General features: G+C 44.8%; 1 protein-coding gene across 2 annotated transcripts; it reads right to left on the bottom strand.

The window, feature by feature from the left end:
• Nucleotides 1–36,171: 36,171 nt before the first annotated feature.
• On the bottom strand, nucleotides 36,172–143,814 carry LOC146854136 (cystine/glutamate transporter-like). 2 transcript variants are annotated; one of them, XR_014981161.1, is made up of 12 exons: nucleotides 143,477–143,814; nucleotides 133,547–133,673; nucleotides 131,036–131,151; nucleotides 121,059–121,184; nucleotides 117,412–117,511; nucleotides 100,290–100,334; nucleotides 92,340–92,463; nucleotides 82,982–83,092; nucleotides 81,684–81,780; nucleotides 79,814–79,963; nucleotides 64,799–64,976; nucleotides 36,172–37,757 (listed from the first exon to the last, which is right to left on the bottom strand). XR_014981161.1 is itself a non-coding variant. In XM_085651900.1 (12 exons), the coding sequence occupies exons 1-12, from the start codon at nucleotides 143,691–143,693 to the stop codon at nucleotides 37,693–37,695; spliced, it is 1,449 nt and encodes a 482-aa protein (XP_085508026.1). In that variant the 5' UTR covers nucleotides 143,694–143,811; the 3' UTR covers nucleotides 36,172–37,692. The 2 variants fall into 2 exon arrangements, 1 of the variants encoding a protein (XP_085508026.1); XM_085651900.1 differs by having other exon boundaries at nucleotides 82,989–83,092; nucleotides 143,477–143,811.
• Nucleotides 143,815–144,179: the final 365 nt, after the last annotated feature.

Here is a 144,179-nt window from a genome sequence, read left to right as displayed (position 1 = left end):
GCTCGACAGGACACAACACAACTGCAACAGGGTGAGTGACCACCAGGTACTGGGGGGATGGGTGGAGATGGGCACAATGGCACACATGCACAATCAAGCAGAGCACAGTGCACACCCACAAAGACTCTGGGTCATCGCCCAGATCTACAGACTGTCACAATGTACAATGCCATGCTGTCTGAATGTCAACCTGAACCATGCGTCTACACATATGTGGACACATTGTAATACACTATCTCCCCTGCACATCGCAGGGGCACCGTCAACACCTCCTGCAGAGCAGTCCCAGGCACTCTTCATGGATGACGAGGAGGACAACGCCAGCATCGACGCCCAAACCATCCAAGACATCGTTGACCTCATCCGCCACTCGCCTCCAGGCTCAGGGCAGCCCAGCTACATCAATGAGACCCCACCCACCACCCAAACCACCCAGCAGGAGGTACCCACAGCCCCGACACCCTCCCAAGACCTCCAGGAACAACACATGGCCTTCCAACGCTGTGTGCTGGAGTGCCAGATGGAGACGGCTGAGCAGGTGCGGGTGGACTTCGGCATCATGGCTGCCAACCTGGACACCATCCTTGGGTGTCTATGTCCGCCCCATGGTCTGCAATGAGCCCTGACTGACGCTGGAGTCATGACATGGAGGGAAGAAGGCCTGTCCGTTCAGAGTGGCTCCAGCGATGCCAGCCGTGAGCTGGCACACATACGGAGGCTCATGGAGGACATGGTGCGGATGGAGGCGGAAAGGATGGCAGCCACCGCTGCACATCATCGAAATGTAGCTGGGATCTATCATGCCCTACTGACCTCCACCATGGCATTGCTGCCACAAGGCGTGGCACTGATGAATGCTGATGCGCCCACACCATCCACATCCCCGCCCCAAGTGCCTCCCAGTGCGGCAGCCGGATCCACTCAGGTCCCTGATGTGTCAGTGGCACACAATGCGGCAGCCGGATCCACTCAGGCACCTGATGTGTCAGTGGCACACAGTGTGGTAGCCGGTTCTGCAACACCCACAGGTGGGCCAGGGCACACACCCGGGGATGAGGACGTAGATGGGACTGTGGTCAGAAGGACCAGGCACTAGCATTCATCACCGCCACCTGGCCTGTGTCTGCTTGGTCCCGCACATGGCCTCATGACCTTCCACTGACCCACGGTACACTCCGATGCACTCATCTTGGACAGCGACATGGACTGCCACTTCCGGATTGATGCCCAGTGACACGGCGACCAGGCTGCGGACTGTACCCTTCTCTTCAGCAGGACTTGTCATCCCCGGGTGGACTCCGGCTGACCCTCCATGGGCCCGTATTGTGTAGTGTGCTGGCTATTGCCCTGAACCGCTCCAGCTGCATAACTGCACTGGATGTGCAATAAACATCCATTGACACACTGCTGTGTCATGTCTATCATCAGACATGTATGCATGTGTGTATGAATGTAGGGACACTGATTTCCCTTGCCTCAATGATGCGCATCCTGTGGGATGCCAGTCAGAGGGTGCAACATTGCATTTTGTGTACCGGGTCCGGTGGACACAACAACTGGGACACACGCATCACTCACTTCCTTGTCCGGACATGGACTGAACCACGCCCAGAGCCCACGTGTCATTGTGGCAAGCCCTGTGCTGGTCCGGCGTATGGCAGGCCAGACCACTCCACTTACGCTCCAAGGGGGGCCCTCATTACTGCTTACGCTACCCGTCGCAGGCGTACTTGCGGGTGGTGTGCAGGTCACTGGTCTAGTTGTCAACATGTCACAGCCACTCCCTGAGGGCTGGTTTACACACACACGACACTCATCCAGCACAGGCGTCCCAGGCTATGTGACATAAGGGGCCGACGACGTCACATTCTCCTCTGCCCGTGGTCACTGGATGACGGACGCCACGGTTCCCAATCATAAAGGGCACAAAAGTTTTGTTGCGCACAGGGTTAGTGGGATCCCAGGCCTGTGTACGGCACGGGCCGACCACCATGTGATGCTAACTGGGGTTGCACAGGGTTAATGGCAACCCAGGTCTGCGTACGGCACGGGCCGATCACCACATGGTGCTAACTGGGGTTGCAAAGCATTAGTTGCACCTGGCGCATTGCGGTAGGCACAGGCACCCAGCCACGGGACGGTGACTTTGGGTGCACTGAGTCAGTGGCACCTTAAGCTGCTGAGCAGGTGGGCACCCGGCGATGATGCCCCGTCCCGGTGGTCCGGGCAACTCAGGTTTTGTGTGCCCTACGGGACTGCAGTGTAGGCCAAAGCCAGCGGGCAGCACTGGCCTACCGCCACATGGCCATGCTTCCGGGTCACAGACTTAGTGGCACCCATTGGGCTGATCGGGTGTGCAAAAGACACACAATTAATGAACATGATACTGAACAAATCAAAACTGAGCGGGTGTGCAGCCTGCGATGTTGCCGGGTGCACTGGTATGTCCTCAGCCATGGAGTATTCAAGACCCAGCAACACACGTGAGACCTGGTGGCCTGCGGACCGTGGCTGCATGGTGTGGAGGGTACCATGTCCGCAGGCCCCGGGCTTGTGGCTTGCAGCGGCATGTGGTGGGACATCCAGTCTACACGTCGGTGACGGAAGGTGAGCAGTGAGGCCTGAGTGGGCATGGGCGGGCATGCTCCGTGGGCAGCAGGTGCCTTTTTGATGCCTCTGCCTGGGTGTGCATGGGCAGGCAGGCGCTGTTGTCTTGTGCGAGTGTGTGTACTCTGCCAGTCATGTATCTGGACTCTGTTTCAGATGACGGCTCTGACTCAGATGTGTGACCTAATGGACTGCATTACATGCCGGCAAGTGGTTGGAAAACACTGGTGGCGGCAGGTGAGCTGTGGGGCCTGGGTGCGCAGGGGCAGCTCTCTCTCTTCTTCTCTCTCCCTCTCTCCCCCTCTCTTCTTCTCTCTCTCTCTCTCTCTCTCTCCCCCTCTCTTCTTTTCTCTCTCTTTCTCTCGCCCTCTCTTCTTCTCTCTCTCTCTCTCCCTCTCTTCTTCTCTCTCTCTCTCTCCCTCTATTCTTCTCTCTCGCTCTCTCTCTCCTTCACTCTCTCTCTGTCCCTTGATGTGCACAGGACACACCTTCTCATCATGTTTTTTGTCTTGCAGGCTGTGACCTATGGACTGTCCCGCGGGGAGCCGCCATGTGTCTTCATTTGATTTCAGTGTTCTGTTGTAGCTTCCCCTTTAAGCTATAGTTCCTGACATAGAATGTGATGACATGGGGTTAGAGTCTCAAGGGACTGAAGGGGCAGTTGGAGCTGAAGTCTGCTGTCAGCGCTGTGTATTTGGTGGGTGTTAAGAATAAACACGTTAAAGAGATTACGTGTGGTTCATCTTTATATTACTGGCGACGATTGAGAAGAAACACCCACCAGGGAAACCCAGTGTGCCACTGAAGAGCGAGCGAAGGAACAAGATTAAAGGTCTGTTTCTAAATGCTTGGCTGAATTGGAAGGCTGCCTGCGTAACTCTTGAGAGGAGAGCGAAGATCAGCGAACATACATTTGACAGGCAAGATTTATGTGTTTTTGGGAAAATAGCCTCATTTTAAAGTAACGCGCATTGTTTGAACTGAAGCGCGAGCTGAAACACGGACGCATTAGATCAGCGCGTGATGACAGCAGCCTGCTTGTAAATAAACAAACAAAGGCAAAGGATGTCAGCGCGCGAGGCCTGTGAGTCATGAAATGAATGAGGTGAATCAGCTGTGCAATTGAAGGCTGAGCAAACAATGGTGGAGCAAGTCAGCGCGAGAGGCCATTATTTAAATGAGCAGCTGCACAAGGAATGCAGATGACTCATACATTGGTCTAATTAGAGTTTTTCGGCGCTTGATGGCAAAAGAAACGGAAACGTGAAGCCTTTTATTCACAAAAACAGTGTGTGAAGCCTTTATTCACAAAAAGGATTATATGCTGGCTTGATGCTTAAAGAACATTTTCTCAAGCGTGAAGGGGATATTATGTGATGTGGGTTCCTGTTAGAAAATCGATAAGAGTTCAGGAAGGGTTGAAATGGCCATTGTTTTTCTTTGTGTTTGCTCTCTTAATATACATTTTTGAGGATGCGTTTTGGAGAGTATAAGCAAAATTAATTACATTTCTTGAACAATTTCATCATCACATGGGTACAAAGTGCCAGCTGAGGAAATTCAGATTTTTGAGGAAGAGAATGGCAGCAAATTAGTTGTACCATTTGGAATTCTACATTTATACAATTATCCAAGTTTATCACTCCCAATTGAGATTATATAGATTTAAGAACAGAGAACATCAGTGACATATCATTCAGACATGGCGTCGGCAAGCGGCATGAGTCAACCACCACAGTTCTTAAGTGAACGAGGAGAACCTGTACTTCCCTGGAAGAAATGGAAACCACTTTTTGACTCATATTTGTTGGCGATTGGGGGTGAAAAGTTTTCTGCAATTAGGAAACAAGCTATACTACTTCACAACCTGGGTACAGAAGGAAGGAACATTTACGACAGCCTGGATCCTATACCAATTGGCAGAGGTGCAGGGGAACCTAATGACGTGTATGAAATGACTTTATTGCAATTGCAGAGTCATTTTGGACCTCGCATAAATGTGGTTATGGAGAGACACAAATTTTTCATGTGTGTACAAGCCAAAGGAGAGAGAGTTGGGAACTATGTTGCAGCATTAAAGTCTTTGGCACAGACTTGCGAATTTGAACAATTATCTGATTCTCTCATCCGTGATCAACTAGTACGATGCACCAATGATCAAAAAGTTCAAGAAAAGTTACTGTCAAAAAATCCCAATCTTAAAGAAGCTATTATGATTGTGGAAAGTATTGAACACACTTCTTTTTGGGTCAAAGAGATGTGAAGCGGCACACCTTCTTCTGTTCCTATGTCTAGTGTCAATAACGTGGACCAAGAAAGTGTGTCATGCAAAACATCTGTTGCGTTGGTTGGTAAAGCAAATACCAACCAAGACAAGCCTGCTGTTAAATTGGATAAACAGAAGTCTAATTTTAGTTTTAATAAAGAGAATAAGTTTAAATGTCCTAGATGTGGCAGTCAGAACCATGGACAGAATTATCCAAATTGTTTTGCCAGAAGTACCATTTGCAGAAGCTGTGGGAAAAAGGGTCACTATGCTCGCATGTGTAGGAACACAAAAGTGAATATGTTAAGTGATGCTGATGAGCTCTCTCACTTAGCAATACATTGTATCACGGATAGTAAAGTAGAGTCAGTGAATAATGAGAAAACAGTAGACACTGGAAATGTTAACATGCCTTTATGTGATGTGTACATTGGAGGTAAATGTGTTCCTGTATTAGCTGATTCAGGTTCACTTTATACTCTTTTGAGCGATAAGTTTTGGTATTCCACTTTTGGCTCTTGTGGTATAAAACTTATGACACCTGATATCAATCCGGTGGGTTATGGAGGGCAGAAAGTTGACTTAATTGGTTTTTCAATTCATCCTATTGTTTTTGAAGGAAGAGAAACAGTAGGGAAAATTTATGTTGCGAAACGAGGAGATAACCTGTTGGGTTGGCGTCATCAAAGGGATCTTGGCATCATTCTGAATCCCAATGCACCAAACCAAGTTATGCTAGTTTCACAACAGAGTGATGTTCAAGATATTTTGGGGAAGTTTCCGGAAGTTTTTAGTGAAAAGCTTGGGTGTCTCAAGGGTTTTAACCATAAAATAATTAAAAAAAAAAAATTCTACACCAATTGTACACAAAGTAAGGAAGGTTCCCAACCTTATGTTGGAACCTTTAAAGGAAGAAATCAATAGGCGTCTAGATCTTCAGATAATTGAAGAGATAGAGTCGTCTGAATGGTTGGCTCCCATAGTTTTGTTCCCGAAGGACAATGGAAAAAAAATCAAGATGTGTGTGGACTTGAGAAGTCTAAATAACGGCATCTGGGTAGACAGACAGCCTTTACCTAACATCAATGAGACATTATCAAAATTGGGTGGTGCCAGTTTATTTAGTGTAATGGATTTATCTGCGGCTTACCATCAAATTTTGTTAAATTAAGATTCTAGACATCTTACTTCATTTGTAACCCCTTTAGGTGCATACAGGTTTATTCGTATGCCTTTTGGGCTGGCAAGCGCTGCAGCTTGTTTTCAAAGGGTGATGAAAAACGTTTTGAATGGCATTGATTCTGTCTTATTTTTCCAGGACGATATCCTGGTCCATGGTCAAGATAGGGATAAACATGATGAAGTTGTATTCCGTGTTCTGTCAAGGTTGAGGGAACGGGGGCTCACGTTGAAAAGTGAAAAATGCAAATTTAGAGTTACTTCTGTTTCTTATCTAGGTCATTCAATTTCAGGAGAGGGCATCAGCCCTAAAGTTGACCTAGCAGAGGCAATATTACAGGCACCATCTCCTCTGAACGATGATCAAGTAAAATCCTTTTTAGGATTATCTGAGTATTATTCAAAGTTTGTGTATAATTTTGCGAGTGTTATGCAACCGTTAAGAGTCATTCTTAAAAAAAGTGTGGAATTTATTTGGTCTAATGAGTGTGAAGATGCCTTTAAAAAAGTAAAGAAGGAAATTGCTGGTATGCCAACCTTAGGACATTTTGATGTACAGAGAAAGACCATCTTAACCACTGATGCCAGTGTGCGAGGTTTGGGTGCGGTGCTATCGCAGGTGGTGGATGGTAGTGAGAAGGTAATTGGTTTTGCTTCTCGCTCATTGAAGGGTGCGGAAGAGCGCTATTCGGTGATAGAACATGAAGCTTTAGCTTGTTACTAGGCTATTAATCATTTCAGATTTTACTTGTGGGGTATACCTTTTCTTGTTAGAACAGACCACAAACCACTTGTGCATATGTTTTCTTGTAGGAATGTTGAAAGCACTACACCAAGAATTAAAAGGTGGGTTGAAGGACTGTGGGAATACAATTTTACTGTGGAATATTTACCTGGTTTAAGAAATGTTCCAGCAGATTTTCTATCCAGAATGCCTTTGGAGAAAGGTTCGGTTAATAACCTTGACAGCACTGTTTGTTGGGTGAAAGAGTCAGCTATTGACAAGAAAGAATGGGAAGCTGGTTGTGTGGATGATGAGGCTAGAGGTATCATTATGAATTTCATTGTCAATGGTTGGCCTTCTTTGGATATGGTTCCAAATTGTGTGAGAGGTTTCTGGAATGTACATGAAGAATTGAATATTCTACAAGGAGAACTTTTGCGGGGGGATAGGCTGATACCTCCTGTTGGTATGAGGGAGAAAATTGTCAATCTGGCTCATGAGGGTCATCTTGGACATAGTTTGACTAAAGCGAGAGTTAGAGAGTCTTATTGGTGGCCTGAAATAGATCGTCAAGTGGAAGAAGTGGTCAAGGATTGTGTCATGTGTGCAGAATATGACAAGTCAAGGATAGTTAGGACTGCTCCTCTTTCTCCTGTTGCGATACCTCAACGTCCTTGGTCTAAGCTTGCTGTTGACATTGTAGGCCCTTTTGACACTTTGCCTCCCTCGGAAAGGTTTGTTGTGGTACTAGTTAATTACACATCCAAGTGGGTGTCTGCTTCTTGCATGGGTTCAGTTATGTCTAAGAATATTATTGAATTTCTTAGGGATGCCTTCACTTGTGAAGGTATTCCTGATGTTCTGGTTTCAGTTAATGGGGTACAGTTTACCTCTCAAGAAATGGCAGATTTTTTGAAAGGACTTTCCATTACACATCACAGAACTGCTCTCTATGCTCCACAGGCAAATGGGTTAGTTGAGAGTATGAATAGACTAATAAGAGCTTCTGCTCAGAGTGCCTTGGAGAGAAGAGTTCCACTCAAGCCCATCCTTAGAGAGAAATTGTGGGCGCACAGGAATACACCTAATAGTGTGACAGGTTGTTCCCCGTTTGAAAAACTTAAGGGGAGAACAGCTGGTTCAAAGTTAAATCCTCTGTGGTTGAGTGTGAAAGATAGAGGTTGTGTTGTGAAGAATTGGAGACTTAATAGATATCAAGAGAATTACAAGCGTAGGTTTGATATGAGAAATGGGGTATGTCAACCTACTTGGAAAATTGGTGACTTTGTGTTTGTAAAGAAAGCAGTTTGGTCTCCCAAAGGTGAAACGAAATATTTTGGTCCGAGGCGTATCATTAAAGTCATGAGGAATGTTGTAATGCTGGATGGGGGTGATGTGTGGAGGATGTCTCGATTGTCAAAATGTGCCCATTCTGGGAATGGATACAGAGATTCTCTGTTGCAGCCCAGATTTCCGAAATGTAATGAAAATTGTACTCTACCTGATCCATCTACTCATGGTTCCAGAATCAGGAGACCACCTTTGTATCTTCGAGACTACTGTGTAAAGTACAAATAGAATTAGGGTGGTTTTAGTTTTATATCTGCAAGTCATTTGGTATTGTTATGTTTGCCAAATTGTATGATTTATTTATATATTTGCTTAAGCTGTTGTATTTTATTTTTCTTCTTGTTTCATTCTTTCTTTTGTGTTTTTTTTACATTTTTATAAAGGGAAGATGCATTGTAGCTTTCCCTTTAAGCTATAGTTCTGACATAGAATGTGATGACATGGGGTTAGAGTCTCAAGGGACTGAAGGGGCTGTTGGAGCTGAAGTCTGCTGTCAGCGCTGTGTATTTGGTGGGTGTTAAGAATAAACACGTTAAAGAGATTACGTGTGGTTCATCTTTATATTATGTTCATTTTAATAAAGTTTTTTTGTTGCTTCGGAAGTGAATGTGTGATGCTCATTTCTGTGTCGACACATGCATTTTAACTGTTGTGATTGTGCGACTTCATGCAGAATAATTTGTACATGTTTTTGTGTAGCTGATGTGGCATGTCTTTGTTGGGGGGGTGCTAGGGAGGGGTGGTCCGGGGGTGGTGTCAGTTGGTGTTGTGGCCCTCTTGGGTGTCCGGGCTGCATGATGTGTGGCTCCATGGCATCTGTTGTACTTCCGATGTGGCCTTGGGCTGGTCTCCCTTTTGTGGTGCTGGCTGCCGTCCGACTTAACACCTGGTCAGAGCAGGTGTAGATTTCCTGGTGCTAACGCGCCTTATCGCCGGTTTTGTGTTCTTATCGCCGGTTTTGTGTTCTTATCGCCGATCTGCCTGGTCGTTGAGAATGTTGAGGTGTGGTGTTGTTGCGGCTGTTGGCACAGGAATGCCTACTCTGCATCTCATTAGCGATAGTTGCGGGGATCCTCTGTGGCGATGTTTTTTGCAGCTGCTATCGCCGGTAACCTGGTGCTGTGGGCTGTTAGCACCAGCTTGGGAATGAGGAGGTAAATTTATCACGACTTTGGCTGCAATAAAGTGCCATTAATTCGGCGATAGCTCCTTGTGAATATGGCCCTCAAAGTTATCCTGTGGGAGAGGTAGGTCTCAGGGTAGTGAAAAATGTATTTGTGAGTTTTCACTACCAGGGCATGTAAAACTCATAAATACATTTCCAGCCTTTTCATTACAATGCTCCTTGCCCTTTGGGCTATCTAGGGCCTACCTTCGGGATGCCGTATATAATAAAAAGGGAGTTTTAGGTTTGGCAAGGAGTTTATTTTATCATGTCCAATTAGCAGTTTAAAACTGCATTCAGTCTGCAATGGCAGGCCTGGGACATGTTTTAAGAGGCTACTTAAGTGGGTAACATAATAAGGGCTGCAGGTCTACTCGTAACACTTAATGTAAAGGTACTTGGTATATGCTACACCATTTTACTAAGGACTTTTAAATAAATACATTATGGCAAACAAATGTAAGCTAATTTTTCCTTGTTTTGAAATGCAACCCAGGCATCTCCAGATTGTGGAGGATGCCAACCCCTGCTTTTCTGCTCCACATTTGGTGGGAGGACAGGCAGGAGAATTAGTTAAATTAGGAGGAGTGCCCACAATCCACCAGCTAAATCTCTAAGATGGGGCAGGTGATGTGGACACAACATTTCTAATTACTCCATCTTGAAATGGCAGGAATTAACCTATGAAGGATAGGGAAGTGCCATTTCCCACAGAAAGTGGTCACTTAGAGTGTGTAGATACCCTAAAGGTAGGTAGCCCCTTGTCTACTACCTGTCGCCCCTTTTAAAACCCCTAAATTTGGTATTTAGGTGGCATCCCTGGACCTTGCAACTTAGATTCAAAGACCTCAGAAGAGCATATGACACAGAAGAGCAGCTGTCCCGTGCACCAACAACCTGCTGCAGAAAATTGGTGCCAAACCCACTGCTTCCAGGACTCAACCATCGTGGCCAGCTGTCTCATCCTGCAAGAACCCCAGAACACTTCAAGCGCTTGATACATTTCCAAGAACCTCTCCTGGAGTAGATGAGCTATTCCCCTGAAGCCTGGAGGCACTGAGCTGCAAAGTACAGTTTACCAATTTGCTGCTCCCGAGTGACTCCAACGCAGCACCAAAACAAGAAGAGGTACATCAGCTCCAAAGGGTTAGATCTGTCCCCCACCAAGTGAGAGGACACCTGGACCTACCGGAGCCGCGCCAACACCCGGCGACTTGACCCCCTAAACCCAAGACTGATAAAAAATAGCCCAATCCGGACTCCAATGACACAGGATACAGGCAGCCATTGAGGGACTTCGAGACCCCTGAGACCCGCTCCATGAATGGCCCAGTTGTCTTGGAATCACATCTGCAACTAGCCTGCCAATGACCTTGAGAACCACCTTGGCGCACAGCACTTGGCTGGCCTTTTAGCGCTGCATCCGGCCACCTGGCCTGTGTAACAACAAATCAGCTGTGCTCCCATGGTTCCAAAACCCTTGCAGCCTGCTGCCTCGAGTGGGACCTCCCTGGACTTACCTTTTAGTCCCGCTATGAAGTGTTTTTCAGATGCCCCCCTTATTTGTAGCACTGCTACCAATAACCTCAGCACCCTGCTCACGGCCGAATCCAGGATACTCCAGATCATCTGCGGATGGAACATTGGACCTGGCCTTGCTACTTACCCACATCCAGAAGCTGAACCTCGAACCAACTGTGTGATTACACATGCTTTTTCCTATTTTCTCCATTGACTTCTACTGTGCACAATTGCGTACAACAGCGATTTCTTTTGTGAACTTTGAAAAATCGTGACATAAAAAGTAGTTATCTTAGATTGAAGTTCTTGGTCTGAAAAAATATATAAAAATCAATGTTACTTTACAAATTTTTCTTGAATATATTCTTGAGTGTGTGGCTCATTTATTGTCTCCGTGAGTACAACAAATACTTAGCACTACCCTCTGATAAGCTTAACTGCTCGCCCACACTGCCACAAATTTTACCTATGTATTTCAGTAAATGATCCACTGGACTCTCTGCACAGTGTATTTTGTTTTAGTACACTATATAGAGAGCCAGCTTCCTACATTATTTAACTTGGAGTGTGAGTACCTCTATGCTTTTGTAAATAGGTTCATGATTTGCAGTATGGGTGGAACAATGCATGTATAATGGAGCATATGTGTATGTAGGTGTGAATCAAACTCACTGAAAGTTCACAGTGCATATCTTATCTTTTAAGCATATAGCACCATGCCTTGCCTGGCCTACCTATGGCCTAGTCTACAGGTGACATATGTAGTAGGAGGAGAGTTTCAGGCTTGGAAAATGAATTTTAAATGCCAACTCAACTTAGCAGTAAAACCTCCTACAGATCCTCTTCATCATGTTTAAAGGGCTACTTATCTGGATGGGTAACTTCATTATATGAGTATGTGAGTAAATATGTGAGTGAGTACATCAGTCTGTTTGTAGATATGTGACTGGATATCTATTTAAATATATAGCTATTTCACTAGCTTTCTTACTAATTCTATTGGTTTGCAAAACTGTATGCAAGTCACTATATGGATAGCTTACTGGCTGGGCTAGTGAGTATTAGGGTATGTCTCTCTCTCTCTGTCACTGGGTGTGGGAGTGTGTCTATGTTTTTGTAAATAGGTGTATGAGTTCCAGTATTGGGTGTGAGTCCGGATGTGTAAATGGATATATGGGGTTGTAAGTGTGCATGAAGCGCATTACATTTTCTAAGTGCATGCTTTACCTTTTAAGCACATACTTCCCACTCTCTAACCTACCTACAGACTACTTTACAGGTGTCTTATATGTTCTTGACAGGGAATTTAACAATTGGAAAATGGGTTTTTATTGCCAAGTGTACTTTGCAGTAAAACCACATGCACAGGCTCTGCAGTAGCAGGCTCAAGACATTTTTAAAGCGCTTGTGTGGATGGGTGACTTGATTGTGCCAGTACTTGAGTACATATGTGAGTGGGTGTATCAGTCTCTCAGTGGGTGTGTTACTGGATGTCTAACTAACTATATCAGTATATGAGGGGCTCTCTTTGTAATTCTATGAACCTGTAAAAGTGTATGGAATTGGCTGTATGGGTAGCTTACTGACTGTGTTAGTGAGCATTGGGGTATGTAAGTGTATGTGCAACTCATTCTTTTACTGCTGGATACATAAGTGAGTTGTGGGTGTGTGAGTGAATGTCTACGTACCTCTGTCACTGTCTAACTGGGTGTGTTAGTGCCTCAATGCTTTTGAAAATATGTTTGTGACTTGCAGTATTGAGTGAGAGGTTGAATATAATAATGGGCGTATGGTGTTGTAAGTGCGCATATAGCTCACTAAAACTTGTAAGTGCATGCCTTACCTTTGTTTTTTTAATTCACAACTTTATTGATTTTAGACAAAGGTAAACAGACCAGTACATCTCCGTAACAGTAAGAAGTTCCACATTTCTTTGGATATCAAACCATATTAGCTCATGACCCCAAGGGGTCCCCTGTGATACATAAAGTCAATCGAGGAAAGTTTATCTAGTCTATCAGACCTAACCAATTGCCCCATACCTTACGATGTTTAGTCGGACAACCCGAGCTTCGTATAGGGGTTTCTCTTGTGCCGCGCACGAGTCCACTCCCGTGCGCCACTTCGGGACGCTAGGTGAATTGAGGAGCTTTCAGTTGGCAGCTATTTCTCTTTTGGCTATGATCATAGCCGTATTAAAGAACAGTTTGTCGGTCCTGGACCCATCCAAGCCGTCCGTAATCCCCAGGAGTGTGTTTACCGTGTTGTGTGGACCCTCCCAACCCAAGACCTCTGTGAGCTCTTGTTCTATGCATTCCCAATAGGGCCCCAGGAGGGGACAGGTCCAGACCATGTGGGAGAAGTCTGCCTGATCTTGGCTGCAGTGCGCGCAGGATGCAGTCGGCGTGTGGGGGTTAAATATGCTGTGTGCAAATAGTATAGTTGGATCAGACGGAGCCTAGCTGAGGCAGTGATTGCGCACTGTACCTGGTCAAATGCAATTTATACCTTGAAAAGTACAGACACTAGTGGCTCATACATTAGACTTGGTCCATTTCACAAAGGCCAAATCTGCAATGGTATGTTTCGATCTTCTCTCTGCCCGTTAGAAAGCCATGATCAACAGCACAATATTTTATTCAAACGTAAGGTTGATATGTTGGCATAGATCTTTATATCTACAATGAACAGTGATATAATATGGTATGAACTGAGCACCTGTGTATACTGACCTGGTTCTAGAAACACCTAATGCTGGCATACCCTATAAGAGTTTTTTTCCTTGCCAAAGTCTGGAAATTAAAATGAATAGATTTGGGGTGATTATTTTTTCAAAAGTTTAGCTGTCTTGGGCTGCCTCTGCTTTGTACAGTCACACAAAATACATATGTTTTTGTGTCATATTTTTCTGTGCTCTATTCACAGCATTTAGCATTTCCAATGTTGTAATGATTGCAAAAAGTGGTGCAGTTGGGACATCAATTAATTGTCAAAAATGGGGTCAGGTTAAAAGTTCTAGAATGTAGAATTCTACATAGAACACTGACACTCTTTACCTCTGAAATATGTAGCTTTTTATAATATTATCAAAACATTCTGGACTTAGGGTGGCTTGAGTATACCTTGACTTTCTTCATCACATTTTTTTCAGTATAATACCTATAGGCACCAGAACAATGGAAGAACACCAGTCACTTAATCAGGCTATGGAGTTTAAGTTTATAACCGAAGAGGCTTTAGTGGTCAAGGGATGGTGTTTGTGGCAGGTGTACAATTCTTGTTTGTGTGCCACATAATAACTGGAAAATGTCAAGGGTTTTTGATTTTCATTTGAAATCATAAGATCACTTAAACATTGTTATTTTCAGTCAATTTAGTAGTGATTTTTTCATACGAATGATACATTGTTTGGATTATCTCAATCATAACTTTATTTTATATAGAAATGTGTTTTACAATCACTAAACAATTTTCATTGAAGGAAAGTTATAGTAACTTTGATCATATTAAAATAGAACTTCTATGAAAGACCCAGTAATGATACACTGTTCCAACAGTGCTCACCATACATTTTTGTTAGCAATGTGCTTTCCTTTTTTCAGAATTTCCAAACAAAAATTATTGTTTTAATTAAAAACATTCATGGACCTAAGATCGGGTTCACATATCTGCACCAACAAAATCTATTTCAATACGCTGGCTCATGGGGACCACACATCCCCACGTGGGTCTGCAAATTCAGTGATAATAACTATGGTGTATCTGGCAATAAACATGGGTATTTCTGAATTTTTGTGGCAGTGTATGGTCCTCCAGCATCCCCTTCATCCTCCATGAGCTCAGAAGAGGCTCTCTCTGTAACCTTCCACCACAACTTTTTTTTCCAGGAGGATGGCTTCCATGTCTTGCCTGCTGAAATGTATGCAGCAGACATTGACCTATCTGACTTTTTATTGGCTTCTAAGTCGCCACTATAAAAAAAGATTAATTTATGCCACATATTATGAAATTTGGATACTATCGCAAATGGAAGCTACAGGGCATTTAAGACAAATTGATCAAGATATTTCGGATAAAGTGCTTGCTATTAATAGTATTAATACGTCGTCACCTCACATTTACAATTTTAATAACATTGTCTCATCTGTTATCTATATTATGCACAATGACATGTCGTCATTATACCATGGCAAAGTCAGCTTAGATCTATGATGCAGTTTAGTTGGACACTTCAAGTCCTCAGGAGTGGCCATTTGCCATGGCAGTACCTAAATTCTACTTACCTATTCTTGCCTTTTCCTTTAACACGTAAACAACAACTCATGGCCAAGAAGGACACCACTTACACAATGTTACATCGCGAGAATTCAGAACAGCTCTCATTCACAATAGTAGAGACACCCTCTACAGTGTGGTTGATACATGGCATAATGTCTTTGCCAATTTCAACATTCCTGTGTACAACTTGCATGAAACATTTCCCAGTGGGTAGATACGAAGTCCTAGGAAAGAGCTTTATTCATAAGTTATGTCTTTATCATTCTCTTACTGATGTGAGAGGGCTGAGAAAGAGACATTCCTTACTGGAAAGCAATAGGGCTCTTCTTTCAGTCACTCACTTGTCTGTAAACACTTTACCGTTCATGGTGCATGCTGTGCTTCAGTAGCGAATTTGGCCTGTTTTCTAAAAGGAATACCAGCCCCTTCAATTCGCCCCCTCATTACTGTCCTTTTAAATGGAAGCTATTTAATGTTGAGACCAAGACTGTTTCGGCATGAAGGCTGGGATTCCATATATTTTATCAGAGTCTCAGAAAGTGACCTGTGTGTTTTTCCCACCTACGCATAGAGTCTCTGGTAGTTAAATTCAATTCCAAATTTGAAGGCAGACTTTAACAAGCTAAGCTGACTCAAAGCCTTATTGTGGCATTCATATCTGCCCAAGAAACGTTTGAACTGCATGTCACTTCAGTCAGCTTGTGCACTGAATATTTCATACTTCCAATACCATCGGTATAGCACACTTTTTAAAAATAATCGGGGCTGGCTTAGTCAGTACCTTTCAGAGAGCTTTGGAGTAATACCAGGATTTATCTATTGATTATTTTCCAGTGTGTTTGGTAGCATACATTTGCTATTATTGCTCATTTGCGGTATTTTGGTTCTCTTTTAGTTACTGTGCAATGGATGTTCCATTTTGAAGCCCCTTGGTACTGGAACTACCACCAGTCCAGCTGTGCTGTGAGCACATAATACGACTGTGCCTTTGCTCCAGGAACTGAACACTGGCTGGTCATGGTCAATACAACCCGCCTGGTTTACCAGTGTACAGCCTTTATTTCATTGCCAGAGGTGCCCCTTCAAATGGATGTCTGCTTGACTCTGAAATATTCTGTTCCTGTAAACATAAACCTCTTGATGAGTCCAATTAAGAACCATTTTCGGAGTTGTCCCATGAAGTTGTTGCTGGTTCTAGATGCATGGTGAGAACCACTCCCTCTGAGGGTGATGGGTGATTTTAGCACCAGGAATACCGAACTCTGGCACCAAAAACATGGATGCAGGTCATCAGGCTACTTCCTCAGCATTGGCTGATAATGAGGATACTGTCTGCTCTTTTGGGGCTTTTAAATAGGGCAATTGCAGAATCATCGTCTGGGGAGAAGGAATCCTTTCTGGACTCACTTAACTTTGAGCGGTGATACTGATTAGCGCGTCAGAGAAAGGCGAAGTACTGCGCTTTTGTTTTTATACTGAATATCTTTTTAAAATAGGTTCTATAATTCTGTCTTCTGTGATGAAACATTGTACACGTGCAATTTAATTGAATAACATTGCTGAATGTGGGAATTTGGGGGGAATTGGTAAAGAGGAGAAAACGCTTTGTGTTTCACTATAACTTTTAAAAAAAACATTTGCTTACTTCAGGCAGTCTCTCTGCCTCATCGCTCCATTTGCGGTGGAATTTCAATTGTCGATCGGCAGCGTATAGACCGCCATTGTTGCGGTTAGCGGTATAGACTTCCTCTGACTTCCGGGGGTATAAAGCCCAGAGCGTCAGCGGGCGCGCAGCGGTGATACTGATTAGCGGGTCAGAGAAAGGCGAAGTACTGCGCTTTTGTTTTTTTACTGAATATCTTTTTAAAATAAGTTACATTATTCTGTCTTCTGTGATGAAACATTGTACACATGCAATTTAATTGAATAACATTGCTGAATGTGGGAATTTGGTGGGAATTGGTAAAGAGGAGAAAACGCTTTGTGTTTCACTATAACTTTAAAAAAAAAAACATTTGCTTACTTCAGGCAGTCTCTCTGCCTCAACGCTCCATTTGCGGTGAAATTTCAATTGCCGATCGGCAGCGTATAGACCGCCATTGTTGTGGTTAGCGGTATAGCCTTCCTCTGACTTCCGGGGTATAAAGCCTCGTACGCTGCCAGCTGCCTAGACATGCCGCTCACTTCTGATCAGGTATGTCCTGTCCGGAGGATAGTGTATTCTCGAGAATATCTGTTACATCTGGCTCGGAAGGTCCCTAAATGTGGGGGGTGGGGGAGACCGGCAAATGGCATAGGTGAGATTACTCAGGAGAGTGACTCATCATGCTATAGTTGTCCTCTCTCTGCTTCTACTCTATATGCTGGTATGTTTAAGAAGGGTCAGCTAGGCCATCAGGCGGAACTCTCTTCGGGGGAGGAGGGGGAGAAGCAGCTGGGGGGAAATCATCAGCCATTCAAGGCCTTTATCTGAATGTACGCTCATTACCGAAACATGTCACTGAAATCTGGGACCTGCTGGATAACGTTAAGCCAGATTTGTGTCTATTTTCAGAAACTTGGCTTAACAATGAAAATACCTCCTCATTAATAATGGCCTTCCCAGGAGAATATTCTGTTACACGTTTGGACAGAGTCGGAAAGAGGGGTGGAGGTCTGCCTATTGCAACACGCCCCCCGTATCATATAACTATTCTGGATAGGGTTTCCTCCCCCTCTCTCGAATTACTGATTTTCCGAGTGCAGCAAGCTCATACTATTGAACTGACAGGAGCCCTAGTTTATCACCCTCCAAACAGTGAGAAAAAGGGCTTTTGTACTGACCTTTCTGAAAGATTGGCCCCTTTCATATTGCAGTCAACTAAATTTGTATTGGTTGGGGATTTTAATCATCATTTAGAAGTTCTTTCTAATGGTGATTCAGCAAGTCTGCTTGCAAGTATGGAATACTTTGAGCTCATCTCTAGAGTTACCAGCCCTACCCATCGTGCCGGCCATACTTTGGACACTATCTTTTCCAACATGTTGGATTTGAGAGTAGATACCCCGATGGAAATGGACTGGACAGACCATTTCGCACTTCGCTTCTGTTGGAATGCGCTGAGGCCGCTTAAACGACCTAAGCAGCGCATGGAACCACGTAGAGCATGGAAAAGAGTAATGGCCTCCTCCTTTAGCTGTAATTATTCCCTTCCATCTTCTGGCGAGACTGATTGTGACATTGCCTTAGAGAGAGTTGAGGCCTCTATTATTGAGGCTCTCGATGTGATTGCACCAGTAAAACTGATACGAATCTCGTCCAGAATAGCCCCCGCACTATGGTATACTGTAGCCTTAAAAAAGGAGAAGACTAGCATCAGTTCCTTAGAAAGAAGATGGAGAAAATCCAAAGCAGTAGCCGATAGAGACAGTTATCGTGAAGCCCACAGAATCTATCTGAATAACTGTAATAAGGCTAGGAGGGCTCACCTAGGTACTCGGATTAGGGAGGCCAAGGACTCCTCACAGGAACTCTTCAAGATTTTGAGAGAATTTACCTGCCCGCAAACTAATGATTCGCTCCCTCCAGCTACGCAGGAGTTTTGTAATGCATTAGCGGCACATTTTACCGATAAAATTGACACGATCTATCGTACTTTTGAGGGAAATAACAATTTAAGTGATAGCCAGGTCCTTAGGCCAGCTTTATGTTCATCTAGCCTAGATGACTTTCCTATCATCACAGTTGCTCAGGTGGGGGCTCTGTTGGCTAAAACCAAGTCAGGATCTTTTTTGGATCCTTTGCCACCGAGGATTATGAAGGAACTGTCTCCTGTCCTTGCAGAATCCTTGGCTGTCATCTGTAATATGTCGTTAGCGACAGCCACCTTCCCGAAAAAATGGAAGGTATCTCGTGTTAAGCTGCTACTTAAAAAGGTATCAGCTGACCCTACAAAGGTTCTAAATTATAGACCTATCTCTCTTCTTCCTTGTTGGTCTAAAGTCATGGAATCTATTATAAAGTGTCATCTCTCCAACTATTTAGAAAAGAATAAGCTATTAGACTCCACTCAGTCAGGGTTCCGTACATCTCATAGCACCGAGGCTGCTCTGCTTGAAGTTACGGATTCTATCAGGCTGCTGCTCGATGGGGACTCTCCGGTCATGCTGGTGTTGCTGGACTTGTCGGCAGCCTTCGACACCATCTCCAACGGTATACTGTTAAGTAGATTGCGGGAGGTGGGTGTCGGCGGCTCAGCTTTTAGGTGGTTTCAGAGCTATTTGTCTGATAGATCCCAATCTATCCAATTGGGGTCTTGCGTGTCATCTTCAGTACGGGTGGATAAGGGGGTGCCACAGGGCTCTATTTTGAGCCCCACATTATTCAATCTATATGTGGCCCCTCTAGCTTCAGTCATTAGGAACTGTGGTTTTAAGGCCATCTCATACGCCGATGACACGCAGTTGATCATAAATATCGGAAACGATCCCGTCGCAACGAAAGTCAAGTTCGCAGCTTGTATGATTAATATCGCTGACTGGATGAGGAGTCCTTTTTTACAACTGAATTCCTCTAAGACCGAGATTCTCCTGTTCGGCAAAGCTGCGGACCTTTGGACTCCTGACTGGTGGCCACCAGAACTGGGTCCAGCCCCCATCCCTAGAAGTTGTGCGAGGAACTTAGGGATCATTTTAGATAACCAGCTCTCAATGGAGACTCAAGTGAAAACTCTGGCCTCCTCTTGTTTCGGGACGATGCGGATGTTGAGGAAGATTTTTCCTTGGATCCCGCTGAGTGCTAGAAAGACCCTCATCCAGGCATTGTTAATAAATCGCTTGGATTATGGCAACTCCTTACTGGTCGGAATCAGGGAGGACCTTTTTTCCAGATTGCAGGGGGTGCAAAATATCGCTGCTCGCCTTGCTCTTGACAAGCCTGCGCGAACTCCCTCTCTGCCGCTTTTACACCAACTACATTGGCTGCCAGTTAGAAAACGGGCCACGTTTAAAATGCTGTGTCTGGTCTTTAGGTCCCTACATGGACAGGGGCCGGTTTAGCTTACGGATAAACTCAACTGGTATCAGCCCACAAGGCAGCTTAGATCTAGTAATCGCAAAACATTGTGTGAACATAAAATTAGGAAGGTAAGGATAGGGGGTCGTGCCTTTTCTTACTTGGCCCCCAAGCTATGGAATAGCCTTCCTGAATCAATCCGCCAATGTTCAAACTTGTCATTATTTAAAAAAATGCTCAAAACATGGCTTTTCTAATTGTTCTTCCCTTTCTTTGATCGCTGATCTCTTTTTCCAGCGCCGAGAGATCCCCTTGGGGATGATTCGTGCGCGATATAAGTGATTAAATAATAATTGATCTTGTGGAAAAAATCTGGGGTGCCTCTAGTTCGAATATATGACGTTTCTTCACATGCGTTTAGTACGCATGCCATTACTACGCGGTCGTTAGTACGACCGCGTTTTTAGTTCGCATACCTTTAGTACGCAATTCGGAACTACGAATTGCAGTAAGGGGGTGCTGGATGTTGGAATAGTATAATTTACTATTCCAACTCCAGTCTATGCGGACACTAGGGAAGGTGTTGGATTTTAAATCCAACACCTTGCCCCCCTTACTGCAATTCGTAGTTCCGAATTGCGTAGTAAAGGTATGCTAACTAACAACGCGGTCGTACTAACGACCGCATAGTAATGGCATGCGAAGTAACGCATGCTAAGTAAACACCGTTTACCCTCTAGTTCACCTTAATTTTTCCACATTTTCGAAATTATCATGTTATATCTTTTATTATGATTATATATTTTTTTTATGACCTGCTTATTGGCATCACATTCATTCTGCTTAGCTTGGGCTTGAGTTTTTACTACATAGGGCCCGTTCCGATGCGGTTAGGAAAGCATTCCCACCTAGGGCCCGATTACGGTGCGGTTAGGAACGCCTCCTAATGGCATTTGCTCTTTCCAAATCGGATTGGGAACGTGTCTTCCCTACATAGGGCCAGATTACGATGCGGTTAGGAAAATAGGCTCCCAAAGAAGTCAATGGGAGTCTAACCAAACCGTATCCGGAAGAATCTGGATGCATCATACTCAGTTGGTCGGACTCTCCCGATCCGAGTTGCTCGGAAGCCATTTACAAACCGATTAGATCAAGAAGATTTCCTAACCGCATCAGAATCAGGCCCTTAGTTAGTCACTATGTTACTTTCCTGACCAAGCACGGGGTGTAGTGATCTCCCCTTTGGGCCCACTCTGGTTCTCCATTAGTTGCACTTATTAGCTGTCTTAGGCTGCGTCTGCTTTGTACAGCCACACATAATACATTTGTTTTTGTGACATTATTTTAGAAATACGCTGCATATATTATTTGTTCAATCATCAAATGCTGTTTATTTTGGATTCAAGATCCATAAAACATTCAAGATAAAACATAACAGTCAATCCACAAGCTCTGAAATAGTATGTTCACAATAGCAGGTTATAAAGCTATAAAACCAGCCTGACACAAATTTTGAAGTTATATCCATTTGTGCAAAAAAGCAATTACAGCGATAGTCCTAAAACTTTGATAAAAGACAAGCTCATTATAGTTTGTAAAAAAACTAAGATCCTAATACATCTAGAGCAACAGTAGATGGAGTTTAGGAAAAATTTAACTCAGTAAACTGCATCATAGTATAATCCAGAGGATAGACAAATTTCACCCAAAAATACAGGGAAAGGGAAATGGGGAAAAAAAATTCCTTCACCACACATGACGATTGCTAATCATTTTGACATATAATGGCAGGAGAGAGTAGAACCATCATTTTCTATTGCAACGCTAGATAACTAGCTGATAACGTTGTCAGAAATGCAGAGGGTACCCTCCAGGTGTTGTTTGCGGTGAAGCCAAGCAGCCTGCAAAACAATGGAAATGCTAATAACTATTTCTTCCCTAGTGTCAGGCTTCAGAGTCCTTATAGCTTGCTTCCAGTGCCTGACATCAAGAAGGTGGCATGCCCATATGATCCACTTCTTACGAGGAGCCCTGTAAATGGTACAAAATAGTAGAAAGTTGTGCAGGGACCAATTTGCAAGTGGAACACACTGTAGAAGACCCAATGTAATTTTGCCATCTAGCAGTCAACCCGGGATTTGGGAACAACCTATATCTACATTTTAGGTATAGCTGTCTTGGAAGGGAACCTTTGGTAGCATCAAGGGACGCTTCATAGGTTGGGGTATTTTTGTCAAGCTACCTGTCTTGAAGTTCCTGACCTCTTCACCCCAGAGTTATTCCCTATACCTATCCTTAATCAATTGCCTTGGGATTTGAGCGGCTTCATCCGGGGTATACCAAAGAGAATAGAGGCCTGATATATACAATTGTATTTAGTGTAGGCCAGCCATGATATTCTTTGATGGCCATTGGTACCAAAGAGGGATGCTATAGGGTTCCAATTCCTCAGAGTACCATACCCTATGCCAAAACAGCAAGGGTCTCTGTTGCACAGTAGTAGAGATCAGGTATAGTCCCAAATCGTGTTACAAGGGAAGGCTTTGTGGTAGGTTGGTTAAGAAATCTGCTCTCAGCCTATGTGAGATCCTTAGTACGTATATGGTCCCAAAGTTCACCACCATATAGGGCTGAGCTTTCAGTTTTCATTTTATAAATTTCTATGGATGGGGAAATATTTTTCAATTTCATTTTCCTTGCCATCTTAAGGATAGCCCATGTCTCCTGCTGTAATTTTAGGGTGCTCCTATGTGCTTGAACTTTCCAGCTAAAGTTGTTGGTCAAATTCACCACGAGATAGGCAGAGTACAGGACTTGCTTGAGGGGTGAATTTTGGACTAAGATTCTTGCCCATGCTGACCTGTAAGGATTTAGTGCCATAAATTTTGTTTTTGTTATATTAAGCTCTAGACCTCTATCTGCGCAAAACAACAGGAAGCGATTTATAATGTCCTGAAGACCAGCAGGGCTTTTGGACACAAGAAGTTTATACGTTTTTTTTTAATTCATGTTCGATTAATTAAAATCATTACATTTGAAGAATAATGTGGTACTATTACACATCAATTACTAATAAAAGCTTATCAAAAGGTATGAAATACAATCAATAATATTTCTAAGAGTGGCACAGTGCCCTATAACTAGTGTTTAAAAGTATTTAGGAATAAAAGGAAATAAATGAGTCCAAAGAGTTTTGGCAGGTTTGTGCTGGAGCGGTAGCATCCATGGTACTAGGAGTAGGGATAATGTTCAGATAATTTATCTATTGCACTATTACTTAATATCATTGTGATGATTACAAAGGAGACCTTTGTAAATAGTAATTTGTGATAAAAATACACCATTACTCATTAATACCTCATCAATAAAAGCTCAGTATGAAAATGCCTGCAAAGAATTAAAATCTAATGATAGCGTGGGTTTTTAGGTCCATGTCTCTTAATGACAATCAGTCTCCAACAAGGCTGCTACAGCTTTCATGAATGTCATAAAGCGAGCTTCCAACTGTACAGAATCTCCTCTAAAGCATGCCTCCAACGCTCCTTGGCAGGTCTGGACATTTAAATTGCATCCAAATTGGGCAAAGCTAGAACTTTCTTAACTGGTTCAATGCCTTCCATATACAGAGCACATGGGTCAGCGATTCCCTCCCGTTGGGGCAGAGGCAACATTGTTTGTCCTTCTCTTTGCGATTCCTCCGCCCGTACCAATATGCCTTCAGCAGGACTAAACCAGAGTGCAAACCCCCTAACTGACTCATCATTATCAAGTTAAGGGGTGAAGAAAGGTAGGATGGTAAAGTCCCGGAGTCATATAGTTTTGAGGCCTACTGCCGTGCCCCAAAGTTTTTCACTAATTGTGCATCACATTCTGCTGATATTGCCTTTCCTTGTTTTGTCAGTAGCTTGGCACCACAGGGGTAGGCAGCCCACATTTCAGCAGCAGGAACACTCTACGATAGCAAGATGATTGCACTCTGTCTTGCCAGGTTGCATTCTGTTTCCTAATATCATCGCCCCATAAGCCAGAGTGTAGGAAGGAATTTGCTGCTTATTACCTTAGGAATGGGAAATAAATCTGGTGTACAAAATTATTTTTTCACCTTGCTAAAAGCCCCTTCTAAGCAATTTGCTACCCCTTGTTGGGTGGTGATGTGTGCAGCTAAGGGTCCCCAAATGTTCAAGTCAAACACCAAAGTATTTGTATGTGGTCACCACTTCTATGGCTTTTCCCACGATGAACTAGGACCCTTTTCTTGCATGTTGACGAGTGACTATCATCACCTTGGTTTTTCCTATAGCTACATTCAAAAGATTTGCCTTGCAATAAGTGGTCAGTGAAGTGAAGAATCTCTGAAATCCCACGGTATTTGGTCTTACAATACAGTGCCATCTGCATACTCCATTAACTGAATTTTGACTCCTGAAAATTCGGTTGAAAATGCCCTCTCATACACTAGATACTCCCGGAGATCTGCCAAGTACAAATTGAACAGTAAAGGTGCCAAAATTCACCCTTGTTAGTTTCAATCTTACTTGTGGTGGCCCATCCGGAGGTTACTCTTATTTTTAGGTCTCGCCTGAGACAGCGCTTTAGCGCTGCAATGGCGAGACTTATAGTAAGCGAGTTTTGGAAGTGCAAACGAGTGCTTTCAGGCCTCCGAATACAGTGCATGTGCGCCGGGCGCGCGCACCATTTGGCAGCCTGAAAGCACTCGTTTTCTTTCACTTTGATGTTCGATCGCGATCGCGATAACTTTCACATTCGCGGCCGCACGGCCGCCTCCCTTCCTCCCTCCATGAATGCCAGAAAATCTAACACCAATTTGCTAAGGCCACATCGTGACCTTTACAGGAAAGAAAACACACAGACAAGGGCTTCTCTGAAACGATCGACATTTGAGCTGGGCTGTCTTCGTTGCACTGTTTTTTCTTGTGAAGCGGCACATCTGTGCGTTAGTCCGGGCGGTGGCATCCGTGTGTACATTCAGCAAGCAAAACCAGGCCACATGGATTTGCATAAAAAGAAACTGCTGATTTGAATGAGGTTTGTCGGAAATTTCACTTTCGCTGAAGCGACACTTAATAACAATTTACTGACAATTCCGCCAAGTGTGCATATTTCTTGTCGATTGTTTCCTCTCACACCCAGTTTCTTTTGATCTTGGCTGAGAACACAGATCTGCTCGGCTGCGGTCTAAGCGCTTCATGCGAACACATTGCCTCAGTTTGCTTAGATCACATGCTAATTGTTTTCTTCGTCTCTGCCAAGCACCGCCGAGGACAGACGAGAGAGGAGCTCCGCAGGTGTTGAAAATAATTTTATGGAGGATTTCATTTGTGTGCACAGTCTGCCGGTCTTTGGAGAGTGGAGCAGATTAAAAAAACGTGTTTTTTATTTTTTATTTAGCGCAACGTACCACACTTCTTCGGTGCCTAGTTAAAACAAGCATTTGTAATCCAATAGGTCTCGCATTTACTATTGGCATTGTAAATGACAATGTGTTTCTGAATTTAGCTTTTCAGGTGGGTGTGTAACTTTTAGCATGGTTGTTTCAGATAAATTGTTGCGAACCGCACCGAAGATCTGTATGTGGGGGACAGACAACATGGTCAACTTTCAATAATGTAAAGAGGGGCAGCGGCCCCACTACGTTTACATATACACCAGAAGATGAGTCTGCAGCCTGCACCTTCGAGGTGGCTGCTCACAGTGACTTCAAACATGCGCACCACAGCCTAAGACTCCCCCTCTAACAAGCATTTGCAATGCAATAGGTCTCGCAGTTATACGAGTTTGAGCTATTGGCATTATAAATGACAGTGCCTTTTAATTATGTTTTAAAACAAACTTAAATAAAAAGCATTGTCATTTACAATGCCAATAGCTCAAACTCCTATAAATGCGAGACCTATTGCATTGCAAATGCTTGTTACCCAAGTGTCTGAGTTGAGGGCAATAATTGCTTTCAGTAAAGTTTGGGGCATGCCCCAGTTATTGAGTTTTTCCCACAGCCTTGTGCATGATACACTGTCAAAGGTGGTTTGAAAGTCAATGTATTCAAGTAGGGCGCCCTTCTCTTTCATGCTAGTGTATCTTCAATCAAATGGGCGAGCAAATCAGATTATCTTCAATATGGCATCCCTTTTAGAAGCCGATTTGAGATGTGGGAATCAGCGTTCTTTCTTCTACCCAGCCTAGCAACTCCTGATGTAATGTATTGGAATAACACTTCCCTTCCATTTCTAGCAGAGAGAACTGTTGATAGTTCTCAAGGTGTGATGGAGAAACCTTTTTGTGGATTGGGACCAGTTGTGAGCCTCTCCATTTCTCCATAATGCTTTCCCCTTGTCTGCACTCCTGGAACAAAGGCGCCATCACTGCCCCCCATTTATATACTGCTGCAAGGATGCCATTTGGGCCGGGCACGTTGCTTACTCGCATTCACTTAATAATTTGTACTACTTGGGTTGATGTTACTTTAGGGGGTTTTGCATTTTCTAGAGCCACTGGCCTATTGTCACCATTGCTATCCGTTTGTTTCATTGGCTCATTATTTCATGTCCCTTTGCATCTACAAAGACAATTGTCACTCGTGGGTTCCACATAGAGAGCCTGGATATGAGTTTCCCAGTCGTTAGGTGCGATGTTTGTGGTAATTGTCTGATGGTTTAGTTTAAAGCATTTATTAACCCAGATCCAGAAGTTTCTCTGATCCTTTGATTTTAGGACTTCATATGCGTTTTTCCACCTCCAGTCTTCCTCCTCCCTCTTGTGAGCATATCGGGCTTTTCTATATTCTTATCAGATTGCACTGACCTGTGTGCGTAGTTGTGCATTTTCGCCTTTGTCCTTGCAAATTCTCTGCATTGCATTGTTTAAGCCACGCTTTAGGGTTACGATTTGCTGCTTACTTTCAGCTAGTTAGTGGGATTTTGATGGTACTTTGTCTGTTCCTGACTTTGCCACAACTTTTAGATTTTCCCTCTGGTCATCCACTACTAGTTCCCATAAGCTTGCCTTCATTGGGTCTTTGCTTTCTTGTTGGAGTTTGTCCTGGAGCAGGCCCACCCTTTCTCCAAACTTGATTTGGTTATTTATCTACCACCTTGTTTTCTTTACAGGCTCTAGTTGTTCATCAGAACTAATAGGTCTTGTTTTAGGGCAAGCGTCTTGCAGGGCTGAAACTTCACAGGTGAGCATTGCATGGTCACTTGCCAAAGTTGATGTTAAGACAACCTTTTGGATAGTCTTAAGATGTGCAATTAACAACCAGATATAGTCCAAAGTGTCCATTTTAAAACAAGAGGCATGTGTGTAAGCTGCTGGCGAGTTGGTCTGAGATCTTCCATTTAGCACTCGTGGGCCCAAATGTTTAAAAACAATGCCACCATAACTCCAAGCTAATTTGGCCTTTGATATTGCCTCTTTATCTCAGGTATGGCCCAAATTTGATAATCCAGAGTCACAAAAGGGGAATTCTGGCGTATAGTCATACAATTAGCATTAAAATTGCCCATCACTATCCATATATCGCCCGGGTGAAGTGCTGTAATGTCCTCATGGCTGGAAGTAATGTGCTCATCATTGCTTTTTGTTTTGGCCCTAGCTGGGTGCAAATAAATGCAATTTAGGATGACTGATGTGGGCTCGGGTCTTGCTTTGATGGTTTTGGTCAGTGACAATTTAAGGAAGATATAAATGCCATGCCCTTTACACAGTGTTGCAGCTTTTGCTGCCAAGTCATTTTTCACATAAATGGTCACACCACCCGAGGCATGGCCCCCTGTCTGAGAGGCTATTGCCATTGCTTCATAGGCTATTAAGTCAGGCAAGAGTGCTGAATGCAGGGCCCAAGTTTCTTGTCACGCGATGATATCAAAACACCTTAATTCTCTTAGAGATTACATTTTAGCTTTGCTGTTGTTTAACCCACGTATATTCCAGTAGCAGACTTTCAGGTTCGGAGTAAACACTTCTTTGTTCTGTGATTGTTCGACATAAGGAGAGTATAGTCTGCAAATATGAGAGTAAGGATTTTGATGGAGCCTACTTTTGGGGCATCATTGTCAGGGAAATCAAAGAACTCCACCAAGTCATTAATAAAGAAGGAGAAGAGTGCTGGGGCCAAAACACGTCCCTGGTGGACTCCCCTCACTGAAGGAATCGATTTGTTCCTCATTCTTCCCCACTTCCCACTCCTACCAAGATGGTTCTGGGCTATCAAATCCCCAAGAAGTGGAGAGACAGCCCTCCACATTCACCCTCACACCCTGTATCTCACAGCAGCATGTCTCCGCCTCGACGTGCCACCACACCATCAGGTCCAAGCAGCCCTCCAGCTCCCAAAGCCACTGATGCCTCTACCTCAGCTGGTCCTCTCTCTCCCAGGTCCAGTCCTCCAACTGGGCTTGACAATCAGCCACCTCCCAGTTCGACTGACAGCCAAGTCTGAGGCAAAGTCCCCCTCCCAAACCTATCTCTCCCACAGCGGTGCCTCAACTGCCTGTAGTTATCCTCCTAGCTGTGTTGCTGACCATGGCAGTTTACGGTGTCACCCATTCCCTGTGCAGGTTCTCATGCACACATGTCCCTCCTTTGGACTATGGACTGGCACTGGCCTTGCTGTTTGTAATTTGAATGCCCATTCCCTGTGCAGGTTCTCATGCACACATGTACCTCCTTTGAACTTTGGACTGGCCACTGGCCTTGCTGTTTGTAATTTGAATGCCCATTCCCTGTGCAGGTTCTCATGCACACATGTACCTCCTTTGAACTATGGACTGGCCACTGGCCTTGCTGTTTGTAATTTGGATGCCCATTCCCTGTGCAGGTTCTCATGCGCACGTCTCTCCTTTTAACTATGGATTGGCCACTGGCCTTGCTGCTTGTAATTTTCGCGCTATATAAAACTTTATAAATAAATAAAATAAATGATGCTTATCACTAAAATACCAAAGAAACATGCCAATATTCCATCACATGATCATTTATGAATGTGCAAATTCAGCCAGTTAAAGTAATACTGACCTGAACAAGGTGTTTTTATTTTATTTATTTATAAAGTTTTATATAGCGCGAACGTGACCCCAGGGGGTATCAGAGCGCTTTACAGATGTACAGAGGTACAAACAGAGTTGCAGGTAAAACAACAACAACAATGATAAGCAAGGTAATGTAGACGATAGAGAAGCAGTAAAATATGCAAGAGGAAATAGTGTAGCATATAAGTGCAACAATCAAATAGCGGAGTTGAACATAGACCAGCAGAGTGGGCAGAGTCAATGGAGGTAGGTGCCGTCAAACAAGGGCATTCATCCACAGGGCTTTCACTTTTTTTAATAAGACGCCGTAGAGGGAATCAGTCTGATGTGTGGAGACAAGGAGTTCCAGATTCTTGGGGCAATACCCGAGAACGCCTGGTTATAAGTTTTCTTTTTCTGTAATTTTTGGGGTTTCAGCAGCAGAGTGCTGGAACTCCTAGAAGATCGGCTCCCACCAGAGAGTTCCAGCTTTTGGGCTAGATACATCGGGGTGTTAAAGTGCAGGGCCTTGTGCGTCATGTATGCAATCTTGAGATCAATCTCAGCCTCCAAAGGTAGCCAGATTAAGGATTTCAATATCGGCGTGATGTGGCTATTTCTTCTGGAACCAGTGATGAGCCTTTCAGCTGAATTCAGGGAAGCCCTGAGCTGAGCCAACTTGTACCTGGGTAGCCCACATAGAGTTGCACAGCCATAATCTAGCCTGGAGATTACTAGAGCTTGAACAGCAAACCTGAAGTCGTCCGGGGAAGGAAGGGTTTTATCTTTCTTAGAATACTCATGTAAAAGTTGGCCCCTATGGTGGCTGCGCTACTGTGTTCCTGCATGCTCAATGACTTGTCAAGTATAATTCCAAGAGACCTAGCAGAGTCGATAATGTGAGGGGTACAGTTGAGAGCTGCTAAGTGTTTCAAGTACTTAGCGATGATGGACGTCTTTTTGGTTGGTGCTATCAGAAGGATCTGCGTTTTGGAGGAGTTGAGCTTAAAATGTTGGGTAGTCAGCCAGTGTAAAGTTTTGAGAAGGGTAGAGTTCAGTGAATTGATGTCGTCTGGAGAAGAAATTGTCAGGTAAAGTTGGGTGTCACCGGCATACATTTGATACTGAATGTTGGAAGAATTGAGTAAAACCGTTCGAGGCTCCATGAACAAGTTGAAGAGCGTGGGAGAGAGAGCAGATCCCTGAGGAACCCCAAGAGTGGATGGCAGGAAGTTGGAAAGAGAGCGATTGACTTTAAATCTTTGCGTTCTGTTGTTGAGAAAGGAGGCAAACCAGTTTATACCTTGGCCAGAGAGACCCATCCTTCGTTCTAGTAAGTCAAGGAGGTTAACATGCTTGACCGTATCAAACGCTGAAGATAAGTCAAGGAGGATTAGAAGGCAAGCTTCATTCCAATCGAGCATTTTTAGGGCGTCATCTACTATATGAATAATAGCCGTTTCAATACTATGGCCCTGGCGAAAACCCGATTGGAATTAATCTAAGAGCTGGAATTGATCAATGTGGTTACATAGTTGGACAAGAACACATTTCTCAAGGAGCTTCACTAGAGTTGGGATGCTAGTGATAGGACGAAAGTTATTAAGGTCCTCTTGGTCAGCCGTTGATTTTTTGAGAATGGGTGAAACCTGCCCTGCCTTCAGACAGTCAGGAATCATACCTTGATATAGGGAGGCATTTACTATTTTGGTCCAGAGGGGGACTAAGGACCCTTTTATCTCATTGAAGAAGCTTGAGGGTAGAGGGTCACTGAAGTGGTTAGAGGGTTTCAGAGTAGTAAGCAAGTTGAGAATAGAGCATTCATCATAGGGAGTGAATTGGCTCTAGCAGGCGTTATTTTTGGATGAAAGTCCTATGTCAGGCAGAGGCTGGAGTGGGTTGGCTCCAGCAGGAGCTAGTTTTGGATGAGGGAACAATGGCGGGCGGAGGATGAGGTGGAGGAGGAGAAGTAGGGTTAGTCGGGCGAAGGACAGTAGGTTGTTTGCTTTGTAGAGCTCGTAGATCATTTTCAATCTTAATAGTTTTTTCAAGGAAAAAAGAGGCAAACACTTCACAAGTTGGCTGCGTAGATGCCTGCGATGGCGGAAGGGTGGGAAGATAGTTGGATTGGAGTTTGATCAGTTCAAAAAGTTTGGTCTGTTTCTGGCATCATCTAGTTGGCTTCTGAAAAAGTTCAATTTTTCCCTCTTGATATGTTTGTTGTAGGAGTTTTTTCTAGTTCTCAGGAGCATGAGGAGTTCCGGGGACAGAGATCCTCTCCAGGATCATTCGGCAAGTCTAAGATTGCATCTCTCTGAATGTAAGCAATCATTGAACCAAGGTTTGGAGTCTTTGGAGGACTGTCTTTTCAGTTGTAGGGGGACAACGGAGTCTAGGATACTCAGTATAGAGCTGTTGAAATGTTCTGTGAGGTCCTGTACCTCGGACATGTCAGTAGGAGGCAGCAAGGTGTTCTTGCTGATTGAGATCAAGTCATCCATGTTTGAGCTTCGAAGAGATCGTTTCCAGAGCTTGGGATTCTTGTCTTGTGATCTATTTCTGAACCTGGAAGCAACACATCTACTTAGAAAGTGCATATTTTGAGGACAATTCTGGGGGTGCAGAAGGCCGCAGGAGTTGTCTGTTTTTAAACCAGTAAGTACGCTGTAAAAATATGTTTCCTTTGTTCCAACAGGCATGCTCATTTGGCAACAAAAGTTTAATTTAAGTTTCATGCACAGTCTCTGTGATGTTCTTCCAATGTTCCCTTGTGGTCTAGAGGCTCATGTTTTAGGTTTGATGAAATCACCTGCTACTCTGGTAAGGTTAGGGGTTCAGGTGAGGCACTGTGAGCAAGTTGGATTTGGGTCTACAGGTACTGACATGGTAGAGAGTCTCAGTCCTGTTATCCTAAGGCACAGCAGTAGTGCTTGTGTGTGCCCATTGTAACCTTACATCTACCACCAGAGACGTCCCTGGTGTTGTGGATATATCCTCCACAGGATTTTAGGAAATACCAAATTTTTTATGTTGGTTGAAGCTTGAACCTTTAAAGAAGGATTACCCATATTTGTTTTTCCACTTTGTTTCCATTACTGCTTAAATAATGGCGCAGCTGCAGTCTATACCAATTGCTGACAATTGCAGTCCTGCAGTCTTTGCACATGTACTTTTACATGGCTTTGGTGTTGTAGGCAGTGACTTTATCTTTGTGATTGAAAGGATCCTACTATCCTTCAGGTACATGTATTGATGAATATTTTGCACTTAATGAGGAGAGGGAAGTTGCAATCCAGGGAGTCTGGGATGCCTTCAAGGCTTTTATTAGGGGTCACTTTATAGCAGTAGCAGCAGAATGTACTAGACTCAACAGGCTGGAGATCTAGCAGCTAGAGGCAGAGTTTTAGAGGTTAGAGGCAGAGCATCTCTAACACCCTTCACGCCGCACAACAGTGCTCTTATCACCGCCCGGGGACAGCTATGTATGCATTGCATGAATGAAGCAGAGCTTTTGATGCTCCACCCTAGGAGATGCTCATAAACTGGCATGCACCATGTTGGGAAAAAGGGAAAAGGTATCATTTGAGAAATTCTACATGACAGTGGGTCTCGCATCATGAATGAGGACAAGAAGGCAGATGCATTCTACCATTTCTATAAGACTCTCCACAGCAGTATATCCTATTACTTTGACTGTTGGCAGTCCTTCCTAGAACAGGTTTGTCTTTCACAGCTCACTGAGACCCGAAGACCATCTTATGAACATCCCATTAAGGCAGAAGAAGCCAGTATGGACATCAAATCTCTGAAACCTAACAAAACACCAGGCCCAGATGACATCAATGCTCAGTTCTACAATACATACGACCCCAGACCTATGCCAAATCTTACGATGTAGTTAAATCACTGTACTGGGTCGGGGACCGTCAATTAGACCGTAGTGAAGACTGTGATGACAGTTATATCATAGCCTGGGAAAGACCCATCCCGATGTGCGTCATATCACCCGATAGATGGCCCTTCTCAACACAGATGCCGAGCTTTATACAGGGAATCTGGCCACACGTCTTAATGATGTCCTTCCCAAACTAATACACCCTGACCAGAGCGGAATCATACCTAGACGCCAGGCGTACAACAATCTCAGCTTGGCCATCCACCTCAACAGAGAAAGATATTCTCAAAAAAAGTTCCTTTTTTTTGTCTTTGGATGCTAAGAATGCCTTTGACAGGGTGGAATAGGATTTTCTATGTCAGTCACTGAAGAGAATGGGGTTTGTCCCTAGCTTTTTGAAGATGATCTTTGTAAGTTATGCCAATCCCATGGCTAGGGTTACCGTGAATGGGCTTCTTTCACCACCCTTTCTGTTCTCCAGAGGCACAAGGCAGATATGTACCTTTCCACTACTGCTATTTGCCCTTTCTATCGTACCTATGGCCTGCCTGATATGACAATCCAGGGACATGACAGGTATAATGTTTGGTTTGTGAGAATTTAAGATTTTGCTATTTGCTCTCCTTTGAATATTTTATATGGTTAATAAAAAAATGTAACTGAAAAAAGAGTATCTCCAGGGAAATTTGAGAACAGGGTTGAACCTTTTCCACTATTTCATTATTTTTTGTCCCAAATATATCTAATTAATTATGATCATGCACTGACTTTATAGGACTAATTAAGGTCACAATGAAGAATAATTAAGAACATTCTGAAGACTGTTAGATGTGCCACCATCTTCACTTAGCTTGATCTGTAGGGTGCTTACCATCTGCTTAGTCTAAGGTTTGAAGATTAGTGGAAGACTACCTTTGGTATTTTATTTAGTCATTTGAATATCGGGTCAGACCTTCTGGGTGCGATGCATCAGCAGTGTTTCAAATATTCATGGAATCCATATCCCAGACATCTTGATTCAATATGTGGTGAATATAGTAATTGTTTCTCGGTTTTTCACCGTTGACCACAGATTTCATAACACTTTAGTCCTCTCCAGTTTAAGCCGACACCAACTTTTTTTGTGAACCTGAGAAGTGTGAGTTCAAAAAGTAATAGATTGAATATCTAGGGCTACTTTTAACATCACATTAGATCTCCAGGGATCTAAAAAGAGTTTGCTAATTTGTATTGTAAATTAATTGCAGATTTAGCTTAGTATACCAGTAACATTACCAGAGTTCTCAAGAAAGCAAACTTAAATATGAGATTGTCTTGGAACAAGGCAGCAGAGCAAGTCCTTCAACATCTAAAAAGTGTCTTCGTCCATATTTCCTACTCCATGCCATCTGTATTCAATGTATACATTTAATGTAGTAGGTGATGCTTATGGTTATGACAGAGCATTGGGAGAAGGTTTGTTGCAGACATGAAAGGATGACAATTCGGAGCATCCAATTTGTTATCTGTTCCACTCTTTATTTTCCTGTGAACTTAATTATTCTGTTCTTGAGAGAGAACTTTGGCCATAACACATACCTGTCAGGAGTGCAGCCCTTTGGCAATTGGGACCCTGGAGCCTTTTGACATTAGGAATGATCACAAAAGTCTGCTGTGTCTCCACAACATGCACTATAGTAACAGTAGATATGCCCATTGGGCATATGTCTTCTCTTAGCATGACTTTTCCATTACTTCAATACTGTGATCTCGGGCTGTATTTGCTGCTGCTTCTGTTTAAATGCTATCTTGATTCTCCTACAATTTACAATAAAAATAATGTTCCTCTTCACTGAATAAATGGAGTAGTACTGATGTGTTTGGATAAGTTAAAAAAATCACAGGACTCTCTTAGGGCATGATTTAGAGTTTGGTGGAAAGGGTACACTGTCACAAAGGAAACTGAGTACTGTCTCCACCAAACTGAAAGTGTGCCTGTCTGATTTGCAGAACATGGGACAGGGACAACACTCATATTTCAGACTGTAGGGGCTCCAAGGAAGCATGCACCGTATGCAACAGCCAGCTGAGCAACCTTCTTCTCTGTCCATGAAACCTTCTAGCATAATTCACTATGATAAAGACGTAATATCCAAGGTTCAGCTAGCACTTTTCTCAGTGTTCATGTGAAAGTTAAGGCCATGTTGACAAGCATCTTACCTCCAGTCGCCACAGGATCTAGTGCCCTTGAGTTTGAATGCCAACCCTTTAAGAATTTCCATTGGAGGCCATGGAACAAGCCAAAGTGCATCAGGACCTGGTCATCTGGAGCTGCTGAACATTAGGCCTGCACACAGACTGAGGTGTCACATGTGCCTAACAGAATCACACACTCACATACCAACTCCTCCAAAGTTGTCAACGGAGGCTGCCATACAATACCTCAGAAGCATGTACTTTTCCCTAGGGAACTTCTTCCTTCTCGATCACTGGCAGACCACGCTTCTCTGTTATATCAGAGCACATCTGAGATGCACCAATGGACAGGCATCTAAATATGTGTAAAAAGTTCAGGTGTCTTACTTGCAGGACCCAGCAATTTATCTTGTGTGCATTGGAATTTTGCCCAACTGGGCACTCCCAGATTGGCCAATATGCACTAAAGCTTCAGTCAGAAGGCTCTTTCACTACATAGGTCAAGATAGCACCCTCCTGATGGTGAACTCTACTGATGAACCCAACAACAACATGAGTGCCCCAAAAAGGAAATGTGAGGAATACTAAAACGGATCTATCTTAGTGCAACAAAATATTATGATTGTTCGACCCAGTCCATCACTTAATAATTTCTGCTTATGTCAGCTAAAGCTGCAGACTAGGCTTACTGTATTTCAAGCCATTTAAGCAGATTTCAGGGCAACACAAATCAGTCCCTTGAAGATGTATTTACTTATTCAGTAAATACAGTGCAACCAGTTCCACATACAGATGCACTAGTTGGATTGTTTAGGAAAAAGGAAGAATAATCAGAAGGAGAGTGTATCTCCCCCGTCTAAAATCTTGGTTTAAAGGAAGGCCCTGTGGAACATGAAGGGCCCTCATACATCCATAGAGCATTCTTTTTATGGTTCATACAATATGGTGGCATTGCAAACATGATATACTTTCATAATTGTAATAAAGACTGCTCATTTGCAGCTGAAACAGTTTAATTCTAGTCAAATGAAGCTGATCCCCAGTTTGTAAAACTGCACAGCATTCAACTTGAGCTCCAAACTGGTATACATTCTATATTATCAGCCCAATGTGCTTCTTTTTCATAAAGAGAGTAAACAGAGAAACATTTAAAATAATGGCTTAAAATGTAGAAATGTTATCTTGCAATGGTGAATCACTGTGTATTTGTTGCAATGCTACAAACTATTTTTCCACAGCCGCATTCCAAGAGTGATGCTTTGTTCCAAGCTGCTATAGTGCTTTTGCACAACACACATTCATGATCCTGATGAAGGCTCAATTACAGATGTCAGACCATTTCATTCTTGTTTTATGATCCCTCATTTCTGTTAAATCAGGGTGGGTTTTAGCTTTTGGTTCGAACCAGTAAAAAGCCAGTATTATTAGACCATGCTGGATTCATATTTCCCATGGACTGGAAATAGAGATAAAACTAACATAATTGTTAAAAGCTTGAAACGTTATTGAGCAATGATGACTTATTTTGTATTCACGACAAAGTTATGCACTGTTTCTGCCTTTCGCAGGGATTGGTAGCTGCAACGTGCTATGGTGCTGGTGTGCTACAGTAGCGCAGTGTGCTGCAGTGCTATGTTGGAACAGGGCACAATGGTGCCCAGTGGTTTGGACTGCTAAGGTGTACAGGTAACACTAGATATGATGGTGCCATAGTGTTGCAGTCACATTTGTTCCTATTGTGCTGAATTGCTTGCTGCTACTATAGTGTTCTATTTCATAGTAACAAGATTGTACAAAGTACTTTGGTGTCAAGGACGTGCAGTGTCATATGCTATCATAATGCAAAAGCATTTTTGGGACCATAAATGACAAGTGTACTTTTGTGCAATGAAGTTTTGAGGAACTATGTTATCAAGGAAATATAATAGGCCAGGCTGACAATGAAATGCATTGTGCTACAATTTGTTAGATATGGACTAATTCTCATTAAGGTTGTGATATGATATGTTGCCAATGCGGTGTCGCCTGCTAACATTCCTGGGGTGTGACAGTGATATTGGTCCACAATGCTGAAATTTTCTAGTGGCATGATAGAGCAGAACACAAGATAGCCATGTGCTATGGCTCCAAATTCATGTAGCACTGTGAGCAGTATATTGTGGTGGCAAGGTATGTGTGTGCCAAGTTGTGTTGTTTAAAGGTCAACATGGTGTAGTGTACAAAAGAACCACACTAGTGGAGAGTGCAAACTTGCCAGTTTCGCACAGTGTTCCAATGTCCCAGGGTGCATGTAGACTTCAGTGGCACAGTAGTTTGGTGGAGGTGTGTTGTATTCATGCAACGAGTAAAGCAAGGGTGTATGTCAAAGACCCATGACAATGGTGATGGGATACATATTACAGAAGTCTTCCGGTTGAGTATCATAATTGTGTTATGGTACAGCAGTGTATAGTTATGTAGTGCCACAATATATAGTTTGTTCATGGATGGGTATTTGTAGGTGTAGGCACTTCTACTCAGTAGGTCTTTATTTCTTGTGGAATCACCTCCATCAAAAGCTGCAACTTTATTGTCAGGAAATCTAGAAGAAAAGAAAGAAAATAGTTTTTTCTATGCAAAATGGCTGAACAGGAAAGTAACCAACAGATGTCATGAAAGATACAGGAATTTCACTTCCCTGCATCAATATGATAAAGTGGTGAAGCACACTGGCACTAATATTAATAAGACTACCGTACCCATGATCGTAACCCTAATTCTAATATTACCAAGAAAACATTCCTAACCCTGACTATATTTTGAAAATAATGCACACTTTCTGCAGAAATGAAACCAAATGTTTTCGTTTTACTTAGTCTGAATTTCACAGTGGTACCCTTAATGGAGAAATGGGTATTTAATATAAACAAATAACAAAAAATAACTTCAGAAACGCTATTGTAGCTGGAGAAAATATTTGGACACTGGAACAGCACTTTCAATGGAATGTTTTACAGACATTGTCCAAATATTTTACCATTAACGGCATTCCGAAAAATCAGGGATATATCATATCATCAAGCAATTGAGTTAATTCTAACTAGATATCTATTTCTATTTTATCCATCGAAGGTCCTATTTTTCACTCTATACCACTACTATAACTAGCATACAAACAAGCATTCTAGTTCTATTTAAATGACTACCATAGTCTTGATCATGATTGTAAGGAAATCAATGTTTTTAGCAAATTCTTCCATTATTTTCCTTGGACAATTGGTATTTTGTCCTCAGGATTGTCTGGTGCCTATTAATTAGGCCCAGCCACAAGTGAGCTGTTTAAAGGTGCAGACTTTTGATTCTGTAAATTGAAATCAGTACAGTTTGTCAGCTGCCTGTGCACATTTCATCTACAGCGGCAAAAATCATATGTGAAGATATGTGAAGTGATGGAGATAAATATATTGGATTACACATTTCTTAAAAGTGAACTGTATGGTTTCAAATACATATACATGCTGCAGGTGTATATTTTCTGCCATCTAAAATGTAATGTGACATTTAATTTGTAGATTTTGACTGAAATGCAATCAGAACAAAATGTAGAGCTGCAGTTAACCTGCTGTGAAAAGGCGATTATTGAAGTAAGTTTCCAGTTAACCTGTAAACTGAATTCAGTTATGAGCCATTATATATACTTTGCTGACACAGCTACAGTGTTCTGGTGACATACCACTTCTGTTTGGAATTCACATTTGATAACAGCTTTTCTCTCCAGATGTCTCTTCAATGCTCTACAAAAGGGTTCTCCAAAGTCGGTAGAGTAGGGCCGGATCCATGCCAGATTCTTAGCATATCCCCACTAAGATAAATGCAGCTATCCTTAAAATCTCGCATGGATAGGGCCCTCTAGGACTGACTTTGGAGATCCCTGCTCTACAGCAAGCCCATGATGAGTTGGGAGGGGCTGGTCCAGGCCTGGGCGCAGCCTATCTTGAGTGCAAGGATTTAGTAACACTACTCTCTTCTCATAGTACAGGTCCAAGGAGACATGCTGGTGCCCTTTCTCTAAAGTAAGCCTAAGCCAAGAGTAGGCAGGCAAAGTTTGTCCCTGTAGTTCAGGGGTTTAAATGAGAGGGATACAGGTGGGGTGAGAGGCAGAGGGAAGTTTTGCACATCTGAATAAAGGTATCAGCATTTTGGTTTTCTGATGCATGGAACTCAGAGAAGGACGTTATGCAACAAGAGCAGCAAGTGCATCATTTTGTGGAAATATGGGAGTGTGACATTTATCAGAAATGATTAATAGATCAATATCAATGGTAAACAATTGTACTTTATAAAGCACCATGCTTGACTCACTGCAAGGAGAGAACCTTCTTGTAAATGAAGGATCATAGCTGACTTTGTTGCTTATTTGCACATAAGAATTTCTTACTGACTTCCAGATTATTGAAGTAATTTTCCTCTAGCATTGACTTTAGTTTCTGTGCAGGGCCGGACTGGCCGTAGCGGGCACCGGGCAATCCCCCGGTGCGCCGCACGGGTGGGGGCCGTTTTTGTTACAGGGCCGTTTTTGCAGCATGGTTGCAAAAAACGGCCCTGTAACAAAACCGGCGGAAAACCGGCCCTGGCAAAGAGCTCGGCGGCACCCCCAACCAGGGGCGGTTGGTGACATTTGAAGGTGGTGGGGCGTGGAGGTCCGGGTTGAGTCAAGTGCCCGGTGGTGGGAGGGGGTGGGACTCGGGAGGGTTCTCCCCCTCAAAATGTTTTGAAGGAGGATGGAGTGAAACACAAAGCAGATAAGCTCAGGCTTGACCTTCGGTTTATGGAATCCCAGTGCATTCCATTTCCGACTCTGACGTCGATCTCTGAGCGCTTCACCTGCATCTCTGTCCACAGACGGGTGCGGGCACATGTTAACTTAACCCCACAGAATTAGTGCAGTAAAAACAAGTGCCACAGGCTCTTAATGCATGAGTCAGAGTGCTCAGGGCAGGCTCCAGCGCTGCTCTTTTTGTTTCCTCTTCAAACAGCTGATGGCCCTCGAATGCAGCCGCGCCCCCCTCTCACCTTGAACTCCACTGACTGGAAGTTGCGGGATGTGGTCCAGAGTCCACAGGGCCCTGACAGAGGCCAGCTGCCGGGTCACCTGCCTTTTCCTGGCGGGGTTGTTCCCTGCTTGTCTCCAGCACGGTCCAGCTGGGACTGGTAGTCTCCCCAGCCCCCGGTACTTGGCCAGCAGGTCGGTGTTGCTAAGCCTCAGACACTGGACCACGGCGTTTACGAAGGACATGTGTTCCCATGGTTCTTCAGCCCGGGGATTGTTCGGACACCGCAATGGGGTTCACCGGATCAGTACTGTTTCAGAGCTGCGCGGCGGGCTCTTCCGCAGCCCACTCCCTCAGCTCCCTCCCATTGTCCAATCAGGAGCTCAAGGCCTAGCGCGAAGCGAAGGTAAGGGAGTGCTCTGCTCCGGATGTTGCCACCCACTGCTCTGTCTTGAGGGGGCTCGGCCCGGCCCCTTTCCATTCATTTCAGTGGTACGCTGCTGAAGTCGCCTTGGGCGCAGCATAGGCGCCCCATTTGAAAACAGCCATTTTCTGCTTTCTTTAGCCACTCCCTTCAGGATGACATCACTCCTCTCGCATGTGCTTCGAGGGCGAGCAATAGTCCTCGCCCCGACCGGGTGCAGGAGGTGTCTCTGACCTGGCTGTGACCTCGTCCCACTCCCTTCCTAGGAAAACAGTCACACAAAACAGAATTTGATTTGTGTTCCCCACGGGGCAGCCAGTGAGCACTTCATTTGAGGCTGCTGGCTGCTGGCTGCTGCATTGTTGTGTGTGGTGTCTCTCTCTTGTCTCCAGTACCCGATCCTCGCCGAGTTTAGTGGGGCAACGCCCCTTTCGCTCCTATGCACCAGCCACCACTGCCCCCAACCCCCCCGCGAGGGAGGGTAGGGAGCGGCCGAGCACTTTGCCAGGGCAGGTTTTGGTACCCAGTCCGGCCCTGTTTCTGTGCCCACAACTGTCCCCCAAATATATGGTACCAGTTCCATGCATGGGAGACATCTCCTGAGAACAGCATGTCTGCTCAATGGACTTGCTCCAAGGAGCCTGGGTGCTATGGCGTTGCTAAGACCCTAACTGCTAGACGGTTCTCTTCTGCCTGAGAAGAACGTGACCTAAGGAGCTTAAGTGCTGAGTTGCTTAGAAGAACAGCAGAGAGAAGGACATTGTGACTGTGAAAGGGGAAAATTTGTTTCAGTAACTAGCACTGAATATAGCAGTTATTTCCAATTTTCCTTATTAATGGGTGAGTGTCCGGATTCTAACAGTGATATCAGCAAGACTCACTAAGCTGATATCTGTTCCTCAATTAAGTGTATCGAACTGTACTCGAACTCTTGACTAGCGATTCTTGAATTTAATTTTTTTGTATTTTTACACCATTCCTTTCACTTAATTTTTACCCATGTTTTCCCAATATATGGTTGGCCTTTAAACATTTCTATATTTAACTAACCTGGTCTGAAACTCGAAGTTCTTTCTTATGTATATTGTTGTTGACTAGTAATTTCACACCTATTACAAACACTTTCACTGAAGAAACCCTCACTTCTTGAGCCACGTCCAAGGGTCCCTTCCAGAAATCTAGTTAATGTCTTGCCTAGATGGTTTGAGCCATAAGGGATCAGTCGCAGCCCAAGACTGTGATGTTTCTTCCTCTTATCTCAGTATATCTAGTATCTATAATGGTGTACAATATATGATTAACTCTTTTGTAATTCTATCCAGGAGCCGATCACTTTTTCCCTAACTTTAATCTATAAGCATTGGCCATACCCACTTTATCTTGCGTCTTACTCTACAATAAAAACTATCCTTTTACTCTATACATTACGTTATCTGTATGCCCCTAAACAAGGTGCTAAACAATTAGCCTAGCTTACCACTGTATAAATTTCTGCCCTTATTGTGTATATTTCCAAGCCATGAACTGCAAGTGTATGACATTCCTTTCAGCATAATCTAGTCTTTTAAATAGTCCTAAACTATACCATGCCCCTTACCTTCAATGCACCACAGACCTGTACACTAAACTTTAAAACCTGATTCAAGTATTATACTTATTTTTGCTTTGACCTTCACATTGATCAAATACTGTTTCAAAAAACTCTCTTGCAATGCGTGCCTCTATGGAGTGTCTTCCAATCTGTAACTTGACACTTAACCATATTTTAATTCACGCCATCAAGTTCCGCCTACTCATGGTCCTCAATATGGCCATGTTATTTGCCATTAATGGTTTGCTATCTGTAAGTCTTGAATCATACTTATCTTTGCAATCAACCCCATGGTAGGGTCACCATTATTTCATCACATCTGTTGATCTTAGCAATCACCCTCATACTAGTTTAACCATTATTCCATTGCTTTTATTGACTAGGAACACTTATACAACACATATCTGGTCTCTAAATCCCTATCACCCTAAAAGATATATCTGAAACAAATATTATCGCTGCAGAAATGGCCAGCAAGGAGCACTTAATGTCCCACTACCTACTTTGATCGTCAATTTTACCCACATATTGCCTTCACACATTTTCCATTTATCTTTTATTCCTTTAGTTGGATAGTTTCTTATCATTGTGTAAAGAGAAGAATATAATAATTACTTACTGGGTCCTCCATTATGCAGAGACTTCTCTTTCTTGTCACATTTCTTTTGGCATTGGGGTATGTTTGTACAGCGAACGACCTTTACAACGCGGTCGTTACACCGAGATACATTTACATTGCGGTCATTACTACGCAAGTCGTTAGAACGCTGGATGGCACTATACACTAATGAATAGTATGATTTACTATTCCAACACCTTCCCTACTGTTACTTAGGCTGGAGTTGGAATAGTAAATCATACAATTCCTAAGTCCATCGCCTCTAGCGCAAATCATTGTAACGACTTGCGTTGTAATGCCTGCGATGTAACGTACCGCAATGTAAATGATCGCGTTGTAACGTCACATATTTGTTTGTACCTGCAAAAAGGACCCATGTTGCTAGATTCCCCCTCTTTCAAACATGTTGCCTTTAGGCAGATGTTTCCACCTCCATTTCCTTCTATGTGCGGTCTCCTAGGTAATTACTGTGTTGTTTCACTCCTGCCCTCTTTTAAGGTAGTTTTAGGTATTGTGGCAAGTAAGAAATAGTTACCCTAAAAGGAATCATGAACAAACGAGTTATATCGTTGAACAGCAATTCAGAAATGCCTCTGTGGACTCTAGTGAATGTTAACATATACGCAACGAAGACCTGTTTTCCTTAGGTGGCGGCCAAACCCTTTCTTTCCATAGGACTGAATTGCCAGAATAACTAGCATGGATAACCCCAAAATCCAGTAAAGTGTGTACCATTGCAACATTTGTATGAATGATCTATGTGAATTATGCCTTCATCATGGTGATGGCTGTGGGTGTGACTATTAAAACAACCCAGAACATATTCTTGTGGCCCAGGTAAGGGGGCACATGTAGGTAGATGCCCTGAAGGGAAAGGTTGTCAGAACATACCCAGTGACAGTGGGGTAATGATTATTTCAATAGAATCCCTTAAAACACATGTTCAAGACTGACCTGGGGGTTCTCTCTACGTCAATAATGTGCCAGAAATCCCTGGCAACCTGAGTGTGTTTTTTTCTTTGATATCCTCAATCCATTCTGAAGGGCCTGCCACTTCACTAGACCTGATGGTCATGTCCTTCACCTCTGTGTTTGCAATAAATATTTACAATACATCAACTTTACTTAAGACATAACCTCTGGCTGGCCTGTCCTCCACTGGTTGAAATCTGGTGGCATACTTGGAAATGCTGCTGTAGCTTGACTAGTGGAGATTCATGAGCTTTGATGGTTGTGAAGAAGTGTTCCCTTGACTTAAATACAGAGGAAGATAAATTGAGAGGGATGTCTGTAGTTGTCCGTGAATCAGACTTGGACAACAACCAAGGTATTGGCTTCAATGCCAATATTGTAGCCGAAACCCTAAGAACCTCCTCCTGACTGGGAGCAGATGGCAGCACCCTGTCGAGCAGTTACAATGACGATTGGAACTCAATCGCATCCCTAAAAAAAGAACAGGTTAAAATTGCTCTTCATGACAGAGTATCTCAGAGCCAATATTGCACCCAGTGGCTTATTAGTTACGAATGTACTTGGTATTCTTCTAGTGGACATTATCTTCAGACGTAAATGGGCCCAGGTTGCATGGGAATGTACCTGAGATTGGTTGAGTCTCATAATATACACAGCCAAATACCTCTCAGGGATATGCTGATACACACCAGTCCACGGGTGGCACCTACTGTAGAACAACGCTCCCTTTGGGACCTACCCCCGTCACTGAACACTACCCGTGTGGCTCAAGTGGGGTATGCTACCTTACTAAAGGGATCAAAGAAATCAGATTAGATCCTTCCTATACATGGATGCAGAGGGGCCACACCAACTGTAACACTAAGAACTGCATGAATTTGATCACCTGCCCGAGCCTTACGATACGTTGGCAGGACGACTAGACCAGCTAAAATAGGGAGCATGAAACACCGCAGTAACATCTGATGTAAAAGGAGTACGACTAAAATGAGTAACCATTTTTGATGACTTGCAGCAGACTATTTGGAAGCATGTGATCTTTGGGACAAGTGAATCCTGTTCCAGAGGGAGCAGTACTGGACACGTCACTGGCCTAAATGAATCTTTTACTTTCCTGGTCCTCTTTGCTCCCTGTGATACAGTTCTGCTGAACCAGTTAGGCTTATCAGCATATGAGTTCACCACCATGTTTCACCTAGTAGTATACTCCACCCCGAGACGCGTGGCGATATTGCTAAATACTTCTCTTCGCAAGCAAAACATTGCCATGTCTGCTCATCGAGGCAACGGTGTTCTCTTATAAAACGAAATGAGTTCTATTACCTGCATTTGAGAATATATTGATTGACCTAGTTCCCTGCATGGGTTTGGTTTTCTATCTTGTGATGTCACGGGTGGTCACCTGCTTGTGTGTTCATATGTGCACATATAATTTATAATTAATTATAAATACCATTCTACCTAGTGGTGCTTTTGACACACTGCCTCCCATGTCAACACCGCTCGATGTGAGTTGACCCTGATGGGGAACGTGTGCCAGTAGGCATAACATTCATGAAGCAAACTACCAGCATCTGATAGTAATTTCCTTGACATCCACAATGGCATATTTATATGCCCTCCATTAAACTCTGTATGCAATTATTCTGTCTGTTTTGCAATAATTCTAACATTTTTGACTCCCCTTTGAGAACACTCTACTGATATCCCGATGGGGGCGTTTCTTTGGTTCACAAAACGCCTACTGCCTCCTAGTTGGTCCCTTTGACCGTGCACGCGCACACGTTCCATTGACCTAAATATATCGCTCTCCTGCCGTCTCAGCATTCAACCTAACATAGCAGCCGCTTTGAACATACAGTCTAGTGGCGTTTCCATCTCGCTTTACTCACCTGTCTCGCATATCGCATTGATCAGTCAGGCTTTATAACCCCCGTCCTGGCTGCCTCATTACCTCAAGGCCTTCAGAGGGGGGGCGTAGGTCACAGGCACTTTTCCATGTGGACTCCGTAAGTACCTAGGCAATTGCATTTATGGTATTAATCTTGGCTTTCTAACTACTTATTAGCTAACTGAGATGCACTTTTCTACCAGTTTTTTTCCCACAGCATAGTCCTCTCTCCAATCCTGAGGGGCAAATGCTCAACCCTCATAGGGTATGATGCATATTATCTGCATTTGAGAATATATTGATGGGCCTAGTTCCCTGCATGGGTTTAGTTTGTGTCTTGTGATGTCAAGTGTGGTCATCTGCTTGTGTGTTCATATCTGCACATATCACTGCGATGCATGATTTCACCATAAGCATGTTTTTACTATGGCCTAATGTATACTTGATGTAATGAGGGAGGTATTACCCCAACTTCCCAGTTGGTGGTACCATATATAACTGTATTTTCTCTTAGAGATCGGATTATCCGTGTTCAGTACCGAAGTAGATGTAGTTGACACAATACAGATATTTTGATTAAGTACCTGTAGTAACACATGCACGGTTCCCAATCAGGTGTAGGTTATGTTTTACATCCTGGTCCTGACTGACTGCTAAGAACTGGTTGGAACACGTAAGGCAAGAAACATGTTGACCTTAATTTACATTATTGCTTCAGCAGTCAAGTTTCATATTTTCCAGGAATACCCTGGTTAGCGCATGCCCTGTTCTGCGGCATGCTGCATTGAGGTATGGCATACAAGATCCGCCCATTTCCCCGTCCATCTTTTTGATTGGCTCCTGTTACTGTCCTTGCTAAATGGTTGCTTTTCATTTGTAAATAAAAAGACACACAATTGATGGACGGAATGCAGAACAAATCAAAACATTCACCCCCAGTCAAGAGATCTGGGTTAAATCCATAATTCTTTTGCTCACCATGCCACCCCAGTTTAGACCTGGCCATATGCAAATCAGTCTTGACCCTGTGCCTCATGGGAACAGTCTAGCCCGAAATGCCAAGCCAGGTCCTCCCTGGACCGGAAACAAGCATCCTAGGACCGTTTTCGGGGTTTCACCCCTCTTCAGCCAGGATAGCTTGATTTCAGTGGCACAGTGAGCCCGGGACCCACGTCTGGGCATACCCAGCGCACTTAGGGCGAGGAAGCAAAAGACACACAACTGATGGACAGAACGCAGAACAAATCAAAATATTCACCCGCAGTCAAGAGATCTGGGTTAAATCCATCATTCTTTTGCTCACCATGCCAACCCAGTTTAGACCTGGCCATATGCAAATCAGTCTTGACCCTGTGCCTCATGGGAACAGTCCAACCCGAACTGCCAAGCCAGGTCCTCCCTGGACCGGAAACAAGCATCCTAGGACTGGTTTCCGGGTTTCACCCCTCTTCAGCCAGGATAGCTTGATTCCAGTGGCACAGTGACCTGGCAGTTTGGGCTGGACTGTTCCCATTGGGGCCAGGGTCAAGACTGATTTGCATATGGCTGGATCCAAACTGGAATGGCATGGTAAGCAAAAAAACGATGGATTTAGACCCAGCTCTCTGTACTGGGGTGAATGTATGACATTGTTCTTAATTCTGTCCATCAATTGTTCTTTTTGCTTTCATTTGTAAATAGGCTTGTTAATCCCTCCTTGGTACCGCCCTGTCTGCATTTGTTACCTCCCATAATGACTGGATCTTTTACTGGTGTTGTTAACACGGTCTGCTTTATGAGTTGGTGAGCACTATTTTCTTTAATGCTCTTCCCCTACTCTACCCACGAAATCGCAGAACCCACCCGCTTTTATTTTATTAGTAATTTATTTATTCAAATTACAGCGCGGTCTGCTTTAACTATAGTGGCCGCTCCTTTTTAATTATTTAATATACCTTGCGGTCCGCTTTCACTTTAGTGGCCGTGCTTATTTAATTACCAGTGAGGGCCGCTTTCACTTTAGCGGCCACACTACAGAACCTTTTGAATGTTTTTTTTTTTCACTTTGGGTGGAAGCGCCATACATGCTTTCACTTTAATGTTGGTCACGCCACTTTGTTTAGACGCTGCTCATTGTAACCTGACTATGCGAGCAGCGTCTAAAAATAGGGACATGGCCAACATTAAATTGGTCTCACATTTGCGAGAGTTTGAGCTCTTGGCATTAAAAATAACAATGTCTTTTATATATGTGTTGCTTTTAAAAACACATAAATAAAAGGCATTGCCCTTTACAATGCCAATAGCTTAAACGCTAGCAAATGTGAGACCTATTGCACTGAAAATGCTTGTTTTTACTCATGTCAAGGGTACCAATATATTCAACCTCATTAGGTACCATGTAGACATTTTTAATCACCCAGTTCACCACCTCACACCTACTACACCCTCACTAGCACTCTTCATTATGGCATTTTACTTTAAAGATCTCTGGCAAAGAGCCCCCTTGATGGGTTTGTTGGGCATTGCAACGCTGGCCCAACGAGGAGCTGCCCGATGATGAAGTATGATACCCTTCTGGGTGTGTGAGGGCTATTGCTACTGATCAATTAGATCCCCTGATCCAGTCAATCAGACCCCTCTCTTCTTTCCGGTTTTGATGAGGAATGGCACAACTTTGTGGTTTACAAAAATATTTACTGACATTAAAAAGCCTTATTAATACCTCTTTGATATTTGTCCCAAATACCAGCATTTCATTATTAGGAGCAGATTCTTCTGTGCTGCATCCATGTGGCAGCTGTACCGACAGGTCTTATGGTTACCACCATTTACTCCCCAGCAAAGGAAATTCAAGAGAGAAGGAAAAGGCTACATACCAGTATGCATCTGTTCTTGGCATGTAGAGCTGCAGAGTTGTACGCTATGCACAGATTGCCATCTGGTGTTGGGCTCGGATGCTTGCACTTTGTTGTTGTCTTGGAAGAGTCTTTTGTAGTCACAAGATAAGTGACTCCTCTCTTGGACGATAGTGCGCATGGGCATCGACTCCATCCTTAGATTGTTTTTCGCCATGATGGTAAATGATGGAGTCAGTAAGAAGTAGGAGATGTCCATGTGAATGTATCTAATTAAGATAATACTGGAACAGATACCGGTTCCAGGAAGGCGGGTGGAAGTGTACAACTCTGCAGCTCTACATGCCAAGAACAGATGCATACTGGTAAATAGCCTTTTCCGTTCGAGGCATATGAGCTGCAGATTGTACACTATGCATAGACTGTACTGCACTGTCTCCCCTAGTGGTGGTCACCTGTATCTGTTGCAGTAGATTGAAAAAGTGTTTTAAGAATAGCCTGGCCTACAGAAGCTTGTTGCTTAGCCTGCACGTCAACACAATAGTGTTTGGTGAAGGTGTGTGGTGTAGACCATGTTGCTGCTTTACAGATGTCATCTAAGGGAATGTTCCCGAAGAATGCCATGGAAGCCCCTAGTTTGCGTGTTGAATGCGCTCTAGGGGGAATGTCAATGTGCGTTTAGCCTTTTGGTAGCATATTTGAATGCATTTTACTATCCACCTTGCGATCCCAGCTTTGGAGATGGGGTTACCTTTATGAGGTGGGGAGAAGGCTACAAACAGTTGATTTGCCTTTCTAAAGGGCTTAGTCCTGTCAATGTAATAAAGTAGAGCTCTTTTGATGTCTAGTGTGTGAAGAGCTCTCTCTGCCACAGAGTCTGGGTTTCGGAAAAACACCGGTAACTCAACTAATTTGTTAAGATGAAAAGCAGAGATTACTTTGGGAAGGAATTTTGGATTTGTTCTGAAAACCATTTGGTTACGATGTATTTGTAAGAATGGTTCTTGTATGGTTAAAGCCTGGATCTCTCTTACCCTTCTGAGAGAGGTAATTGTAACAAGGAAAGCTACTTTCAATGTGAGGAACTGAAGTTCACATTTATGTAGAGGTTCAATTGGGGGACCCATGAACATGGTAAGAACAATGTTTAAATTTCACACCGGTGAAGGTGGCAGTCTGGGAGGAATTATACTTTTAAGGCCCTCCATAAAGGTTTTAATTGAAGGTACTCTAAATAGTGACAAGTGTTGTCTGTTTTGTAAATAAGCAGCAAGTGACGCTAGATGTAATCGTATGGATGAATATGCTAGATTACATCTTTGTAAGTGTAGCAAATAGCAAATGATGTCCTAGATTGAAGCATCCAACGGATCAATCTTATTGTTATTGCAGTAGATGACACATATTTTCCATTTTGCTGCACAGCAAGCTCTAGTAGGAGGGCGTCTGGCTTCTTTAATGATGTTCATACAGTCCGGCAGAAGGTTAAGATAACCGAACTCTAGGACTTCAGGAGCCAGATCGCTAGTTTCAGTTGACCTGGATCACGGTGCCTTGTCTCTCCATGGTTCTGCGTTAGCAATGTTGGGGAGAGGCGTAGTTTTTGGTGTGGAACTACTGAGAGTTCCAGTAGTGTTGTGAACCACGGTTGCCGTGCCCATATGGGAGCCACCAGGATCACCTTGAGAGACTGTTGTCGGAGCTTGTGTACTACTCGGGGAATCAGTGGGAGTGGCGGAAAAGCATACCCAAATCTGCCTGACCAGTTCACCCATATTGCATTGCCTTTGGGCAACGGGTGTGGAAACCTGGCGGCGAAGATTGGGCATTTTGCATTTGCGTGTGTGGCGAACAGATCTATGTCTGGTTGACCCCACATTTGGAAAAATGGTTGAAGAACTTGGTGATGAAGTTCCCATTTATGTATCTGCTGTGTCTGTTGACTTAGCAGATCCACAATCTGATTGTGAACTCCTGGAAGATGTTCTGCCAGAAGTTATATGTTTTGTGGAATGGCCCATCTCCAAATGTTTTGTGCGAGCTGGGACAGCTGCTAAAAATGTGTGCCTCCTTGTTTCTTTATGTAATACATGGCTGTCATGTTGTCCGTCCGTTTAATCATGTTAAACTATCTAAAGAATTGTAATTTATTTACAAATGAATAACAAATTCAAAACATGCAATTGTAAATATGGAGATATATATATTTTTTCTACAAACCTATAAAAATAAAAATGATGTATAAAAAGCACTTTAGTTCTACCTAATTTTGAATTCAAGAGTTACGCTGTTTTCTATTATCTAACCTACATTCCTAAATCTATGTTTCTTCCCACTCAGTCCGTCCGGACTAGGACAGTCTTGTGCTGTAGATGTACTTGGAATTATTTTAATGCTAGAAATATTGCAAGTGATTCTAGGTGATTGATGTGGAGCACTTTCTGTTGAGTGGTCCATTTTCCTTGAATTGTGTAGTTTAGGAGATGGGCTCCCCAGCCGATGAGTGATGCATCTGCTGTTAGCACTATCTGTGGAACTGGCTCCAGGAATGGCCACCCTTTGGAAAGGTTTTGTGTGTTCCACCACTGCAGAGAGCAATGTGTGCTGCTGTCCACCAACACCAGATCTGTAAGTTGTCCTCGAGCCTGGTTTCACTGACGTGCTAGGCATTTCTGTAAGCGGCGCATCTGAAGTCTTGCATGAGGTATGATAAAGATGCAAGAGTCCATCATTCCTATGAGTTGCATGATTACCCTTGCTTGGAGGGAATGCTGTGGTTGAAATCTGGTGATTAGTGTTTGCATACTGGCTATCCTGGCTGGATTGGGATATGCTAGAGCTCTGGGGTGTCTAATGTGGCCCATAGATACTGATGTATGTGGGAGGGCTGAAGATTTGACTTGGGGTAGTTTACTGTGAATCCCAAGTCGTGTAGCAGCTGGATGGTTTGATGAGTGTGATGAACACACTGGCTCAATGACTTGGCTTTTATTAGCCAGTCGTTGAGATATGGAAAGACATGGACTTGTTGTCTTCTCAAGTGTGCTGCTACTACTGCAAGGCACTTTGTGAACACTCTGGGTGCGGTGGTCACCCCGAATGGAAGGACTTTGAACTGATAGTGTTGTCCGTCCACTATGAACCTTAGATACTTCCTGTGAGCCGGGTGTATGGGAATGTGGAAGTAGGCGTCCTTGAGATCTAGTGTGGCAATGAAGTCGCCTTGTTGAAGTAGTGGAAGGACCTGTTGGAGAGTGATCATATGAAAATGATCTGACTGTATATAGAGATTGATGGGTCTGAGGTCGAGTATTGGCCTTAGGGTCCCGTCCTTTTTGGGGATTAGGAAATACAGCGAGTAAACCCCAGGTCCTTGATGCTGTAAGGGAACTAGTTCTATTGCCTGCTTTTGAAGCAGTGAGAGAGCCTTTTGTTTTAAGAGCGTGAGGTGTTCCGTGGGCATTTGACGCTGTTTGGGTGGTATGGTGGGTGGGGTTGCTGTAAGTTCCAGGCAGTAACCATACTGGATAATTTGTCTTACCCACTTGTCTGTTGTGATGGAATCTCAGACAGGTAGGAACTGTGAGAGTCTCCCTCCGACCGGAGTGGAATGGTCTGGAGGGAGTGAAGGAAAGTCACTGTTTATTAGTGGGGGAGGCGTGAGTGTTGTTGTTACCTCGGCCTCTCCCTTTGTTATTTCCCCTGTATCCGCCTCTAAAATATCCTCTGTTGGGGGATGTTTGCGTGGTGTTTTTGTAGGAAGAGGAGGCGGTGTCTGTTCCAATGTTTTTAGATGCTCCTCTATAGAAGGAGCGATGAAAGGAGCCATGTGTGGATGGAGACTGTAATGCTCCCATGGATTTAGCAGTCTCCGTGTCCTTTTTCATTTTCTCTAGAGTGGTGTCTACAGCCGGTCCAAAAAGTTGTTCCTGATTGAACGTCTGGTTGAGGATAGTTGTTTGTACCTCCTGTATAAAGTCTGAGATACATAACCGGACATGTCGTCTGAGTACCACACTAGTGTTAATGGACCTAGAGGCTGTGTCACACTTGATTGATGCGTTGGTTATTAATTTGCCCTCTTGAATTAAATCATTTGCCTGGGTTTTGTATTGATCAGGTAAATGTTGTAATAGGGTTTCTAGTTGGTCATAGTGAGCCCTATTGTACCTAGCAAGTAATGCTTGGGTGTTGGCTATGCGCCAGTGATTAGCTGCATGGACAGCAACTCTCTTGCCAGAGGCATCTAACAACTTAGATTCCTTATCCGGAGGTGGTGCGCCACCGGAGGTTTGAGAGTTGGCACGTTTCCTAGCGTTAGTTACCACTAGTGAGTCTAAGGGTAGTTGCCCCTTGATGTAGGTGGGATCATCGGGGGCGGGTTTATATTTTTTGCCAATCCTGTGATTGAGAATTCTAGCTCTCACCGGGTCTTTGAATATGTTGGGGGCATGTTTAATGACCCCTTTTAGCATTGCCAGGATTTGTACAGTCTTCTGTGACTGTTCGAAGGTGTCTAGAAGGAAGTCCTCGTCTGCAGGGTCTGAATTCATCTGAACACTATGGTAGACAGCAGCTCCATTTACAAGCTGACCAAAGCCAATATTGTCATCTGGGGGAGATGGCTTTGTTGGATATGGCTGGGGATCAGGGAGGTCTGGGGGATCTATTGGGTCATCGTAATCGTCCCAATCGTCCTGTGGTACATCTGTGTCGTCATCAGGATCAGTGAAAGGGTCATTGTTGCCTCCCCCACCCCCATATCATCATCATCATCCTGTGGAGGTGGTGAATGTGGTGGATATTTTGAAAGCTGTGGAGGAGAGACAGGCTTAGGAGGAAGAACAGGCTCAGGAGAAAGGACAGGCTTAGGAGGAAGAACAGGCTCAGGAGGAAGAACAGGAGAAGAGGGTCTTATAGGTGAAGTGGCACAGTCTTTTTTCTTCATAGGAACTGCAGGAGTGTCTGGTGTGTCCAGCTTCCTCTTCTTGTGTGGAACAGCAGCCACATGTCCTGTTTTGGGGTATATATGGAGTTTTTTCTGCTTCGGATTGATAGGATCCGGTCGAAAAAGTTCTTCCTCCTCGGTAACCGCTTTTGGCGCCGACTTCTTCGGGTCCGAGCGGGGTGTGGATTTCTGCTCCGAGGCCTTGGGAGGTGGTTTGGGGTCATTTGGCTTGGCTATAAAGAGAGAAATCTTTTTCGGTTCCGAAGGCTTTGGTTTCGGATCCGATGGTTTTTCTTTCGGCATCGAGGTTGTCGGTGCCGACTCCTTTTTGGGAGTAGGTTGGTCTCCCGTCTTCGGTGCCGAAGGTGCCTGCGGGACACTGAGATGCGGTTTGCTTGGTCCCGAGCTACCGGAAGGCTTGTCCCTTATCTTCGGAGCTGGGCCCGGGGGCGGGGCTTCTACAGCTTGTTGTCAGTCGCGACTGGGGCCAGCAGGCGATGTCTTGACCAGGGCCTTCTTTTTTTCGGGTGGAGTTGGGGTAGGGGCAGTTGTACTCCCTCATTGACCAGGAGTGATGTGGTCGTCTGAGTCTCAGTCGTCTGCTTCGGACACGATTTCTAGGTCCTCAGAATCCTCCTCCGGGACATCAGGGCCTTCATCGAAGATGTCCACTGGTGCCGGAGCCCCTCACTGCGCCATGATGTGTCGTCTGGCCCGGCAATCACAGATGGTGTTCTTGGATCGAAAAGAGGCGCAGGCCTGGCAATTGTTCTTGTCGTGCTCGGGCGAGAGACACAGGTTACAGACCTTGTGATGGTCACTGTGTGGGAATTTCGCTCCACACTGGGGGCATTTTTTGAATGGAGTCCTTTCCATGAGCTGTAGGCCCGAATGGCGTCGATAGGCCCAGCGACCCGTGTCGACGACTGGAATCGAGTAACTGAGATGCGCGTAGAAGATCACGTGATCGAAAACAATACCGTCGAGTTGTAGATAGCTTGCGCTTCGAAAAGGTTTGAAGAATAAGGTGCCGAACCGGAGCGCAAAAGTTACATCCAAATCCCATGGCGGAAAAAAACAATCTGAGTCGATGCCCATGCGCACTATTGTCCAAGGGAGGAGTCACCTATCTCGTGACTACAAAAGACTTCCAAGACAACAACAAAGTGCAAGCATCTGATCCCAACACCAGATGGCGATCTATGCATAGTGTACAATCTGCAGCTCATATGCCTCGAACTCTTTGTTACTCTAATTGTCAATAGCTCAGAACTAAAGATAGATGAAAAGTTTTGCTGAAAAGTGGAATTGGTGAAATATGCTTTTTTTCGTCTCACATGAAGAGCGAATGTGGGTTTTAATATTTGCAAAAATAAGCCCAAGAGAAGGTTTACAAAAAGGGTAAATGCTGTGCCTTGGTACAGAAAACAGCCTATGTTCATGGGTCTTGCCAATTGCTGGACCGAACAACTTGTGGGTTCCCAAAGCAATTGTGATAGGAAAGGTCTTAACATAGGTGCCTATTCTGGTTGGTTCAAAGGTGACCAATCAGATTGTTGTTGTTTTAGTGTTTTGTTCACCCTTTGAACAAATCCAAATAGGGTGCTGTATTAGAGCCTCTGCAACTGGCAGATGGTAGCAATTGGAATAGCTCTGGAATAAAATTCTTGTATTATGAGTGCAGGTCGGTAATCTCTCAGCATTCCTTGGACTGCTGCGATATATTACCTTCTGTTCATGGTACATCATCCAACCCCATGAATTGCTAACACTTACCATGGAAAACAATCTCATTGCATGGCAGAAAATGTCCAGAGGTTTTTCAGCCGCAAGATATGTAAATCCCACAGGTACTGTTTTTAATGGCCAACAGGGACCCAGAAAAACTATTATTCCAACTGCATCAGGAGTGTAGTCTTCTGCTGCCACACAGGATTTCACAGCGCATAATCCATTTGCAACCTCTGTGGCGGGTTATTGTCCACAGCCTCAACAGTGTTTAGATGAGACGTGCATTATGGCACAAAGGTTTTTCCAGGATCCTTTTTCCCTTGATAACATACTAGAAATGGTTAAAATTGAATTACCTGTGGATCATGTCATTGCAAATTTCCAGCTCTTTAGGAAGTGGGAGAATTGTGCTAATACTCGGATAAGCTCTGTAGCATCTCCCTCTCTGCATGTATCCTTATCCAAGGGCAATTTCTTTGACCTAGTAATCCTAGGGGCATATTCTCAAGAACGTGTGATAACCATCGCAAATTTAGCTTAATGCAACTCTTCACATCGCAGTCTATCACGAGAAAACAACTCTGTGTTAACGTGGTATTCTGAACACGGTGGTACCATGCAATTGTCCCACGATAACATGTCAAATTACCGTGTTAAAATTAACGCAATGCTGAAAAACCGCAAAACACGAACACGAAAATAGTAGTGATGAGGCCAATCGCGATACAAAAATCAGCGATAACCAGCGCTAGGCCTGCAATTCCCACGCATCATGTGGGACACTGCACCATAAAAGCAGAGTAAAAAAACAGTGAGATGACAATGTACGAGGACAACCCGACATCCGTGACGTAGAACAAAGGACCATTGTCCCGCATCAAATAGGCATCTCCTCACAGTCACAATATACATTGACATGCAGTCTGCATGTAAACTGCAAAAACAACAATTGATGGACAGAATGCAGAACACTGTCATACATTCACCCCAGTACAGAGATCTGGGCCTAAATCCATCGTTTTTTTGCTCACCATGCCATTCCAGTTTGAACCCAGCCATATGCAAATCAGTCTTGACCCTGTGCCCCATGGGAACAGTCCAGCCCGAACTGCCAAGCCAGGTCCTCCCTGGACTGGAAACAAGCATCCTAGGACCGGTTTCGGGCTTTCAGCCCTCGTCAGCCAGGATAGCTTGATTCCAGTGGCATGGAGAGCAAGGGACTCACGTCTGAGCATACCCTTCCCACTCGGGGTGACAAATGCAAAAACAACAATTGATGGACAGAATGCAGAACACTGTCATACATTCACCCCAGTACAGAGATCTGGGCCTAAATCCATCGTTTTTTTGCTCACCATGCCATTCCAGTTTGAACCCAGCCATATGCAAATCAGTCTTGACCCTGTGCCCCATGGGAACAGTCCAGCCCGAACTGCCAAGCCAGGTCCTCCCTGGACTGGAAACAAGCATCCTAGGACCGGTTTCGGGCTTTCAGCCCTCGTCAGCCAGGATAGCTTGATTCCAGTGGCATGGAGAGCAAGGGACTCACGTCTGAGCATACCCTTCCCACTCGGGGTGACAAATGCAAAAACAACAATTGATGGACAGAATGCAGAACACTGTCATACATTCACCCCAGTACAGAGATCTGGGCCTAAATCCATCGTTTTTTTGCTCACCATGCCATTCCAGTTTGAACCCAGCCATATGCAAATCAGTCTTGACCCTGTGCCCCATGGGAACAGTCCAGCCCGAACTGCCAAGCCAGGTCCTCCCTGGACTGGAAACAAGCATCCTAGGACCGGTTTCGGGCTTTCAGCCCTCGTCAGCCAGGATAGCTTGATTCCAGTGGCATGGAGAGCAAGGGACTCACGTCTGAGCATACCCTTCCCACTCGGGGTGACAAATGCAAAAACAACAATTGATGGACAGAATGCAGAACACTGTCATACATTCACCCCAGTACAGAGATCTGGGCCTAAATCCATCGTTTTTTTGCTCACCATGCCATTCCAGTTTGAACCCAGCCATATGCAAATCAGTCTTGACCCTGTGCCCCATGGGAACAGTCCAGCCCGAACTGCCAAGCCAGGTCCTCCCTGGACTGGAAACAAGCATCCTAGGACCGGTTTCGGGCTTTCAGCCCTCGTCAGCCAGGATAGCTTGATTCCAGTGGCATGGAGAGCAAGGGACTCACGTCTGAGCATACCCTTCCCACTCGGGGTGACAAATGCAAAAACAACAATTGATGGACAGAATGCAGAACACTGTCATACATTCACCCCAGTACAGAGATCTGGGCCTAAATCCATCGTTTTTTTGCTCACCATGCCATTCCAGTTTGAACCCAGCCATATGCAAATCAGTCTTGACCCTGTGCCCCATGGGAACAGTCCAGCCCGAACTGCCAAGCCAGGTCCTCCCTGGACTGGAAACAAGCATCCTAGGACCGGTTTCTCTTGACTGGGGGAGAATGTCTGCATTGTCAGCATTCCGTCCATCATTTGTTTGTTGTGACGCTTTTCGCCCTAAGTGGGATGGGTATTCACAGACGTGGGACCCGTGCTCACTGCGCCACTGGAGTCAAGCTATCCTGGCTGATGACGGCTGATAGCCAGAAACCGGTCCTAGGATGCTTGATTCCGGTCCAGGGAAGACATGGCTTGGCAGTTCGGGCTGGACTGTTCCCATGAGGCACATGGTCAAGACTGATTTGCATATGGCCATGTCTGAACTGGGGTGGCGCAGTGGGCAAAAAAACGATGGATTTAACCCAGATCTCTTGACTGGGGGAGAATGTCTGCATTGTCAGCATTCCGTCCATCATTTGTTTGTCGTGACGCTTTTCGCCCTAAGTGGGATGGGTATTCCCAGACGTGGGACCCGTGCTCACTGCGCCACTGGAGTCAAGCTATCCTGGCTGATGACGGCTGATAGCCAGAAACCGGTCCTAGGATGCTTGATTCCGGTCCAGGGAAGACATGGCTTGGCAGTTCGGGCTGGACTGTTCCCATGAGGCACAGGGTCAAGACTGATTTGCATATGGCCATGTCTGAACTGGGGTGGCGTAGTGGGCAAAAAAACGATGGATTTAACCCAGATCTCTTGACTGGGGGAGAATGTCTGCATTGTCAGCATTCCGTCCATCATTTGTTTGTTGTGACGCTTTTCGCCCTAAGTGGGATGGGTATTCCCAGACGTGGGACCCGTGCTCACTGCGCCACTGGAGTCAAGCTATCCTGGCTGATGACGGCTGATAGCCAGAAACCGGTCCTAGGATGCTTGATTCCGGTCCAGGGAAGACATGGCTTGGCAGTTCGGGCTGGACTGTTCCCATGAGGCACAGGGTCAAGACTGATTTGCATATGGCCATGTCTGAACTGGGGTGGCGTAGTGGGCAAAAAAACGATGGATTTAACCCAGATCTCTTGACTGGGGGAGAATGTCTGCATTGTCAGCATTCCGTCCATCATTTGTTTGTTGTGACGCTTTTCGCCCTAAGTGGGATGGGTATTCCCAGACGTGGGACCCGTGCTCACTGCGCCACTGGAGTCAAGCTATCCTGGCTGATGACGGCTGATAGCCAGAAACCGGTCCTAGGATGCTTGATTCCGGTCCAGGGAAGACATGGCTTGGCAGTTCGGGCTGGACTGTTCCCATGAGGCACAGGGTCAAGACTGATTTGCATATGGCCATGTCTGAACTGGGGTGGCGTAGTGGGCAAAAAAACGATGGATTTAACCCAGATCTCTTGACTGGGGGAGAATGTCTGCATTGTCAGCATTCCGTCCATCATTTGTTTGTTGTGACGCTTTTCGCCCTAAGTGGGATGGGTATTCCCAGACGTGGGACCCGTGCTCACTGCGCCACTGGAGTCAAGCTATCCTGGCTGATGACGGCTGATAGCCAGAAACCGGTCCTAGGATGCTTGATTCCGGTCCAGGGAAGACATGGCTTGGCAGTTCGGGCTGGACTGTTCCCATGAGGCACAGGGTCAAGACTGATTTGCATATGGCCATGTCTGAACTGGGGTGGCGTAGTGGGCAAAAAAACGATGGATTTAACCCAGATCTCTTGACTGGGGGAGAATGTCTGCATTGTCAGCATTCCGTCCATCATTTGTTTGTTGCATGTAAACTGCGCCAATGCTGAAACATGTATGGAACACACTGTGAAACCGCATCTCCCCTTCACATTGCAGAGGGACCAGCAACTCCTCCTGCACACAGACGTGTCATGACCATGATCAATCAATTATGAAAGCGAGACGAATGTTGGGGCAGTGACTCCCACTTACGTACATGTTGCCCATGTTGTGGGACTTGAGTCACAGGGGGCATCCCTGCATCATGGTGGTACATATCTGACCCCAAAAGGAGCCCTGTTGTCACCTGTAGGTCACAAATGACAGCCAAAATGGAATGATTTCGGACACATGTGAAACGCCGAAGAGTGGGATTCCCTACTAACTATGACACACTGAACTGGCAGTTCGAATACTTGACACCCTAAACAGCCTCTCTGCACAGAGGTGACACACCCACCATCCATGAACAAATCATACAATTGTTAGCAGTACATGTCACACTCACACTTGTCTGAGTGATGTGCCTGTACAGATGAGTGACATGCACTCAGGGAATGTGTTTTGGGAATGCATTTATTTGCACATGCTGTACCTGTGGTCATTTTGTACTGTCCCATGATTGCTAAGGACTGTCACAATGTGACGTGCTCATGTGAAGAAATTGTCAATGATGATGTTCCTACGGGCTATTCCTGCTGCCGCTGCAGTGGGGTGTGGTCCACCTGCCTCATCTTCATCATCATCGTCCAGTGCATCTGGCACTTGGATCCATTGTGCATTGCTACGTACACAAATGTTGTGCAACACACAGCATGCAACGATCATCTTGCACACGATGTCTGGGCTGTACAGGAGCCTTCCACCTAAGACGTCCAGGCACCTGAAACGTGACTTCAACGCGCCAAATGTGTGTTTCAAGATGCCCCTGGTGCGTTTGTGGGCCGCATTGTACTGCCTCTGGGCTTGTTTTTTTCGGGGCTCGGAGGGGTGTCATCATCCAAGCACAGAGTGCATATCCTTGGTCACCTGTGACAGTGCAGAGAGACATGAGTCAATAGTTGGTTCTGCATGATGTGTTGTCAGGCTCACTGGTTCATTGGTGTGTGATATGTGTGACTTTGTGATTCCTGTAAGACATGTATTGCTTGTTGCAAATGAGCGGCATCAATATGTATTACGTAACCTCACTGCTGCTTCTCCCTCCCTGAGCCTATTCACTAGTGTGCGCAGCGGGGTTGCATCACTTGCACCCCTACGGCACACCATTGTCATGCCTGTCTGCGCATGTCCACAAGCCTGACAACGACACAGTGATGTTGTGTGCTGAAAGTGGGCGCCACGTGTGTGTAGGCCTATGGTCTACCCTCAACCGCATGGCGAGTTCATGCCTGGCTGAACTCGCCATGCGGTTGAGGGTAGACTTTTGGCTTATGCTGTGGAAATAGCAACACACACGCCAGTTGGTATGTCTGATCCCTGACCGGGCTTGCGCACCCTCATGTATCACTCAGCCGAGCCTGCACTCCCGGGGCATGCTACATAGCAACATTGTATATTGCGTGAAAGGTGGCGCTGACACTACACCAGAGACACACGCATGCGTTACTTCCTTGGCAGGGCCTAAACTCAACCACGCCCAGAGCCACGTGTTGAATGACCACACCCCTACGCCAAACTGCCATACGCCGGTCCACTCTCTTAAGCTCACAAGGGGGACCGACACAGCTACATGTCCCAGGTCTACCCCACTGCCTGGGGTGACAAGGTTGCACCCGCTTTACACAGCACAATGTAATGTGGTATGGCCCGGGGCCCTCATGAATACATAATGACCACACGGACACACTGAGATAATTTGTGGAACTGGCTACGGGCACGTGCCCCCAGCACCTTTTATTGCCAGGGTCACACGTCTAGTGACCCCTGTGCTGGATTGGTGTTGGGTAGTGTAAGCCACCCCTCCGGGGTTGGTTGGTGCTGGCAACAGTGATCAGACAATCAGAAGTTCAAAGTACAAACAGCAAGGGTCCATGACTTGAGCTGCACAGAGTTAGTGGCCCCAGAAGCACTGCAGCTGGCACAGGCACACCACCACAGGAGGGTGACTTGCGATGCACTGAGGTAGGGCCACGAGAGCTGAGCGGGTCCTCGTTGATGTCCAAGGAGAATGTCGCAGAGTCTTACAGGGACAGTGGAAGGTGTCCATCCAGGGCATGATGCAAAGGGCAGAAGCAAGCAGAAACAGGCAATATGGAGGAGTTGAATGCTACAGTCTCCTTTTCCCCACCATGTTAGTATCAGCTACATGATGATGAAGACAACCCCCAGGCCATAAACTCAGACGCCACGAAAGTTCAACCAGAGAGTGTCCATGACTCCCGTGTCACAGAGTCAGTGGCACCAGAGCTGGAAGGGGATGCAGTCTGCAATGACACCTGTACAATGATATCAACTCTGCCATAAATAAATCAAGGCTCAGTTCCAAATGTGTGACCTACAGGACCGCAATATGGGCCGGAGGTAGCGGTTAGCATGGGCCACAGCCGCGTGTTGTTGACTTGCGATGCACAGAGTTAGTGGCACCAGAACAGTTGTTGGTAGTGTTCGATCACCTCCGTAACGAGGATCCTTTTTTCCTCAGGACTAAACCACATCTTCCTCTTACTCCTCTCCTTGCCTACAATGATATGAACTCTGCCATACAGGAATCAAGACTCAGTTCCAAATGTGTGACCTACTCAACCGCAGTGTAGGCCGAGGGCAGTAGTCAGCAAGGGACCACAGACAGGTGTCATTCGGATGCTATGCACAGAGTTGGTGGCACCACATCGCAGGGAGTACAGTGCTATAAACTCTGCCATAAAGTATATTCTCTGCCATTGCATAATCAAGACTCAGTTCCAAATGTGTGACCTACTCGACCGCAGTTTAGGCTGGAGGCAGCTGTTAGCGCGGGTCAACCGCTGTGCAGCCAGCTCCTCCTGGATCTCTAACACAAGGCATGGAAATGGCATGTGGAGAAGATTTCTGGTTGACGGAGGTAGAGGCACCAGAGCTGAGTGGGTGTGCGCCCTGCGATGATACCGTGTCCTGCCTGAATTAGATTGGTGTGAGGCCGGTTGGACCGCAGTGTAGGCTGAAGGCAGAAGTCAGCAAGGGCTCACAGACACGTGTGGTCGGATTTCTATGCACAGAGTTGGTGGCACCACATCGAAGGGAGTATAGTGACATAAACTCAGCCATAAAATATGTACTCTGCCATTGTGTAATCAAGACTTAGTTCCAAATGTGTGACCTACTTGTCCGCTGTGTATGCTGGTGGAGTACATCAACGAGAAAGGAGTACTGCGGGCCTTGCTCGTGGAGGTCGTGATGGTCTGAGGAGTCTGCCAAGGTCTCGGGCTTGGAGCTTGCACCGGCACGTGGTGGGGCCTCTTGGAGACACGCTGGTGTCGGCAGGTGAGCAGTGAGGCCTGGATGTGCAGAGGCGGGCAAGACGAGGTCTGGGGACCAGCGGCCTGGGGTGCAGCAGGCGCACAGGATAGCAGGCAACACCGCTCACGGCGTCGGCCTTGTGCCAGGGTGAGAGGCGCCGCCCTTGCAGACACGTTGGCCATTCCGGAAGAGAACCACGCCCAGGGCTAAGTGCTTTTTATTCACACCCCTACGCTAGCCTGGTGTACCCAGCCAGCCTACTCCGCACACGCTTACAGGGGGGACGTAACGAGCTACATTTCCAAGATCTTCCTCACTGGCTGGGGTGACATGGTTGCATTCACTGTCCACAACACTACCACCACCAGCAGTATATGTCGACATGGCTATGTCTGTGGTCTGCATACTGCAGTCTGTTCAGCACATCCACACCACACTTGGCATTGTGTGCATTCTCATTCATGGGTCACTTGCCTCCTTTGCACATGCCTGGTTCCCACCTCTCCCCACATTCTGCTATTGTGTGGCTGAGGTGCCATGCTGTTGATGGCTCATGTACATGGCTAGCTCAGGTTACCGCAGTACGTTGTGCTGTTGTGTATGGTGGGTGGGCATGTTGTTTGGCATGTTGTATGTGAGTTTGTAACGTGTACATTCCCAGAGTTGTGAGTTACATGATTGTGGAGTTGAGGTGTGTGGTGTGTTCATTTGGTACTTACCAACGAGCACTGCATTTCCGTAGGTGCCACCCTGGAAGCTCCGGTTGATGATGGACTCTGCGGTGGGTGTTGTGGCCCTGTTGGGGCTTCAAGCTGCATGATGAGTAGCTCCATGGCATCTGTTGTTCTTCAGGTGTGGCTGTAGGCTGGGCACCCTTTTCTGGTGCAGGTTGTCATCCGACTTTGCACAAGGTCAGAGCAGGTGTTAATTTTCTGCTGCTAACGTGCCTTATCGCCTGTTTTGTGGTCTTATCGCCGATCTGGCTGGTCGTTGAGAATGTTGCGGTGTGGTGTTGTCGTGGCTTTTTGCTTGGGAATGCCTACTCTGCATCTCATTAGCGATAGTTGCCGGGCTGATCTGTGGCGATGTTTTTTGCGGCTGCTATCGCAGGTAAACTGGTGATATTGGCTGTTGCACCAGTTTGTGAATGGGGCGATACATATATCACAACTTTGGCTGTGATAAAGTGCCGATAACGCGGTGATGGATCATTGAGAATATGCCCCTTAGACTTTACCACGACATATGTCCCTGGAAGTACTATCACCTCTCTCCCAAAAGCAGTGTGTCTCTGAAATCACGACAAATACAAATGGACATGCCACATCACCTCAGGTTTCTCTGTGCCTGTAGGCAACTCTGTGAGCCCTGCTACATCAGCACTCCTTCTTTCCTGCTGAGTAAGACCAGGAAAGTAGGTGACACCTCTTCTACGCCAAATAAACAGACAGACCTGAAGGTCAAACATGGAGAAAGAGGTACCAAGCTGTAGGTACAACATTCCTCATTGCTGTAAAGATTGCGATGAGGAAGAGACCAAGAGGTTCATGTGACTATCTAACATAGCCATTTTTTGATATTTTCAATTCACATTTAAAGAACAATCAGGAGCTGAGTTCCTAAAAGACCCTATCCTAAGTGTTGTTGTGGACATGGCACTGTGGCCATTGCTGTCACAGTTAGCGCAGTTGAGTTACCTGGCTTAGGGGCATATTATCAAGGACGGTGTTAAAATTATCGCCGGTTTAGCGGCAGAAAACTGCCGCTAAAGAGGCAATAATGGGCTTGATAATATGGAGAATTCCAATAGAAGCCTATGTTCGCACCAGAACATGGACCAGAACATGGACTTCTATTGGAATTCCCAAGGGCATATTATCATGCTCATTATCGCCGCTTTAGCGGCAGTTTTCTGCCGCTAAACTGGCGAAAAATTTTAACGCCGTTCTTGATAATATGCCCCTTAGAAAGTTGAGACTGCATCTATTCTAGGTAATTTCTGCAAGTTGGTGATGAACAACAAAGTTAAAAGAATGAAGGGGTGTGCATTCACTTACTGAACACTGCCATGCATCTCCCTGGAACTCTGGGTTTGTAGATTGTCAGGTAGTACACAGGTAGACCACTCAGGGTAATGAAACACCCTATGCCGGTGTTAATAGGGTCTGAGTACAGGGACATTCCTACTATGAAAAGGCACATCACAGAGAAGACCAGTGGGATGAAGAGGGGGACCTGCAAAGCAGAATAAAAAAGAGATGTTAAAAGATAGACCCCAGGTTATTTTTTCCCAAGCTACGTACAGACATTTTGGATTAATTTAAGCAAACTCACAACCTGCTTTATAGCACTTATTACAAACCCGTTTTATTTATTATGCATACTTAGATACATATAACAATATACACATCCATAGTTAACTTCTACCCCTCCCACATTCTCATAACATTGCATCAAAGCCACATAACTGACAATGAATCCTTTAAACATAATGTGATCCTTATTCCAGCAATGGACAAGTGTATATCTCAGAGAAATGAAAATAAATGCAACTTATACAAGCACATGCATTATGCTTGTCAAAGATAAATGAAAGCATACCTAGCTGCTATTTAATATATTTTGTCAGTAAACCATATTCAGTGAGTGTAGGTGGCTCTTTATATAGTGTACCAAAATGAGGTGCACTATTTAGAGAGTCCAGGTATCCCTTACTAGTGTACAGAGGCTTGCTTTAACAATCCCAAGGTGCTCTATTTGTGTTAGTGTGGTTGAAAAACCTTAGGCTTATCAGAGGGGAGTGTTAAGTATTTGTTGCACATGTCGAGCCAATAAATAAGACACACACTCAATAAGGACATTTAGACACTAAGGGGGTCATTACGATGATGGTGAGACTGCCACCAACAGGCTGTCGGTCTTACCGCCATTGGAAGGTCGTTCTCCGCCTGCCACATTACGATGGCTGGCGCTTCCATGGCGGTCAGACACTCTGACTACCACGCATCCGATGGGCTACTTGAGCCAGCCAGTGTGGTGGAGGGCTTCCCAATCCCTGAATTGGTGGCGGTGCCTATCAGGCACCGCTGTAGGGATTAAGATGTCCCTCCCCTCTAGCCTTTCCTTGATTGTTTACCAGCCATGAAAAGCCTGGCAGGGATGTACATTGGGGGCCCATAGCGGTCCCCCTTCATACCAGCACATTTCTTTGGGTGTTGTCTAAATATCCCTGAACCAAGTGACTGGCACTGCATGGTGCCTTGTCACGTAGTACTGGTATATGTAAAACATCCCTGTTTTATATTGAGACAGGTGGTGCAGTCAGCAGCACCCGCCACTATTGTAAAAGGTGGGCAATGCAACTGCCATGGTGGTGGTCGCATCATAATTTGGCCTGTGGGAGTGCCGCCTTGTATGCAGTTGGTCCCAAATACGATACCATGGCTGACGGTTAATGACCCCCTTAGATCTTCGAGATTAGGTGTGACTTTTCGAGTTAGCCATTTTGAGAAACACAGAAGATACACCATTCAGATCTGAGGCATGAGACTTAAATGCGGTAATGTTATCCAATGGGAAAAACATACTCTGCATAAGGATACTTGGAATCCAGTTCCAGGGTTGTTCTTCTGGACTTAAGGTAAGTAGGGACTAAAGTCCTTAGAACCACCATCAGTTTCAGTTTACCTGCCACAGTGTGTCCGGGTGCAGAGGTGGTGGTCGCAAGAATAGCCTCTAACAATACGGCTGAAGTCAATGGAAAACCTGTTAACAAGAAAAAGGCTACACGTGGGGACTGGGCACCAGTCTGGCGGCACCCAAAGGGAGGCTCTGTTCTTGAGGGTCTCTGGAGCACAGGTGCACCGTTGCTAGGCTCAGATTCATGGGGGTGGATGACTAAGTAGTAGATGGATTAGTGGGTAAGAGGATGAGTGAATGGATAGGTGGATGGACAGAAAAGGATGCCAGAGTAAAGGGATAGATGGATGCGTGAGTAAATGAATAGGTGGATAGACAGATGAAAGGATGGCAGAGTAAAGGAATGGATGGATGAGTGGGCACAAAGACAAGTGAATGGATGGCAGAGTGGATGTACAAATGGATGTGTGCATGGATGGCAGAGTGGATAAGTGTAGGATTGGTGGATATCTGAATAGATGGAGGGATGGATGACAGGGTGGTGGATAGAGGGATGGCAGAGTGGATGGATGGATGGCAGAGGAGATGGATGGATGGATGGCAGAGGATGGATGGTAGCATGGCAGAGTGGATGATAGATGGATGATGGATGGATGACAGAGTGTATGGGTGAATGAATAGGAGATTGCTTAGATGGATGGCAGAGGGGATAGATGGCAGAGTGTATGAATGGAAAGAATACAAAACAATTGAATGATGGATGAAAAAAACGTATGGATCAGTGTGTGTATGGAAGGATGAAAGGATGAATAGACAGTTGCATGGATGGAAGAGACAAGAGAGCTCTTCTAAGGAGGTTTGGGCTCACTTGCTTCTCTTGCTTGTGCCATCAGGGTTGCACACTTAGAATCCCTTTGTGTACTGCTGAGGTGCAGTGAAGTTCCTTGGTACATTAAATGCTGAAGGAAGAAAGAAGCGCTGGATACGGCATTAGACATATGGGCTATAGTAACCCTGGCTGGTGGTCTCTTAGTGGTAGCCTTAAAGCCTGTATTGTATGTTTCCGGCTTCAAGACTTTTATTCCTCTTACACAAGATGGAAATCTTTCCTTACTGGTCACATATGTATTCTTTTATTTGACCATGGTACCCAGGAACAGATTCACATGGCTGCCTGATCTTGGTAGATGCACGGCGATAGTGGGCAGATTGCTTGCGAAGGGGTTACATTTGTTGCTTGGACCTGTGTCAGGCCAGATGACAGAGCTAGGGGGGCTGGACGTGCTGAAGTACAGGTCGATAGAGGCTGAGATGGGAACACTAGACCGTTAACTGTTAGTGAACCTTATGTACTAATTTCCTGGGTTTGAGTCATATCTGGTTTATGGGAGGCAGAGCCCTATTCAGTCCTCACATGAACTCAGTCCTATGCCTACCAATGTTCTGCGTGGTTGCATGGCTTTCTGATTTCCACTTAGTTTGAACCTGTATTGGCATCCCTTCATTTTGCTGTTCTTCCCTTTAAAGTTCCCTCAATTCCCTTAGTGCTATCCCCTCCAAGTATTGTTGGTTGTGCTATCTCTTGTCATGTTTCTCATTGCGTTTTACCTTTGTGGGTTATGCAGGTACCAGGGGTCTGTACCAGATTCAAGGTCAGCTTGTTTCTGCACCATCTATTCCTGAAACCAGTAAGCATTGTTCTAGTTGGTATTCATTCTTAACAACTAGCTGGTATATTATACTTAGGGGCCTATTACGATGTCAGTCAGAGTTTCCTCCGACCGACACTGTGACAGAAACAGGACGGGCCAACCTCCGGTCGGCGGTCCCGACCACCTAATTATGATGCGACCGCACATGGTGCGTTCACATTCTCCCATTTCTCTATGGGAGATTGTGCTACTGCCGTAAACTGGCCATAACACAAGCTCCCATAGAAAATGGGAGATTGTGTTAATCTCTTCATCTATAGGCAGGTGCAGGGATGAACATGTGGGCATCGGAGGCTGCAAGGGAAAGTGGGCCCTGTTGGAACTGGCCCGTAATACAAATTGCGATGCAAGGTTTTCGGAAGGTTTTCCATGCTGGCTGACGGGTTCATTGAGCCCGTTGGAAGCCTGCTGGAGTTACCAGCTGGTTTCAAATCTGACCGGCTGTATCGTAATCAGCCGGTCGCAATTGAAACAGACTATGTCGGGCGTGAAGCCTCCGACCAAAGGTCGGAGGCTTTACGACTGAAATCGTAATCGGACCCTCATCAGTGTATGCCCTCTGTCTTCCAGCTAGTTAGATTTACTTTCTATTGTAATCTCCAGACAGTATGGTACCATCCTTTTAATGAGACCTAACCGCGGAAAGTAGGCTCCAGTCCGGACTTTCTCTCTTTCACTCCCTTCCTTGTTTCTCCCCTGATTGCTTTGTAAGGTGATAAATTCCTTCTTGTTTACTAGCACAGATACTAAGCGACAGCAGGGGCCTTTTTAGCAGGTCAGCCCTGCTGGTAGAGGAGTGCAATAGGTGTTAACATAGAGTTGTATATTGAGACTTCATGAGGATAATCGCCACACTATCTATCAAGGGAGGATTAGGCAAGTGAAACTGTTTTCTGTACATGGTAACATTTGCTGAGGTATGTGGTGTAAGGTGTGCTCCCCATGGTCATAATTGTTGAGTTGCTTGTGGAGGCTCATCTTTATTGGCTATTATGGCATCTGTTATAGCATGCATGCTGGCATAATGACTCCGTAAGCTAGGATATTATGTTTGTGCAATCCATTTGGTAAAAGTGGTTGCAATTCGTCCAGCAACTTTTATGGAAAGCATTGTTTTTAGAGAACCGACATACGCTCAATCATGATAGTTCAATTTTATTTAATTCACAGGTGAATCGCAATATGACCAACCTTATTAATATGCAAATAGTAGGTTGTAAATTGCGACCCAATATGATTCGCTGCCATTACAGGGATTGTGGCCTGCTGGGGTCAGCAGATCACCATGTATGTGAAAGCCTTTAAATAAAGCATTTATTTTTTTAATGATGCCTCTTTTTCATCAAGGAAACCGGGATGCGTTTAACAAAAGAAACACTTTAGGATCTTTTGTGTGAGTAACTGGTGATCCCAGGGACCACTGCCTACGCCCCAATTTTTTTTTTATAACATTGACAAAAGGGAAGTTGTTTCTAAAGTACCCTTTCCAGGTTGCAAGTGGGTTTTCACCTCCTTTGAAGTGTTGGTAACTGATCAATGATTTGAAAACACAATTTGCAGTGATAAATCATGGATACAAACCATAAGAAATTTCAAATTGGAAGGGACTCCCTAAACATGCCCCTTTTAATGTGCGATTTGATAAGTGGTTGCAAACCTATTTTGCGATTTGGTAATGAATCATAATTCTGGTTTTGAACAAACCTTAAAGCAGTTTTGTGGTCGCAAAGGCTCCAAGTTTGTGAATCATAGCTTTTGGCACTTTAAAATAGCATTATACATAATGCCCCTTGTTACTACATGTCCTTGTAATGTCAGACCCACTGTAAGCTATGTTTCTTCTTTTCATTGTCGTACTTTTGGATTTCTTTAAAATCTTTGGCTGAGAGTTAATTTAAAAACCCGGATTATATTGTGTATTGTTTGCAGAGAGATGGTTGGCAGCAATTGGAGGTCTGTATTTCTCTTATCATGCTTCTAAGTTTATTTGAAATTTTTTGGTTTTGTAGCTCTTTCTATGGTAATGGGCTTTACTATTGAATGAGCTTAATCCTAGATGATCTTCCTTTTTTCATAATTAAGATCATTGTATATTTCTAAGATACTGTCACTGTGTGCCTAGCTTTTGTTTCTTTTTAGCAATTTTACCTCGTATGACAAAGGGTGGAATGGCAGCATAGAACACAATTTTATGTTAGGAAAAAAGATTTTGCTGTTGTACTTTAAATGCTTGCACTCTGTATGTCCTGACACATCATACATCCAATTAAAGTAACTTGACACTGAAAGGCGTACATATATGAATAGAACAAAAACAAAATGCATTGCTGTCTATATAAATGCTAACATAGTTATGCTTCAGATAACACACTAAGGGCTCGATTACGATGTCAGTCGAAGTTGATTTTGACCGACACCATCCCGGTCTCGCGTCCTGACACAGCAATCACAACGTGACCACACATGGTGCAGTTGCATACTCCCATTTCTTAATGGGAGGTTGTACTGTGTCAGTAAACCGCCCATAGCACAAGCACCCTTAGAGAAATTGGAGATTCTATTAATCCCTGCACCACGTGGCAGGCACCTCCAGGACCCCAACCAATCTTGCTTTCTGATAGGCTTTCCATGTCGGAAAGTCCGGCATGGAAAGCCTGTGATTACTGTAAAGTATTTAATGCTTACCTGTGCCAGGCTTGCTTGGTTCTAAAAATAAAACAACAGTATATTTGTTATACAAAAACAATTGGCCTAGAGTTCAGTTCTTGAGTGTGTGAATTCATTTGCTGACTGAGTGTGTACATCAAATGCTTAACACTGTGCTCTGACACTGCCTTACTGCTCGACCACTCTACTACAAATAGAGAATAAGGTTCTATCTAACTTTAACCTCTGCCTACCTTTGGGGTCACCTGGACTCTATACACACTATACCTCATTTTGGAATAGTGTATATAGAGCCAGTTTCCCTCACCTTCCACCTAGTATGAAGCAGGGCGAAATTTGTATGATCTTGAAACCGGGAGGTGACCCATATGAGCCCTCCTTATACCGCCCAATCACAATGATAAATATGGACACCAACATGTTATGTAAATTGCTAGCATCCTGCTTAGGGCCATATATGCTGCACCTTGTACACAAGGATCAATGTGGCTTTATACCTGGTCGTAATACAGACATGAATCTACGCCGACTTAACCACATTATGCACGAAGTGCGGGACAGGCAGGAGGAGATGGTACTCGTCTCTATTGACCTAGCTAAGGCATTTGACACAGTGGATTGGGGATATCTCTTGGAGGTACTCAGGGTTGCAGGTCTAGGCCCCAAATTCTGCCGTTGGGTCCGGATACTGTATACTGACCCTCAGGCAAGGATTAAGCTGGGGAGTGCACACTCCGAAGAATGGCAGCTGGGTCGGGCCACCTGACAGGGATGCCCACTCTCGCCCTTATTGTTTGTCTAAGCCATAGAGCCATTAGTGGTAGGGGTGAGAACTCAAATGGACCAGTGGGGACTCAAGGTGGGAGACTAGACCCACGTCATCTCCTTATACGTAGATTATGTGTTTTTTTATCTGGCCTGCCCTCGGGTAGCGATACCGGAACTGCTGCGTCAGCTGGATAGGTTTGGGGAGGTTTCTGGGTTAAGACTCAACCGTCATAAGTCATTGATTTTCCCGCTGGCAGGATTAGCTACAGTACCTCAAAGGGATCTCCCGGACCTGGGTCTTAGATGGGAGCGGGTGGGCTTCCGGTATTTAGGGGTTCATGTTGCGCTGTCAGATGCACAGACAATGGCCATGAATGTGGATCACAGACACTCAAGGCCCTTCAGCGTTCGGTGACATTCTGGAACACCCTTCCACTGTCTCTGATGGTTAGGCTAGCATTTCAAAGATGGTAATGCTTCCGAGAATCCTTTATGTGCTCCAGAACTCACTTTGTCCGTTTACAACACGTATTTTTAAACAACTAAATATGATCCTGACCTCACTGCTTTGGGTGGGAAGAGTAGCCCTAAATACTATGATACGCAGTTATGAGGAGGGAGGCCTGGAAGCTCCGCGATTTGACCTATATTATTATGCAGCTCAGCTCCACCATGCGGCGCACTGGATCGTGGAGGAAGATAATTGGGAAAAGTGTATACTGGCAGGTAGAGCGGACCCGCCAACACTTCAGATTGCACTGATGGAGGGTAAGGGAGCGGAGGGAACCCTCCCATATGTAGTGAGACACACGGCAAATATCTGACAACGATATGTCAAGAAGATTTTAGGGAAAACACAATTTCATAGATAGTTACCTATAAGGGTTCTGGCCCTCTTCCAAGAGATGGGCACACATATGTCATTCTAGGCTAGGAGAGATGGTGGCTGTGAGGTCCTAGCAGACCTGTTCCCAAATGAAACCTTTATTTCCTATGAATAGGCCAGTGAGTGTTTTAATCTAGGGCAGGGGCACTACTCGCACTATGGAGGTATTCAGGAGGTAGTCAAAATCACCTGGCCACAGTACCCCAATATCCCTCAAACAACATGTACACTGGACATACTGCTTACATGTGGTGCTGGTAGCAGAATGATTTCCCTTCTGTATAGAGCGATGAAGCAAGACTCTACATCCCCACTACCGCCGTCAAGGGCAGCTTGGGAAAGAGACCTCGGCACACAGATAAAAGGAAGAACCTGGGCGTCCATAGGATCTCTCACACACAGTGCCTCCTGAAATGCTAGATTTACACTAACACATTATAACTTCTTGCACCGCATTAACCTGACATCAGTAAAGTTATAACGCATCTCACACAATAAAGATAGTGAGTGCCCCAGGTGTGCCGCAGAGGATTCAGATTTTCTTCACCTGTATGGGGGTGTTTGGTGGTGAGACAGTTCTGGACAGGTGTGGCTCATAAAATACGGGAGGTCAAGGGCCTTCTGCTGAGGGAGGAACCACTGCAATGTTTACTAGCCCACGTTAGGAAGTCCAAGAAGGAATATGCTATTTACCAGTATGCATCTGTTCTTGGCATGTAGAGCTGCAGATCTACACACTTGTGCATAGATCGCCATCTGGTGTTGGGCCCGGATGTTTGCAGTTTGTTTTTCCTCTTGGAAAGTCTTTGGAAGTCACGTGTTCGTTGACTCCACCCTTGGATCGTATTGCGCATGGGCTTCGGCTCCATCCTCAGATTGTGTTTCGCCAGCAGGGAAAGATGGAGCGTAGTAATAACAGTGAAGATGCCCATGTGTGTGTTATCTAAATAACATTATCTGGAACAGGTACAGGTAGCCGGGGAGGAGGGTGGGCATGTGTAGATCTGCAGCTCTACATGCAAAGAACAGATGCATACTGGTAAGTAGCATATTCCGTTCGAGGCATATGAGTTGCAGATTAAACACTTGTGCATAGATTATATAGCAGTACCCACCATTAGCGGCGACCACCCGTATCTATTGCAGTGGTTTGAAATAATGTTTTGAGTACAGCCTGGCCCACACTAGCTTGTTGCTTAGTTTGCACATCTACACAATAGTGTTTGGTGAAAGTGTGCAGTGTTGACCATGTAGCTGCTTTGCAGATATCATCTAATGGGATTTTTCCTGGAAAAGCCATTGAAGCCCCTATTTTACGTGTAGAATGGGCTTTAGGGGGTACGGATAGCATTAGCTTTGCTTTATGGCAGCAAATCTGAATGCATTTGACAATCCACCTAGCTATCCCCGACTTGGAGATGGGGTTGCCCTTGTGTGGTGGAGAGAAAGAGACAAACAGTTGTTTCGTCTTATGGAAAGGTTGTGTTCTCTCGATGTAGTAGAGTAAGGCTCGTTTGACATCTAGTGTGTGAAGAGCTCTTTCTGCAACAGCTTGTGGTTGCGAGAAGAATACTGGTAGTTCTACAGATTGGTTTAGGTGAAAAGGAGAAATGGCTTTGGGGGGGAATTTTGGGTTGGTACGGAGAACCACCTTATTATGGTGCATTTGTAGAAAAGGTTCTTGAATAGTAAATGCTTGTATCTCACTGACCCTTCTGAGGGAAGTGATGGCTACAAGAAAAGCGGTTTTCCATGTTAAGAATTGAAGTTCACATTTGTGTAGGGGTTCAAAGGGAGGTCCCATTAGTCTAGTGAGAACGATATTTAGGTTCCACACAGGTGAGGGTGGCACTCTGGGGGGAATTGTTCTTTTAAGGCCTTCCATGAAGGCTTTAATGGCAGGTACTCTAAAGAGTGAGAGATGTTGCCTGTTTTGTAGGTAAGCTGTGTAGTCGAATGGACGTATAGGCTAGATTGCACCTTTGTAGGTGGAGTAAGTAGCCTATGATGTGTTGAATGAACACATCTAGGGGATCGATAGTGTTGTTATGACAATAGATAGCAAAACGTTTCCACTTGGCGGCGTAGCACGCTCTAGTGGTAGGGCGCCTAGCTTCTTTGATGATGTTCATACAGTCAGGGGGAAGATTTAGGTACCCGAATTCTAGGATTTCAGGAGCCAGATCGCAAGGTTGAGCTGAGATGGGTCCGGGTGTCTGATCTCTCCATGGTTCTGGGTTAAGAGGTGTGGAGAGAGGCGTAACTTTTGATGCGGTACTACCGATAGTTCCAGCAGTGTGGTGTACCACGGTTGTCTGGCCTAAGTTGGCGCTACTAATATTAGTATGAGGGAGTGCTGTTGTAGTTTGCGCACTACTAGTGGAATGAGTGGGAGAGGCGGAAAAGCGTACGCAAATCTGCCTGACCAGTTCATCCATATCGCATTGCCTTTGGACAATGGGTGTGGGTATCTGGCGGCGAAGCTTGGGCATTTTTTGTTTTCGTGGGTGGCGAAGAGGTCTATCTGTGGATGCCCCCACATTGGAAAGTATGGGTGAAGAACTTGCGGGTGAAGTTCCCACTCGTGGAGTTGTTGTGTTTGTCTGCTGAGTAGATCTGCTATAGTGTTTTGTACTCCTGAGACATGTTGGGCTAGGAGAAAGATTTTCCGGGGTATGGCCCATCTCCACATGCTCTGTGCTAATTGAGAGAGCTGTGGAGAGTGTGTGCCGCCTTGTTTTTTAATATAATACATGGCTGTCATGTTGTCTGTGCGGATTAGGACTGCTGTGCCCGAAATTTGTGCCTGAAAGGATTTTAGGGCTAGGAAGATTGCTAGTAACTCCAGATGGTTTATATGGAGTAGCTTCTGTTCAGGTGTCCATTTGCCTTGCATGGTGAGATGTAATAGATGAGCTCCCCAGCCGGAGAGCGATGCGTCTGTTGTTAGTACTATATGGGGAACCGGGTCCAGGAACGGTCGACCTTTGGAAAGGTTTGTGGTGGTCCACCACTGCAGAGAGCGATGGGTACGACCGTCTACCAACACCAGATCTGTTAATTGACACTGGGCCTGGTTCCATTGGTGCGCTAAGCACTCTTGGGGAGGACGCATCTGGAGTCTTGCGTGAGGTACTATGAAGATGCAAGAGGCCATCATTCCTATTGGTTGCATGAACACCCGAGCTGGAAGGGAGTGTTGTGCTATGAATTTTGCGCGTAGAGCCTGAATGCTTGCAATCCTGGCAGGATTGGGGTAGGCGAGTACTTTTGAGGTGTCTATAGTGGCACCTAGGTATTGTTTTATGTGGGATGGTTGGAGATGGGACTTTTCGTGATTTACCGTGAAGCCCAGCTGATAAAGTAGCTGGATGGTGGTGTGTGTGTGTAGTACACACTGATTGTATGAACTGGCTTTTATCAACCAGTCGTCTAGATATGGGAAGACATGAATGTGTTGTCTTCGCAGATGTGCTGCCACCACCGCTAGGCACTTGGTGCATACTCGTGGTGCGGTTGTGACTCTGAACGGGAGCACTTTGAATTGGTAGTGTTGGCCGTCCACTACAAATCTGAGGTACTTCCTGTGAGCATTGTGCACTGGAATGTGGAAGTAAGCGTCTTTTAGGTCCAAAGTGGTGAGGAAGTCATTTTGGGAAAGTAGCGGAAGTACCTGCTGAAGCGTCACCATATGAAAGTGGTCTGAGTGTATGTATTTGTCTAGGGGCCGAAGGTCTAGGATGGGCCGTAGAGTCTCGTCCCTTTTTGGTATGAGAAAATACAGGGAGTAGACCCCTATATTTTGTTGGTTGGTAGGAATGTGTTCTATTGCCTCTTTGTGTAGGAGGGAGATTACCTCCTGCTTGAGTAGCCGCAGATGTTCTGGTGACATCGGGCGTTGTCTGGGTGGAATGTTTGGGGGGGTAGATGTTAGTTCTAGGCAGTAGCCTGACTGAATTATTTGTGTTACCCATTTGTCTGAGGTGATGGTAGTCCAGAAATGTTGGAGTCTGCCCCCGACCGAAGTGTGATGGTTTGGGGGAAGTGGAGGAAAGTCATTGGGTAGGCGCGGTGGCAGAGCGGGCGGTGTTTGTTTTGCCTCTGCCTTTGTTATTTCTGCCCCTGTAGCCGCCTCTTTGGTAACCCCTTGTAAACGTGGACTGAGTAGGGGATTTGTATGAAGTGGAAGCGGTGTCTAAGGAGTAGCCTCTGGATGTGCTCCGAAAGGAAGAGCGGCGAAAGGAGCGTCTGGGAGGGTGAGATTGTAAGGCTACCATGGATTTTGCCGTGTCAGTGTCCTTTTTCATTTTCTCTAGGGCGTCATCCACTTTGGGGCCAAACAGATGTTCCTGATCAAAGGGATGGTTGAGGATGGAGGCTTGTACCTCCGGTTTAAAACCTGATATCCTTAGCCAGGCATGGCGACGGAGGAGGACACTAGTATTGATAGCCCTAGAGGCTGTGTCTGCTGCATCTAAGGCACAACCGTATGGAGGTATTGGTAATTGTTTTGCCCTCCTGAATTAGCTCATTGGCCCTAGCTTTGCATTTATCAGGGATATGGTGCATTATGGCTCCTAGCTCGTCATAATGGGCCCTGTCATACCTCACTAGTAGTGCTTGTGTATTGGCGATACGCCATATATTGGCCGCTTGAGATGCAGTACGCTTGCCTGATGCATCCAAGAGTTTAGACTCTTTGTCAGGTGGTGGTGCGTCACCTGATGCCTGGGAGTTGGCCCTTTTCCGTACTGTGGATACCACCAAGGAATCTAGCGGTGCTGGCCCTCTGATGTAGGAGGGATCTGTTGGGGTGGCTTTATATTTTTTCTCAATGTGCGGGTTAATGACCCTGGCCCTGACTGGGACTTTAAAGACCTCCGGCGCATGTTTTATAACACCTTTTAGCATAGGCAATATGGAGGTGGTCCTATGTGTGGTGTCAGATGTATCTAGGAGGAAATCCTCCTCCACTGGGTCAGTATGTAAATCTACCCCGTGGTAGTGTGCCACCCTTTGCAATAAATGGTTGAACCCCAAGGAGTCTTCTGGTGGAGAAGGTCTGGAAGGGTAAAGATCGTCTTGTGGGACGTTAGGGACATCAGAGATATTATAATCGTCCCATGGGTCTGGGGATCCTGTGGGAGTGGGGTCCCCTGTAGGTATATCTTGGGGTACATCCCCTATGTCGTCGTATGGATCCCCTTGATCATCATCATCCGGGGATGGGGTGGGGGAATGATGAGGTGGGGGTGGTGAAGGTGGAGGAGGTGGAGGAGGGGAGGGTGGAGGAGGGGGTGGGGGTGGGGAAGGTAGTCTGAAAAGGGAGGTAGCAGAGTCCTTCCTTTTTGGAGGTGGAGGCGGAGCATGTTTGTCTAACTGTCTCTTTTTGATAGAGAGCATTAAATGTCCAGTTTTGGGATCCTTAGTAAATGTATTTTGTAAGGGATCCGGTGTAAATAGTTCTGGAGAGGTTGGTTGGTCCGTCGGGGCCGTTGATTTTTTAGGCTTGTCGGTGCTGGTTCATTGTTTGGAACCATGCTTGGAAAGCTCCGATTGTTTAGTAGGCACCGAGATGGAGTTCGGCTTCGAAATGTCGGTGCCGGTGGTCATGTGGGCTTTTGTCGGTACCGAAGATGGGGTCGGTGCCGAGGAGCTGGGTCTCGACCCCGAGTGTTTCGGTGTGGGGCTCGGTGTCGAGATGGAGGCCGGTTTCTTTTTCGGTGCCGAAGAGTGTTTATCGGCTCCGACGGTGGGCTGGCTCGAGCCCGAGCCGCCTGAAGGCTTAAATGGCTTCTTTACCGGTCCCGAAGGTGCGGTGTGGGAAGCAGTGTCTTTGGTCTTGCCTAGGCCCGAAGGCGAAGGCGTGACCAAAGCCTTTTTCGGTGCCGGCAAGGGTGTGGGGGGAGGGGGGGTAAAGTAGTACTCACGACCCTCTGTGCCGGAGTGATGTCCTCCACATCGGAATCGGCGGCTTCGGAGGCGCTGACGAGTCTCTCGTCCGTGTGGTGTTCTTCTGGAGCGTCGACGCCTTCCCCGAAGATGTCATCCGGGATCGCCGTCGAAGAGTGTGCCATGGTTCTTCTGGCTCTTCGGTCCCAAATCGTTTTCTTGGACCGGAAGGATTTACACGCCGAACAGTCTTGAGCCTCGTGTTCAGGGGAGAGGCAGAGGTTGCACACCTCGTGGAGATCGATGTGGGAGAATTTGGACCCACATCGAGGACACTTTTTAAATGGAGTCCTTTCCATTAGCCAGGACCAGAGCTTGGGTAGGTCCGAAGGCCGCCGTCGATGACTGGAACTGAAGGTCTTGCCGATAAGAGGCGCGTCGAGTGGGGAGATCGCGATCGAAAACAAAACCGCGAATTGGGGTGAGGATTGCGCATCGATCATCAAACTGGAAGCTGTTCGGAACCGGAGCGCGAAGATTACTTCCGAGCCCAATGGCGGAAAAAAACTATCTGAGGATGGAGCCGAAGCCCATGCGCAATACGATCCAAGGGAGGAGTCACCGAACTCGTGACTTCCAAAGACTTTCCAAGAGGAAAAACAAACTGCAAACATCCGGGCCCAACACCAGATGGCAATCTATGCACAAGTGTGTAATCTGCAGCTCATATGCCTCGAACATGGAAGTTACAAATTGCTGCAATTAATGTTAGTATTAGCCAGACGTAGGGTGGCCATAACATGGATGGGGAAAGAGGCCCAGAGATGTCACTGTGAATCAACGACATTAGAGAGTTGGCGTTAGCGGAAGAGACACACATAAAGCTCACACATAGGGGCAAAAACTTACAAACAGATTTATTGGAATGGCAGGAATTGTGTAGCGTTGGATTTTTTAAGGCGAAGGGGGTCTGACCGAGTGCCTCAGATAGTGAGGAGGACCAGAATAACAAGAAAGAGCGCCAAGGGAGTGGGAGACAGGAAGATTAACTGTTATAGTGTATGACCTATGCCTATGTGGCCTACTCTATGTTCCATTCAATATTGAGACCTATTTACAATACGATTGTGGACCCCTATTGTTTTTAACTCTCCCCAGCACTGCTATTTCAGTCCCAAAAAGGTGGAGAAGGCACTGAATGTTGTAATGTTGATGATCTGTTTTATTGAAAAATGGAAAATAAAGATTTTAAAAAAAAAAGTTTAAGATTTTATTTCAGATCATGAAGTGCAAAGAAAATGGCGGGCAAGGTTCCTGAGGACAAGCTGGGTGTACAGGAATAAGCAACTATATTCACCTATTTGTAATTGTGACGATTAATTCTGGAAGTAATGATACACTGTATTTATAAATCATACAGAACAATACGGAAAGAAATCAGTAAATGCAGCATAGATGCCTAGCTCATACAGTTACATCTAGGAGAAAACTGTATCAATAATGCTTACCTTAAATGGTCTGGGTAGCTCTGGGTGCCTTAAACGATGGATGATCAATCCGAAGGTTGCCAGTCCCATAAACAGCCATCGGGAGAAGCTATAGAAATTCAATAACCCATAAAGATCTCCGATTGATATCATTAGAAATATCAAAGGCATCTGGAAAGCAAAGGACAATAAGAATTACTGCAGGGGGTGAGGACCTTCTGAGATTAAACCTCAGTTTTCCTCCTTATGAAGACTGGATAAATCCTTATTTTATGTGACCTTAAATAGACCACTTATCCTGTTAGCAAGCCAGATTTAAGGTCAATATTCAAAGCCATCCATTTACTTCAGCAGCGAAAGAAATAAGTTCACTCCTTCTTCAGTCATTGTAAATATTGCTATAAATTTGCAGTACTTCCAACCCACCAAAGATGGAGTTCCCTTCCCAAATTAGAATTGGGGGAGCTACTGAGTGAGTGGTGATGCAGCTTCCTCTGATGCACAGTCATTGGAAGCAGCATGTCTGCGATATGGTCAGCCTACTTATTACATCAGGAGGTCTGTCCGATTTAGGGTGGACCTCTAGATGCAGATTTTCAATAATTAATGGTCCCCTCATTTGTTGAGAAAATCACCTACATGCCAAGGGCATTGTTATTTTGTTGTGTCAGAATTTGTTACTGGAAAACAAAATATAATACAGAGCAGCAACCATGACATGGCGGGCTACGCGATAATTTCTGATGAAAGACTCCTGCTATGTTGCCTGAAGTACTCTGAAATTAATGAATCCCTTTTGCAGATGTTCACTCTAACTAGAATGGGCAATCTGCTTGATACCTAATTGGACCACGCAGTAGGGTGTATATCAATAGATTTTTAACTCAATGTTCCCAGTGACCTCTTCCATAAAATGTTCCTTAAAATGTAAATTGGAAGGGATAATATGTAGGTAACCAATGTCAGACTCTCTCTTCTACACTTCTCTGAGTTGTCAGCTATCTTAGTTTTTTCCAGATATCCATAATTAGCTTGCCTAGCTTTTTACCGCATGTCCTATAGCCCCTCTGTTGCTATTTAAACAGTTGTAATTTACCCCTCTGGGCTCCACACTGCAAACAATCTTTTTTTTCTCAATTTCTTAATCTTTTGTAGCTCCCCAACTGTTGCCGTACCTAAGGTTCACTTAGTTTCTTGGAGAAGGGTATGTTCATATCTTTAGCACCCAATTCAAAAAGCACATTGCACCAAGAGATAATTCTATATATAGTATTGGAGTGTTTAATGCTAATTCAGATATGTAATCTGTGATTAGATCTGCATATCCCAAGTCCTTCCCAAGTTTGCAGTACATCATTTCTGTTTTGACCTTCATTCAGAAACTCACTGATAACTAATGCTGATCCCACATTACGTGCTAAGTAGCCACAGTCAGCATATACTGAGACTCCCTCATCAATTTGAATGTGAGTGTTCCTGTTCCATAGATTCAATGGTAAGTAGAGTGATCTTATTAAATCAAACTTGTCTACAGTAGTTATCTTAGGTTGGATGCAAGAATTTACAATATTTAATAGAAGAAAGTGCATCTACTTCCCTAAAGACTGGATCAATCGTTTTACAGTATGGATCTCATTAGTTACATATGCATGAAATTGCCAATAAAGTCATACAAACCTAATTTGTTGGTGATCGGTACTTCCATAATCCTCCCTGACAATTAAGCAATATAGACGTGATATTATATGACTCAAGAAGGTGCATGACATTGCTGAACAAATTATTTAAATTTTTGATGAAAATTATGAGACAATACATTGGGCTGAAGGAAGGCTCTTGAAAATGCACAAGAAAGTAGAAGGTGTTCGAACCTTATTGATATATAGCTCACCATCAAAATTAGGGCAGGCAGAGGCGTGTGTCTTCGGATATGGATCATGGAGAATAGATAGGGCCATTGTCCCTCCCTTGAGGCTGCAAACAGCATCCTGTTGGCAAAAAAAAAGGAATTAAGATAACTCATCTTGTGCAAAAACATAAAGGCCCTCTTTTGAAGTATGGTAGCTTTACATTGATTTACCATGGCAGTAGAGGGATGTCCTGGTGATAGACCAACAATCCCATTTACAGACATCTACCAGTTAGTGCTGACATTTATGCCTTCATTATAGATGCCAATGAGGTAGCTCCACTGAAGGCACTGACAGTTTGCTTTGAGGGATTCATGTTCAATGTGCCTGCTCAGCAAAGATTTGTTTTCTTCAAAAAGAAATCTCAAAGTGAGATTTTGGTATTGAAAAAGAAAAAGATGTTCCTAACACTCTGGAAGTTTCCACCCTGGTTTCCTGGTCAGGACCCCTAGGTCCCAAACTGCAGAAACATCCACCCTAAATATGACAGACGATCTGAGGTACTCTGACTAACGGTAAAATATTTGACAGTATGTCGGTCAAACCTTACAGCCAGTAGAGGTAGAATAGGCCCTTCCAACGGAAACATGGTGTTTCCTCTGACTAAATAGATTGGGGCACCGTGAGATTGGCTGTGGGACATCTGCCACTTTATGACAGAGTCCCCTATCCTCAAAACTGTAAATGAGGCCAAACGTGTCTACATGTGGCACTTCGTTGATAATACTACCACGTAGATTTGTGTACCTGCAGCAAGAGAAGGATGTTAATTCACATGTAGTCGATGGCCCTGGCCAGGTTTTGACCAGAGAAAAGGGAGATGAGAATTGACTCTAAGAAGCAGAAGGCTGTTACATGTGATAGCCTATCGCGGTAGTAGGAGCTAAACTTTTGTACATAATATGGCTAATTGGGGGTAGTAATGTATAGCAAAGTTTGTCTACAACATTGTTAGGCTTGGAGAAATGGAGATTCAACAACTTTACTGTGTAGATGTCTTGTCTAACATACACACCAAGAATGGATATCTGCCTTGGATGTCTCTTAGCTACTGGTTGCCTATATAAGTAATCAACCTACCTTTTCACTTCTAGTCATATGTTTCTCAGGAATGAAGCTTGCTTAGTACAAACACTTTCATATAAAGCTCTTCATCCAAGCCTATCCTGTTACTCTGAAACTGGTTCGGCTCTTTCTCTCGCCTGGCTTGCTAGGCCATCTAAAATTCTCATTCCTTGTATGCACACTTTCTCTGTTTTCTCCCCACTACACCTCTTACTCTTAACCTTGCAGATGCGAAGATCCCTCCATTTAAGGCTCCAAAGCAAGACATTGCCACCAGGATTGGGACTGCATTGGAAAATCCTTTGAGAGCACGATCAGCAAAGCTCTAGAATAAAACAAATTATATAATATTTAGAGTCATTTGTATAACTCTTTGCACCATATCAGACAATATAACGTACAATAAAGTACAGTGCAAATTTTAATTGAGTAACACCTTTCTCATTATATGTTTCTTGTGTCAAACTCTTGTGTGCTCTAAAGTACAGGACTCATCAGATCTACAGGAATGATTTTCAGGTCTTCAAGCACAAAGTTCACATGCTTTAGAAAAGAGGCGTCAAGTGCTCTCAAGTATTGCACTTTCTTGACCATAATACTTGGGGACTGATTTAGACATTGACAGACTACTTTCTCCACAAAAGCAAAGTTCAGCCCACCCTATTTAGGGTCAGACGGAACTTCAGTATGTAGGCTGACGAGACATGTAGATGGTGGAGCCTACATGGACCTTTGGTGGCCTGATGAAGTAAAGGCCATTCGAGGTTTGGTCATGTGTGCGCCTGCCCTACTTACAGTGGGCAAACACCTGGCCAGTTTTTGCTTTCACACATCAACATGCAAAGCGTGGCAGTGTGTGAAAGCACAAACCTTCAAATGAACTCCATGCCATGGGAGAAAACTCCCATTGTGAGAGGAGCATTGGCTGGAGTATAGCCCTTCTTTTGCCATGTAATGGATGCACATCAGTGTTGGATTATGTATGAATATCTGGCACATGGAGAAGATAGATTTGACAACATTTGTTTAAGGTTAAGGACACCACTTTTTTTATTGGAGATTCCTGACAGATTTGGTTGAATACAGTACCCTACAAGAATACATGCAAGACTTCTTCAACTGTTTTATTTTTATTTATTTATTTATTCCATTTATAAGGCACGACAGCTACCCAAAAAGGGTTTCCCGGCGCCTGGATGACACTGGATGCAGCCAACAATACAGAAAAGGAATTATTGATTAAATAACCAAGTTTTTAATGAACGACGGAACTGGGTGTTAAATAGTTTCTTTGCGAATAGCAAGAGGAAGGGAGTTCCAAAGAGTAGGACCGAGAACCGAAAAAGATTTGCCACCCATTCTTGCAAGTTTGAACCTAAGCACTGAAAATTTTTCAAGCGTGGCAGAGCGGAGGTGGCGAGTAGGTACGTAGGGGCAAACAAGGGTGTGCAAGTAATCCGGTGCTAAGCCCCACTTGATCTTGAACATGTAACTCAGTGCTTTAAATTCTGTCAGTTTTTCAATTCTGAGCCAGTGTAGATCTCGAAGATGGCCAGAGATGGGAGAGAACCTGGGGACCCTACAAAGGAGTCTTGCTGCTGGGTTCTGCACCAGTTGCAATCTACGGGTCACAGCCTTGTTAGCACCCAGAAAAAGAATATTTCCGTAGTCCAGCCGTGATATAATAAGGGCATGGACTACTGTTTTCTGGGTGGCATTAGGTAACATCCAAAGGATCCTCCTAAGCCATTTTAAAATGCTAAAGCAAGTGGCTGTGACCTTGACTGCTTGATGGTGCATCGTCAGGGAATCGTCAGTATGAAAACCCAGGTTACGGACATGATCTACTGGCTGCGGGAGAGCACCCATCTCATCAGGCTAATGGAACGAACCCCAAAGGTCTTTCTTTTTACCAAGGATTTAGACCTCGGTTTTATTACCATTGAGCTTCAAATAATTTTGGCTCATCCAAATTGCAATTTGTCAGAGACCCATCTGAAGACCAGAAGAGGAGCAAAAATCAGAGTTGGAAAGTGAAAAGATGATCTGAGAGTCATCTGCATGTAGAAAGAGTCAGACCAACTTTGTCGGCAATGTCCGCTAACGGCCTAACATAAAGATTAACAAGCATTTACAATGCAATGGTCTCGGCATTGGTAAAGTTAGAGCTATTGGCATTGCTCATGACATTATGTTTGTTTATGTTTTTGTTTTTAAAACATGTAAAGAAACGGCATTGTCATGAGCAATGCCAATAGCTCTAACTTTACCAATGCCGAGACCGTTGCATTGTAAATGCTTGTTTTGGTGGGCACAGGGAGTTTAAATTTGCCCAAATTCACAGGCTGTTGAACCGACAGACACAAAGCTGATTTCCCGCTCCAAAGTCGGCAGCTCTGACCGTTTGGCCACATGTAAGCAGTGGTAAGCAGTGCTGTAATCATCTTCTAGTCAAAGTTAGCGACTTTTTTAAATCTTGAACGTGAACACGTACGCACAGTATATCTTTATTTGGGCACGAACATGTATATCAACACGAGCAATGTTGAAGATTATCAAGGTTATATTGATTGCGCCAAGATGTATGCCATATTTAAAAAATCAATAAAACGTTTTTTTTGTTTATTTATTAATTTAAGCCACCGGTAACGTTTATCGGAAGCGGAGCATTGGTACCTTTCAAACATGGCCGCGAAGCTTCCCGAACCTTGCGAGAAGCACCCTAAGCCGCCATCTTGGGAAGTATCTCGGTCTCCCGACCCCACCCCCACGCTCGGATTGTTGTCTTGACAACCGACACCGGCCGGGTACTCTGCTTTGCCGGAGGTTTCTGGAAGGATTGTGTCGTCGCTGTGAGAATATTCTGGGTGCGTGACATCACGGGTCCAGAATCTTCTTGCTGCCGGAATCTAAAGGGGTTTCCTAGAGGCAGTTGGTGCTGTCAGACAGAGCGAGCGCAGCGGGCGAGTCAAGGAGAGGAGGCGAAGTGTATCTTTCCCGGAATATTCCTAGCTTTATCCTGCGAGGCATTGGCTCTTTGTGCTAAGAGAGAACTTCTTAAAGAGTATTTTGAAAGGGTGCGGCAGAAGGTCACTGTCAATTCAAAGGAGTCAGAAAAAGGTATGAACTAACCTCTCCAGTTTTAACCCATGGCAGAAACCCTCACGAGCATAGGCAAAGTACTTAGCCTTTTACTTTAATAGCCCTGTTGGAGTAAGAGCGTAATTGTCCTTTGTCGGTCAACTACAGGTCTCCAGCATTTAGTGATTATTCACGCAATAAATATTTTAGTCTGGTATAATAAAAGTAGTATCGTGGAAGGGTGGAGTAAGAGACTGATAAGGTTATTCTGGCTCTTAGATTTGTACTCGTAGCGAGCGATAAACTGTATTCGCACTCTCTTTTGTGATTACGATTCCACGAAAGTGACATTCAAAGTTGACCCAAATGACTCTGTAACCTTTCTACACCCTCTTACGTTATTCATTTAATTACTTATTTGTTCAATTATGATTTTCACCTGTATCTTCTGTATCTAAGACCGTAAGTTTTATTCACCAAGTACACGGCGTAAGTAGGAGTGTAGTAAACAAAATAAGCTAAAGTCTGAATGATAGTGGGCAGCGGATTGTACGCTCCCCCACGCGCACCTTTGGGGTGTTTAATGGAGATGTGTTAGCATTAGCAAGTAGAGCTACGGAGCCAAGTTCATCATGGTGGTGCATCTGAGGACATGTGGATAAGGGGTGCGAGCTGTGGCCCAACGGAGTTTACTTTGACGGATCTAATTTCAGTGTTTAAGAAAATGGGGGAGGGGGGAGGGGTCTTATTTTAGCAACCTGGCTGGTGGTCTTGATCTTTTTGTGTCTGCTTTTCTCATATGGCAGTTGGACCGGGCGCAATGTGTATAGAAGAAAGACCATTTATTTTGTTGCTGGGTTTTAACAAATTTAGAGTGGCACTGTGGCATTTTCAACCATGTGATAATCTTGCGGCTGAAAATCTCGGGGGCTTGTGACTCGGGGCGAGAGCATGTGACGTTACGGCCAGAGCTGTCGACTTTGTAACTGGCGATACAGAGTGTAGCCTCGGCTGAACATCCTGTAATTCTGGGCAAACCACTTAATAACCCCGCACTTACATAAGATAACAAGGCAGAGCAAAAGGCAAGCACACCACCGCCTTTCTCCGAGGCAGAGCAGAAATGCCTCGGAGAAACGCAGCGTCCTTTTCGGATTCGGGGGCGTGTTTTGCTGTTGTCTCCTCCCTGAGACTTCTCGCAAAAAACACGCCCCCCGATCCGAAAAGGACGGGGCCTAATAGGAATGACTGACCTCTTCTCCAATGGCTGGCCAGCATTCAAGAGGCCAGCCAATGGAGAACAGGGGAGAAGAGGGGCGGGTTCAAGCCCCTCTTCTCCAAGTCATTAAATCTCGGAGCGAGACTACGCAAGCGCAGCCTTCGCAGCCGAGACCTAAAAAGCAAAGGACTTAGAATAGAGCCTTGGGGTACTCCAAAGGGCGACGAGTGGACATTAGAGCTGTCTGAAGCAGAAAAAACCTGAAAGGTAAGGTTATCCAAGAAGGAGACAACCCAGACCAGAGCTGATCCACAGGTACCGAAAGACCTCAACGTGTTTATTAGTATAGGATGGGAGATAGTATCAAACGCCGTGCTCAAATCTAACAGTAAGAGCGCAACTGTGTCTCCAGCATCCAGGTGAAGGCGTAGTCTTTCCGTGACCCCTAGTAGAGTGGTCTCCGTCGAGAAACCCGCTCTAAACCCAGATTGTGAAGGATGGAGGATGTTACTAGTTTTAATAAACTTGGAGAGGTAGAAATGGATATGTCTTTCAAGAATTTTAGAAAACATGGACAGAAGGGAAATTGGCCGATAGTTAGCAAGGACCATAGGGTCCGCAGTTGGTTTTTTTAATAAAGGGACAACCATTGCATGTTTCCAAGAAGAAGGAACTTTGGACTCATGCAATAGAGAATTCAAAGCTTTCAGGATAACTTGCATGTGGGAAGGACCAAGTTGTTTTAGAATAGAGATGGGTAATGGGTCATTTGGAGAACCAGATTTAATTTTGTCAAGAATAGTACCAAGGGAACTCAAATTAAGAAGAGGCCAGGAAGCTAACAGGGGAAGGGTATTAAGATATTCCGTAGAAATAATAGCCAAATTTGAAGACGGCAACACACAGGCCATAGTAGTCGCTTGTTGTTGTAAAGGTCGGTACAAAGAAGAGTTGGATATTTCCAAGTGAATTTTCTCAATTTTACACGTGAAGAAAAGAGCAAGATCTTCGCACTGATTTTTATTTAAAGGCAGAGGCTTTGCTATGGTTTCAGATCCCGCAAGATTTTTTACTAGGCCAAAGAGTGTTTTAGGGCAATTAGTGGCATCAGTAATAGTTTTAGAAACATAAGTGGCTCTGGCAGTTTTACATAAATTGTGGTAAACTTTTTGGGATTTTTTGTAGACTTCTTTCAGATCAGGTGCATAATTTCTTCGCCATTTCCTTTCCAATGCTTTACATTTGGATTTTTCAATTTTTAGGGTCTCGTTATACCAAGGAGCTGGGGAACAATGGTAGATCAGTTTTTTCTTAATCAAAGGAAGACACACATCAACAGCATCAGAAAGCCAGGTATGAATGTTTTTGGATATTACATCAACCTGTGGGTCGAAAATAGGTACATTTACGCTGAGAAGATTTTTCAACGCAATTGAGTATTTTTTTCCAGTCTCTTTTAGATGACATGGACGAGGGGAGTGAGGACGTAACGATAGATGGGAAGGAGATTATAAACTTTTGTAAAAAATGATCCGACCAAGTAATAGGTGTTGCTGGTTCGCATTTAATAGAGGGAAGACTGGAAAAAATGTGATGAAGTAGATGTCCTGCATTATGTGTAGGGCCAGAATTACACAAGTTAATATTCATGGCCCCGAGATCTGCAATAAAATTGATGCATGTAGGATTAGAACAGTCTTCCAAATGTAAATTTAGGTCACCAATTAGTGATAAATTAGTAGAACTCAAGAATAATGGAGATAAAAGGCCAGGCAAAGTTGTTTTTACAAAGAACCCATTTTGAGCGTTAGATGAGGTTCAGTTTCAGTTGCAATACTGGGTGAATAATTTTGAGTAGTGACTTCCTAGAATTGAGGTGTGCCACCCCTTCTTTGGTTATCTTAAGCCTTTGGTTAGGCTATTGTGCACATAAATACCCAGAAGAAGGTGAACGGTTGGTGGGGGGGGGGGGGTGTAGGAAGCTGGCTCTTTATATGATGTATCAAAATGAGATACATCATGCAACAAGTCCAGGGGTTCCCTTATGAGTGAACATGGGCTTGCTCTAGCACTCCCAAGGTGTTCTTCCAGGGGTGGAATGGTCAAGCAGCCTTCGGCTTATCTTAAAGGAGTGCAAGACATCTCCAAATAGACACAATGGTCAATAAATGATACACACAACTCAAGAAGGAGATACACACCAAATTTATAAAAATAGCAAGTATATTTATATATGTTTAGGCACCAGCATCAATTTGTTCATGAAGTAAGTTCTTTTATGTTCGAAGAGTTGACACAGTGCAATTTTTAGAAGCTGCAATTCTATCCTATGTGGGGGAATGTCAAATGCTACATTCAGGTACAGTACGACTTACAGTACCCATATCCAAGAGTGAAAAGGGAGTGGTAGGCAATGTCCAAGGCAGCATCAGCAGAACACCACCAGAAGCACTAGAACAACGGGGTGCAGGGGTGCAAAACATCGTTGGGTGGCCAATGTTACTCTATAAGGAACAGGTGCGGTAAAAAGGGGCTGCAGGCGGGGACTGAGAGGTCAGTATGGTGAAAACCTTGAGTGGCTTAATGTCTTGTGATGTTAGAGAATGTGGGGACACCTTTGGTCCTCATCTCCCTGTGATGGGGCGTCCGGGTGCAGAGGGTCTTTGGGATGTTGAGTTTCTCCGTCCTTCAACACTTGCGGTTGAGGGGGCCTGCATGCAGAGACTGTAGGCAACGTCTGGGGGTTCATGAGGAGACACTCCACAGTGGACTCAGTACCTGGAAGGCTTGGGGACCATGCTGACACTGTAGGCTTACTTTGTCACAGATTGGGGGGCTCGGGCACAGTGGTGCTTCGCGGCGGCGGATTTTGGCAGTCCCGAAGACCCTCCGGGTCATCTTTTGCTGTCTGCAGGATGAAGGGGACAGTTCCACTTTACCTCGGGAGGTCTTTATTCTTATGTAAAGTGCTGGCCGGTCTTCCAGGTTTCAGGGACTCAGCAGCTGCAGGACAAGGCAACTTTTGGCGCAATTGGTGAAATCAGCAGGAAAGCAGGGTTGGCACCAAGTCAGTTGCAGGGTCATTTGTTCTTGCTGTGCAACTCTTCACATCTACCTTCTTTTTCAGGTTGTCAGGATCGGCTTCTCTGGTGCCAGGGGCTCCCCTAAATACTGAGTTTAGGGGCGTTAGGAGAGTGAAGGGTAGTAGCCAATGGGCCACTGACCATTGGGGTCACTATGGCCCCTATATGACCACTTCCTGTGGGGAGTGGGCATAACCCTTTCCTTGCATTCCTAAATGTGCATTCACAAAGACGGCTACTTCTGAAAGTCTTGCTTGCCTCAGTTTAACCCACCTTAGGGGTGGTTCTAGCCTGGAGGAGGCACACCTAAATGACTAGCTAATTTTCCTGCCTGTCCAGGTGCCAAAGGAGGTCTGGACAAAAGGGGTCGGCTTCGTCTTCTGTGAGGCAAACCAGACTCGCATTTCAAGGCGGTAGCTTCTTTGAAGCTCCTCTGCCTTAGAATACCAATCAGCTGGTTATCCTGTGGAAGGGGGTGTAAACACCCTTTCCAGAGCAGGGTTTGTTTCTGACCTCCTGAGAGCAAAGGCAGAACCAGTCAGCCAACACACCAGGAACTGATAGGTTTTTAGGGGACACCTCTAAGGTGCCCTCTGGGTGAACGTATTAATATATCCATCAATGGTAGAGTGGGTTTATTCATATGAGGTGTTTGATACAAAACATCCCTATCTTCAGTGAAGCCATCATGTAGCTGGGAAATTTGTTTTCATCAGTGTCCAGCACATGTTTTAAAATGGCTTCCCTGGTCACTTGTGCGGGCAGTAATGAAACTGACCAGCACAGAGGCATATCTGCTCATGCAGGTATGCCCTCACATGTAATAGTAACACTCTGCCATAGGGCTGTCAGGCGTGCTGCAGGGGTGACTTACAAGTACTACATGCAGTGTTAGGGAACCTGGCACACAGGGGTGTGTGTCATGTTGTGTTTTCACTTTGTCTGCACCAAAGCACGCAATACACAAACTTTGATCAGGATTCAATAAAAGCATGAATTTTTTAGCTTTGGTTTCTGTGCTTTTCTGACTATGCGTTGGCTGCGAGATGGTTAAGTAGAGAGTAAAGCACTGAGCCATGACAACCGCATATACTCTGTCCACCGAAGTCAAAATCAGACCCTTGGTTCTTCTGGAACAACTGTATAGAACTCATACTTTCACACAGGCATTCCAGTACAGCCCACAGTTTCTGAACAGTATAGGGTTCACTGGACATCTTATTCTATGAATGCATGTAGCAATACTGACCATTACTAAACCATTTTGCATTGTTTGAAAGAAAAGTGCAAACAGTCAGCCAGAGGTTCCAAAAGAAGTACTTGGGATGGCTTCAGGATAGCTGGATTGCCCACAGCATCCATGCCCATCTAGTGTAGGATTCCCACCTATAAGCAGAGGATTTCCATCAGTCTTTACATTCTTTTTGTCACACAAATCACAAGTTCTCCAGCACGTAACTGATTTTTTCCCCAAGGATTCTACCAATTTAGAACACAACATAGAGTTAGGCACACAATTTATACACATTTCATCATGACTCGCACACTCCAGCAGATGCTCATGCTCTCTTCAATGAGAAATATTTGCATTGTTCAGCGAAGGATGTGTCATCGTGTTTGTACAGTGCTATACACCACCGAACTCTCCTCCAATCCAGTAGTCGCAGAGGATGTTCTATACCACAGGACCCCTGCTGTATACAACTAGATGTGGATTTCCTATTACACAGTACCCCTTCTCCGGAAGATCTGTTTATGGAGTCAAACACTAGAAGGGTGTGTTGGCCATCGCTAGACTTAATTAATCTTCAACACAAAATTAATAAGCTCTTCAGCATGGAAGGAATAAGTAGAGTAGGAGTCTTGAATGATCCCAGTACAGAACTAGCAGGACCCACATGATTCCCAGTAGTTGGTGTGATCCCCAATGCAGAACTACCATGCGCCCCTGCACACTTCAAGAACTCTCCAGACAAGGCTTGCATGCTTTCCAACACAGGACTCAAACTTGCCTCATATGAGCTTTTCCAGGAGTCACTTGCTTTCTAGCAGAGAATACTAATTACGTACTTCCAAGCTCATGGTAAGGCTTGTTTAAGGTCCAATATGTAATAGAGGTTGTTATGTTAAGGGAAGCCTCTACAACCAACGTTAAAATAAGTGTATTTGTACAGTATACACAAACTTACCATGGCCACTGCTTCTGATGCCAGCACCTCCTCTGCTGTCAGGATGGCATAATAGGAGACGTTGGTTAGGAGGTAGGCAATAGTAACTGTAATGAGGGACACTATCACTGTTATAGGGATGTTGCTGAAACAGAATGGAAAATATTTTTGACACTTTTCCCATCGTTAAAGATATTAAACTGCAAAATGTCCCTTTCACTTCCACTACCACTTATTTCTGAAATCCATCCTTATTATGCTCTGTTTTCCAAAAAGTGGCTTATAACGGCTGAGTACTCGTGGTTGGGCTCTGACGGAAAGCTAAGCACCTTGTTCTCCTGGGTGTTGGTTGACTTTACATATTAAATTAAGGTTTCAACTTATTTGTATGGATATCTTGGGCAACAGACCATATCACATTCCCCAGTCACAGCAGAGCTGGAGAAACAATTGTCACCTATGTTTGTTTTAGAGATGGTGTTCACAACAGTCTTACTAGCACCCTGAAGGAAGCTCAGAGCAATCCTTGATGATTCAAAGTCTGTTCGAATCATAGCTGGTGAATTTTGCGAGCAGTTATATTGTGGTGACTTCTGCATATGTTTTTACAGACCACCAGATGGCTTATCAAACTCCCAGGCGAGAAAGATGAACTCCTGTCACGAAAACAGGATCCCAGTAATGATAGCCTACAGACAATCATTGGTGTCTATGGAGGAAGTGAATTGTAAATTATTACAAAACCTACAGAAGAATAAACACTTCATGAAGAGCAATGTAACAGACCTATCACGGTTTGATATTGCTCCTGCAAGGCTCTATTTGCTGCCTGTATGCACCTTCAGGGACTGAAACGATCCTGGTTCTCCAGGGCCAGAGTTGCTGGTTTCCAGATAAGACAAGGCTTTGTGCCTTCTACATTAGGGGATCTCCTCTTCCCTTGACTCAGGAATGCAGCCTTCAGTTTGAGACTCTATAATCTCAATGTGGGCAGAGTTTGCATGGCTCCTGCACTAAGTGTGAGCATGACACATATCCTTTTTGCTGTTGGAAAGAATACTGTTAGCAATGGTCCCTGTCCCTGAGGAAAGTGCCAGTGGCTTTTCCTCTTCCTGAAGGAAAGGGGCAGCTGGCCTGCATATATTATAATTAAAAACTCTAATGCTGGAGTGCCACCAGTGAGGTGAGCTGGGTGTGGTTTTCAAGCACTTTGCTTGCTTAGGCATGGCTTCCAAGTTCACACTCAAAGGGAAAATGGACATTAAAAAAAATCAAACTTTGATAAATACAACGCTAAATATTGTTGGGTAATCTGTACCGCTTGACTAGTTGCATAAGACTGGATGAAAGTTAAGATAACAAAAGACCATTTTTATCTGGAGCCTTCACTAACTCTTCTGAAATGGCACACATACGCCTCCAGTGCTTTTCAAGCAGGAATTAGCGTCAGTCAGTATCTTCCAGCTAAAGATCTTTGTTTGTGAAGCTTTCTTTGGTCTTTAAGGCCATACTTCTGATCTGCTCAACAATGCCTCAGCTAAGGGCCCTGTAAATAAAGTATCCTTTAGGAATCATTTCCCAAGAAACCCACATAAAGACACTGTCAGAAAATTCTGCCCCTACATCACCCTGCTCAGAAACCTCAAGGCACTAACAGCCACAATAGGATAATGCGTAAGAGAAATATTCACACTATTCGCCAGCCCCTTCCCCGGGGTCTATGACCAATGTCACCCCTGGAATGGCAGAACCAACCCATGCACAGCTGTTCAGTTCAAGTAACTATGTGAAGTTCACATTCGGTCTTCAACCACTTTCCGACAATAACTTGCTCCAAGCACAATGCAGCACTAGGATTTAAGCTCTGACACAACAAAGGGGGTTCAAAGCACTATTACAGATTACAAAGAAACAAGCACAGCAACAGATTTCATGCACATAGTTATAAACTAGATCAGCAGTTCTTAACATTTTGACTTTTGTGGACCCCCAATAAATCACTACTGGAAGACGGGGACCCCTGCCTAAGCAATTTAAATGAATTAAAACTCAAAACAATACACACAAATACAGGCACAAGTATACATCAAAATACATGAATTACATATTTTATTTAATTCACAAACAAACATTTGGGGCAGTGCATTGTTTGCTTTTATTTCTAAAAGACAAAGTAATTACTTTTCCTTTATTGCTCTAATGCGTGCTCTTTTTTTGTGGACACATAATACTGCCTTATTTGAGGCTACCAATCATCCATACTAGATTTTAGTTTATATATTCATGCTGTTCCCAAGAATACAGGTAAGGATGCCAACTCAAATTTTAGCCACCAATTTCACATTTACAGAGTGTTTAAAATATTAAATTTTATATTTTGCTGTATTTGTATGTATATACACTTTATTAATCTGCAAAATGTATTTAATTTTATAAAGCGTTGCAGACTCCCTAACTCGGCACAGATTAAGACTGCTGAAATTGGCAATAAAGTTGAATTAATACCCCAACTCTGTGCACTATAGACCAAAGGATATATACTATAAAAAAGATCGCAGTCACCAATGCTTTTTGACAGAGCGCTCCACAAGCTCCTCTTTTCCATGCATCTTCTAGTAAGACTTGCTGAACATTTTTTACTTTCAATGCACATACTAGAAATGGTTTCTAGTCCAATGACCGGGAGCAGGAATTGCCATCGTACCCAAAAACACCCTCTACCTCACAGTTCGCTCCGATGACCACTCACCTGACATGGAGCACCTCCACTTCCAGATCCAGACCAACCTGAACGCCACCCTCTATGGCACCCTGGTCTGCAGACCTCCTGGACCCCACGCCCCCTTCAGCAAAGCCATAACCAACTTAATCACTCACCTCACCTCACCTCAATGGACTACATCCTCCTCAGTGACCTCAATTCCCAACTGGTTAACCTCAACAACCACAGCAACTCATCCCTACTGGAGAACCTCACCACATCAGACTCAAACAACTGGTCACATCTCTAACCAACGCAGCAGGACACATGCTCGACCCCATCTACTCCACAAGTAAAAACTCCATCAGCTACACTTCTGAGCCACAATGGAACGATCACTGCTGCATCCACTTCTCTTTCACCAAACCCACCATACACCACCAAGCCCATCATGATCCTCGAAGAAACTGGAACAAGGCCCCTGAAGACCAGCTCGCCACCTCCATCAAGAAAAACCCACCACCTACATCCATGGATGCCAGCACCCCAGAACGCAACCTCCACAGTTGGATCTCTGACTGCGCCAACACACTGGCTCTCCTCAGGAAACCGCCAGGCAGGCAGCCCTTCAAGAAAGCCAGCTGGTTCTACTTACCCTCCAAGAGACCAGGCGCAATTGCAGACGGCTCAAGAAAAGATGCAGAAGCAGCAAGATCGTGGCAGACAATGTAGCCTTCAAAACTGCACACCACCAGCTCATCAGAACAACAAAGAAAGCAGCCATACAGGGAAGCATCATTGCCAATGAACACAAAAGCAAAGTACTCTTCACCGTGGTCAAAGAATTCACCAAAACTAGAGCAGAGACAGCAGACATTCCCCCCTCTCATGACTTCGGCGACAACCTTGCCCACTTTTTCCACCGCAAGATCAAGGAGATCTACAGCTGATTCACAACCCAAGACCCACCCAAAGCACCCGCAACCACCGCACCCAAAGGCTCCAGACCCCAGCAGACCGTGCCCAACTGGAGCTCCCTCACCTCTGAGGATGCCCTCAGGATCATGAAGAGCAACCAATGCAGAGCCCCCTCAGATCCCTGCCATCACCTCATCTTCAACAGAGTCGGCACCTTCATTGCACCCAAAATCTGCAGCACCATCAACTGCTCCATCGAGTCTGCCACCTTCCCTGAAGACTGGAAGCATGCAGAGATCAACCCTCTGCTGAAGACACCCTCTAACGACCCGATGGACCTCAAGAACTACAGACCCATCCCTCTGTTCACTTTCCCATCCAAAGTCATTGAGAAAGCGATCAACGTCCAAATCTCCAAGTTCATCTAAACAAACCAAATCCTGGAACTCTCCCAATCAGGTTTCAGAGGCAACCACAGCAGTAAGACCACTCTCCTTGCCGCTACAGACTACATCTGCACCCTCCTCGACCAAGGCAAAACTGCTGCCCTCCTCCTCCTGGACCTCTCGGGAGTCTTCGACACCATCTCCCACCACACCCTCTGCACAACAGTCCACTATGCAGGCATCCAGATAAAGCCCTAGAATGGATCTGCTTCTTCCTCACTGACCAAACACATTCGGACTTCTACTGTTCAACTCAGAACCCACAGAGATCAGCTGCTGAGCGCCTCAGTGATCATCCGTGAGACCCACCCGCTTCAACATCTACATGGTCCTGCTCGCAGCCATCGTCAGAAGCCACAGGCTCAACATCATCTCCTACGCCAAAGACACCCAGCTGATTCTCTCCCTCACAGACAAACCCACAGCTGCCAAGAGCAACTTCCACAACGGGATGAAGGCAGTCACCACCTGGATGAAGGACTGCTGCCTCATGCTTAACTCAAACAAGACTGAAATCCTCATCCTGGGTGCCACCCCCTCCACCTGGGATGATTCCTGGTAGCCCGCAGCACTCGGAACCCCCCCACCATGCACAAAAGCTCGGCATCATCCTAGACTCCTCACTCTCAATGAACTGCCAAATTAATGGAGTTTCGTCCTCCTGCTTCCACGCACTCCGCCTGCTTACTAAAATTTTCAAATGGATTTCTACCCAGTCCAGGAAAACTGTAACCCATGCGCTCATCAGCAGCAGGCTCGACTACGGCAATACCCTGTATGCCAGCACTACGCGAAAACTCCTAAAGAAACTGCAGAACATCCAGGAGACCTTTGCCAGACTCATCCTTAATATCCCACGCTACAGTCACATCGCCGGCCACTGAGAGACATTCACTGGCTACCTATCAACAAATGCATTACCTTCAAGCTCCTCACGTATGCCTACAAATCCACCCGCTCTGCTGGACCTGTATACCTGAAACACTGTCTCTCCGTCTACACTCCCACCAGACATCTCCACTCTGCCCAACTGGCCCTGGCCACCATCCCACAGATCTGCAAGACCACGGCTGGAGGAAAATCTTTTTCCTACCTCACTGTGAAGACCTGCAACTCCCTGCCTCTGTACCTCAGGCAATCACCATCACTGCCGCAATTCAGGAAGGACCTCAAGACCTGGCTCTTCAACTGAACTGCAGAACACCCCCCCCCCCACTCAGCACCTTGAGACCCCTCACAGGTGAGTAGTCACGCTTTATAAGAAACCTGATTGATTGGTTTTTCTTTGCTCCCTTCATCAAAACACAACAGAACTGAGGAACTACTAAATCCTAGTGCAAGTACTAAGAATGTTCATTAAATTATGCCAAGTTGCTACCTGTGTTATTGATGGAGCAGGTAGAACAAAATGTTGTATACCTCCTCTATTTTGCATGAAAAGACTACCTATATAACCTACTGATTATAATTTTACTAGTGTAGTGTGAAAACTAAATCAACCATTTACATACTCCAATTACACGTGGGAAAATGCTATTTGCATGCCAAATTAACTCTAATAACTAAAATATGTACGCATATTAATAGTAGTACATGTGTTCATAGATATCGCATGATTTTTGTTGCTTATGTGATGTTTGCGTTCCTGTTTGGATCCTAATGGTGAGTATAATCGCTTTTAATGTCGCTATATGCTAGGAAAATTCTAATATATAAAGGGATTAGTGAGGGTTTAACATTAGAATCATCATTTCTTTGTATTAATTATTCTTTTGTGTTTGTTTAGCTTAAGTTGACATTTGGGGCTACCTAAAAAATGGCAACCGAAATCGAGTTCAGAAGTGGCCACCGTCTCGTGAGCGCGATGCCTACTGCGCAGACTCGGATTGCTCCGTGAACTTCCTGACAACCCCGTGCACCATGTCCCTGGTCAAGGATAGGATATTGGTGGACTTCCAAACTTCAGTCAGTAAAAACTGGTCTAAATGAACAATTAGGACATGCAAGCAAACCTTAAACATTGTTGCATAAGGGCTACAGCAGCTACGGAAATGAACCAGCAAAATCCATGGGAACCTCATAGAATAAAAATCTGACGTTTTCCAATCAGCCAATCACAGACTTTCGTCGCCTAAAAATGTTTCATGTTATCCTCGAAATTTATTATAAAAAGAGCAGTAGAATAGGAGGGGCATCTCCTATTACCCATTTTCCTGACATCTATGCTGGCATTCGGCGGTTTCCTTGACTGCACCCCCTCTTTGACCCCACAGACGATGACAGATGCTTGCACGATTTCTGATCCTTTGGAGATCTTTGGTAACGTGCTGAGCAAAGAATTTTGGACTTTGAGCTTTGGCCTGCTTTATTTGGACAATTAACGGCTAAATTCGGTTTTGCAGAGCCAAATGAATTAGAGAAAAACCCAGATAGTAAGAATAGGTAAATATAAATGTCCTGCGATCTGTATTACTTGACTAAATTTCTAAACTTCTAAACTTTGATTAATCATAAATGTCGAAATTATTTGCAAACAATATTTAGATAAACAAATATTTGATTATCAGAAATATGAGTTTGTGGTTTTTCGATAAAATGAATAAAGGATTCTGAGTCTTAAAATGTGTTTTAGCTGGTTCTAAATCACCATCAACCAATCCAACTAATTGGTCCGTCGACCAAGTGGGTGGAGTGCCTTGATGTTTGGGATTAGGAATCTATAGGTGGTGAATGCTAATGTATATTCTGTAAAATACCTTTTCTTTCCTATAGGTAATAAGGTACCACCGCCCCACATGTCCAGCGCAAAATCATCATCCCTCCTGTGTGCAGACTCGTGAGTAAGAGACTTGTGAGTGTTGGTGTTATGGGCCCCACCAATGACTGTGTGTGTGAATGAGCTAGTGTGACGTTGGGTCTGCGACGCAGGGAGGATAGCTGTGTATATATATATTTGTCCCTTTCTCTTTTCCTCCGGTCTCGCGCTGCATCATTATCATGGGGAAAGGCCCAGGGTAGATGGTTGACTGAACCCACAGGTGAGCCTGAATTGCTTCAGTATGCCCATTTGATCACTTTAACTGTACACAGTTACCACATTCTATAATTAATGTGAAAATATTTTAGATTTTTCCATGAAAGAACTTTTTAATTATCTTGTACGGATATAACTTTAGTTTATCAATCTTCCCTGACAACACAACCTCAGAAGGGTTGAGCTTGTAATGGAGGTTTGATGAGGTTTCAATGTTCTCAAGTACAAAATTAGCAATTCGGAGGAACTTGTCAATGTGGTACTAAATTCAGTGTTGATGGTGGTTTGGACATTCCTGTTGGATCCACTTCTAGAATTCACACATTAAATGCATCACACCCAAGAACCTGCTCCGTAACTCATTTAATATTAGTTAATTAACTATTATTACTACAAAGCCTGTCGTAAGTTTGGTCTATAGTGTGGTGTTCTCTATCAAGCGTGCCCCAATGTCACCACCTGCCTCTCAAAACGGTGTTTCACTTAAAACCTTTTTTTCAAATGATCCTTTACATGGTATTTGAATGTACCTGAAAAGATTGAGGTACGCCCTCTTCATTCCCACCCTGGAAAGTGTCTTACTCCTCCTTATCACATCAGCAAATAATCAACTGCTTCCCAAGTGGGGACGAATCAGAGAGAGGTTTGTGTCTATTCGCTAAACTTATCAGTAAAGTACTTTATACACTTGAATTCCGATTTTGGGATGTAATTGTTAATCGAACCATTGTGTAAGATGAGCTTACATGTCCAAATGGCTTTTCTTCACCCCCATAAAGTTTAAGTGTAACACAGAGTTTCATTGGCCTTTATATTCCTATCAGTGCTGGAAATATTCATTAGTCAGATATTTTAAATTTGATTTCACTCACCGTTCAGGATTTACAACCTCCTCTGTCACAAAGTTAATATAAAACCTGCAAAAATATAAGAGAGAAAGACAAACAACTGAAAACATCATTTACAGGAAGTAAAGGGGCAAATGGAGACATTCTGGAGGGTAAGTAGAATATAATGTGCTTAGAGCTGTAATTTAGAGAACATACATTGAGCTTGGAGAAGAGCTGGAGGGAATAAACAAGGTGTATGTAACTGGAGATTAGCATACAGACCAGGAAAGAACAGATTGTCACTTGAAATACTGAGAACTTAAACTGTGAGCACATGATGGATTGTTGTGCTGTACCATTTTTGGCATTGTTTCAGGTTTTGGGTCTCTTCTAATGAGTAGTCGGATGAGTATCAGCCACCCTGCCGGACCATATGCACTGCAGTATACATGAGCAAGGGGAAAGCCTTTTATGTATGATGCAGTATGTCGAATTTGTGGGTGAATAAGAGTTTTTCTCATTACATTCTAGAACCGGACATGTTGTAATTATTTCTAACATAGGCAAACATAACACAGTGCATGTGGCAGTATACCTGGCGAATTCTGTTGTTTATCACAGGTGTCCCAGGCCTTCTAGTATATATGACTTCAAATGTATCACCAAATACTTAATTGTGGTTTTACCTCTCCAAGTGTATCTAGTTTGAGCAGTCAAAGCTTACACCAGGATTACATAGAAGGTTTGTAAATCAGGATGGTGTAATAATCATGCACAATACATTAAATAAAGACTCTCTGCTATCTGTTACAAATGAATAAGACTGTATTTGCATTTTGGAAAGACAGAGTAGTTAAAATGGTTAATAACAGAAAAAACAGGAGACTCTACCACTTTCTAAAACTAAAATATGACCCCAGAAAGTGGTATGTGCTTACAAAATGTTTGCAAACACACGAAAGGTGATGGGATGATGTGTTGTATGGCTTGTATCAAGTGTGGTAAAGCTTTGCGTTTGTCGAACAACATAAACATTGGCATAGTGTGAGTCTGATTCCCCATGATATGTTGGCCTAGCTCACCGTGTACCATCCAAACCCCTAACCTTATAGGGTAACAGATGTGTGTGCAACCTCAGAACATGAGAACCCTGATCTCCAAGGAAATTGTGGTAACAGATCCAGAACCTTTTAATTTGGATTCTCGTGCATACGCAGAGAAGTACACAAGAAATACTCAGCAAGGATTCACAATATTTATTGTAGTGTTGTGATTCTTGAATAAAATTTGTGTGCTGCGATTATTTTTAGAATGAAGTGGATTAGCGTAATTAGCATTACAAGTACAGTGAAAAGAAGAAAAATATCCACCACTGTGCTAAGACAGTGTTTATATACAGGCATAACATTTCCACCACTGTGCTAAGACAGTGTTTATATACAGGCATATAAGTACTGTGCATATGTGTACTCCTAACAAGTGCTCACTAACCTAGTCTTGCCTAGGGTGGGGCAACTGCCAAATCCCTGATCGGTGGACTCACTCCCCGTTACCTATGGTTAAGTGTCATCAAGCTGTCCATCTTGGTGTAGAGCTGGACATCTCTCGTGTTGGTGCATAGGAATCAGCTGAGCTGGCATTCGACATGTGGTAGCCCCCGAGTGTCAGCTGAGTGTTCATCTGCTTTACCAAGGAAGTGGTTGTGTATTTATAAAATAACCCGTCTGTTCATTTCACAACTCCTGTTCAGGCCAAAGTTATTTATTCTAGTTGGATATCGGTGTCACCAATTGGACAAATAACAAATATGACATTGGCGCAGTGAATTTTATCCTTCCTACTAATTGTTAAAGGTGTCGTGATAATGTACACATGCAGTAGAAATGTAAGCAATGCAGATTCAGAGATTGTTATCCTGCATTGACACGCATGCAAATGTATGTCCAAAGCCATTGTATGTAAAAGAGAAGGCAACTTGAGAAACATGAGCATGTAAATGGCAGTGTTTCTGCTAGGCCTATCCTGACCACTTGACAGATGCCTGCAATAAGTCTAACCACTGGCAGTCGCTCAGGTACTACTCCAACCCATCATTTTTTTGCCCACCACACCACCTCAGGTTAGACCCAGCCCTTATGCAAATCAGGTTTAATTCTAATCCAATGGGAACATTGCATCCTTAACTGCCAAGTCAGGTTTTTTCAGAACCAGAGTACAAGCAACCCAAGATTTCTCTCTGATTGCATGGTCTTCAGTAAGGAGTAACTTCGCTCCAGTGGCAAAGTGAGTGAAGGACCATCACCTGGGCATGCACTTGGCACTTAGGGTGTTACATCAAACACAGAAACCTTTATGAGCGGATGCGTGATATAAGTCTAACCACTAGCAATCACTTGGGGTAGTATTCCAACCCAAGGAGTGAAAAATAATGACAGACTGGGATGGCCTGAGAACTACCCGGGGCTGAGAATAATTCAAGCATTCTATCCACTACTTTTTGTGTAAGTCAATGTGTCATCCTAAGAGGGACTAGTATGCATAGACATGGATCCATTGCATACTCTTTCACTTAAACCACGCTAACCTGGCTGATGAGACCTAATCAGGGTGAAGCTGGTCCTTTTTGCTTCTTTTCCGGTTAACGGAGGACCTGGTCTGTTGTTTGGTTTGGACTTTTCTCATTGGAACAGGATCGAGACTGATTTCAATATGGTTGGGTCCAAGCTGAGGTGGCATAGTGTGCAAATTAATGATGGACCGGGATGTGGCCAGAATAATTACCAGTACCTGAGGTTAATTCAACCATTCTATAAATCCCTTTTTTTATACTTTAGAAAATTATAGAGAACTTGACCACGGTTACAGTGCAAAACGTTTGCAATTAGTGCAGTGTTTTGTATTACAAGAATCTGTCCTCGGGTAACCGAGGGACTACTTAAAAAAAAAAAAAAAACACATTATGGGTCGAATGCTTTAATTCATCTCAGCCTCTGTTTATACTCTGCTGCGTTCCAGTTTGTCATTTTTTTGCCTTTTTGGCATTCCAGGCAGGAACCAACAATAAACAATTCTAACTTAGCCCTACTATGATAGGAACAGTCCAACATGAACATCGAGACAAAAGCACAAGAAACTCCATAATGGTTTATTGTTTGTTTTCCTCATCAGTTTGATGCAATTTGTATACTAAGGCAGAATAAGCACACCCCCATGGCGTTTAAGATGTCTCTGTCAGGGGGTCACTCTGGAGGCGGAGCAAACGGGAGATGATAATGGCTATTCATTTCCACCTCGGTCGCAGGATGAGAGCGGCCCCTTTAATCCAGATTGGACTTCCCTGGAGGAGGAGTCTGTGAGACCGACGTCAGCGGCAACCCTCCAATCACGGGTCGTATTTGCCTGTAAAGAGAACCCGGAAGAGGACCACAGCGCGAAAGCGGGCGGAGGAAGTAAGAGTGGAGAGAGAGACGGAAAGCGAGAGCAACGAAGCGGTGGAGACGGCGAGAAGACGAGCGGAGGATTCGGAGAGGACGTGGTCAAGGATCCGAAACAGCCAGGAGGCCAACGTAAACGCGACTCGCCCCGCCGCGTTCCCGGAGGAGCGTGGCTGGGAAAGGTACGGGACCGAGTCCTGGGTTTTACTTTTTCACGGGGAGGGACGGGGTAGGATTGAGTTGGGGAGGTCACAGAGGGGTGGGCGCGTGTGGGACACAGAGTACGTTTATTTTTCACCCTGTTCCCTGCACCTTCACCTACGAGACCTCTATTGTTTTTTTGGGTGTGAATTCTATGTGGTGGCAGCCCCGGTGACCCTTCACTCCCCTTACCCTGCCTCAAATCCATACAAAGCTCCTCCATCTCACGCTTGTGTGTTCCCGTGTTCTTTTTGTTTCCCTCGGTCTATCTCCCGGGAGAGTCGGACGAACACCTAAGCTCCGTGGAAAGCGCCCCAAGAGAAGACGAGCCAAGAAGGAAGACGCGATCTCCTCAGTTTACCTTGTGCCTTCTATCGTGGAACAATAAAGAACCATAACCCCAGACCTCAGACTATCGTGCCTCCTTTTTCATAGAGGGTGTCCCTTGTGACAAGTGGCGAGCCAGATAGGAGGACATCCCCTTGCATCCGAAACAGGATGGAGGCCCTTATCCACCAGATGAAGGAGGGCCAAGCCAAACTCAAGTGGGCGGTGGAGAAATCCTCCAGTCAGGCCGAAGCGGATCGCGCTGTATTCACTTCGGCCATCCAGAATCAAGCCGATAGTCTACTTAAGCTTGCTGAAGGGCATGCCCAGCTCCTGGTCAACCTAGGACAGAGCAGGGCCAGCCATCCACCGGGGACAGTGGTCCCCTTGCAGAAGTTTGTGCCTGGAGACGACCCCTTGGCATTTTTTTTTTTACTTTGAGAGGGCAGCGAGGGCTAGTGCCTGGCCAGGAGATAGATGGCCGTTTTACCTCGCCCCACTCCTAACCGGTGAAGCCCAAGCGGCATATCAAATGGTAAACCGAGATGGAACCGCCACCTATACTGTTGTGAAACAGTATGTACTCGATAGACTCGGGGTGGATGACGAGACCCATAGGCTGAAATTCCGCCAAGAACGTGGTGTCCCAGGTGACTTACCCAAGACTCTATTTTTCAAATTGAAGGAAGCCGCGGACCTCTGGCTTAAACCCCATGAAGGCAATATGGAAGAGGTCATGAATAAAATTTATTTAGAACAATTCCTGGAGGCCCTTCCGTATTCTACTCAACGCTGGTTAAAGCAACACGCTGGCCTCACCTTGGAACAGGCCATGGAGATGGCGACCTCCTATGCTAGGGCTCAGGGCCGGCCTCCAGTAAAAGAGACTGAGAGACACATCCGACCATTAGGTCCCGGGAAGCCAGACAAAAGACCCTCACGACCCCTCCCAGAGAGCAGCCGTCCGCGCATACACCGCCCGGAGAACCCGACCTACTCAGGCCCCCAATGTTATGACATTGGGGAGTGGGGACATATTGCCCGGTACTGCCGCAAGAAAAGAGAGAAGGAGGAGGAACCGATGGACGTGAGCTATGCTCCCCGCTCTGTCTTCTTCGCCCAAGAAACAGGGCCGATATTCTATGTGAGTGTGACTCTTGAGGGGAGGGTGGTAAGGGCTCTCCTCGATTCTGGGTGCAGGCATTCGGTCGTGAAGAGAGAACTGGTACCTCCCTCAAGGCTTCTACCGGGAAAAACCATCCACATCCGCTGCATTCATGGGGATGTGAAGGAATACCCTTTGGCTAAGTTGGTGTTAGTCACTGAGGGTGATGTACAGGTGGAGGCCGTGGTAGGGGTATTGGAAAATCTCCCCGAGTCCCTAATCATCGGGATAGATACCCCATGTTTTACTCCCTTAATGCATGTTGCCCTGGCTCCTGCAAAACATGATGTCTTACTTACGCCTGAACCCTGGGCAAGAGATAACCACTTCAGGATGGCCCAATTAAACGATGCCACCCTCACCCATGCCTGGCAAAAAGCCAGAGACCCACAGAACCCCTTGTATCAGACATTTCCCACTTTCATTGAGAAAAACGGCCTGCTATATCGTCTCTCCAAAAAAGACGCACTGACAACCTCCCCTGTACTCGTCACCCCTGACTTTAACAACACCTTCATTTTACAGACCGACGCCTCCGGTATCGGGATAGGGGCGGTCTTATCACAGCCGGACAAGAATGGCCATGAACGGCCCCTTCTTTATCTCAGCCGAAAGTTATTCCCCAGAGAACAAGCATATTCCACCATAGAGAAGGAGTGTCTCGCGGTTAAGTGGGGGGTTGAAAAGCTGAGATACTATTTAGAGGGTAGGCCCTTCATACTATATACCGACCACGCTCCCCTCACATGGCTACAAAGGAACCGTGGCCATAATGAACGTATTCTCCGCTAGTTCCTGGCCTTACAGCCTTTCCAAATTGACGTCAGACATCGAAAAGGGGTTCAACAGGGTAATGCTGACTTTCTCTCCCGTTTCCCTTGTTCCCCCGAGCGGGGTACACCTGGGGGAGGGAATTGTCAGGGGGTCACTCTGGAGGCGGAGCAAACGGGAGATGATAATGGCTATTCATTTCCACCTCGGTCGCAGGATGAGAGCGGCCCCTTTAATCCAGATTGGACTTCCCTGGAGGAGGAGTCTGTGAGACCGACGTCAGCGGCAACCCTCCAATCACGGGACGTATTTGCCTGTAAAGAGAACCCGGAAGAGGACCACAGCGCGAAAGCCGGCGGAGGAAGTAAGAGTGGAGAGAGAGACGGAAAGCGAGAGCAACGAAGCGGTGGAGACGGCGAGAAGACGAGCGGAGGATTCGGAGAGGACGTGGTCAAGGATCCGAAACAGCCAGGAGGCCAACGTAAACGCGACTCGCCCCGCCACGTTCCCGGAGGAGCGTGGCTGGGAAAGGTACGGGACCTAGTCCTGGGTTTTACTTTTTCACGGGGAGGGACGGGGTAGGATTGAGTTGGGGAGGTCACAGAGGGGTGGGCGCGTGTGGGACACAGAGTACGTTTATTTTTCACCCTGTTCCCTGCACCTTCACCTACGAGACCTCTATTGTTTTTTTTGGTGTGAATTCTACATGGTGGCAGCCCCGGTGACCCTTCACTCCCCTTACCCTGCCTCAAATCCATACAAAGCTCCTCCATCTCCCGCTTGTGTGTTCCCATGTTCTTTTTGTTTCCCTCGGTCTATCTCCCAGGAGAGTCGGACGAACACCTAAGCTCCGTGGAAAGCGCCCTAAGAGAAGACGAGCCACGAAGGAAGACGCGATCTCCTCCGTTTACCTTGTGCCTTCTATCGTGGAACAATAAAGAACCATAACCCCAGACCTCAGACTATCGTGCCTCCTTTTTCATAGAGGGTGTCCCTTGTGACAGTCTCGCTTAGAAAAACAAAAAAGTGATGAGTGGAATACTTGATTTAATTTTAAACACTGAAAATTATTTCGGGTGCAAGAAAAGTAAATAACCTTTTCACCCACTATGTCACTCTAGATAGGGACCAAACATATGTAATTCACACTCGGTCCTGCTCCAGTAGGAACTGCTGGTCCATACTTCCAGGCCAGGTCCCTTCATACAGGAAGACAAGCAATTCAAGACCAACTTCAGTCTTCTTGGACATTATTAGTGAGGTGCAGCTTGAGACAGAATGAGGTACATTGAGCACGAGGCCCACGTCTGTACTTAATATTTGTGATTAGGGCATCTCACTTGATACAAATATTCTCAAAGCCTGCCTCTCAATGAGAGGTGGATCCTAAAAGGCAACCTTGTGTGTGCTAATGGTTAGCACAAACATAAATAAGACAGGATCTTTTTATGTCTGTTACCAGGAAACTATTGGAAACTATTTGCATTTGTAGGTTAGTGTAGGGGAAACGGGGATCTGGTTAGGACGCCCAATCAAGTGCTGAATTTCAGCCTGAGGTCGCAGGTGGGGTGCATCAGCACTCATTTTTGTGGGCCAGCACCTATTTTTCCTCAACAATATCCACACCAGGAGCCCTATTAGGTAAGGGCAAACTTTCCCTGTTTGCGCTCTGCGCACCTTAAAACAGGTGCGCCGGACACAAACAGGGAAAGTGCGCTCTATTATATGGAATGTACTGCCCCCAGGGCAGCCACAAACTCGTTTTGCCTCGGGGGTAGCACATTCATGTAAAAAACGAAGCGGTTGCTTTGAAGCTGCTCCGTGTTTTCATAGTGCAGCCTCCAACCCGCCTGCACTTTTAAAGGGGATTAGAGATCCCCCTGCAGGCGGGTGCACTATGTGACTGCACTCACCTGCAAGGGGATGTCTGGGGGTCTATGGGACCCCTCCTTCCACCTCCAGAAGGCTGTAATCAGTGGGTGCATGGACAGTGCCCCACCTTCTAGGTGGCGAACTGTCAGTGTGCCTCTTGAGAGCTTCTTTGCATTGCGCCTGTGTCTGTAATATGACGCGGTTGCAGAGGCAAAGGGATATTCCTATATACATTGACCTATGCCTCCATGCACATGAGGAAATGCCCTATTGAGGAAGCGCTGGCGATGTATGTGCTCCAGTGCTTTCAGTATTAAAGAAGGGGATGCACAAGCATCTATGGCCCCTTCTGTAACACTAAAATACCCCAGGGCGCGCGAAGTGGGCGCAAAGACCTGTTGCGCCACCGGGGCACTTTCATAATATGGCCCCAGGAGAGAGAAAAACACTTTAATTTACTTTTACTTTATTCTTGTAGAGTAAACCATAAAATTACAACAACAAGAACGTTAATATAAAACATTAGCACCATAATAAGCATTGCATACAAACCAGCCTTTCATAGTACAATACGTTGTGCAAAATAATAGTTACAATGTCTAATCAGGGGACTTGCTCAACAGTTACCTCCCAACAAAAACCTCAAGTATTACTCCGCTATGTTTACAGGAGTGTTCAGGGCCACTAATAAAATAATCTTAAAAGCACAGCATCGAACATACAAGAAGTGCAAAGTAATAGATTACAGTCCATATAGAGATGATGAAAAAAGAATTAGTCTAAGACAATAATGTTTGACTATGCCGGAGAGCAAGTTTAAGAAAAGTACAACACCTGCACATACCTCAGGTGCGGAGAGCATCAGTAAATATAAAAGTACCAGGATATGTCTGGTCACCAAGGTGCCTCTAATAATTGGGATTAAAAACCTTTGAGTATAACTATGATAAATGCTACAATAAAATGCAAAGTGTGCCAGGGTTTGCAGGGAATGCTCATCACATGGACAGCCAAGAATGGTTTTAGGGTCAAACTAGCCCAAGGTAAATTAGAGCTGACTCCTAATCTAGCCAAACCTATATCTTTTTGTTAGAAATGGGGGTCTCTAGTTGGCAAGGGTTTGCACCTTTGTCCAAATAGGGACCCTTCTTCCTAGCCAGGATAAGGGAGTTACACTCTTAAAATAACCCCTGCTCACGCCCTTGGTAGCTTGGCATGAGCAGTCAGGCTTATCTTAGAGGCAGTGTGTAAACCATTTCCACATAACCAACAGTAATACAGTGTAGGCACTACAAAAGGACACCCCACCAGTTTAGAAAAATATCCGATATTTTTATATACTTAAGAAAAGACCAAAAACGATAAAAATCCACAATACAGTACTTAGAAATCCTCAGTTATCAAAATATGTTTGAAAAACAGTTCCTTGATGTCGATAGCTCTGTCCGGGGCTATCATGGCATCATCAACAAACAAATCCAAACAGTTCTGGCTGACCGCAGTGTCGCGGGCCAGCTACAGTGTCGGGAAGACCCGCAAACAGTATCTTTAGAGATGCAGGGCATTGGCGACCCCTCGTTGAGCTTCCGATAGCGCGGCGCCACAGGTGTTGGTTCCTGAGGTCGGTGCAGGAATCATCAGGGCCCTTGAAGTCACACGCGTTGCAGATCGAACTCCTCTCTGTTGAAGTCAGGAGTGCTGGCATTGGCAGGCGTCAGGTGCTGCGGTGTGAAGTGTAGCGGTGTGGTGTGCGATACCCTCAGGTCGCAGTGCGAGCAGCGGATTGGTGGTGCCATCAGACGGCATCGTCAATGAGACCAGGGTTGCGGTGCGAAGTGAATGCGGTGCTCGTCGTGGTGCTGGCAGGTTGCGGTGCAAGCAGCGTTGTCGTCGTTGCTGAAGCGCTGTCGTTGGCTGACTAACTGGAGTCGATGGCGCCAGTGTCAGTAGGCCAAGGCTGCGGTGCAGGATGAGGGCAGTGCATCGTGTAACTTTATGAGCGGTGCCCTCGGACCGCGGTGCAAGCAGTGGCATAGATTTTGGCGTGGAGCGGCATCGTCGGGGATACCAAGGCATCGTCGTGAAGCGAGACGGTGCGGAGTGCTGTGCCCACAGGTCGCGGTGCGAGCAGCGGCTCGGTAGTGGCATCAGCAGGGACCAGGGGTGCGGTGCGGCGTTGCCCTCTGCGGTGATGTCAGGACACAGAGTCAGCAGCGTCGACGTCGATGGGTTGCTTTTTCTTCTGTTGCAGCACAAAACACACAGTTCCCAGTGCTGAGGGCAGAAGAGCTTGAAGTCTTTGCTGTTCCTGAGACTTATTGAACAGGGGGTAAGCTCTACCTCAATCCCTTGGAGAAACTCACAAAAGTAGATTGCAGAAAGTTCAGTTCAGTCCTTTCACTGCCCAAGACAGAAGCAGCCACTGCAGGCCAACACAGCAAAGCACACAGCAATGTTGTTGTTCCTCCTCACAGCTTCTCCAGCTCTTCTTCTTGGCGTTCTTCTTGGTCCAAAAGGGTTCTTAAGTTCAGTGGTCTGGGCCCCAATATTTATATCCCAAATTCCTTTGATCTCCTAGACTGAGCGTGTCTGTGCCCAGCCAGAACCAGTTCGGCCTTCTCTGGTGTGGCTTCCTGGCAGGAGGTGGAGACGGCATTGTCAGAGGCAGACCAGGCCCATTCAGATGCACGGAAATCTCCTCCCCCTACTCTAAATGCAGCCCAGGTCTATTCAGCCCTTTCCTGACCCACCTAGACTATCCGGAGACACTCCTGCTCCCCAGCCCCTGTCATCCAAAATCCAGACAGTCAATCCACAAACCCGGCTGAGGCACACTGGATGGTTAAGCAAGAAAATACCTACTTTCTAAAAGTGGTATTTTCAAACACAGAATGTAAAAATCACCTTCACTAAAAGATGCATCTTTAGATTCTGAGTTCAGGCATACTAAACTTTATTTTCCTACATAGTTCCCAGGGCCAGTTATGTTTATAAGATGTTATAAACAAACTCCCCATTATGTCCTATGGGGAACAGGTAGCCTTGCACTAGTGAAAAACAAAATTGGCTCTAATTCACTATCAGGACATGCCACACACACCAGGGCATGTCCTACCTTTCACATACACTGCACCCTGCCCACAGGGGTACCTTGGGCCCACCTTAGGGGTGACTGACATGTAAGAAAAGGGAAGGTTATGGCCTGGCAAGTGGGTGCACTTGACAATTCAACATGGCAGTACCAGACCGCACACAGGCTCTACAATGGCAGGCCGGAGTTACATTTATGAGCTGTTTGGGTGGGTGGCACAATCCAGTGCTGCAGCCCACCAACAGCATTTGATTTCCAGGCCCTGGCACACGCAGTGCACTTTACTAGGCACTGACACATAATTCAAACAGGCCAATCATGGAAACACTAATCCACAACACATTTTACCACAGGAGCACTTCAACTTTACCACTGATAGGCAGTGAGAAAAGTGCGCAGATACACTAACCCAGCACAAACCGAGTCAAAACTGGGAGGTCAGAAAGCAAAAACTCTGGGGAAACACGCCAAAAGATGCCTAGTCTAACACTTGTCAATAAATCCCAATCCCAAGCATTAAACTTGATCTCAAGATTATGTTCCATTCCTGATGTGGTTTGAATCATCACGTACTCGCCATTAGCAAGATTCCTCAATTCGGTCAGCTCTCTCTCCCTCTCCTGTGCTCAATAAAACTTGATTTAACCCAACATTTGTCCCTACTACTATCATTAATGCACTTAAACCTGGGAGTATGGTCACCCCTATCACATTAGAGACAAAACACAATAATCTCCCTGTTCAAAGTGTCCTCGGGGTTACACCAGCTGGAAAACCATAGCATTCCTCATATCTACAGGATGATGGCTAAGCATCTTAATCCATGTCTAAAAAAAAGTCAAACTCCTCTTTGACTTTTTGTGATTTCCTTACTTCTTGGAAACAGACATTTCTTTTGCTGCTTCTCAAGAAGCTGAATGTGGACCCTTGTGTCTTGAGCAATTTTAGAGCTATCTCACTTTCTCCTGCCCCAGCTAAAATTCTAGAGAAAATGGTGAACCAACAAGTATCTGCCTTTGAGGAAGCAAATGGCCTTTTCCACATCTCCTAATTGTGCTTCAAAGCAGGTTATTTAGCCAAAATGTCTCTTCTGGAGGTGGCTGAGTTTGTTAGGAAGAACCTTGATGAAAACATTGATTTTGATCTTTCGGCAATGTTTGGCATGGTGTCCAATTTGATCCTTCTGTGCAGGTTAAGTCAACAGCAAATTCGGGGCAAGGCTCGCTCCTGGTTAAATTCCTTTTTGGAGGGCAGATCCCAGCGAGTGTATCTCCACCCTTATTCATCAGCATCCAAACCTTTAGTTTGAGGGGTACCTCAGGAATCGGCCCTGAGTCCACTCTTGTTCAACTTCTACCTCGCCCCTCTGGCTGATTTGATTGAAACCTGGAGTGTGAAGGTGGTCTTATATGCAGATAACACTCAACTATTATTTTCTTTCCAGATTTGTTCAGCGGCAGTTCTGCATAATTTTAAGGAGTGCCTCAAAGGAGTTTCTTCTTGGATGGAGTCAAACTGTCTAAAATTAAACTCCGACAAAATGGAAGGCCTTGTCATTTGCCATGACAGGCCCCTGCAGTCAACAACCAAATTAAATCCTCACCCCAATGCCTACTTCCTCTGATAGGAATCTAGGCATTTTATTTGATTCAGCCCTCTCCTTTTCTGCTCAAATTAGACCGATCTCTTCGGTCTGCTTCCTGAAATTGAAAACCTTAAGGAAGTTTCTGTATTTGGTCCTAAAAGAGATCTGTAAAATGATCGTCAATTCTAACCTCTTGATTGGACTATGCCAACAGTCTCTATCTCAGCCTGTCTGCTGGACATACAGACTTCAAAATGCAGCTGCAAGACTGATACAGAGAAGTTCTCTCCGTCAGCATTTCTATCCCCTTCTGAAGCCACTGCACTGGCTCTCAGTGGTAAAGCGCATTAAAGTTAGAGCCCTTATTCTGTCCTTTAGAACACTTGCTGGATCTGGTCCTCGCTATCCATGGAACATACTGATCTCCTACATCCAAGAGAGAGTGCTTAGATCTAATAACCTCAGCTTACTGCAGATTCCAAATTTTGTAAGGTCGGCAGCGGATGAAGCTCATTCATGGTTCTTACAGCCAAGCTCTAGAATGGTCTGCCACCTAAGCTGCAATGGGCTGAGTCATTGGTTATTTTTAAAGAAAGTTAACCCTCTCAGATCTGGGAGAGGCAGAACGATAGCGCTGGCACTGGGGCGGCCAAACAGCTATTGCTGGCTAGATGGGGCCCAGCGGGGGTTCTGTCCCACTTGGCTTGGTTGTATAAGCTATGGGAATTCCTGGGTATGGAAAAGATTACGGCAGGCCTTACACACTCCCTCCCGAAGTTCGAGAAAACATCGGGGTCCACCATAGAATTCTTGTCTAATGAATTCACGGAACTCACTTGCCCAAAGTATCTCAGAGTCCTCCGCCTTGCCAGCTTCAATCGCCCACAGGCATAAAACACTACGGGACATCTCCCGCCCAGATCCCCTGTTGACCGCCTGCCCGGCCCACCGCATACTCACCCTGGGAATAGACCAAATTACTTTCTCTCTTCTATCCCACTTTCTTCACTCTTCCCTCTCTTTCTTCTCTTTTAGCTAAAATGAATGATCCCCACCGGCCGGTGGATGTAGGTGGCGGCTAATGTAATACTTGTCCCTTTTCAAAATAATAAAAAGATTTAAAACATAAAAGAAAGTTAAAAGCCTTGCTACCTAGATAATGTTTTGGAATATTTGTGTCTGCTTTGAGCGCCGGGAAGCTTCTACTGAAGCAGCTGTGTGCTTAACAAATGTTAATTGATTGATTGATTAGAGGGACCAAATTGATGTAATCTTCCACATAGGATAGTCCAACTTCTTCCTGGACAGCAAACATCGGTGACCTGGGTGAAACACCTAGGACACTCCTGCATACTCTTTTTTCCTCATCCAACAGAAATGTTGTGACTTTATAACCCCAGAGCCAAGAGCCATGAGCTAAAACAGGTATGCACTTTCTTTTATAGATTTTGAAAAGAGGGGCAGTGGGCTTGTTACCAGTTTTGGAGGCCAAGCTAAATAAAATAATGACCAAAATACAAAGTGTTAGCCTTCTCTGGTTCATGCAAGGAGCCCAAGTCCCCCAAGAGTCGAATGTAATCCCAAGTAAGGAAATACATGTATTCTTAGAATTGGAGTTCCTCGGAGCACAAAACATCATGACTTCACATTCTAGGGACCACATGCCATGGTTTTGGCTAAGTTCATGGCCAAACTTAAGCCATCCATGAATTTAACAAAAGCATCTAAAAGTAATTGGAGGCCATAGGATGCTCTCTGCTTTCAAGCAGCATTGTCTGCATACAGAAGGATAGGGGGCATGCCATCCATTTGTCTTCAGCATGTCCCTGCTCTTGCTAACTAAGCTAGGATCCAACCCATTAAGATATAATAAAAATAAAATAGCCGCCAAAACAAATTCCTGCCGGGCACCTTGTCCAAGGCCAATACTCTCTGTTAATTCACCATATGGCCCAAATATAATAGTGTATTTAATGTCTAAATAAAGGGTGCGTAAGAAAAACACCAGGACCCTTTCGACCTCAATGGATTCTAGCATCTCCCATAATTTGGAACTACCCGCGATGTTAAAAGTGCAAGCGAGATCTATGAAGGCTAAGTAAATGGGACCACCCTTAGCTATTGTATTTTTACTAATTAGTAAATGAAAATTGTGGCACTACTCGAGTGTGCCCGGTCCAGCTTTGAAACCATACTATAGGTCAGAGAAAATGTGTTTATCAGTGGCCTACGATATAACTCTGTTAACATTGCCAATTACTTTCATGAACCAATCCAGTAGGGAGATTAGCATGTAACAGTTGAGGGATGTACAGTACCGTTTAAAAAAAACACAGGGCCAATAATGGCAAAGCGTCATGACTCAGACTGGCCATACTTGCTGGCTGAATTAGCATAATTTGGTATAAGGGGTGCCCGTAAATTCACTACCAGCTTATATAGATCTAATTGTACCCCATCAGGCCCTAGAGCTTTATACACAGGGGTTTCACAAATGGTTTCTGCCCCTTCCACAGTGAATTCGATACCAAGGGGAAATCTTGGCACCTCTGGTACTGAATCTACACTGACTATATAATTCGTGTGGTAAACTTTTCTGAAATGAGCCACCCATGCACGTGCACTAATTTTTTAAACCACATTTTTGGAGGTTTTAAAAAGTTAGTTTTCATTCACAGTGTACCAAAACAGACCAGAATTTCTAGGCCTACTAGGGGTGACCAGGGTGGTCCATACTTAATCACTTAGCTGTGTCCCCCTCTTGCTAATAACCAGCTTGTATCATCTTTTACAGGTAGCAACTGTCCCTGAGTCCCTGGGAGTAGCCCTCAAGGCCCCGTGCTCTGCAGGAGGCCGGGGCCTCATCCTTCCGCCCACTCCTTGTCCTTAAGGGTTTTTGGGACCAAAAGTCCTTTGCTGCAGTGTGTGATGGGTGTCCCCCACAAAAAGGTAAAAGGAGGAGGAAGAGAAAGATGGATAAACAATCATAAAGGAAGAAAGCAGGTATTAAAAAAATCTGCAAGAGTGGGATAAAGAGGCTTGGAGTTTCTGGTGGTGGATTAAAGGTGTAAAATCAAGACAACATTTTACTAGCCATAACATGCATATCTGCAATTATTCTTTTTCCTATACACTGCACCCAAACAAGGCATTCATTTATAAATGAAACTTTTTAAAGGTATTGTGAGAAATTCTTACGTGTGTGCATCCTTCGAGGAAAGGTGTTTCTTTATCCCACACTTAACTAAAATGTATTTCTTACAGTCTCTGGCTGCATTTGGTCATTAACCAATAAGAATTATCTCCAGGTAAATTGTGCGAGATGCCTGGATCACAGTCTAGCTGTTCCTCCTGCCTAAACTGGAACTTTGTTTGAGAGCCAAGGAGAATCTACTGGGCTGTATATACAAGAGAAATTGTAAAGGCATAACACCATCATCTGTTGTTCCTTGTTACACAAACATTCCTCAGGTGTATTATTATTATTATTATTATTATTAATTTTGGTCTAGTTGCAAAGTGCCACACCCAGATCAAATTATCCAAAATCTCCCTTATCAAGGGTGGGAAGACAGCAAGGACAATCTTTCTATCTAAAAAGGAATACCAGTTACTAACTCACAGTCGGGGTACACCCATTGACTCACCTATACATTCATTAGACTCTGGATCTGACTCACCGCTGACATAGATTGTGCTACATTATTATTCTTGCTTAAACCTATCATTGATCAGAGCATCTGCCCTCTTCCAAGCTGGCTTTCCAATGGGGGATCTAGCACTACATTCTAGGTGCAAGGACATTGGGCCATGAGGCATATGAAAGGGTGATGTGAGGTGTTTTAATGGTACGACACCCCTTGGCTCCATGATGGCACACTGCTGTTCAGTCAACCCTACGCTTCATGAGAACGATGACCTGTTAATCCCACTTTACTGTGTACTAGGTTTAGGGTTCTCTGCCCTTCCTGAACCCCGAGCTCATCCCACACAAGCCCTCTCTGGTGAACTCGACTCCAAGCAGCCCTTACTCTTCTTAAGAGGGTCTAGTGCTGCAGAGAGTGCACATGACCAATGTGGTCCTGAGGAAAATGCTCATTGTTACTTCAGAAAAACCTAGTGCTGACCATTTGAGCCCTTGATTCTGTAAGCGTTCTATACATCATTCCAGGGACCCTCCAGCAAGACATCCTTTGAACCTCTTCCCCCCTCACGCCACCTTGGAGTAACAAGATTAAAGAACAGACTAGTATAGATGCTTAAGATATTTTGCACACAATTGTACTATGTACTGAAATGGTCTGGCACCTGGGAAATCAATTCAAAGAAGTGCCTAGTTGAATATGGAATTGGAAAGTGTACATAAAACATGCGCATGGCGATAGAAGTGTTATTAAAATGCTTTTCACACAACCCACAGGTTTTTGGGATCTGTTTTATGCAAGTGCCCTGTGGTGAGTGTCATTGGAAAGAAGAGATAATGGAGACCTTCTAAAGATCACAAATAACTTGTATTACATCTCGTGGTGCAAGTGCTTTGTAGAATGTGGAATTAGGAAAGGAAGATTGTGAAAAATATGTGGTTCATGTGTATTGATGGTGGTTCTGCTGGCCATAATGTAATTTAGGACACAAGTTCAAAGACTCTATTCAAAGGGCACCGTTGAGAAAGGACCATGTGATATGATTAGTTCACATAATAAATTAGGATCACTCACCATCCACCATATGCAAACATTCCTGAGTAAAATGCCAGGGGAAGTCTATCCAATGCCAGTGAATCACTGTTGAACGAATCCTGGAAATTTTCATTGTGGCCTAAAAGGAAAGAAATGTACAAAAAATACTTATAAGTGTGTAAGGTGTTTACCAGATCATATGCCATACATGAAAGATCTACGTGGCCATGCAATTTAAATGTCTAATGTAACGCGAAGGCAGGAGAATAACATACCCGCCTTTTATTTCTTCTTCATCCACTGTGTAAATGATGCAAAGGAGACTTTCTCAGTTAATCTGACTTTTTTGCAGGTATTATGATGCTAGACATGATACTTTAAAATAATTCTCTATTTAACATGTAGGTATGTAAGTATGCGGATATTTTGGATAGCACAAACCTAGCTACATACAGTGGAGCTATGTCCATGTTCCAGGGCAAAGATACAGTCAGTAAGTGATCTGAGAGAAAGCTGGTTTCTAGACCTTTACAGCAGCATAATGTTGTGTATGTTAAAGAGGTTTATCTTCAACTCTTTAGAGCAGGGTTGGAGTGGTCCTAATGAATACAAGAAAGTTGTCAGAGTCTAGGTACATTGTTGTGGCTGTGGGAAACCTATAAAACACAATGGTGGGTGATGAACTGGTTTCCTATTAATATGGATATTTTTCCTGCATTTACAGTAAGTGTTTGCAGTGTTGAAAGCTACAGCTGCAATTATATTTCACTTAACAAGGATTAGGGCATATTTTTAAGCACATCCGTCCAGTTACAAAAGTCAGAATATCATAGGTCTTAAAGGTTATTACAAAAAGGAGACAAAAGATCCTGACATTCTGTAGCAGATACACATTCGAACTTACAGCGTCTTGACCCATATCTTCCTTAAAATATAACTGTACAGATGTGCTTACAATAGGCCTGTTAACTGGGGTAGCATGAAGAGGTGGTGTGCAAACAACAGCCATCCCTCACAATGGCAGAGACACACACTAGGAAAAGAGAGAAAATGAGTCGGTAGTGTGGGTTCGGGGGAGTGGAGAGGTAAATATGAAGTTGAGCTTCAGGTGAGGTAGTGATAGCTCACTGCTGACTTGTAGAGGATTATGGTGAACTCACTTGTTAGATGTATGTTATGTTTAATTAGCCACGCTATGTTAGCACTGGACCATGTGGAATATCCCTGTAGTCTAGAGCTTCAAGCTGTCATATGTGTGCAGCCTGGGAAATAGCTGAACAGTATGAGACTAAGCTATTTCTTGTTGTCATCAGAATCTGTAAATTTAGTAAAATCTGACAGTTAAATCTCCTGTTTAAATTCAAAGCTTAGATTTCAAGTCACTAGAGTAATAATGTAGCTATTTTTTGTAAATTTGTGAAACATGGATACAGATTTTATGCCTAAAAGCTAACCACTTTTTAGATACCCTGAGATATACCTCTACTATTGAAAGCCAATACCTGCAGACGTTGTAAGGATCATGTTGTTCTAGCACAGAGACCTCCAGCAGGACTCCCTGAGGCTCTCTGAAGCATTCCATTTTGCCTTCATAAACTAGTGCCAGGATTGTGTTCTCTCATGGACACAATCTCCTACCTCTTGACATTGTGCTCGAAATAGCTGACAAACTATTCCAAACAGACGACAAACCATGTTGTCCAAGTATGGGCACCACTCCGAAACTCAGGCTTATTATTTATTAATCTGCTAGAACTAACATAGTGCCTAGAGATAGCACAGTGAGGGTGTAAGAGCTATAAATAGTGATGTTACAGGCTTTCCCTGTTTTCACTGTTATTGAAAAACGTATCTGCTTTTTATTATGTGCACTAGGTTTCTGCAATTTAAAATGACTATTTAAAACTAAATATGTTGAAATACATAATCCATTTCTAGTGTTCTTGAGTGTGTAATTAATTCACGAATGATCGTTTGGATTACCACTGCTTTATGTTGTTAGCCAAAAAATATTGACACAACCTCTTTTATATACTCGGTAGGACTCTACAGGGTGACTATAATCTGTCTTTCACATTCAGCGCTGGTGCATTGGACTAAGTTCACTCGCGTTAACCATGAGTATGAAAATAAACCTTGTGGAGCTGAGCCTGAGACTCGGTTTATGCAACACAGGGTATGTGTCAGATACTACTGCTATGTAATGCTTGAGATAGTATGTTTTGTTATTCTGATTAATAGCTCTGTTGCCTAGAGCCAGAGTTTCTGTAAATCATCAGATAGTTCTACTGTGTGTCTGAGATTTGTTCTGTGTGTCCCTATTCATCAATTATTATTAATAATTTACTTTCTGAAATACTCAATATGGCTATAACTACATCAAGAGATTTGTTTGTATCACACCTGAGCCGCCTGTTTATTCCACCAGGCATTTTCCCAGTGGGTTACAGCCAGTGAAGGCCAGTTTTTGAAGGTAGAAATATCCTCACTGCGATCACATAACCAAATATAATCATTACTTGAGTTTTGTTACAAGAGGCTATTGGGATGACAGTGCTAGCATGATAAACCGGACAGATTCCGATACAATATGAAGCTTCACAAACAAGGACCTCTCTGACGCAGTCATTCAGGGAGCTTCAATCCTCAGCATTTCCAGGACACTGGCTAGAGTTGCTGAGATGCATGACCTAAATTAAACTGCAGACTGATCACCTACATTTTGGGTGTAGCTCGCAGGACAGAGAGGTATGGCTTGATCAGGTTTCACAATTTGGACACTAGTCTCATCACAGAACTAGATTTATGGAGCTGCCATGCCCCATTATTAATACATTAGTTAATGCATTGTAGCAGAAAATTCCCAGGAACAAATGTTCTTTCTGAGCCCCCAGTTCTCTCCTCATCGGCTTTTCCCAGTGCACTGAAGGACAGAGGTATTCTAATACTTCTCCGCCAACAGCCAGCTACCATGCTGTGTGCTTGAAGTCACAAGGTCTGGCTAGCTCCATCCATGTGAACCAGGCAGGCAGTGTTTATGGTAACCACACGGCTCACTAACCAGACTCCCTCTTCCAAATGTAGCTCATTATCTTTAATGGACATTCCATGGTGAGATCAAACTCTAGGCTCACTCATTTACATTTTATAATAAAGTCCTCCTTACCGACAGCAACATGGAAGCTCTTAAGTCCAACAAGCTGAATTATTTTTATAGTTTCAGAATTTTAATGTTTCTCATATTTGACATAAATTTTAATTGGAATTCAAACATTTGATTACAAAATGTATTTGCTAAAAAGGGTAAATTCAAAGAGCCACAATCAGGAAGGAAAGAATAATACTGTGCAGTAAGTATATGATACACTGAGGCCAAGAAAGATGAAGCATGCCTGCCAGTCTTCTAATATAGCAGCCTGCATATGTCATTTTTAACATGGGGGAAATCTTGTTATAGGGCCTGCGGTGAAATGCAGAGGTTAATATTTTAAAGACCGTGGGCTTGTTTCTGGATTTAGTTAAAATAATTTAGAGGCATTAGAGTCTAAATTGAAACTGAAACTTCTGAGTGGAGATGTCTGATAAATCAAAATACTGGGAGAACATGAGATGGAGGAGGAATTGCATGTGCCCCAGCCCAACTTTATCCTCTCTCTGGCGGCACACATATGTCCTATTTGTCTTACCTGAAAAGAGAGCCACCATCCCAGGAACAATAATCAGTGTGATGGTGACAAGTTTCAGAGCCATAAGAATGGTTTGTGTATTAGCGGCCCATCTTACGCTGCAGCAGTTCAGTGCGATGATTAGAGCTGTAGGTAAAGGCATAGAAGAGAGAAGGTTCAGTGCAGATAGAGCTTCAATGATGGGCTGCAGCCACCAGCTTTAATAGCATCTAAAACAAATCCATCCAATTTTAGGAGAAGTAGAAGTAATTTACATTATAGGGAACATCATCCGATCACAAGACATCATCTCCTACGCCAATGACACCCAACTCATCCTCTACCTGACAGGCAAAACAACCACTGCCAGAACCTACTTCACCAACTGCATGACCATGGTAGCAGACTTGATGTGAGCCAACTGCCTGAGGCTCAACTCTGACAAGATGGAAGTACTGGTACCTCCACATGGGTCTCCATCTGGTGGCCGTCAGAGGTAGGACTAACATTCACACCAATAGACTACACAAGAAATCTAGGGATCATCCTGACAAGCTCAACATGACGGATCAAGTCACCCTATTGTGCACCTCCTGCTTCCACATCCTACACAGAACACCAGACAAACCATCATGCAAACACTCATCACCAGTAGGCTGGACTATGGCAACACTCTCAATGCCGGACTCCTAAACAACTCCTACAGAGACTCCAGACCATCCAGAACACCGCTGCAAGACTCATATTCAAATTCCTACTGTACATCCAATTAAAATCTTCACGCACACATACAATGACCTCTACAACACAGGACCAGAATACTTGGCCAGCTGCAAATCCTTTCACCAGCCCACCAGACACCTACGTTCTGTCTCACTCTCACTCTCACTCACACACATGTTCTGCATCCTCAAAAGAAAAACTGGAGGTTGCCTATTCTCCTACATCACACCCAAGACAGGGAACAACCTCCTTCAACACATCAAAGCCTCCGACTCACTTCTTGAGTTCCACAAGAAGCTGAAGATAATATAAGCACCCTGGGGACCAAAACCCTACACACCTGCTCAAGCGCCTGGTTACCCTCTAAGTTTAGTGTGCTATATAAATCAATATAGCATAATATAACAAGGAACATAGTGTTTCATTTCTCAAGAAAGATACTAAAATGTAATGGTGCATGTAAAAGGTAATGAAACCTTTTAAGTTTATGATTTCCTCTCCTTGGTAGATTCTTGAAGTCTGCCTAGACTGAAATACCTCACTTCCGAATAAGTATAAACTGTGTGTAAGATGACTGTGGTGCACACACAAGGATGAGGTACACAGGTTGCATAGCCTTATGTAAGTGGTCTTCACCGTGCCCCTGCATTTTGCTGTGCTGATCACTTCATCCCTGCAAAGACAATTTTAGGTGGGAGATTTATGTCTGGTTTAGATTCACAAACAGTGGGACTGGGGAGAATCATGTACACTCAACACACTGAATAGGACCTAATTAGGCAGGAGAGCCTGCCCCTTGAAGGAAACATCACCTTGACAAAGACCATCCTCTTGACCACTGCTAAAACCTGAACAATATATTGTTAAATGCCCACATACAGTGATCAGCTCTGCAGAGAAGAATTGAATCTGTAAGCCGTGGGAGTTGATTTTCTTTCAATAAAGAGCACTATGAACTGAGCTTATGCTAACATTAGATTGCATTTACACTGTCCTCCATCTTGCCTGAATGTCACAATGTACCATGTGATGACTACTGCTGCTTTCTGTTCTAAATAAAGTATTGCCAGTGCCCACATGACTAAGCAAAGTTTTCTCAGTAAGGTTTTCTCACAGAACCGAACCAAGGACGTTTCCAAATGTCCATGGCTCTTGCTGAAACATTGTATCTGTTCAACTGTACAGATAATGCTGTGGGAATGAATGAATCTCAATGCATTACTATCCTGAGAGAATCCTTGATTGTTTTTTGCAGTAATATGTTTCTTCTAGCTTGGTCCCTATTGGTGCAAATCCTGAGAACCATGTATTCCCACCGAATGAACTGCAGACACCTCCAACACCACCGAACACCTGCACTTCCAGATCCACATGGACCCCAACATCACCCTCAGAGGAACTCTCGTGTACAGACCCCCTGGCCCCCAGCCACAGTTCATCGACGCCATCTCCGACATCGTCAGCACGCACGCTCTTGCTTCCACAGACTACATCCTCCTCGGAGACTTGAATTTCCACCTCGAGAACACTGACGACAGCAACTCCGTCACTCTGCTTGATAACCTCACCAACCTTGGACTCAAACAGCTCGTCACGACCCCCACGCACGCCGCCGGACACACGCTCGAACCCCATCCTCTCCACCAGCAACCACGTCTCCATCAGCCACACCATCAAACTCGACTGGACCGACCATCGCTGCATCCACTTCACCTTCAAGAAACCCAAGGTGCACCACCACCCGCAACGGATCCCCTACCGCAGCTGAAACAAGGTGACCGAAGACCAGCTCATCACCGCCCTCGTCTGAGACCCACCAACAGACACCACCGACACCAATTCAGCCGCCCACAACCTCAGGCAATGGATCAATGACTGCGCCAACACTCTCACCCCGATCAAAAAACCCTCAAACAGATGCACCAACAGAAAGGCCAGTTGGTTCACCACGGACCTCCAGGAATACAAGCGGACTTGCCGAAGACTCAAGATGAAATGGCGCCATGAACAGACTCCAGACAACCACGCAGCCCTAAAGAACGCCAGCCGCAAGAACCACGAACTCATTCGAGCCATCAAAAGGACCTCCTTCAAGGAACGCATCGACAACAACACACAAAACAGCAAAGAGCTCTTCAACATCATGAAGGAACTCTCCAACCCCAGCTCCAGCACCAACGACACCCCGAAGTCGCAAGACATATGCAACTCCTTAGCCACCTTCTTTCACAGCAAGATTGCAGACATCCACGACCGCTTCAACGCCAAGACCCTCCCTACAGCCGCCGACACCGCAGACTCACCTCCCCCCATCCTCTCCAATCGCCTGCTCTCCTGGACCCACATCAACGACGACAACACCATCAAGACCATGAACATCATCCACTCCGGCTCACCATCCAACCCCTGCCCCACCAAGTCTTCAACAAAGCAAATCACATCATCGCACCCCAACTGCGGAAGATCATCAACAGCTCCTTCGAGACCGCCACCTTCCCGGAAGGCTGGAAGCACGTCGAGATCAACGCCCTGCTCAAAAAACCCACAGCAGACCCAAAGGACCTCAAGAACTTTCAGCCCGTCTCCCTGCTTCCGTTCCCGGCGAAAGTCATCGAAAAGATCGTCAACAGGCAACTGGCCCACTTCCTCGAGGAGAACAACATCCTGGACCCGTCCTAATCTGGATTCCGCAACAATCACAGCACCGAAACCGCCCTCATCGCTGCCACAGATGACATCAGGACCCTACTGGACAACGGCGAAACCACGGCCCTCATCCTCCTGGACCTCTCTGCTGCCTTAGACACCGTCTGCCACCACACCCTACGCTCACGCCTACACGACGCAGGAATACGCGACAAAGCCTTGGACTGGACCACCTCCTTCCTCACTGACAGAACCCAGAGGGTCCGCCTCCCACCATTCCGTTCTGAAGCCACCAAGATCATCTGCGGCATACCCCAAGGATCATCCTTCAGCCCTACCCTTTTCAACATCTACATGGCACCGCTCGCCAACATCGTCCGCTCGCACAACCTCAACATCGTCTCCTATGCCGACGACACGCAGCTGATCCTCTCACTCACCAAGAACCACGCCACCGCCAAAACCAACCTCCACGAAGGAATGAAGGCCATCGCCTACTGGATGCAGAACAGCCGCCTGAAACTTAACTCAGACAATACAGAGGTCCTCATCCTCGGCTCCACCCCCTCCGCTTGGGACGAATCTTGGTGGCGTGTCGCCCTGGGAGCTGCACCCACTAACCACGCACGCAACCTGGGGTTCATCCAGGACTCGTCGCTCTCAATGATCCAGCAAGTCAACGCCGTCTCGTCCTCCTGCTTCAACACCCTCCGCATGCTCCGCAAGATCTACAGATGGATCCCCACCAGAACCAGAAGGACGTTAGCCCAGGCCCTCGTCAGCAGCAGACTGGACTACGGCAACGCCCTCTACGCAGGAACCACGGCCGTACTCCAGAAAACACCTCCGTACGCCTCATCCTCGACCTACCCCTTTTCCCCCCTGGACCAACCTACCTTGCAAAGTATACTTGGCCAGCTGAAATCAGGCTCCGCAAAAGATACAGTCTCCCCCCTTATTTTAAATCGAATTTTTGATACAGTTGTTACTGTTATCTTAGGCATGATTAATGCTTCATTTCAGAAAGGCATAGTTCTTCTCTCCTGGAAGCAAGCAATGGTTAAAGCATTGCTGAAAAAACCAAACTTGGACCCTGAGAAATTGGGAAATTATTGTCCTATTTCTCTGTTACCAGGGATCAGCAAAATTGCTGAAAAACATGCGAATAATGTTCTGTCTAGGTTTCTGGAAAGCAATAACTGTCTTCACTCGTCCCAAACTGGTTTCAGACCCCTGCAGGGCACAGCAATTGCCCTCGTGACTGTGGTCGAGGCTACTAGAAAAATTTTAGACAACGGGGGCTGTGCTGCTATTATCCTTTTAGATCTTAGCGCAGCCTTCAATACAGTCAATCATCAGTTGCTTATCCAGAGGCTTAAAGGTGTAGGAGTGACTGATTTGTCCCTTAAATGGATTCATTCATTTTTGGATGACCGGTCATTTCAAGTGTTTCATGAAGATTGCATTTCTGACCCGCAGACGCTTCGATGTGGGGTCCCTCAGGGATCCTCCCTGTCCCCCACGCTCTTTAATGTGTATATGAGCCCCCTGGCAGGTGTCGTGGAACCTTTCGGCATTCAAATTGTTACCTATGCCGATGATACGCAGCTGATTATTTCTTTTAATCAGCTGAACAACACCACCTCGGAGTTGGTCTTGTGTTTGGGAGAGATCTTAGCCTGGATGGAATGCTCTTTCCTAAAGTTGAATGGACCTAAAACGGAGTTGAAGTTTTTGGGTAACTCCTCCGTACCTACCTTAATATCATTTTGGCCAAATTGTTTTGGCCTTCCCCCATCCCCCAAAGATTATATTAAAAGTTTGGGGGTGTGGCTGGATCGTAACCTTGATTTTGGGGAACAAGCAAGGAAGGTTGCTGGCAGCTGTTTTGGGTTGATGAGGATGACACGGAAAATTATTCCTCTCCTCCCTTTCGCCGCAAGGAAAGTGGTGGTCCAGTCCCTCATTCTTTCCAGGCTCGACTATGCCAATGCCCTTTACCTAGGAGCACCTTGCTCCACGATCAAGACATTACAAATAGTACAGAATTGTGCGGCACGTCAACTCCTGAATATTCCCAACCGACAGTCAGAGCGGACAGCCTTGGCCACCCTTCATTGGCTGCCTATTCAGCAGAGAGTGCAGTTTAAGGCTCTCTGCATTTCACACAATATATTGTCAGGCTCTGCTCCATCTATCATTTTTTCCCTCGCATCTTTTTATCATCCTGCGAGAACCCTGCGATCAGCCAATAAGTGGTTGGCAGCTGTTCCCAGAATTAGGAAAGTACGTGCAGGGGGTCGCCTTTTTTCATATAATGTAGCTAGGCTATGGAACACCCTCCCCCTAGACATTCGGTGCAAAACTAACTACCTGGTCTTCCGGAAACGCTTAAAAACTTTTTTGCTTCCATAAAGGGATACTTATTTCATTAAATTTGGCCTCTAGTGCTAGGATGCCTTTGGTAACCATGCGCTCTACAAATGTTTTATAATTACCCCGCCACATCCACATCACCGCCCACCTAAAAGACCTGCACTGGCTCCCAGTCAACAAGAGGATCACCTTCAAGCTCCTCACCCACGCTCACAAAGCACTCTACAACTCCGGACCGGCATACCTCAACAAACGTCTCACCTTCTACACCCCGATCTGCCAACTTCATTCCGCCGACCTCGCCACCGTCCCACGCATCCACAGGACCTCCACCAGCGGCAGATCCTTCTCCTACCTCACCGCCAAGACATGGAACACCCTACCCACACAGCTGTGCAAGACCCAGGACCTGCTGACCTTCAGGAGACTTCTCAAAACCTGGCTGTTCGAGCAGTAACTGCACCCCCCACCCCCACCCCTCAGCGCCTTGAGACCCTTACGGGTGATTAGTGCGCTCTACAAATGATTGATTGATTGATTGACAACGGTGACGGATATCCCGTTCTCCAAAATATAAATCCCATTACTTTCTATGTTGCCCTTAGTTGTAGACAGTGTAGCCATCAATATTTGCATGATGTATATATCACCTTTCCCTCACATGCAGTTTTCATATTGATTATTTGATTAAAAAATATTTTAACATCCTTTTTTCGAATATCAAAAATAATGAAACAATAATTTGTATTAAAATATATGTAGCCTATTTTAATTCCTTCAATACATTACTTGTAATAATTATTAATGCATAATAAAAAATCGAGTTTTTTTAAACTTTAGGTGGGAGCTTATTTTTTAATTTAAATTTAATTTAATTACTTCATATATTTTAAATACTTAATGATGTAATTCAAATTTAAGTTAATAGAGCTGTGGCATTTTTTCTTCTTCTCCCATTTACTAGTTAAGTATAACCCTCTTTCCAATCAGCCACCCTGCCCCTCCAACATTTACGATTAAGTAGTAATTTAAACCTAAATGCACTACAAAATGTTGTTTATGAATAGGCCCCGTACTGATTGAAGATTGCAACTGAAAATGTTAATTTAACATCCACGATTAATGCTCTTTATAAAAAACATATTATAACACAACGTGGAGATGGAGGTGGGTATGTCTTCGAATGATTGAGTCATCAAATCTCCTAGTACATTTATTTTCCTTCTTATTACTAATAGATTGTGCTAATTTTGTTATACTGATTTGTTGAGTAAAACTGTCGCTAATTATTGGTTACTTATACACTGCATGCCTAATCGTACCCAATATTTGATGCCTGTGATATCTGTCTGAAGGAAGACTTTATTTATTTATTTTCTAATTGGATATATTAAAACTGAGAACTGAAAAAAAGTGCACAAATTAATAACACTTGCATGGCAAAAAGACGTATTGATTCGCCAACGTGAAAAAACTAAACCACACTAGTATTATGCAACATTCACATGCTTTGAACAACACAAACAGCCTCAACGATATCTGAAAGAAAAAAAAAATAAACGGCTTAGCAACGTGCAATAAAAGCATATATTATGAACAGAACACTATTGAAATGCAGTAAAAGGCACAGATGAGCAATACAAACAAAGGATCAAAGGGCCTCAGAAATCGAGCGAGCATTGAACTCTTAAATGCTAATGTCGACAACATTGCAACCATCACTGACAAAACTACAGACAAACAAAAACACCTACCAATTCGATAAAAGCACAAACTCCAACAATGCCACCTACCCCTACTCTCACATGAAAGAAATGCCATGGACAATGTCAATGGTGACAAGCTATGAGAAGTACCCCCCTCTTTTGCATGCCTCAATGTGTAAGAGTGCCATCATTTTGTGTTACCACCGAGGCAGTGGCATTGTCCTCCTTGCTGGCATCTCTGGCCCCATGCCAATGCATTCTACATTGAATGTACTCTCTCATCAAGGGACAATTTTAATTCATTCTCAGCAGACCAATCTTAACCAACCAGGATTGGTGAACCCCTGTAAGGACTGATTATCTTCGAGACCTGCTGCACCACCTACAAAGCTGTGGTGGCTACCTCTCCAGTCGAAGGAGAAGAAAGAAAGATCTACTTCTGGAGTCACAACAGACCAAGATCAGGTCCTGGTAGAAGGGTATCCAAGCGAGGGCCAATAGGCAGTGAGCGCACTGCACCCTAGAATTTGCAGCATCCAGCAGGCACCTCCTCCTCTTCCTGAGGTTAGATAAATGCAAGGACCATATGTCTGCTCCGCCCCCTCTAGCTTTGCAGCGCCTCTGCTAGACACCAAGTAATCACTAGGCTCAAAATTACAAGAAACAAAACTCAGAAGCAATCCTTCTTCAATTGTTCTGCACTGCCATGGAACTATATTCCACCTCACATCAGACTTGCCCCATCTCTCTTGCAGTTTATAATGGAGCTTAAACCTTCTTTACAAGGACCAGCTGTATCATCTACTTTTCTCTGCAGCCTACCTTGGCCCGGATTCCTAGCTCAAGCTCAGGTACATGCTTCTCCTTCACTTTTATGATCCCTCTTTCCGCCATCCTCCTCTGCATGAGCACCACTCCACTGCTCTCATAGCTAGGCTTGCCCAACATAAATACTTGGCATTCACTTCAACCAGTTCTGTCATCAACATAAAGTGTGCATGAGCTCTTCAGCCACAAAACCACAGATTACTAAAATGTCACGTCCTGCGCTGCGCATTCAGTAACCATCGCAATCAAGACAAAAATAATTCGTCATATTCTGGTCGTGCTTGCAATAAATTTACAGCCACTTTCAGGCTCATAAAAATGGAAGCCATTGTTTTAGGACTGACTGAGGAATGATGTAGACATCACCCGGGCACCATCACTAAGAAAAGCTCCAGGATTACATACAATGTGTGAGGGTTCAAAATGCTGCCGTTCATACATAAAAGAAGGACCTCATTCTAGTCATCAGTGTGCTAGCATCATTCGAGTATCCGTAAATTAATTTAATTTGAAACCTTATTAGTACCAGAGACCCTATGCTGCTGGTGCACATACATTTTTTAGCATCCGCAGGAAGTGGAGCGGCCATTTGAAAATACTGATTTTCTAACCTTGTCATATTGCTGTGGAACCACTAGACCGAATTTAGGGGCATATCAACAACAACCGGCGATAATTATCGCTCAGCGCTCTTAGCGTGAGGATAATTATCGCCGGCTAGCGTGAATTTTTATCGCTGAGATAGCGTGCTATTAGCAACGCTTATCTCAATAGCGATAAAAATCTACACGCTAACAGGCTAACGTGAGATTATCGCTGGAAACCCAGCGATAATCACACGTTACCTTGTTGATAGGGACAGGCAAACTTAGCCATGATATCCTCCTTCCATAGGATATCATGGCTAAGTCTGAAAATTAGCAGACGTAAAAAAGCAGCGTTAACCGCGGTTAGCGCTGCTTTTTTTGTCTCTAACAGGGTTAGCGACATTCTTGATAATAGGAGAAATGCCGCTTAGCGACATTTCTCCTATTATTTTACTCTGGAACGTCCCCTTTGCATCTCATTAGAGATGCAAGGGGAAGCGTAGAGTAAAAGGGTGCTAACATGCAAATTTGCGTGTTAGCACCCTGTTGCTGATAGGGTGCTAGTTTTATCTCTGCTTTTTTGGCTTTTAAAGCCAAAAAAGCAGAGATAAAGCCCTTGTTGATATGCCCCTTATATGGGTAGTACTTAAGTGACATAACAAGCACTTTAACTCCTGTTGGGATCAAAGGAGGTGTTCTTTTTACTAAAAATTCCAAGTTTCAGCTTGTTAACAGGGATTAACAACTGGCTCAAATTCTTCTTCAAACCTGTTTTTGGGAAAAAAATTGTCTCTTTTTCTTAAATTGGAATATTCTCCTGAAAATAAAGTTGAAAGAAGTTGCGAAACTCGAGAAGTAAGTACATTCTTTTATAGTTAAATTAATAAAAATCGGTGTGACAGTGTTAAAATAGGTAAATCGGCAACTGTAAGAACAAACTCGGCAAACTTTTTTAACCTGGTTCAATATGAAAGTTTGGCACCGTGGCTCGAGCTCGGTTTTTAGCTGCACCCACACCTAATTGGTTCCCACATCCAAACCGTCTGCAAAGTCAGTTCATCCGAGACTTGTAGCGTAAGGGGATGCAATGTCATTCGCGTGTGCACACACATGTTCACACACACATACTCACAGGTTCCTACGGCAGTGACAAGCTTCACGGCTAAACCGGGTGCATTGCAGGGGGAAAAGAAAGGTTCAATTAGGTACCGTCCAAACGCCAAGGATACAACAGCGATGTTTGCCGGCCTGCAACGAAACAAAATATGAGTCCTTTATTTTGGTGGTGGTAACACATAAGGTCTTCCTGCAAGTCAAGCCGAGCGACAGATTAAATATTCCTTGTAAATATAAGGGTTAGCTGTTTTGTTCCTCTTTTGTCCTCGAAGTGCACTGTGAAGGACACAACCTCTTACCCCAACCATGACAAGCATTGCATAACTAATCTTTATGCCATTGGTGGCCAATCTACTTGGTTTACCAGTGCTTGTTTCCTTTGAATGTCTTTTTCTTAAAGGTAACAAAATCCATTAAACAATGGCTGATTATGCATGCATTTGCACATGGATGCGTATGGAAAAAGGTTTTTACTATAATTTTTTCAAAACCTATTGTAAGATGGCCGCCTGTGCACACAGCAGCACACGTGCATATACAAACACCCTTGTATGAATGTTTTTTTTTATAGAAGAATTATAAAAAGTTAAAAGATTTCCTTTCACCTGCACACATGGACTTTTTTTTTATAGTTCTGAAGCATGTTTGAAGATGGGTGCTCCTTACAGGGACCTGGCCATGACTGATGCTGCACACTACATGTGGCAGCCAGGGCCAGGCAGTACTGTCTGGGGAACCGCTTGGTCATTGAAAAGCAAGACAAGCATTGGCAAAGCCAATAGGTTCGTTTTTTTAATCCACTTGCTGAGTTGATGGTTTGCCAGTATTTGCCTGTAAAGTATTGATTACAAATGTAAAAGAAGAAAAACATTTCAAAATACAGATTGAAAAGCAACACGTGTCTGATAGTATCTCACAACTGTAAATTGAATTCAATATTTTCAGTCTTTATAAATGGCATCATGTATTTTTTTAATACTTTTCACTCATGAAACTCTGAAAGGGAATTAAAAAGAATAATGCAACCTCAGAATGTTAAAGGGTAATGTTTGCTAAGGCCAATATACTTTCCACAGGATTGAGCCATTTGGTTTTCTGAAGTAGCCCAGGGAGCATATTTATGCGCTCCCAGAAAGTGTCATGCTAAGTACACCCTCTGCCTCAGGTGCCGACTCAGTGAGTGGAATAGATAGTCCTTTCCCCTGCGCCATAAAAGCCTTTGTGTGTGAAAGTTTGTGCTTTTGTGCAAATTGTGGATTGAGGGAGATTAAACAAAAACAACCCAGAAAGTCTACTCTTGAGCCATAACCTGGGAAAATATCCCTATTGCTGTCATTCTACATGCATTTTGCTGGGTGTTGGTATTTGAGGGTGGAGCAGTACCCGAGAGAGAGCACAAGAAAACACACACACTCCTGAAGTGATGAATCAAAAAAGTAGTTCCCTAAATGTGAGCAGTGGAAGGATAAAAGTATTTCAATCAAAAGAATCGTAAAAATGCTATTCTCAAAGGGAAGGTCAACACAAGGAGAGGAACTCAAGCCATTGACTAAGAAGTAAGCAAATGAGAGTGACAATATAGTCAGCCAATGGTAAGCAACGAGCGGACTGTGAGCCCACTGTAAGTTCACAATAGGTGCGACTGATGATAAGGAAATCAATCGACTACACACGGGTTCACCAAAGGTTCAGCTGCAATTCCAGATTTATGATGTCTCCTTGACATAAATGTGCTTAAAGTATCCTAAATAGTGGTTATTTTGGACAATAAAGGCCTAATTTGCCTATGATGAATGCCCATGATCAACCGTGTGTTGCATAGAGAAGAAAATGGTAGAGCAGCATTTTCCTATGTGTATGTGTACAGTGATAGGGAAACCCTATTGAGAAAATTGGGTATTTTTTAATGAAATGGTAAAGTTCAGGAGTTGGGCTCATATGTGCAATGGGTCTTGGCGGTGTACAACCCCGTCTGATGGAAAGTAAATCAAAAAAAGCATAGACCATATGTGTGATCAAGCAAATTTGTTTAGTCACATTGCGCCTCATGTGATTAAGCGGCAGAGAGTATAGGGCTTCCTGAATAGAACAAAGGACAAATGATTGGGAAGATATACTGCATGGCTTCGTGTTCAAAAGTAGGGAGTGCAATTATCTGACTTAGTGTATTCTGGGGATGGAGGGGATAAAAGAATAAAGATCTGACACTTATTTTATAAGATGAGCAAAATAATATTGACTATAAATAAGGATCAGTCTACTGCATTGGTGAGCAGAGATGGTAATTATGGTGAATCTAGGAGAATTCCCAGGGAAGGTGGCAGAGTCATGCTATGTAAAAGTATACAGCAAAATAGATAAAAGATTTTACTCTAAAAACAGTGATGTTTTCCAATCAGCTCTTCGCATCTCTCTCATTTTATTTTCCTTGCCTCAACAAATTCATAAAAGCCTTATCTTGGCACATCTCACTCTCTAGTACAGGGACATTGGGGTAGGCACTCCTGTGAGGATGATATTTCCTTACCGTATCATAACAAATTCTGCCCAGAGCCTAAGGAAGGCTGGCAGTGGCCCAAGGGTTTCCAAGAGGTAGATATAATGCCCGCCTGACTTTTTGATGGTTGTTCCAAGGTCTGCATAAGAAAGAGCACCTGAAAGAAAAAACTAAAATCATTCATAAGAGAAATTTAGAAGACAAAACTGTGGCAGGTTTGTAAGCAGAATTTTGTACATCAAATAAAAAATAGAAAATGAAAGAGAGCAGGATCAAACTACCGGTAGAGCACATAACAAATTAAAAAATACCACACTACAGACTGCCTCACAATGGCCAAAGGCATAAGCAGGCAACACGTTACAAACTCTTTCTCATTCTACCTACTTTTTGTGAGTGAAATGAAATGACTTCCACCAGAAAATTGATGAGTCTCACCATCCACCTCAGCTTTTCACCACCCTATTAGGAGATCAATAGAAGGCAGCCTTTGCAATGGTGCAGATTGTGCAAATGCCACCATTCAGAAGGGTAGATGCTGCTAAAAATGGTGTCAGGCCGGCCACCTCTTTTTGTGATATCTGCTCCTCTGTAATTTTTTGTGGCCTTGCATAATGGTCATAGAAGTGTCTCTGAAGTAATCAAAGAACCTCTCAGTGTGTTGTGCCCATTTATCACGTGGATACCAGCTACACAGTTTAGGATACATTGCCAGTTCCCAGCTTTGGGGTCTGCAATGATGGAATTGGTGCCATCATGCTTTTTTACTCAAGGTTTCTCCCATTATTGTGGAATGAACCACCTTTTGGGGAAAAGCACAAATGACCATGGCTACTGTGACCAATGTTTTTTGGTTCTGGGGAAGTCCACCACACTGTTTGGTCCACTGTCAAAACTCGCAATGAAGGTCTTACTTCTGAGGAGCAGTGAAGTGGCATTTGTTTTGAATCAGCAGTTTCTCAGCAGTGCTGTGCTCTCCACAGAACAGGATGGTGTGTGAATTATAGACACTAGACTACAGATAGAAAACTTGATTGTGAGTGAGGTGTACACCACAATTGCTTTTAGAGTACGCAATTGTGTAGTGTTAGGCACAGGGACAAAACTCTTTTCCCTGGACCCATGTAATTATTTGATGAAAAGAAACCAGAATTAGAACCTGGGTCTCGAGGTCACCAACTTAGCCACAGAGTCCCTTGTCCTCTTTTCTTCTTACCCACTGTTTTGTCACATTGTTCTTCTCTCACATTTCCATTCTTGCATTCAACCCAAAACCCATCTGCATTTGTTATTCATTAACTTGTATTTCACTTTTCATTACACCAGTCAGACCAGAAATATCAATTTCACCCATGTTACTACAATGAAGTTCTTCAAGAAGAGATGTTTATACTATACAATTACAAAAATAACTCATATTAGTAATCACCGTAAACTTAGTATCTTTGAGATGCATTTGTAGGTTGTTAGAGATATGTCTTAGTTGTATACTATTTTATTATGGGATTCAATTCTCTAATTGTACACCATAGTGTAATCTCCTTCTAAACTCTCTCTGCTACATCCGATGGACAGCTTGTTTTTTTTTTAGGTCTGGCTTGACAGCGCATCTACCACCATAACTTAACTGATCAACACAAAAAGAGCTTTCAGAAATATTACTGAGAGGCTTAGGTTCCACTCGCATGTTGGTTTCCTTGAGTACAAATTTGATTGAGCAGACGTGTGCTTCCATTGAAAAGAAGAGCTTGTATTGCACGTCTTGGCTTGTGGGAAAGCTTATGCTCAGTACAGCAGAGCTGGTTATGGTGTTAAGCAAGTGATCAAGGCTATAGTCCTGATCTGTTTTTCATGAAAAGATATGCTAAAGCAGTAGGCCCAAAATATATAGGCGCTGGGGGAGGAGGGTGGCGTTAAAGAGTTTAAGTAAGCTATTGCTCAGAGTCACATGATGCTCAGCTGAGCTGCCGCCATCGATCGAACCATGACTCCCTGCGCTCTGGAGTCAGCTGCTCTGGCTGCTGTGCCAGGAGATAATTGATGGTGAGTAGTCTATGGATCAATTTAAAGGCCTTCCTTATGTATAATGCGGTGTGCAATACACAGAGTCTTACATTGAATCCTCTTGACTATTGGGAGTCAGTGCAGGTTTACCAAAGCCTTGGTTGCAGACTGGTATTTGGGGATTTTCAGTATTATGCGCACAGCAGCATTTTGGATGACTTGAAGTCTGTGTACGACTGTCTATCGGCTACCCAAATAGAGGGAATTCTCATAGTCAAGAAATGAAAGGACTAAACCTTGAACTACTGCCCTGTCAGATGTCAGGTACTTATAAATTAGGAGCTGAGAGAGGGAGGGGTAATCCTTCTCTCAGGTCCAGAGGACAGAGAGGCCCTTCCACCTTATGGAAGGAAAAACAGGAGGGATATGTCCGCCCTAATTTATTCAAACACACAAAGTATATCCCACCTAAGATATTCTATATGGATTGCTGGGCAACAATAGTCTTTAGTGGGGCACCGCCTTATTAGAGGTGGGGAAGGAAAGGATTTATTTTATTTAAATAACCCTCAAACACTCTAATAGCGTCATACTTCATCATCGAGTTCACCCCGACTCCTAAAGGTCAGGGTGGGCTCAACAATCTTCCAGGGACCACTTAAAAGAAAAAGACTAGAGGCCATAAAGATTAAAAATCCTTCGGCTTAGTTGAAACACCTCAAGGCCCAATATGATTTTTTGGGCTTCACAGTTTGCATTTTCTGGGTGCATATTTAAGTAACCTAGGTCCATAAAATTGGCTGATCTTAGACTGTGATCTGTCACAATATCAGGTAGGACTTTTACAAACTGACTGATGGGGCCCAGAGTCCGATATATGAGTAGGCCGGAAACGGATAGTTCTAGAGCCAAAACTAGGCTTTCCCACCAAGGTAGAGGTATAGGGTCAGCTTTGATTAATAGTTCCTCTTTGTAAATAATCGCTTCCAGTTCCCTTTTGTTTCCTTCCCTGTCACTCTTGACAATTGCAGAGCCTATGGAATGGTAAGGATAAATCCTCTTTAATGGTACGATTGAATTTATAGTTACTATTCTGAAAATGCCATTTTTAGAAAATTAGATATGTTCCTGCTCTTAGCCATTTGGTGTCTTCTGCCTGTCTCTGATCACTGGCTCGGCTGGGTTGGGTGACAGCTGAACTTTGTGTATTCCCACTAGATAGCCACCCACAAAGAGAACCTGGGTGTGACTTCATGCATCTTCCTGGGAGGTTGGGAGGGAAGAGTGTGGCACAGCCTCACACTTACACCTGAATAGGCTGTGTGTCCCCCTATAGCGAGTCTGGAGACAGGACAGGAAGAAAGGACCTCGGTGGACTTCAAAGACCCTTCTTTGAAGTCACCCCCACTTCAAAGGCATAACTAGTTATAAGTACTGTACCTCTGACGCTACCAACTCCGTACAATTCTGGACCTGAGATTAATCTGCCAAGAAGAAGAACTGCTATTCTTAAGGATTTCTACTCTGCTGGACGGCTGCGCTGGAACACGGCTGCCTTGCTGTGCTGCCCTGCTGCTCTCTCTGACTGTACTTTCATCACTTGAACCCAGAGTGACTCCAAGGGTTAACTGACTAGCCTCCTGTTTTAAGACTCAGGGACATCAAAGTCTTCCATCCTTCTCCTGTGACTGGGCCATTGAAAGTGGACCCAGATGCTTACTACAGCAGAATCGATGCATTCTCTGCTGCTAGAGCAGAGTCAACACATTACCAATGTTGCAGGAACATAACCAGCCTATTGCACTTGGAATCAAGCCCATCCCAATTGGAACCGCCCCATCGGAAAGACTACATTGCTTCCACTACAGAGAGATGATCAACACTTCCCTTCGACTGAATGAAGAAAACCAGTGCATCAGCTTCGGAACCATCCCATCTTGGAACTGGCGCTTTGTATTTGAAACTAGCGCATCGCCATCATTGCATGGAGAAAGTCAACGCATCACCTCGAATGCGGGATTGACACTGAGGCATTGCTCGGCTGCACACTGCATAATGCTGTTTACGACCAGGATCAAGGAACTTTTGCTCAGCAGGCCTTGTGTGGCTCCTGTGTCTGGCCCATGCTCCATCGCAGTTAGCCTGAACTCGTGACTTTGCCCCAATCTAACGCGTCCAAATAACCCCATAGGCATGTATTGCTTCTGAGTGCTTTTTACACAATTAATCTTTAAAATGTATTATGTTAACTACTTATCAGATTTTTGTCGTTTTGGACTTGTTGTATTTATTACATTAAGACCTATTTTTCTAACTTGGTTTGGATTCTTTTTGTGTTTCACTGATTTACTGTTTGATGTGTTGCACAAACATTTTACATATTGCCTCTTACGTTAAGCCTGACAGCTCAGTGCCAAACTACCAGAGGGTGAGCACAGGATAATTTAGGGTGTGTTGTGACTAACCCTGACCTGGATTGTGGTACCTGCTTTGACTGGGTGCATGCCTCTGCCAACCAGAAACCCAATTTCTAACATTAGCGATCAGCGGTGAGGAAAGGACTTGTGTTTGTGCAGTGCCATACAGTAATTGGTGTACACTACCAATCCATACCTAAAACCACTATGAGTTTAAATTCTTCCTGATTGACACTTTTTAATTTTCCTAAAAATGTTCCCTATTTCCTGTTGTGTCTGTGACTTCACCTGCCATGACTCAATATGAGCCGGCCAACCTAGAGAGCTACAATGTGACCCAGCTCAAGATATTTTGCCAGGAGAAACGGTTGTTTACCAAAGGGACCTCTAAGAAAGCCAAGCTCCGAACAACTTTGAGAGCATGGGCAGAAGCCCACCAGACCCACATAGACAATGTGGCGGAGGGGTCAGATTTGCAGGAAGAATTGGAGCAGTACCTGCCTGAAGGGCTTGACATGCTGCCTGAGAGGAGAGGGGAAACATCCTCCCAGGTCTGGCAATCCTTCCACGTACAGGGAGCAGTGTGTCATCCAGGAACCTGTCCTCATAAGAGCTGGAGGACAGGAGGAGGAGAGAAAGCTTCAGCTAGAGCTTGCAAAATTAGAGAAAGAGCAAAAGTGTGCAGCACTGGAGAAGGAGCAATCTCTAAAAGAGAAGAGGCTGGCCCTGGAGTTAAGGAAAATGGCCCATGAGCTAAGCCTTTGAAAGCTAGAAATTAGAGCCATGCAAGTGAAGTCCAGCAGTAATGGTGGCAGTGTTCGTGCAGTGTCTACTAGAGAAGGGAAGATTTACATCCCAAAGAATTTGGCACCCAGTTTTGTCATGGGGATGACATTGACAAATGGTTCTCTGCCTATAAAGTGGCTCTAAAGATATACAAGGTTCCTGAGGAGTCCTGGGAAGGGTAGCTTGTGGAGGTACATGCCCACAGTGGGGAGGGACACACTTCTGACACTAGAGGTAGAGAATCAGACCCAATACACCCACATGAAGGCCATTCTTGTAAGTAAAGTTGGGCTGACCCCTGAGAGGTATAGACAGATGGTCTGGGGCAGCCACAAAATCTCTTCACAGACCTGCATGGACTTCCTTAAGTATGCTTGCTAGGCACTGTTGGGATGGGTGAGGAGCATCCAGGTTGATGATTATTCTGGGCTGTACTCCTTGATTTTGACGGAGCACATGCTAGATATCTGTTATTTAGAGCGGTGCCAACACCTGGTTGATAGCAAGCAACTAATCCCAGGAAGCTTGCTGAGTAGGTGAACATGTGAGTCAGCACCAGAGTGTCCAAGAAAGCATCTAGGGGGACTTCCAAAAAGGTGGTCAGGGATCCCAATGGAAGAAGGAGGCGGGAAGGAAAAGAAGGAGTTCTCTTAGGGCCCCCAAAACAGTTCGCATGTGAAAGGGTCCCATTTCCAAAATAGTGTGCAAATAGGGTAGACCCAATAAACCCTTGGAGGCTTGGGCGAATTAAATAATAAATGAGAGATGCCTACAAGGGGTTTTATTTCAAAGAAATTAATGATTAATTATTCTGACATTATTTAACGAGTGAGTCTAGTTAGATCATACACCCAATTGTCATCTGACAACATCAATTAATGAACATAGGAAACACAGGAGTATCTTTTGCTGAATATACAATTATTTATGTAAATGAATCAAGTTAAAAAGAATGAGAGGGATACAAATGAACAGTCAATTCGGCAATAGATCATGAAAGAGGTACAAATCAAATTAATCCTACAATTCATGAAAATAACATCTATTCCAATGTAATAAAAAATGCCATATCTCCTACTGAGAATAATAATCACTTGTCTATAATAATTGATTCGGAAATAGATGGAGAAGTCGACGTTTCGGTCTTTAAAAGGCGTCAGTCCAACAGACCATCATCAGGACAATAGATATTGCAAATGCGGAAGGATCCTTTATAATCAAACTCGACACGATTAGTCCTAATCGTGGAGATATAGTCAGTACCGCTTAAATTGATTGCGTGGCTGGTACTGATCAATAGATCAAGGTTGGGCTGATCTAATAACGATAATCAGCAAAGCCATCCAAGTCAATGACATCAATATTTTTCAATGATTTCTAGGACTGACGCCAGCTTTCCGATAAAGCCATACCTTAAATAACATTGAAAATCTGGTACTGGATGAACAATCATTTCCTTGTACATTGATATCATTGACTTGGATGGCTTTGCTGATTATCGTTATTAGTTCAGCCCAACCTTGATCTATTGATCAGTACCAGCCACGCAATCAATTTAAGCGGTTGTCTTCCCGCAACCGGTTTATCCTGGTTCTGGTGGATCATGCCACACGGTACCCAGAGGCCATCCCTCTGAGGACTACAACTGCACTTGCATTGGCTAAGGCCCTAATGGGGATTTTTACCAGAGAGGGTTTCCCCAAGGAAGGGGTTTCTGACAGGGGCACCAACTTCATTTCTGATTATATGCAGTCAATGTGGAGTGTGGAGTTACTTACAAGGCATCAACGTACTTTCCTACTCAAGCCATTACATCCAAGCCGAGAAGTGATGGCACTCTCCGACGATTGAAAGTATTGTGCCAGTGCTGAGGCACTGAGGTACTTCCCTACCAAAGCCATTCCATCCATGCTGAGAAGTAAAGGCACTCTGATGATTGAAAGTATTACACCAGTGCTGGGGCTTTGAGGTGCTACCCTACTGAAACCATTCCATCCATGCCGAGAAGTGTTTCTCCCTTGTTTATTATACAGTTAATGAAAACCGTAACATACAAACATCATATTGGTACTTAATAAAATTACGAATTAAAAGTTGAATACACATTATAAAATCTAACAATACGAGATAAATGACAATTCCAAAACAGCACTTCAGGTTGATGACAATATATCACAATTAGCCGTTTAGCACCAAAAGGAAAGTGTGTAGTGCTGAAGGCAATAACATAATGTCCCAATGCTTGCTACAGATGCCGATAGCTAACTTTCATCAAAGTTCATTTGTACAATAACAATATAAAATAGAACTTGAGATTGATTCAGCAGCTCTTACAAGGCTATCTCTGTAAGTGCGTTGTTAATCCCTGCAAGGAGATATGATTTAGCCCCCTTAAGCCCATCGCATGTTTTATGTCTATTTCTCAGTGCTGGGCTGTATGCAGTGCAGTTAAAATAATATTAACAAACTTCCCAGCCCTTGCTAGAACTCGAGCTGAATTATTACTGCTGAGAAGTGATGGCACTCTGACGATTGAAAGTATTGCACCAGTGTTTTCCCACTGGATAATGAACAATACATACTACATATGTGTTTCTTCAACGTAACACATTATTATACAAAAATTAATTTTTGCACTGATGACGAGAAATGCCATCAATCTCCAACCAACAGTATTTTACCCACCCTGAGCAATAATGGTACTCTCCCATTGAAAGTAGCACCCCATTCTGAAAAGTGCTGGAGCTCTACCCTGACAGTATTGCACCCACCCTGAGCAGCAATGGTACTCTCCCATTGAAAGAAGTGCCCCATGCTGACAAGTGCTGGAGCTCTACCCTGACAGTATTGCACCCACCCTGAGCAGCAATGGTACTCTCCCATTGAAAGAATTGCCCCATGCTGACAAGTGCTGGAGCTCTCCCCTGACAGTATTGCACCCACCCTGAGCAGCAATGGTACTCTCCCATTGAAAGAATTGCCCCATGCTGACAAGTGCTGGAGCTCTCCCCTGACAGTATTGCACCCACCCTGAGCAGCAATGGTACTCTCCCATTGAAAGAATTGCCCCATGCTGACAAGTGCTGGAGCTCTCCCCTGACAGTATTGCACCCACCCTGAGCAGCAATGGTACTCTCCCATTGAAAGAAGTGCCCCATGCTGACAAGTGCTGGAGCTCTCCCCTGACAGTATTGCACCCACCCTGAGCAGCAATGGTACTCTCCCATTGAAAGAATTGCCCCATGCTGACAAGTGCTGGAGCTCTCCCCTGACAGTATTGCACCCACCCTGAGCAGCAATGGTACTCTCCCATTGAAAGAATTGCCCCATGCTGACAAGTGCTGGAGCTCTCCCCTGACAGTATTGCACCCACCCTGAGCAGCAATGGTACTCTCCCATTGAAAGAATTGCCCCATGCTGACAAGTGCTGGAGCTCTCCCCTGACAGTATTGCACCCACCCTGAGCAGCAATGGTACTCTCCCATTGAAAGAAGTGCCCCATGCTGACAAGTGCTGGAGCTCTCCCCTGACAGTATTGCACCCACCCTGAGCAGCAATGGTACTCCCATTGAAAGCAGTGCCCCATGCTGACAAGTGCTGGAGCTCTCCCCTGACAGGATTACGTACACCCCAGGAAGTGATGGTGCTCTCCCACTGAAAGAGGTTTACCATGCTAACAAGTCTACGTGTCTCTCCCAACAATATCACACCACCATGAGAAGTATTGGTACCCCCATTGAAAGAAGTGCCCCATGCTGACAAGTGCTGGAGCTCTCCCCTGACAGGATTACATCATCCACCCCAGGAAGTGATGGTAGTCTCCCACTGAAAGAGGTTTACCATTCTAACAAGTCCTATTATCTCTCCCAACAATATCACACCACCCTGAGAAGTGAGGGTACTCTCCCATTAAAAGTAGTGCCCCATGCTGACAAGTGCTGGAGCTCTCCCCTCACAGTATTGCACTCACCTTGAGAAGTTATGGTACCCTCCCATTGAAAGCAGTGCACCGTGCTGACAAATACCGGTGCCCACCCGACACCCTTACATCCACCCAGAGAAGTAATGCTGCTCTCCCATTGAAAGTAGTGACCCCATTTTAGGGCCAATATAAACCCATTCATAATACTTCAACCATGTACTGGTACTCCCCCCAATGAAAGAAGTGCACCAAGCTGACGAGTGCTGGTGCTCTCCCCTGACAATATTACACCTCCCTGAGAAGTGATGGTACTCTTCCCCTGACAGTATTATATCCACCCTTGGAAGTGATGGTACTCTCCCCTGACAGTATTACACCTCCCTGGGAAGTGATGGTACTCTCCCCTGACAGTATTACACCTCCCTGGGAAGTGATGGTGCTCTCCCCTGGCAGTATTATATCCACCCTTGGAAGTCATGGTACTCTCCCACAGAAAGAACTGCCCATGCGCTAATTAGGACTGCCCATTTCTGTTTCGGAAGTGGACTGGCCTACAGCGGCAACTAGACACTTTACAACGAGCTAGTGTGTCTGGGAGGCCGGTGGGGCTGGGGGAGAGCTCATGCTAGTGCTGTGCAGGACGCGTTGTGTCTGAGAGGCCGGAAGGACAGGGTAAGAGCTCGGAGACAGCTTATACTTGTGCTGTGCAGGCCAATTTATGGTTCTGTTTTGTATCCAGATGTGGGGGATATTACTTTTTTTCATGCGGAAGAGGAAGGGGCGAAGGGAGGGTTGTTTATCACCTTTTACAACTTCTTAGGACAGGCTTACCAAACATGGAGAGGATCCCGCAGGCCAGCCAGACGAAGAGGGAGAGGCCGATGTTGCCCGAGTTCTTCAGCACCCCCTTGGGTGAGATGAAGATGCCGCTGCCGATGATGGTGCCGATGGTGAGGGAGATGGCCCGCAGCAGCGTGATCTTCCTCTTCAGATACACGGCCTCCTCGCTCGGCTCCTCACCCTCGGCGCTTCCCCGTGTAGTCTCCATCGCGGCGCCTCTGGCGCGAGCCTTCCTCCTCCGCTCGGACAGTCCCCTCCTGTCTCGTTCCGAGGCCGGAATGTGACAGCACACATCTGCGCATAGACTCTCTTTCAGCTTGTTTACTCAGTCTCCACACAACCCCCTTCGCCACTTGATGGCCCCCCATTTCACCGCCCCCAACCCCTGGCTCAACAGGCATCACCGGAGCCCACGGGGATGTGTGGAGGAAAACAAGCGCGGCCGGGCCTAATGAGAGGATTTGGGAGGGAAAAGGAGGGTGAGAAGGAGGACGTGACACGTGGAAAGGTGGAAAGGGATACAAGGATTAAAACTAGAACAGCATTGGCAAAGCCAATAGGTCTCGCCTATGTGAGAGCTATTGGAATGCCAATATCCTTTAGCCATGTTGTACAGCAGTGTGGATGCTCTTCAGCGTGGCTGAAGGTTAGAGGGGTGGCGTACAGGACAGTGGCAGAGAGTGGCATAGGATCA

Source organism: Triturus cristatus, chromosome 4_1 (genome assembly GCF_964204655.1).
Source record: "Triturus cristatus chromosome 4_1, aTriCri1.1, whole genome shotgun sequence".
NCBI lineage: Eukaryota > Metazoa > Chordata > Amphibia > Caudata > Salamandridae > Triturus > Triturus cristatus.
Note: the sequence above shows the minus strand (reverse complement) of the source record. Positions and strands in the feature narration are given on the sequence as shown.

Bases quoted from the DNA above. Each gene is read 5' to 3' on its own strand.
- LOC146854136 (XM_085651900.1), bottom strand. From the start codon at position 143,693: ATGGAGACTACACGGGGAAGCGCCGAGGGTGAGGAGCCGAGCGAGGAG. The intron at 83,093-92,339 runs GTAAGTTTGTGT...GTTTTATTCTAG, and splicing joins CATCAGAAGCAGTGGCCATG to AGCTTTGCTGATCGTGCTCT. The intron at 37,758-64,798 runs GTAAGTGAATGC...CTTTTCTTCTAG, and splicing joins GAGATGCATGGCAGTGTTCA to ATTTCCTGACAATAAAGTTG.